Genomic DNA, 144,179 nt, shown 5'->3' with positions numbered 1-144,179 from the left:
TCCTTTGCCTTGACTAAGTCTCTATTGTTGAACACTCCAAATGCTGTCTCCAGTAATTGGGCCTGAGGTATTTGGGGTCCCATTGCCGATTTCTGCAGTTTCCTCCTAATATCTGGGGCAGACTGATTAATGAAATACATGCTAAGAATTGCCACCCCTTCTATAGAATCAGGATCCAAATTTGTATACTTTTTAATAGCTTCTACTAGCCAGTCTTGGAAAAGGGCAGGGTTTTCCTTTACTCCCTGAGTTATCTCCCTAATTTTTAGGAAATTGATCTGCTTTTGGAATGCTGTTCTTAGACCTTTTAAAAGGCAATTTATCATATGGTCTGTCTTTCCCCTATCTTCACTTTTTTGATAGTCCCATCCTGGGTCATTAGTGGGAACAGCACTTGTACCTGGTGGACATGTTGTTGGGTTATCGCTAGCCAAACTATCCCCAAATTTTTGGGCTTGTTCCCAGATTCTCTTCTTCTCTTCAGTGGTACAACAGGTAGAGAAAAGGATATGCAGATCACCCCAAGAAAGCTCAAATTGTAAGGACAGATCCCTATAACCCTTAGTAAACTTGGTAGGATCTTCCGAGTATCTCCCCAGTCTCTCTTTAACTGTAATGAGATCTGAAATGGAGAATGGCACATGCACTCTTCTTGTCCCAGTAGGGGAGGCAGGCACTTCCCTCAAGGGAAAAAGCCTTGAAGGAGCTGTGTAGACTGAGGTTTGGGGAGGGATATAGGAAGTCCCACTTCTTGTGAGGGAGGTGCTGGGCAGTGCTGGCTGAACTAGATTAGACTGCAAGGCCAGGGGATCAGGCTGACAAGGGAGAAAATCAGTTGATACCTGAGGAGGGGTAGGGGTCAGAGGGGAAGATACCTCAGAGACCTAAGTGGGTGCCTCCTCAGGTCCCGAGATTGGAACCTGAGTAGGGGCCTTTTCAGGGGAAGGGGCCACAGAGGGGGACACCCCAACAGGATTGTTGGCTGGGATGTGAGCAGGGGTTGCCAAGGCAGGAGGGGCCGAAGCCCTGGGGGCCATAAGAAGGGGGTCATCCAAAATGTCCTGTTCACCCCCATTGCCCTTTGGTGGGGCCGCTTTAGCTACAAGCATCTTAAAATCCTTTCTGAGGACAGGGTTCCAAGACAGCTCCACGAAGGCCATCATGTAGGCAACTTCTATCCATTTTCCTTCTCTGCGACAGTATAATTCTAACTGCAAAAGAGTATTACCTTTTAAAGTCCCCAAAATAGGCCATACTTCGTGGCCTTCTAAGTGATAACTGAGGCCAAACAGTATTGCAAAAGTGCACCAGCTTTTTCTTTTTAAGTTCTGTAGAGAAGCTAGATTTTTCCCAATTTTGCAAAAGACAACCTAAAGGTGAACTTGTAAGAGTTGAAAAGGTTTGACCCATTTCGGGCGTTTGGGTTGGAAGTCCCCTTCCTCCTTAGTAAAGGAGAAATTAGGAGTAATTGTCGGGAGACAAACAAAATAAAAGAAGACAAAAAAAATACACAAAAAGTACCTGAAATTTTCCCAAATCCCCAGCGCCGAAAGAATTGAAAGGATTTGGTATATGCTTCTGGGTGGGGCATCTGTCCATGTCCTCCATGCTTCAGAAGCCATGCTTAGGTCCATGGCCTCCAATATAACCACTGGACTGAGAACCACCTGAGAGCATCAGGCTAAACAACAAGACAGCCTCCTAGCTGTCTGACCTACTGGGACCTGCTGAGGTCAGGCCCGAAAAGCACCTCCAAAATGCTTGGAGAGCAGTGGGGGGGGGGGGGGGGGGGCGCGGGGAGGGGAGATTGGGAGAGGGGGAGGCTTACCTTCCAGTCTTTGGCTGGAAAAGAACTTGAGGTTAGCAGTGTTTCCTGGTCAGAGAACCAACTGAAGAGGTTTGGGGTTGAGGGATGCTTGACACCTCAAAGTACTGACACGCCGGGTCCTGCCGAAAGAATTTGACTCAAGCCTTCTCAGCCAAGGGAAAAGACAAAATTTATTAAGGGTTAGCCATATTGGTCTGCCCCAAGAAATCCCACCCTTTGTGATGCTTGTAACAAGTGGACTAGATCAATCTGAGCTAGATTGGATGGATCTGAGCACCTTCATGGAGGCAAGATGGAGATTATATACACAAAGATTGTGGGAGGGATTGAGGTCTGGGGTGACTAAAGGAGGGGTTTAGGGAGGGACTTGAGGAGAAATCTAAGGAGGAGCTTGAAGGGACTGGGATGAGGTCAGACTCCAGGGTGGGGAGATAGCTGAAGGCTACATGGAAATGACAGACAATAGAGGGCTAGGCAAGGTAGACATTTGGGCCTAATGGTCATTAGCCTCAGGCCAAGGCCAGATCAAGTGGGAAGATTCAAGGAGAGTTCAAGGGAATTTCCAAGAGGCTATATTCCAGGTTCAAGGGGTTCCCAGAGACTGTGCCCTCATCACCCAGGGCTCAGCACAGAGCCTGACACAGGGTAGATACTTCATAAATGCTTATGGTCTTGACAGTGACTATTCTTTTGTTTCATGATTCAGAATCTGGTAGAGCCTCAGGCAAGTAGTAAATACTCCTAAAGATTTGGCTGAAACCTGAATATAGTAAGAATTAGGCCTCCTCATTCGGCCCCTTAACCCCCTTCCCACGTCCATCTGGGCTATGGTCCCTGGCTAAGCACAAATTTATTCATTTCAGGAATCAGTGACATTCAAGGATGTGGCTGTGGACTTCACCTGGGAGGAGTGGAGCTACTTGGACACTTCCCAGAAGGAACTTTACTGGGAGGTGATGCTGGAGAACTACAGGAACTTGGTCAGCCTGGGTAAGGATGGCTACTCTGGAGACTTGGGATCTTCCCATGAAAGGTTGTTTGCTTCCTTCCCCTAGTGCTGTGTCTGATGTTCAGCACTGATACTTTGATCTGTTAAAAAAAAAAAAACCCAAACCGAAGCATTTGTTAATCATGATGAGGCCAAAAGACAAGGTGCTTGTGCTCCTGGTCCCAGCTGAAGAGCTCTTGCTTTGTATGGCTAGAAACCAGCTGCTTTATTGTGTTATTCCACTCTAGCTCCCTATTCACTCAGGCCAGAGAGGATTTCTAAAATCTTATGACATATATTTGAAGTCACGAAATGTCCCAGATACTTTAGTATTGAATGGGTCAAATGCGCTCATTATCTTTCTGAAGCCATTTCCATTCTTTGTCCCATTTCCTTATCTTTCCAGGAAAATAAACCAATCACCTTTGAGGTATTTCCTTATATTCTTCTGTGATACCTGAGTAGCCAGCTATTGCTAAGAACCCTGCCCCCAGCCCCTAATCGCAAACTCCAGAGTGCTATAAAAGAACAGGCTGAGTTCCTGCCTTTTGGCAAGTTCCCACGGCCCCTGAGATATTCCCATGGAATGTAAGCTAGTTACCAGGAAAGCCTAACGATCTTCCTTTTCTTACTAAGTTGACTTCCCTTTTCTTATGTGATTGCTCCTAGCTCTTATCTCATGCTCCCGTGGGATGTATGGCAGATTGGACGAAGAGATACTGGGTTGTAATTCAGTCAACACTTAAGTCAGCTATCTGATATATTGTATTTACAATCTATTTAGGGGGTTCCTTTCTTCCTGTAAAGTTAACAAAGGCTTATTGAGCCTGCTAAAATAACATGTAAGTTTCAAGAGATAACTAACATCTGTACTTAGATTTTTGTATAAATACTGCTTCTTCACTGGCATCGTGGCCGTTTTGATTTGGGAGACTCTATTTCCCCGAACGGTCGCTGGCTAATAAACTTCTCCATTTAAAACTTAAACTCTTGTCGTGTGTCTCACTCGCTTCTGGTATAACACTTCCATGGCCTCCAGACTCCCTGGACCTTCCTAGCTTGCTCCTAAGGGCTGAGATGATTCTCTATCCCCATCACTTTGCCATTTCCCATGACTAGGCCTCACAGTTTTAGAGAAAGTTCTTTGGATGCCAGATGTATAGTTCTAAGTAACAGCTCTTCAGGTGAGTGAGGAAAGGCCACTTGAGTACATGACACCCAACAGCTCAGCTAGTCACTCAACTCACAGTTCACTTAAAATAGGCATAGGAATGTCTCTTCCAATTCCCCAGACCTGTGGAGAAGAGCTGAGGTTGCCTGACCTGAGCTTCTTTGTAGAACATCACCCAGTCCATTTACTGTTTTTTTCTTTGCACTGAAACACAGATTCTTCCAATCTGAGGCAAAGAGGTATTATGCTCAGAAGGGCAGACAGTTCTTGGTCTTCTTCTTTTCCTAAGGGTTGCCTTATCATAAGATCTTTGCAGGAAAAGACCTCTTTGGTCATGTACGCCAAAGTATACCTGAGTAGAACCACCCTCCTCTGCATCCCCACCTAGTGGCTTTCCCCTTGAAGGTCTATAGTAATAGGAAACATAGTCTTGGAAGCAAGAGAGCCTTAGGGCCCCAGAGTACAGCCAGGGGAGCCAGCTTATGATTTGTTTTTTATTTCAGTTGACAGTCTGAGCTTGAAACAAAGGACTCCATTCTGGAGTTGGGCATTTATATTGAGGATTCATCCTAGCAAAGCCTCACAAGGCACAATCTCTAGGTCTTCACATTGAGGGAGTCCAGGTCATGCCACATTTGAAAGGGATCAGAGCAATGAGAACATTTCAGATGAGTAAAACCATCCAAAGGAAACTTCCAAAATTGATGAAGGGCCATGAATGAAACAAATATGACGGAAGCACCTGTGTGGAACTCATCCTTTTCCCACAAAATAGGTATTTATCTATAGGAATAAATCTACACAAATATGATACATGGAGAAAGAACTTCCAATTGTCTTCAGACTTAAGGATATAGAAGAGCAAATCACTCTGAGTAGCCTATCAATTTAATGAAATTGGACAGTTCCTCTGCACCCCGTATTGGAAGTGATATGATAAATAATAGATGGAAAAGACATGCATATATTCAATCTCAGAAGAGCTCCCCTTGAGAGTACTTAGCACTCGATGTCAGAAACTCAGTGTTGGAAAGAAAGCTTATGAGGATAAAGCTGTTGAATGGAAGTTTTCCTCTAGACCTCACTCAAGATCACTTTATTCTGGACAGAGAAATCTTCTGTTGTTTACACCTTATTAAAACACACACACACACACACACACACACGCACGCACGCACGCACGCACACACACACACACACCTTATATTAAGAATTGTGGAAAGCTCTTCTGGCAGAACACAAAATTGATTGAACATAGAATCTGTTTCCCTGCCTTATTTCCTTTGAGTTGTCTTTTTTCTCTTTTGAATATGTGTGAACTTGACCACAAAATATATTATTATTGGGTCATATGAAATGATAAGTATGGTGAATAAAAAAATTAGAAGACATAAAACTTGATATTGGTTCAAGTGAAACTTACTTATTTATTTACTATAATAACCAGAGTATTGAGGAAGGTGAAGAATAGAGAAAAGCATATTTATTCAGGGAAAAGGGGTATTTATACTTTTTTCTTTCTTTTTCAGATTGGGATACTAGGCCTCAGATCAAGGTACCATATCTAAAGATGATCATTTCTATGGATGACTTATCCCCACAAATGTTCTCATGGGATGATCTGTGCACCTCCAAGTTTGGGGAAGCCCAGGAGTATTATGGCAAGATAAGGAAGGAGCAGAGCAATGAGGAGAAACATTCTAAACAAATAAAAATAATCCAAGAAAAACCTGATGAAATGAGAGGCTGTGAATACAACAAATATAGCAAAATCTTAAGTCCAGAGGCAGTCCTTTTTCCACAACAGGGATTGTCTGTAGTAATGAATTGCTACAAAAGTAATACCCAGGGAAGGAGTTTCAAAGTATATTCAGGCCTAAGACAATTTAATATAATCTCTTCAAGGAAGTATTCCAAAGATGATCAATGTCAGAAAGCCATCATTTATGATTCCGATTATATTGAAGAACATAGAATATATGCTAGAGAAAGCCTTTATGAATGTGGGAAGTCTTTCCTCCAGAACACTGAATTTACTGCTCATCAGAGAACTCATACAGGAAAAAAGGTTTATGAATTCACTGAATGTGGGAAGATCTTTCAGCAAAACTCATATCTTATAAAACATCAGAAAATTCATACTGGAGAGAAGCCTTATAAATGCAGTGAATGTGGGAAGGCCTTCCGATGGAGCACTAATCTTTCTCAGCACCAGAGAACTCATACAGGAGTAAAACCTTATGTATGTAGTAAATGTGGGAAGACATTCTGTCAGAAGGCAGATCTTACTTAACATTACAGAATTCATACAGGAGAGAAACCTTATGAATGCAATGAATGTGGTAAGTCTTTTCGACAAAAGACAGATCTTACACAACACTATAGAATTCATACTGGAGAGAAACCTTATAAATGTAATGATTGTGGGAAAGACTTCCCTCAGAGTACAACACTGACTTGACATCAGAGAACTCATACTGGAAAGAAACCTTATGAGTGCACTGAATGTGGGAAGGCCTTCTGTCAAAGAACAGAACTTATTCGACATCATAGAATTCATACTGGAGGGAAACCTTTTGAATGTTTTCAATGTGGGAAGGCATTCTGTCAAAGGGCAGATCTTAATCAATATCATAAAATTCATACTGGAGAGAAACCTTATAAATGCAGTGAATGTGGTAAGACCTTTTGCCATAACTCACAACTTACTCAACATCATAAAATTCATACTGGAGACAAACCTCATGAATGTAATGAATGTGGAAAGGCCTTTTGCCTGAGGGCAGATCTTAATCGACGTCTTAGAATTCACACTGGTGAGAAGCCTTATGAATGTTTTGAATGTGGGAAGGCTTTTAGCTGGAGCACAATACTTACCCAGCATCAGAGAATTCATACAGGAGAAAAACCTTATGAATGTAATGAATGTGGGAAGAAATTTCCCTGGAGCACAGCACTTACTCGACATTATAGAATTCATTCTGGAGAGAAACCTTATTAAAATAACAAAGTAAGTCTTTCCTCTAGAAGAACCCCTTAGTAAATATATTTAATACTGAAAAGGAATGATTAGAATGTAATGCACTCGGAAAGCCCTTCAGTGAATGATGGTGAAGCATTTCTTCTCAATTGAGAGATCATGGGCTAGAGATGCAAAAGAAGGCATAAACTTTTAGAAATAACATATTGAAATCTTTGATCACATTTACATGTTAAAAGGAGCTGTTTATTGGGGAGGGAAGAGTAAGTGGTAAGTGACAACGTAGTGTCTGAAAGAAACTCCCATCAGTAAATTGTAAAAATGAATCCCTTTAGCCAGAGTGTATAACTTCCTGAATACCATGCTTTCAGTGTGACAGACAGATGAGTAGACATAGGTCGGTGGGATTATAACTGGTTTAACAGCAGCTTGGAAAGTGGTCAACACTCAGGCCCTTTGAGGATCTGGGTTTGGCCCTCTGCCATTTGCAATATTTTTGCCATTCTCTTGATATTGTATGTGTAAAATACTTTTAAACTTTAGAACATTATACAAATGTAGTGTCTTGTTATTAAAGACATATGTGTTATGCCCATCAAGTCTGTAGATGATTCAGAGGGAGGTAATCAGTGTGATTTTGGACATGTTGAGTTTTAGCTGCCAATGGGATATTGAGTTAGAGAGCAAGCATTTGAAAATCTAGGACTAGAACTCAAATGATAGGGACCAAAGTTGGGTTGCTAGGTGTTGAGAAGTGTGTGGGGGGGAGGCAGAATGGAGATAAGAGTAGATAGCTTTTTCTTGGAGTTTGACTGTGAAAGTGAGGATAGAGAAAGATAGTTTGAGGAGAAGGTGAAGGCAAATGTATATTTTGCTTTTGATGGCAACCCTGTCTCCCATGTAATCTTAATTTTCAAGTCTCCAGGTAATCCCCAAGTCGTCATCTTTATCACTATCCCCTGACTCCCCGTATCTAACCAGTTGCATTGGCCTATGTAATCGTAATGTAAATTTGAAGATCTTCCCATCCATTAATAGGCCCATGTGACCTCCTTAAGTCACATGGAAGCCTAAATCACATGAAACCTGTGGTGGGAGGAGCTTGCTGAACGGGTGGAACAGGAAGGGTGGAACAGAGCTAAGAGGCTTTTATGAAAGGACATTTACTAAGAAGATATAGCAAGAACAGAAACAGAAACATTTCTCTGTGAATCCCTGTCACATACTCCCATCTATCACCTCAGTCCCTGAGAAGAAAGGGCTCACACTCAGAGCAGTTGCTATGAAGGCTTCACCCCACCATGTTTACTTCCAGATATGGCAGAGCAGCTTGCTGGGGTGGCCTTCTGGTGTGTAACTTTTATCAAATCTGATTCTTGGACTTGTCAGGACCCAACCTTTGAAAACTCCCAACATTGTAGCCTTCTCCTATATAGGCTCCTTCCTTTACAAGCAGGAAAGCACAAACACAAAGAGGGCATGGAGAGAGAGGCCTGAATTTACTAACTTTTTTTAAATTCAGGTCTTTTTTAAATTTATTTCTTGTTTGCAACACTCAATTCCATAAGTTTTTGAGTTCCAAATTTTCTCCCCCTCTCTTGGCATGTAATCCAATATAGGTTCTACATATATCTTTGCATTAAACTTATTTACACAATATTCAAGTTGTAAAGAAGAATTATAACCAATGGAATGAATCATGAGAAAGAAAAAACAAAACCAACAGTGAAGAAAAAAGAGAAAAAAAGAGAAAGCAAATAGTTTGCCTCAATCTGTATTCAGTCTCTGTAATTCTTTCTCTGGATGTGGATAGCTTTTTCCATCGTGAGTCATTTGGAGCTGTCTTTGTCTTTTTTTTTTTTTTTTTGGCTTTTTGGCAAGGCAGTTGGGGTTAAGTCACTTCCCCAAGGTCACACAGCTAGTACATGTGTCAAGTGTCTGAGGCCAGATTTGAACTCAGGTCCTCCTGACTCCAGGGCCGGTGCTCTACTCACTGTGCCACCTAGCTGCCCCTTGGAGCTGTCTTTGAACCTTGTATTGCTGAGAAGAGCCAAGACTATCAAAATTAGTCATCATAGATACTGTGTTTCTGTAATTGTGTAAAATGTTCTCCTAGTTCTGCTCCCCTCGGCATTAGATCACATAGGTCTTTCCAGGTTATTATGAAGTCTGTATCTTCCCCATTTCTCATTGCATGATAGTATTCCATTACATTCATATACCACAACTTGTTTAGCCATTCCCCAGTTGATGGGCATCCCCTTGATTTCCAATTCTTTTCCGCCACAAAAGATGCCGCTATAAATATTTTTATACATACGAGTCCATTTCCCACTTCTGTGATCTCTCTGGGATACAGACCTAGAAGTGGTATTGCTGGGTCAAAGGGTATGCACATCTTTATAACCCTTTAGACATAGTTCCAAATTGCTCTCCAGAATGGAGGCCTGAATTCATGGTCCACATGTCAGCCTGGGTAAGGAGACAGGCAGCTGACAACAAAGGGTTTCTATGGCTACCACCTTCCTTAGTAACAACAGGGCTCTGAGCTCTGTACTTCTTTCATGGCATCTTCCAGTGGGAGAGAACCTCAGCTCCCTCTCTTACCTGGAAGAGGTGCATCCCGGTCCTTTCTTCCTGCTCACCACCAGAGAAGGCAAAGGGGCCAACACCATCTGGTCAGTTCCTTTGTCAGCATTCTTAGTTCCTGTTCAGCAGCCACTGGACAACATTATATGGTAAGGAGACTGAAGGAGGTGGGCAGCTAAGTGGTGGTGCAGTGGACAGAGTCCCAGGCCTGGAGTCAGGAAGACTCATCTTCCTGAATTCAAATCTGGTTTCAAACACTTATAGCTGTGGGACCCTGAGCAAGTCACTTACCTTTTGCCTCAGTTTCCCATTTATAAAATGAGCTGGGGAAGGAAATGGCGAACCACTCCAGTCCATCTTTCCCATGAAAACTAAAATGGGGTCATGAAGAATATAAAACAACTTATAAAAACCCCTGAAAAACAACAAAGGAGACTGAAAACAGTCAGAATATCTGTGCATACTCTGAATCAGGGATTCCATTACATGGAAGGGGGTAACATCCCATTATGTGACATCTCTCCTTTCTGGAGGCAAGTTTGCCAACCTCTTCCATACAAGCTGGTAACAGACAGGGTTTGTTGCATATGTTTTGAGAATGAGGCTCCCATTACCCAGGTTCCTGTTAAAGTACAGTCTTGCGATTTGAAAAATTAGTCTTAGTACTCATATCCTTTGTAGACATTGCAAAAGAATTGTCTCATCAGCCGAAGCTAGTCTGTTTTCTGCTGCCAATGGGCATTAGCAAATTGAGTCCCGTGTTTAGAAATGTGTGTGTGTGTGTGTGTGTGTGTGTGTTTGTGTGTGTGTACGAGTGCTTGCAAACAAGTGAGACAGAGAGAGAGAGAGAGAGAGAGAGAGAGAGAGAGAGACAGACAGAGACAGGAGGAGCACAGTAGGTAAATAAAAATTGTTTGTTCATTGATTGACAAATTGTGACATTTCTTTTTCCTTAAGTCAACTATTTGAGATTTTAGGAGGTGGTGTGATACAATGGGAAAAATGCATATTTTAGAATGCTAGGACCTGAGATAGAACCCAGCTTTGTTCCTCACTCCCTATGGGACCTGGGGCTAGGGGGAGAAGCAGAGTAATGGACTTGGACTCAGGAAGCCCTGGTTTGAAATATGCCTCAGACACTTAGCAGCCATGTGATCTTGGGTAGGACACATAACCTCTCTGAACCTCAGTTTCCTTTCCTGTAAAATGGTCTCTCCATGTCAGTACCCTACTCAATAAACTCCAGGGGCTCCCCACCTCCTCCAGGATCAAATGCAAAATCCTCAGTTTGGCTGTCAGTCCTTCCTAACATGGATCTCTCTTCCCTTTCCCATTTTCCTACACTTTACTCCCCTCCATGGACTCTGCAGTGAGCCACACTGGCCTCTTGCTGTTCCTTGCACTTGATACTCCATTTCCTGACTCTAGGCATTTCACAGTGCCTGGAATTCCCTCCCTCTTGACTTCTCCAGCTCCTTTCAAGTTCAGCTAAAATCCTACCCTCGACAAAAAGTCTTTCCCTAGCCTATAAGCCTTAAAGCTAACATCTGCCCTTTGTTTAGGATCTCCATGTCGGTTTTGTCTTCCTGTATCTTGTTTGTACATAGTTGTTTGCATGTTGCCTCCCCCATCAGACTGGAAGCTCCTTGAGAACAAGGACTAGCCATAATCTTTGTATTCCCTTTTCTCAGCACTATGGCTGTTGTACAGAGTCCTTAGTCCTTAAGAAACAGCCTGACTACCTCAGTTAGTGGCTGGGTGATGAGATCATGGGAAAGATGCTAGATTTGGAGTCAAGAGGACAAACCTACAGCATACTTATGAACAAGTCATTTATCTACTCTGAGCCTCAATAATGATGGTTGTACCTTCCTCAAGGGCTGGTTGGAGCTGAAATGAGATCATGGAAAGGGTTTTAAAGGCAGAACCTACAAGTCAGCTACATGCTGACTCCAAATGAATCTCCAGTGCTCTTCCTACTGTAGGCTAGTAGGGAAGGCAGTTATGGAGAATGACCAACATGTTGAGGGGCTGCAGACTGACTGAAGGAATTGGACATGTCCAGGCCAGAAAAGAAAATATTTAGGTGTTATGAGGCAAAAGGCTATATTTGGCAAATTAAGACATCATTAGGTACTTAGGAGAGAGCAGTTTCAACTGAGTGATGAGGTTGGAAGCCAGGTAGCAAAGGGTTAAAGAATGAGTACAAGGAGAGGTAGTAGAAGCAATGAGAGTGGGCAGCTTTTCCTGGTTTCTAGTTTTTCTAGAGGACTTTATCCTCCAGCTGCCTCTGGAGCAGCCTACTGTCCAACAACATCCTCTAAATCACAGGGGTTTATACTCCTATCTGTCCTGTAGGAAGCTTCTCATCTTGAAATCCTAGCAAGAGCATAGCCCAGGAATTTTCCCCTCTATTTCCACAAAAATCCTATTTTTCTTCAGCCTTCTCCCTGGCACCTGCACTGGAGAAAGGACAGAAAGCAAAACCCCATTACAAATATGTATATCAGAGGTTCCCAAAGTGGGCGATACTGCCCCCTGGGGGTGCTGGAGCGATAGAGGGGGGCGTTAGTAGCCTCGGGTGCAAGTCGAGGGAAATCAATAAAAATAAGGGGGCAGTGGAAGCATAGGGAAGGAAAATAAGAAAGTTTTTGGAAAAAACATCCGTACATATTCCATCTGTTGTGTAACAGAGTTAAAATCATAGTGATTATATCATTTTCCAAATAAACACACAAAATGCAAGTTATAACTGATTAGTGGTCAAGTTCACTAACAGGACCTAACAAGAAATTGTTAATGATTATCATTCCTTAGAGGACAAGTCTTTCATTGTATTGCATTCATAATCCATAATTTGTACTGTTATTCTCCAATTGAGAAGTACACCTGATGTTTTCATCCCCAAGATAACTTTTATAATTTTTTTTACTTATGAATCCTTTCCCTCTTAATCTCTTTGGGGGTACTGACATAATGGTGTTATCAGCAGGTCAGAGGTATTTATTGGGCATATTTCCAAACTGCTTTCCACAATGGCTGTCCCACCGCCAACAGATCATGATTACACTGTTTTCCCATAGCCCATTCAGCATTTGTTTTTCTTTTTTCGTGAAACTGATCCATCTGGTAGTTGTGAGGCAGAATCTCAGAGTTGCTTTAATTTGTATTGCTCTGATCAACAGTGATTTAGAATATTTTTTAAATATGGCTATTGATAACTTGAATTTCATCCTCCGTAAACAAACTATTCATTTCCTTGGACCACTTATCAGTAGGAAATTGACACAAAATTTGAATCCGTTCCTTACTTATCATAGAAATGAAACAATCATCAGCTGAGCTGGCTACAAGACTTTTTCCCAATGAACTTTTCCCTCCCAGTTTTAGTTGCCTTGATTTTCTTTATGCCAAAGCTTTTTCATTTTATGTGGGGAAAGTAGATGGCTCAGTGTATAGAACACTAGGTCTGGAGTCAGTAAGATCTAAGTTTCAATTGCCTCAGATACTTTCTCCATTTGTGACACTGGCAAGTAACTTAACCTGTTTGTCTCAGTTTCTCCATCTGCAAAATGGGGGTAACAGTGCCTAACTCCAAGGGTTATTGTGAGGATCAAAATAGATAATAATCCTAAAGTGCTTAGCACAGTGCCTGGCACAAGGTAAATGCTAAATAATGCTATCCACAAATGTTATTCATTATTATTTAGGTAATCAGAGTTGTCCATTTACCTTTTATCTTTTCTTTGGTCATGACTCGTTCCTCATCCATACATCTGTAAGATAATTTCTTCCTTGACCTTCTATGTCTTGATATCACTCTTTATGTCTAAGTAATTTCCACATTAGATGGGATGAGATGTTTTTATGGCTTTTTACTTATTACTATAATTTGCTAATATTTTATTTAATTTTTTTGCATTAATATTCATTAAGAAAATTGGTCTATAATTTTCTTTCTCTGTTTTGACTCTACCTGGTTTGGGTATTAGTACCATATTTGTGTCATAAAAAGAATTTGGTAGGACTCCTTCTTCACCTATTTTCCCAAATAGTCTACAAAGTATAGGAATTAATTGTTCTTTAAATGTTTCATAGAATTCACATGTAAAACCATCTGGCCCTGGAGATTTTTACCTAGGGAGTTCATTGATGGCTTGCTCAATTTCTTTTTCTGAGATGGGGCTATTTAGGAATTTTATTTCCTCTTCTGTTAACCTGGGCAATTTATGTTTTTGTAGATATTCATCCATATCTCTAAGGTTGTCAAGTTTATGGGCATACAATTGGGCAAAATAATTTCTAATTATTGTTTTGATTTCCTCTTCATTAGAGGTGAACTCACCTTTTTTTATTTTTGATACTGGTAATTTGATTTTCTGCTTTCTTTTTTTAAATCAAATTGACCAAAGGTTTATCAATTTTATTGGTTTTTTCATAAAACCAGCTCTTTGTTTTATTTATTAATTCAATAGTTTTTTTGGTTTCAATTTTATTAATCTCTCCTTTGATTTTCAGTATTTCTAATTTGGTATTTAATTGGGGATTTTCAGTTTCTTCTTTTTATAGCTTTTTCAGTTGTATGCCCAATTCATTGATCTCCTTTTTCCCTATTTTATTCATGTAAGCATTAAGAGATATAAAACTTCCCCTAAGAACTGCTTTTGCTGCATCCCATAAGTTTTGGTATGTTGTCTCATTGCTGTCATTCTCTTGAATGAAGTTATCGTTTCTTTGATTTGTTCTTTGGCCCACTCATTCTTTAGAATTAGATTATTTAGTTTCCAATTAATTTTTAGCTTATTTTTCCATGCTTTTTTATTACAAATAATTTTTATTGCATTGTGATCTGAAAAGTATGGTTTGACTACTTCTGCCTTTCTGCACTGGATTGTAAGGTTTTTATGCCCTAGTACATGGTCAGTTTTTGAGTATAATTTATGGCTTTTCTCCAGTCAGAAGAATGTTGATTTCCCAATGTTGATTCTGCCAGACAGCTTTCTAGGTTTCCCAATAGTTTTTGTTGACTGATGAGTTCTTGTTGTACTAAGTGGGTCCCAACTGATGTTCCAAAGTGTGTGAGGTCCCACTTCTTTGTGGAAACCCAGCATAATGTGGCAAAAGATGTCTGAGGTGGATGGTAACAGACTCAGCTAGGTGATGGGGTTGCCTTGGCAGCTACATAGAGATACAGTCTTGGCCACTTCATTTAATCTCCTTGGCTCTCACTGTCTTCTGGAAATTTCTGCCCTCCTGGAAAATGAGGGAGTTGGAATAGATCATCATGCAGAAATCTTTCATTCCTAACATTCTATTTTCTGTGTACTGTATTGCTTCTGTAAAAATCAACAAGTATTTATTAAGACTTCAAGAAATGAGGCTATTAAGAAAAAAAGTGAGAAAAAGAAACTGACTTCAAGCTTGTAGTGTTCCAAGGAGAAAAATGTATAGGATTTTCACAGAATTTTCTTCAGGTCTATTCATGAGTCACTACTGTCTATCTTCTACACTCACACTTGGTTCTTGCTTTGAAACATGCAGCACCTTCTTGCTCATTGAAATTCCACCTTGGTACTTGAATGGAATCAAGAACCTTGGTCCTGTCATCAGCAGGACAATCTCCTCTCAGAGGATTAGGCTAGATTAGCTGTTCATGCTTCCTGAATATCATTTCCCTCTGTCTTGGAGCTGTTGCTTTATCAGCATTTTCAAAAAAAGCCTCTATGAATATGCTTGTGCTGGGATCAGATTTCAGTGTCGTAGACATGATAGGAGGTAAGGGAAAGTGCAGAGTTTGTAATTTAATTTGAACTTCAAATGGAAAAATTGGGGAAAAAATTAGAAAATGGTTATTGTACTGAGGAAGATGCCCAGAGAGGGGAACTCAAATGCCATCCAGGGAGCAAGAATACTAATGTTCAAGTGAGGCAGTTTGAATTTAAAAGGCAAAATGACTTTGGCAGGTGAGTGGAGGATGAACTGACGTGGAGAGAGGTTGGAGGCCAGGGGACCAAAGAGCAGGCTCTGGTAAGAGTCCAGCGTGAGGTGTCCAGGGCCTGCACTAGGGGGAGGGCTGGGTCACTGGACAGAGGGGCCATGTGCAGGCAAGAGATTGTGTAGAAAGAGAAATCTTTCAAGTTGTCAACAGATCTCACATGTGGGCTGAGAGAGAGGGAGCAATGATGCTGCCAGCCTGGTGACCTGGAGGATAGTGGAGTCCTCCATAGGGACAGCCAGATTCAGAAACAGGGAGGATTTGGGGGGAGATACTGAGTTATCCTGACATATGGTGAGTTGGAGATGACTATGGGACATCCACTTTAAAATGTCCTATTTATTGTCTTATTCCACTCCTAAATCTACAAGGAAGGAGTAGAAGCCATGGCATGGGATGAGAACCCCAATGGACAAAGCTTGGAGAGAGAAGAAAAGCCTTGGAAAAGCCTCTCAGACAGAGAACATGTCATGGATACTGACCCAGCAAAAGAGACAGAGAAGGGAGGAGTGCTCAGACAGGTAGGAGGAGGGGACCAAGAGGGAGCAGGGTCATGAAACTGTCAGGGAAGAGAGGATGAGGCCTGAGAACAGGCCACTAGATTGGAACATTTGGGAAGGAATTAGCAATAACCACTGACAGGATCAGTCTCTCAGGAGATGCCTCTTTGAAGACATCCCCAGCTGCTGAGTGAAGTAAACTGGTATTTACTAAGTGCCTACTGGGTGCCATGCACTGTGTTAAACACTGAGGATTTAAGAATGTCAAAACTCAAGCACTATACAGAAGGAACTCATGGAATCTAAGGGGGCGGGGGGACAACCTACAAACAGCTTTGTATAAATGACACAAAGAAAGCAAGGGTCCATCAGAGGGTATAGTAGTGAGGGGCAATGGTATTAAGGAGCGATTGGAGCTGGACCCTGAAGGAAGCCATGGACCCTCCAAGGCTAGTTCATGTAACTCCTTAGGGATCTGGAGTGCACCTGGTCATCCCCTTGAAACAAGCCCAAGTTTCTGCCTTTCTAGGTCTTTCATGTGCTTCATGCAGAGCCTGGCACACAGGTAGGGCTCAATCCACTGTGATCTGGTGAATGAATGGCTGCTTGGCTTCTGTTGCTCTGATGATAAAGAGTGTTGGAAAAACAACTTGCTATCTGCACCATGATTTGAGATGCCATTTTAGGAAAGAGGACAATGCTGCTTACCTGAGGAGCCTGGACGTGAGGAACATGCAGAGCATCCATCTGTAGTGTCATCCTTGGCTCCACAAATCAATGGCCAAGTCTCATCCTTTCCGTCTTTAGCCATCTTCCCACAGGTACCCTTCCCTTCTACCACCTTCCACCCTCCTACTCTCAGGTGACTTTCTGAAATAGCCTCCTCTTATTTGGGTTTCCTGTCTCTACTCCCTCCCTAACCCAGTCCAACCTGCACAAGTCACTAAAGTGATTTTTCTATACCACAGGTTTGACTATGCCTCCCCCACCGTCCCTCAATAAGCTGCAGTGTCTCCCCATTCCTTCTAGGATCAAATATAAAGTCCTCTATTTAGCATTTAACACTGCACAAACCTCTCAGAGAACTGGTGTGAGGACCACCCTTGTGTGAGCCTGTGACAGTCACTTAACTCATCTGGGGTGGTTTACTCATCTGCAGAGTGAATGTGCTGGACTCAGTGGCCTCCCTTCTACATCCAAGTCTATGACTCTAATGTAAGAGGGGGACAAGCCAATGGGAGCCCCTTCCTTCTGGGCATACAAAGATGGATTAAAACAAGATCATTTCAGCAAAGCAGGTAAGGAAACAAAATATCAAAACTTTTAGGACCATGGTGTCACACTCAAATACAAACAGTTGTATTGATTCAGACAAACATAAACTAACATCACCTGTGTTTTATTGTGAGTTTGCTTATTTTTAAAAATATTTCCCAATTACGTTTTAATCCAGATCATCCCATCACAGTGTTTTGCTTCACTGATTAAATTAATGAGGTTTTTCTCCATCATGAGTTCTACGATGTTGAATAAATGGTCTGATCTGGAGAAATGCTCTCTTACATTAATTAAATTCTTCAGATTTCTCTCTGGCATGTATTCTCTTATGTAATGAAAGATGTGAATTCTGGGTGTAGGCCTTCCCACATTCATTACATCCGTAGGGTTTCTCTCCAGTATGAGTTCTCTGGTGTCGAGTCAGTGTTGTGCTCCAGAAAAAGGCTTTCCCACAGTCACTACATTTAAAAGGTTTCTTTCCACTATGAATTCTGCAGTGTTGTGCAAGATCTGACTTCTCTGAGAAGGCTTTCCCACATATACTGCACTGATGAGGCTTTATTCCTGTATGAGTTCTCCGATGTCACGTCAGTGCTGTATTCCAGATAAAGCCTTTCCCACAATCACCGCATTTAAAAGGTTTCTCTCCAGCATGAATGCTGAAGTGTTGTATAAGATCTGACTTCTGATGGAAGAAGTGTCCACATTCTGTGCACTCATATGGTTTCTCTCCAGTATGAATACTACTGTGCTTGGTAAGATCAGACTTCTGAGAGAATGCCTTCCCACATACACTGCACTGATGAGGTCTTATTCCTGTATGAGTTCTGTGGTGCTTAGACAGGGTAGACCTTTGTAGGAATTTCTTGCCACACTCATTACATTCATAGGGTCTTTCTCCAGTGTGAATTCTCTGATGTCGAGTCAGTGTTGTGCTCAGGGGAAAGGCTTTCCCACAATCACTGCATTTAAAAGGTTTTTCTCCAGTATGAACTGTGTAATGTCTTGTAAGATCTGTCCTATGGTGGAAGGCCTTTCCACAATCACTACATTGGAAACGTCTTTCTCCAGTATGAATTCTATAGTGCTGTGTAAGATTTCTCTTCTGCCAGAAGACTTTTCCACATTCACTGCATTTATAAGATTTGTTTTTACTCAAAATACAAGTGTGTTGGGTACGATCTGCCTTCTGACAGGGCATCTTCCCACATTTAGTCAATTCAGTACACTTTTTTCCAGCATGAGTTCTCTGGTATAGAGTAAGTTCATCATTCGGGAGAAAAGAATTCCCACTTTCATGAAGCTGCCCTTCAGCATGAATTTTATGTTTTCTATTGCAGTCCAAATCATAACCAAAAGCTTTCTGACATTTGTTAACCTCAGAACTTTTCTTCTGTGAACAGATCTGATGACATTGTCTTTGGTCTGATGCCATGGTGAAGCTCCTTCTCTGGTTACCAATTTTATGGACATTCAGTGCTGCATGCACTCCCTGTTGTGACTCTGGACTAGAGGTTTGGCTGTATCTGCTGGATTCAGAGCCTCTGACTCCATCAGCAGGGTTTGTTGGGATTACTCTTCCTTGTCTAGGATGTTTCTCCTTATTGCTCTGCTCTTTCTTTAACCTGCGATAATACTCCCAGGCTTTCCCCATTTTGGAGATGCACGGGTCATCCCACAAGGACCTTTGCTGAGATAAGTCTTCCACAGAAACATCCGATTTAGGAAAGAAAAAGTATAAATGCCTTTTTCTTTCTTTTTTTTTTTAAATGCCCTTTTCCTCAGATGAATAAGCTTTTCTGTACACTTTACTCTCCCCAATATTTTGGCTTTTAAAAACAACATATATATTTTTTCACTTGAATTGAAATCAATTCTTAAGGTTTCTAAAATTTCTTTGAATTCACCAGGCTTATCCTTTCATATAGTCCAATAATATTATATTAGGTGAATATGCCAAAACTGAAGCAGATAATGCATAAGTAATGGACTTATGGACAATTGCTGGCTCCCACACAGTAATATGAACAAAGTAGCTTAAAGATTTTTTTTTCAGGAAAATTCTTCATCAAATATCATACCTGGGACAGTCATGAGAGTGTGATCACTGAGTCTAAGAAAAGGGAGTTATGTGGAGCTCCTACACTGCAGAATTCGACTTTGCTTTCCAAAAAATCAAAACAATTCAAAATTCCACCCACAGTGGAGCAGCATTCCTGCATTCTGAATAATACCAACAGAATCTGATCATTTCTATCTGTTCCCGTTGAGTGACTCTGGTGTAAAAGGCAACACCAGCCAAAGAAACTAGAGGAGTGTGGAGAAATTAGCTATAAGATCTATGCCTAGGAGAAGAGTTCAGGACTAAAAAAAGTCATGGAGAGGATCACAAAAGTGCCCATTTTTGGGGGATGCACAGCTGAGCACTGGGCACTCACTCACACACTCACCTGGCCAGCAGGTTCTTAGGACACTATCCATTGGAACCCCATGGGCTTCCCGTGACTCCAGTTGAGAGATCATATCCTTGCTGGAATCTGCAAGACCTAGTGATGGGAAATGGAAAAGTGATGGAGAGGGAGGATAACCTGAGAGGCTGAACCTCACAGCCACCAAGGAGCAAGTGAGGAAGGCCCAGGAAGTCTGGGGGATGTGGAGGAGCATACAGAAAACATCTAAAGGGATATCTGGTTTGTTTTCCTGGGGAGATACAGGAATGGAACAAAGAATGGAGTTAGGTTCAGAAAGATAATGAGTTCATTTGAAACATTCAATACTAAAGTATCTGGGACTTTTATGACTTCAAACACTGCCCTGGGACTTTAGAAAGTGTCTCTGGCATGGGGGAACAGAGCTAGAGTGAGATCACATTATGAAATAATCTGGTTCCAGACATACAAAGGAAGGGCACTTCAGCTGGGACCAGGGAGCACAAGAATCCTGTCTCTTGGTCTTACTGTGATTAACACGTTTGCCTTTTTTTTTTTTAAACAAGCCAAAGCACCAGTGCTGAACACTAGACCCAGCCCCAGCAGAAGGAAGCAAACAACCTTTCAGGGGCAGATCCCAAGTCCCCAGAGGAGCTTCCTTACCAAGACTGACCAGGTTCCTGTTGTTCTCCAGCATCACCTCCCAGTAAAGCTCCTTCTGGGAAGTGTCCAAGTAGCCTCACTCCTCCCAGGTGAAGTCCACAGCCACGTCCTTGAATGTCACTGATCCCTGAAACAAGAAATAACTTTGTGCTTAGCCTGGGACCATACCCCCAAATGGACATGAGAAAGGAGGTGAAAGGGGCAGGAATGAGAAGGACTGATTCTTACTACATTTAGGTTTCAGAGGTTTCAAAACAACATCTTTAGGAGCATTGCCTCAGGCTGTATTACATTCTGAATCATGTAACAAAAGAATAGTCACTGTCAAGCATTTATGCAGTGTCTACCCTGTCTCAGACTCTGTGCTAAGCCCTGGAAATACAAATTAGGGCAAAAGGAGCACCTGCCCTCAAGGAACTCACAGTTGAAACGGGGAGAGACAACACGCTCAGAAACAGTCCTGACAGGAGACAGCAAGGCCCCAGCAGCTGAGGGTTCCTGTAAAAGTCAGGGCTTGAGCTAAATATTGACAGAATAAGTCAGTGCCTGCAAGAGGGGGAAGGTGAGGGGACAAAAGATTCCAGGCAGGGATGGGAAGTAAAGGCAAAGAGAAGAGATGGGGGGTCATGGGTGAGGAACAGAAAGTAGGCCAGGCTGGCCGGGCCACAGCCAGCATGTTGTTTATCCCACTAAGACTTGGAAAAGGTAGGAAGGACTCAGTTTGTGCAAAGCCTGAAATGCCAAGTGGGGGATTTTATCTGATCCTGGCACAGAGTCAGAGCTAGATCCACTGTGATCTGGTGACTGAATGGCTAATCACCCCCAGATATGGTGGGGACAGAGAGCATTGGAGGAAGGACCTGTCTACGCTGTGTGAACTGAGACACTCTGTCAGGAGAGAGGGTGATGCTGCTTACCTGGGGGGGCCTGCTGGTGAGGAACTCGCGGCCCATTCTTCGCTCCTTCCTGCTCCCTGCTCTGGCCCTGCACCCAGGCCCCTGGGGTCCCACAAGGCTGAGCTAGAAAGGAAAAGGCAGCCATGAGAGGGGTGGGCCCTTCCCCCCTCCCAGCTCCCAGACCTGTGCTTGCCTAGGAAATGCCTACAGTCCTTCCTGCTACAAGTGACAGTAGGGGCAGCTGGTCTGTGTCCAGGACTTGGGTCAACTCCACGTGCATTTATGAAGCACCTATTGCATGCCTCACTCCATTCTAGGTGCTAGAGATGCCACGGAGACTGTCCCCCCCCCCATGCCAGGTTACATGAGGTGGAAGGAGGAGGAGGGAGGCCCTGGACGGGCTGGAGAGGGGAGGCTGCAGGCTCCTCTCCCAAGGGGTCCGAACCCTGGAAATGCAGGGGGTCAGAGGCCCAAGGTCATTCATGTCGGAGCAGGGGATTGGGGGAACAGGAGACCGGGAGGCAAGGGAAGGGAGGGGTGAGAGTGGAAGAGGAGCAGGGGATTGGGAAGGGAGGAAGGAAAGGGAGATGAAAGGAAGGAGAGGGGAGGGGGGAAGAGGAAAAGAGAGGAAGGAGGGGGCGGGGTGGTCCTGCTTCAATGACCACCGCCCCGCCCCCCACCCCCGCCAAGAGTCCAGGAACCTTGGCTCCGTTTTCAGGCAAGGAGAGGCCGGGGAGGGGAAGGGGCGAGTGTCCCGGGCGCCCGTCGCACCCCCCGCCCCACCCCGGCCTCCCCTCGCGCCCCCTCCCCTCCCCTTGCTCCGGACCCAGGACAAGCACGGCTGACCCTACTGGACCAATAACAGTTTTGCCGGGGTAAGGTTTGGAATCTGACCAGAAGAAGAGGAAACTTCCGCGTCTGCGCAGTCTTTTCCTCAGCGAGGGATGCGTCCATTGGCTAGGTCCTGGGGGCGAGACTTTCCCGAGCTCCACCCCTTTTTCGGATGGAATAGGGGCTTGGGGATCTAGCTCCTTCCCACCTTGCTAGAAGCCCCTGGAACTTTGAGCCAATCAGAGACGCCCCAACCCCCCCCTCCCCCCCAGTCCTGAACAAGGTAGTCCCGTGGGCTCCCTGGTGCACCCTGTTTCCAGCTGCTTCCTGAGGAGAGACCGCTGCCTGTCCCAAGGAGGCGGGGGAGACAGAAGAGGAAGGGATGACCTCTGATCTCAGGCCTGCCCCTCTCCCCCAGGGGCGTGTGACCCCAATCCCTGCTTCCCAGAGGAGCGGCTGGTCATTGGCATTAAACCAATGCTCTGTAAACCAAAGCCAAGCTCTGTACCTGCCCTGTGTCCTTGGACCCTCAGCACTCTCCTGACAAGTCCGGGCCCTCATTGCCCTCATCGCACAGAGGGGAAACTGAGGCACACTTGTTGCAGCATGTCTGGGGCTTGACCTAAATCCAGGTCCCACACTCCCCCCGGTGCCACCCATGCCCATCCTCAGAGAGCCTCCTGACCTTGATGCCATCCCTACTAAGGTTGCCCTCCTGCCCCTCTGTTGTCCCCCAGCACTCACAGCCTGATCACAACATTCAGGTCTCCTGCCTGCTCTAGGTCAGACTTAGTGCTGGGTGAGCATCAGAACCAATAATATGTTTTTATGACCAGTCTTGGGGTCCTTTTTTTCAGTTTTACACCCTGCAAACTGGCAGATGACAGACATTGTCATAGTCAATGTTGGAGGGGTTGTGGGATGCTAAGCACACTAACATGGAGCTGTGAAGTGGTGTGACTGCTTTAGAAAACAGTTTGGAGTTGTTCCTTCACAGCCCCCGGTCTCCCTGGTCCTTCCTCACTTGCTGCTGGGGTCTGTGACACATGGACTATGGGGTGACCATACCTGTCCATCACTTTGGCATTTCCCAACACCAGGCCCTGCAAATCTCAACATGAATGTGATCTCTCAGCTGGAGTCAGGGGAGGCCCATGGGGTTGCAATGGATAGTGTCTTAAAGAATCTGCTGGCCAGGTCAGTGTGTGAGTGAGTGGCCAGTACTCAGTTGAATATTCATCTGTGCACCTCCTGAATAGGGGCACATTTGTGATCCTCTCAATGTCTTTGTGGTAATGACATCTTCTCCTAGGCATAGATCTTACAGCTAATTTCTCCACACTCTAGTTTGTTTGGATGTTGTTGCCTTTCATACCAGTCACTTGATGGGGACAGATAGAAATGATCAGATTCTGTTGATGTTTTCAGAATGCGGGAATGCTGCTCTACTGTGGGTGGAATGTTGAATTGTTTTGATCTTTTTGGAAAGCAAAGTGGAATTCTGCAGTGTAGGAGCTCTACACAACTTCCATTTCTTAGACCCAGAAATCACACTGTCATGATTCTCTCAGGTGTGATATATGATGAAGAATTTTCCTGAAAAAACAAAACAAAACAAAGTTTAAGCTACTTTGTTCATATTAGTGTATGGAAGCCAGTAATTGTTCATTTTCCATTAGTTGTGCATTATCTGCATCAGTTTTGGCATATTCACCTAATATAACATTATTGGGCTATATGAAAGGATAAGCCTGGTGAATCCAAAGAAATTTTAGAAACCTTAAGAATTGATTTCAATTCAAGTGAAAAAATATATACGTTGCTTTTAACAGCCAAAATATTGGGGAAAATGAAGTTAACAAAAAAGCTTATTCATCCAAGGAAAGGGGCATTTACAGTTTTTCTTTCCTTCAGATGGGGACACTAGGCCTCAAACCAAGGAGTCAACTCCAAAGTTTAGTATTTCTATGGAGGAGTTATCCCAGCAAAGGTCCTTGTGAGATGACCCATGCATTTCCCAAATGGGGAAAGCCTGGGTATATTATCGCAGGTTAAAGAAAGAGCGAAGCAGTGAGGAGAAACATTCTAGAGAAGGAAAAGTAATCCAGACAGACCCTGCTGATGGAGTCAGAGGCTCTAAATACAGTAGATACAGCCAAACCTCTAGTCCAGAGCTAGTCCTTTTAAAAATCTCTTATTTTAGACTTAAATACTAAAACTTAAATACACAATAAGAAAAAGAAACATATTATAAACTTAAATGTTAAAACTCAAATACAAAATAAGGAAAGAAAAAAAAACATGTCATGTGCACAGTAAAACACAAGAGAGGATTCAAAATATACAACAATAAATTACCATTTCAAGAAAGCCTATATAATAAATACTACTCATGTGCAGAGCTGTCCATCTTTTCTTTGCTTCCTTGTAAGTTTTCTTTTGTTCTCTGCTGTGCACTTTTTACTTTGTTCTTTTCCCCCTTCTTCTGCACACAATTAAGTGTGGCTATATTTATATATAGATATATATATATAGATATATTTATATATAGATATATATATATCTATATATAGATATAGATTATATATATCTATATATAGATATATGTATATATCTATATATAGATATATATAGATATATTTATATATAGATATATACATACACATATACATATATACACATATATATAGACGTATATTTTCCCTAACAAATTCTACTTCTAATCTAATTGTTTTTATATTTGTGGGTATCTCTTATTTCCTATCCCTCCTAATTCCTCTACTTTACTTCTACTTGCTAACTTGACCTCCTATTACTTAACCTACCCCCACCCCCACCCCTTCCAGGATCCCTCCCTTATCCTCCCATTTCCATTAAGCAAAATACCTCTCTATACTCCCCTTTAACCTATTCCCTCACCCTCCCCTCTATAGATCCCTCCCTTATCCTCTCCCCGCTCCCTATCACCTTAGCACTTTATTTCTTTCTAAATTTAAAAGACTTTTATACTCTTCTAGGTATATATGTATTGTTCCCCCTTAAACCCATTCCCAAGGAAAGTAGGTTTCCAGAACTACCAGCCCTCCTCCATCATCTAATTCCTCTGTGTCAGTTCTTCCTCTCACACCTCATTTGTATAAGATAGTTACTCTTTTTACCTTTTCCTAGACAGTGTTACTTTTAAAAGTCATATCATACTTAGGTCTACCCCAATCTTTCTTAGGAACTACCTAATGACTAATAACAATCTTAGACATACATTTTACATTCATAAAAGGTAAACAGTCCGTTCTTATTGAGTCCCTTGAAATTAGTCTTTAGTATGTACCTTATATTTCTTTTGGCTCTTGTATGTCAAATCTATTAAGTTCAGGTTTTTTTTTTTAAACAAAGTCCTGAAAGTCTGATAATTCATTAAATGTCCATTTTTTTTTCATTCAGGATTATTCTTAGCTTTGCTGGGTATGATATTTTTGGCCAGAACCCCAGTTGTTTTGCTCTTTGATATATAGTGTTCTAAGATCTGCAGTCTTTTAATGTCACCGCTGCTAGGTCTTGTGTGATTCTAATTGTGGCACCACCACATTTAAATTGTTTTTTTTTTCTTGTTGCTCATAATATTTTATCCTTGAGCTGGGGATTTCTGAATTTGCCTATAACATTTCTGTGGATTTTCCTCACAAGATCTCTTTCGGGTAGTGATTGGTGGATTTTTTCTATTTCTACTTTTCATCTTGTTCTAACACTTCAGGGTAATTTTATTTAATTATTTCTTGTATTATTTTATGAAGGTTCTTTTTTTGGTCATAGCTTTCAGGTAGTCTGATTACTTTAATGTTTTCTTTTCTTGATCTTTTCTCCACATAAGTCATATACATCACCCTTTTGCCCAAAGAAGGTCTGAAACTATTGTGAATAAGTGGAGAGCCAATCCAAAACCACAGAGTCCCTAACAGATACTCTCTCTTTGTGGAAAACTAGTTTTGCTTGGGCCCAAAAGAATAAGGGGAAGGTTCTGATAAGGATTGTATGTGTGGGAGCTCTGATCTCCCTATCCCAACATCTGTCTCTTTTGAAAGTTTAGCAAAAGGGCGAACTGAGGCAAATCTCCAAGCAAGATAATGAACTACTTGTGCCAATCGGTGGTAGAGCCTTCTAAACTCTCATTTGGCCACAGCCAAACACACTGTGCTGTGATTCCAACAACATGATGTCATTGGTCCTCTTCAGAAATGAAGAACAAACAAGAAGAATGTGAGCCTGGGTAGGGGGATGGAATGAATGCTTTCAGACAGAAAACATCTCTTTTCATCCTTAGATCAGAATTCGCTGATGTTTTCTGTCCTGTCCCATTAGCATCTACCTCCTACATCTACTCCAAGTTCTTGATCAAAGGGTTCCTGTTCTGGAGATGTGAATATTATGCTGTTACATTATTTGCCTTATTTGGAACATTAAAAAGTAGCATGTGAAGCAAGTAAGAGACGTTGGAGTATACCAATCAGTTTATAATTTGTGCTGGATCTTGAAGAAAATTAATACAAAACACAATAAAATGTAATGCCTTTCCTCCAGTATGAATTGCCTGATGAGATTCAAAAGATGATGTATGTTCTTGATTTGCCTTCTACACTCATTACACCCATACTTCTTTGTAGTGTGAATTCTCTTAAGTCATTTGAAGTCTGAGAGGTTATGGAAGGGCTTCCCCAATATTCATAAGGTTTCTTTCAAATATGGATTCTCTGTTGTTCTCTGGTTTCTTTCTTATATGAATTCTCTGGTGATCAGTCAGACTTAACCTTGAGGGGAAGGCCTTCTCACATTGATTACATACATAAGGCTTCTCTCCAGTATGAAGTCTCTCATGTTTTCTCAGGCTCAAGCTTATAATAATGAAGCCCATCCCTTAGGTCTTTACATTCATAAGGTTTCTGTCCTAAAAGGATTAGCTGATGTTCAGTTAAGTTTGACCTTGAGAGGAAAATGTTCCCGAATCCATTGTATCTGTAAAGTTTCTCTCCTTCATGAATTATTTTGTGTCATCTTGAGTTTGAATGATATTTGAAAGCTTTCCCACCACTCCTACATTTTTGAGGCTTTTCTCCTGAATGAATTCAGTGATCTTCTTGCAAGTATGACCTCCAGGGCAAAGCCTTCCTCCATTCCTTATATCCATAAGGATTCTGTCAATATGAGTGCTCTGATGGCTTCAGCCTTGCCTTGAGTATAAGGCCTTCCAACATACAGCACATTTATAAGGTTTATGCCCTGTATGAATTCTCTGATGGGAAATAAGAGATGACCTGGGCTTGAAGGCTTTTCCCCACATTCATTACATCCCTAAGATTTGTCTCCAGTATGAATTATTTCATGTGTTTAGGACTGTGCAACAAACAAAGGCCTTCCCATTCTTACGTGAAGCTATTCTCTGCTGCAGACCAAGGGGTTTGCCATAATCATTCCATGTCATGGGCTTGCCTTCTATTTTTATTCTGAGTGATTTTTATTTGTGGAGAACATTTCTCCTTGTTGGTTTGCTGCTTCTCAAATCTGGAATCACATTTTCCCAACATAGAGACACCAGGAACGTGTCTTTCCTTTGATAATTCTTTCAGAGAAATGCCCAGATTTGGAGTGGAGTTCTTGGTTTCAGGCTTGGTCTCCTGATCTATAAATAAACCATTCCTCTGTTGTAAGCTTAGCCTTCTCTCCTGTTACTTCCACTAACAAAAATGGTCATCGGTCTTTGAGGAGATCAAACCAAAAAGAGTATGATCATGCAATGGCTGTAGCGTCATTGTATCCAAAAACCGTTCACCTCGAGCCTTCCAACCCTCTTGTATGATGATGGGCCTGTTACATTTTCCCAGATCAGGGGACTGGAGCTGTGTCCTTGTTCAGTGTCTCACAGCTGATGGTCAAGTGAAGGCTGCAGCAAAGTTACTGTGTCCAAGTTCACTGCTCTTTTGACTACTGCTACACTGCCTCCCCATGAAACATGTTCCATGTTCAGCTTAACAAAAAGAAATATTTTGGCCAAAATAAAAAAAGGAAGTCTTACAACATCAAATAATGTTAAGGCTGAAAGAGACTTTTGTAATAATCTAGTTTACACCATAATCATCTAGTTTAGATCTTAACAATCTAGTCTAAACCTTCATAATAATCTAGACCTTCATAGCAATCTAATTTAGATCTTCAAAACAATGTATTCTAAACCTTCATAATAGTCTAGACCTTCATAAAAATCTCGTTTAGATCTTCATGACAATCTAGTCCGAACCACTCCTCAGGTTCTTTATACAAGTTACTCCCATTAACCTTGGGTGCACCCCAATGCTTGGTCCTGAACCCTCTTCTCCCTATTGCCTCACTTGCTGATTTTATCATTTCCCCAAATTCAGCTATCATCTCTATGTCAATAATTATCAGATCTATCTCCAGCGAGGCCTATCCTCCACATGTAGAATGAAGGTGTCATTGTGTGGCTCGAAGAAAGGTAGAATAGACATCTCTAGCCTCTTCTCCCACAACCTTCTCTAAGGGAGGCTTTAATATCTGCCAGAAGGGCAAGCAGGGGGGTTGGGCCACATGTTTGGCCACTCTGCCCTTCTCAGAGAGAAGGGCTACCAGCCTAGAATTCTATCCATGTTCCCTTAAATACAGTTAAGTCTAAGGGATGTCATTTTCATGTTCAGTGTAACTTTTTATCACTGTTTCATTAGTGGGGAATGCAGGACTCCAAGCTTTACATCCAAGGTTTGACTCCCTTCCCATGAAATACCAGTTCCACAGTGTATTGGCAATTAAGGAGGGCTCTTAGCACTTATTCAACCAAACGCCCTTGAAGAGTCTGGCCTTTGTTTCCTTGATTAAATTAGGAGTCCTTGATGACCTCCTTGCCTCAAGGGAAAGCCTAGTTTACATGGGTTTGAGTGACATATTTGTGACATCAGAGGCTTTTAGACCACATGGATTTAAGTCGCATTTTTATGATGCTTTTAGGTCACATGAGTGAGTCGCATGTGTGACTCACTTTTGACCCTGAACAAGATATATAAACCCAGAGGTTGGTGTTCACCCTGGGGACTCTCACTCTTGGAGGTGTGTTGATGTAGAGACTCTAGGCAGCTGTAGTTAAGAGTCCTCCAGCTTGTAAACCCGGATGTTGGGACTTTGTTAAACCCTGATAACTATGCATTGAGATTTGAATCAGACAAGGTCTGTCTGTTGATGTTTGTACTTTGTTTGTATTTACTCTGAAGTTCAGGGTGCTGGCTTTTCCCCCTGAACTAAGTGAATGATATTTGTATGTTTGATTGAAATAAGATTGTTAACCCCTTAACATTGCTTTCCTTAGTAAAGCAGACCAAAAGAACCTGTGCTGGCAGCATTCTTGTTGTTGGGTTTGTGTTAGTCTTTCACCCTCACAACAGCTGCTAGCAGACTGTTGTAACACATAGTGAACACATAGCAGCTAGGTAGCAAAGAAACATATTTATTTATCCAAGTCCATAACAATTAGAAATCAGAGAAAGCGCACATAGGAGAATACACACAGTGAAGGAACTCTCCCATTGGGAGTGAGGTAACTCAACTGGAGAGAGAGAGAGAGAGAGAGACAGAGAGAGAGACAGAGAGATGGAGAAAGAGAGACAGAGAAAGAGTCATAGATCTCATCCCAGGAGAAGCTCTCCAAAGTCTTTAGTAACAGCATCTTGAAGGGGGCTTGGCATCTTTCCAGAAGAGCCCAAAGCCCAAAAAGACTGAAGGTAATCTGAAGAGATCTCTTGATCATGAAAAGGTAAACAAACCCCTCCTCTCTTCTGCTCTCCCAGAGGTGCAGGGCATTGATCTCCATCAATCCCATACCAATGGGCTTTATGATGTGTGTGTGTGTGTGTGTGTGTGTGTGTGTGTGTGTATGTGTACGTGCATCTGTATATGTGTATATGGCCCTAGTCCAGGGGTGGGGAACCTGCAGCCTCGAGGCCACATGTGGCCTTCTAGGTGTCCTTGGGTGCGGCCTTTTGACTGAGTTCAAATTTTACAGAACACATCCTTTTATTGAGGGGATTTGTCCTGTGAAGTTTGGACTCAGTCAAAGGGCTGCACTGGAGGACCTAGAGGGTCACATGTGGCCTTGAGGCTGCAGGTTAGCCACCCCTGCACCTAGTCCCTCTCTGGAGGTAATTTCATATCACCAAATGCCTTTTGGATACCTTGAACTGAATGTTATGTGAGTATCTGAAAGATGTTCAAAAGAGAACCCAAACCCTCTCCCCTACTGAACTGCCCTATTCCTGCTTGTAGCACCACCATCCTGCCAGTCAATCAGTCAATGAGTATTTACTGAACACACACTCTGTGCCAGGTACCATACAAAATGAGGCAAAAGAGAGTCCTTTCCCTCAAAGAGCTCCCAAAATGAGGAAGACAACAGACACACATAAAGAAACTTCACACAGGGTGGACAGGAACTAATGAACAGTAGGAAGAGACTAAAATGAAGAATTTGGAAAAGGCTTCTCATAGAAGATGGAAATTTAGTTGAATTCGAATGAAGCCAGGGAAACCAGGAAGCAAAGATGAAGGTGAAGAACATTTCAGGCATGGGTGATAGTAAAACAAGTAGTAAGACAGTAAGAGCTAAGAGACAGAGTGTCTTTTTATGGAATAGCAAAGAGCTCAGTGTCATTGGTTCAAGCAGTATGTGGTGGGGAAAGGTGTAAAGTGTAAGGAGACTGGAAAGGTAGTGCAGATTATAAATGGGTTTAAATGCCAAACTTGGGATGTTATATTTGATTGTTGAAGTGATAGGAAGTCACTAGATTTTATTGAGTAGGGGGTGAAATGGTTGACTTCTTGCTTTAGGAAAATCACTTTGGCATCTGAATGAATGCTGGATTGGAGTGGGCAGAGGTGAGTGGCAGGCACTCACCAACAAGCTACTCCAATATTCCAAGCATAAGGTGAAGAGGGCTTGTACCATGGTAGAGGCAGCATCAGGGGAGACAAGGGATGGGGGTAGGGGCCGTATTCAAGAGATGTTGTGAAGGCAAAATGGACTGGAAGGCAACAGATTAGATATGGGAGCTGAGGGGCATCCAGGCCTGCAACCTCAGCATCATCCTCCACTGATTCACTCACCCCATCTTTCTAATCCATGGCCAAATCTTGTTGTTGCTTTCATAATATAACTTGTATATATCCCTTTCTCTTCTTTATACAGCACCACCATAACTCAAGCCTTGCTCACCTTTCATCTGGACTATGGCGATAGCCTCGTTGGTCTCCCTCCCTCATCCAATCTGTTCTCCACTCAGTTGTCAATATACCTTTCTAAAGTATATTCCTGGCAATATTGCCTACTGCTCGGCGAGTTCTAATAGCTAATTACTGCCTCCAGAATCAGATATAAGTTCTCTGGCATGGTCTTTAAAACCTGCTTTCTCCCTACCTCTTAGGCCTTCTTACATTTTAATCCCTCCATACACTGTATAACCTAGCTACACTGGCCTCCTTGATGTCCTTGCACACAAAATTCAATCTCTATGCCATTATATAGACTCCCCCCGATGCTGGGAATGCTCTGTCCCCTCACTCACCTCTACTTTCTAATTTCCTTGGCTTCTTGTAAGATTCAGCTCAAATCCACTTTCTGCAGGAACCTTCCCTGGTTCCCCCAGGTGCTAGTGCTTTGCCCTCTTAGATTACTTTTCATATGTTGTTATCTTGTATGTACCTAATTAATTATATATTACAAATATTACACATATTATAGTAATGTAATACATATTACCAATGTAATTATTTTCATATTGCTCCATTAGATCATAAGCTCCTTGAGGGCAGGGGCTGTCTTTTGCCTCTTTTTGCATCCCCTGAGCTTAGCACAGTGCCTGGCACACAACAGGTACATACTATATACCGACTGATTTATTTGTTGTAACGTTCCAGGCTCACTGGCTATCCCATTTTTCTTCCCCTCAGTAGGTGTGAAAACCAGAGTGGGAATCGTGGGGAGGGCAGGAGGGGAAGAACAGTGTCTGCTCTTCCGCAGCTGAAGGGCTGGAACATTTCATTTCTACTGGACAGTGATGCAGACTGGGTAAGGGTCAGTGCTGCTCTTCTTTCTCCACGAATGCCAGCACCTGGAAGTCCGCGACTTTCCCGAATGTCTTTGTGCCTCCTGAGGCCTGCACTGAGCAGGCAGTTAAACAATCGCTTTCTGACCCATAGATCAGGGAGGGACCTGCTCCTTCCTAAGCCCAGACTGTCAGGCCCCGGGTTGTGGCTGAGACTTTGCTCCAGTCCATTGGTGCCGAGTCACCATCTTTGTACACGTGCAGGCTGTTGGCTGAGTGGTGCTGGACCTGGAGTCAGGAAGTCCTGCATTCAGCCTCTGATGCTTCCTAGCTGGGTGACCCTGGGCAAGTCACTTGAACTCCATGCCTCGGTGCTTAGCAAGCCTAACGCACCACAGATGCTTCGAAGGGGGTCGGGGATGCCCTCTGGGGTGGGTCCAGGGGTGCCGGGGCCATCCCTAATAGCCACCCAGAGGGAAGGTGAGCCCTCCGGGGGTGTCACCCTGGCAACTTGCGGGGAGCCTCCGGACCAAGACACTGCGGAGATGCTGGCCCCGGCGCCCAGAGCGGCTTCGCGATCTCCCCTTAGGCAACCTCGTTCAGGGAGACCAGGGCACGTGCCCAGCTGGCAGCTGCGGCCCACTACGCACGCGCACCAACCCCTTCTGAACACGGCACTACATTTCCCAGAAGGCCTTGCCCACAGCGGTGGGTACATCACTTCCGTTTCTTCTCAGACGCCTCTCCACTCGGAAGTCAAGTGCCCTAGGCAGTCTTTGGACCGTGGCGAGCCAGAGCTGGAGCCGGCATCCTGAGCTGAAGCAGAGGCAGCCTGGCCGGAGGTTGGTCCGAATGACTCCCCGCCCACCTTTCTTTCTGAGCTGTGGCCTCATGCCCCAGGCTGAATGTCCCGCCTTCTTTCCCGCTTGTGTCCGTGCTCGGGGAGGGGGCTGTCCAGCTTCACTTGCGCAGTGACCCTCAGCCCGCCTCTTGGCCACGCCCTCCACCAGAGCCGTCCGCATTGGGTAGTTTGAGAGGAGGCAGGGCTAACAGAACTCTAACCCAATCCGAGGTAGAGATATGGGCGTGGCCCTAGACTCCACTTTCTGGGCCAATCACTGGGGCCACTCGTGACCGGCTTTCTCCCACGTGCTGGTGGGCCGGGCTCTGGAGCTTGGACCTTGATGCTCCGGGCCCTGGTACCCAGGCCAGCTCCAGGGGATGGGTGAGCGCCTCTGTCCAGGCCAAGCTGGGGAGCCTGCGGGATCCAGGGCTGCTAGGCCCTCCTTCTGGTCCCTTTCTGGGCTTGGCTTCACTCTGGGCCCTTCCGCGTGGCCCGGGCTGTATCTAGGCTGCCCCACTTACCATGGGCTGTGCTCTTACCCCCTCCATTGTGTCCCCCATGCCAGGCCGAGATGTCCACCTCCTCTCCTCCAAACCAAGGGTCCTTCACCTGAAGTCCATGCACTTCCAGCTAGATCTGACTACTAGCTGCTCCCTAAACTCTAATGTCTAGTATCTGTACATTCACAAATTGAATTCTTAGTTCTTGGAATTTCCTCCTTTCATACCTCTGCCTCTCCAAATCCTCATCTTTCCAGGCTCAGTCTTCCCTGCTTCCCTGATTCCACTTCCCTACTGTTAGTGCTCTGTCCCTCCCCAGCTTATCTTGTTTTTGTTTGTCTGTTTACATGATGGTGACTCCAGCTGAATATAACTAGGAGGGCAGGGACTGTTATTTGGTATTTATATCTCTGGTTCCCAGGACAGTGACTTGCCTATATAAGACACACATATCGTTTGCTGAATGCCAACAATGCGGATGTGTTTCCTCTGACCTCCATCTTTGCACTGTGGTTTGTGACGCAGGTAAGGCACAGGTACACTCATGCTTCCCATTTCTTCCCAGATCTGCCATTGGAGGACTCTGCTCTTCCAGGAGACTTCCAGGAGAGGAGGGAACATTGTAGACTAGGAGGAGGCCATGACCCCTGTGCTCCTCCTAGCCACAGTTCCCCAGGTGAGTGGGCGTTTCCACTTTCTTAAAAAGCTGTCTGTGTCCTAAAGGTGAGTTTACATCTTCTAACACAGGGGTCTGTGATGCACTCCATAAAGAATCCTTAACAACTGATTTGTGTCCCTCACTAATCCATCCAGGGATTCACCCATTCTGAACAGCAGTTAGGCCTACTCTAGGTCCAGTATAGAACTTATTTTGATGCAGGGTGCAAAATAACCTCTATTGGCCTAATAACCAGGATACAGAGCATGCTTTTAAGAAACATTTGGGTGATCTGATTTTTAATTGGAGGAAAGATCAAGGACTTTCCAAGTTGGGAGGGGTAGAGTTGACAGGTGCAACTCCCTAAAATCAAGAAAGGAGGCATCTCACTCCTCCAAGTATCTGTATTCAATCAAAGGAACATAGAAATAACAGATTGATCAGTATGGGGCCAGTTTTCAGACAAGACAAATGGGTTGCTTGAGATGTACAATTGTGAGAAAACTCCTTGCATCAGTCTTTGGATCTGATCAGGAAAACCAAGGTCTGTAGTTATGGGCAGCAGGTAGAAAAGTCCAGTTTTCCAGCCATGCTAGGCTAGATTCAAACAATGCAATAAGGTTTTCTCCCAGTTCCCACAATTAAATAAAATTTTCTCAAAAGACAGAAACTGGACTAGACCTGTAATTGAATAGAAAGGGAACTGAGTCACAAAATGGAGTCAGTGTGCTCACTCAGTTCCCATAATTGTCTACTTGCTGTCCTAATCCCCTCAGTTCCCTCAACGGTTATTAAGTGTCTGAATCTAGGCTTGAACTCAGGAATAGGAGTCTTCCTGACTCCACGCCCAGCGGTCTACCCAGTTGCCCTATGCCCATTTTACAGGTGAGGAAAAATTAAGTTGAAAAGTAGAAATGGGGCACTAGGGGGTACCTAGAATGCACAGCTAATTGGGCCTGGAGAGGGGGGTGTGGTGGGAGAAGGTCCAATAATTTTTGAGGCCACTAGGTGGTACCATAGCGTACAGTAGGCTAGGCCTGGAGTCAGAAAGGGCTAATTCCTTGTGAGGCCTCTAGGGGGAGCCAGAGTGACCAGAGCATGGGACTTGGTGAGTTCAAATTCAGCCTCAGACACTCACTAGCTCTGTGGCCCTAGACAAGCCACTTAACCTCTGTCTGCTTTAGTTTTCTTATCTGTAAAACGGGGATAATAATAGTACCTATCTCCCAGGGTTGTTGTGAGGGTCTAATACGATAACAATTGTAAAATGCTTGGCACAGCGCCTTGCACAAAGTAGTCACTCTATCAATGCTAGCTATCATTATTATTATAAATGATTTACCTAGGATCGTCGATGTGACAGCTAGGACTCTAAGGAGTTTTTGAGGCCTTGACGAGCTAATAAGCAAGAGATTGAATGTTGGCCTGAACATAGGAAAGGGACATTGGGCCCCCAGAATACAAGCTGGGGGAGCCATGGTTAGAGGGCAGTGTGTCTGAAAACAATAGGGGCTTTCTAGTGGACACCAGGCCAAGAGTGAAGCCTGTCGGTGTCCAGGATTAGAGAGGGCATGGTCTGGCTGTGTGTGGTATCTGGCATTGGGGGCTCAGTTTGGGACACTGTAGTAACAAGCTAGAGGGTGTCCAAAGAAGAGTGACCAGGAGGTATTGGTCACTAACTTGTCGAGGACCCTTTGGAGTCCTGGCTCCAACTCTTAACATCTGCGTAATCCTGAACAGTCATCCCCCTTGGCACCTCATTTTCCTCATTTGTAAGATGGACATCGTAGACCTTGCCTTCCCTTCCCATGAGAGTGTAAGAGAAATGTGCTTTGTAAATCCGAAAGAATGGTTAGGATATTGCTATTCCTTTCTGTTGTTACTTAGTCATTTTTCAATCCTGGCTGACTCTTCCTGACTCCGTTTGGTGTTTTCTTGGCAGAGACACTGGAGTGGTTCGCCATTTCCTTCTCCAGCTCATTTTACAGATGAGGAACCAAGGCAAACAGGGTGAAGTGACTTCCCCAGGGTCACATGGCTAGTAAGTGAGCCCAGGTTTGAATGCAGGTTTTCCTGACTCCAGGCCCAGTGCTCTGTCTGCTGCACCACCTAACTGCCCCCTGCTATTCTTTACTGTCAGCAAAATTGTTTTTCATCCTTCATGGACTCAGGCTGGTGAAGGGCTTCAGAATCTAAAACAAGAATACTCAGGGAGGCCTGGTAAGCATCTTCAAGGGTCTTAAGGACAGTCATCTGGAAGGGAGCTTAGACCTCTTCTGGTTGGTCCCAGAGGACAAAACTAGGAGTAGACTGTGCAGCTTGTCAAGAGCTGGCTTTAGGCTGGAGGTGAGACAGAACTTCCTGACCATCTAAAAGGGAAATGGGCTGCCTTAAGGGGCCCTGGGGATGAGGTGGAGGTGCAGCCAGCTGAGGAGAGGGAGAGTCCGCTTTGGTGCATCGCCCAGTGACCTGTGTAACTCAGAGATCTGGGGATTCTGGGGAGAACAAACAACAGGCTTCCTACAGCCTCCAGGGACTTTCTCTCAGACCAAAGGTTAGAAAGTCTTCCCGTTGACTGTCAGGTCTTCCTCGTGCCCAGCTCTCTCTCCAGCATTGCTTCTAGCTGTGAGATTCCCAGAGCACTCTCCAGCACTTGGCATATCGGGGTGGAGAACCTGCAGCCTTAGGGTCCCCACCCCTGGATTAGCTCACATGATCTTCAGCACAATCCTGGGAGCTACGTGTTCTTCTTATCATCCTTTTACAGATGAGGAAACAGGCTGAGTTCGGTGACTTGCTCAGTGTTCCTGGCTGCCAGGCCAGCGTTGTATCCACTCTGTAACACTGCCTCTCAAGCTGGGTGGCCAAGTAGATAGAGCGCTGGGCCTGAAGTCAGGAAACCCGGAGTTCAAATCCTACCTCAGAAATTCCCTAGCCAAGGGATTCTGGGTAAATCACTTAACCTCCCTCTGCCCCTTTTGGGAGTGTGGGGTGGTGTTTGTACTAGATGACTCTTGGTCCCTTCCAGCTCTGAATCTGTGATCCAGGGATCCCCAGTGCTGTGCCCATTGGAGGTGCTGAAGAAATGTTCATGGAGCTGAGTTAAGGCAGGATGGGAGAGGAGTTTGGAGACAGAAATGAATTCATATAGGACAAATGTTTCCTCTTTTGTAATTTTGGTATATAAAAGTTTTACAAAGTTGTGTAAGCATTAACAGTCATTGTTGCAAGGCATACAACTTTTTGGCCAAACTCAAATTTATGTCCTATTTCAGGAATGGGTGACATTCAAGGATGTGGCTGTGGACTTCACCCCGGAAGAGTGGGGGCACCTCAGTCTCTCTCAGAAGGAGCTCTACAGGGACGTGATGCTGGAGAACTTTAGGAACCTGGTCTGTCTGGGTGAGGCCACTTCCCCTGCTCTGCCCAGGGGAGGAAGATCCTTTCCTTCCTCTCTCGGCACACGATGTAGGGGTCTTGAAGGTTGAGCAATTATTGTCTGGCCGCAAAGACCAGGAATCAGTAACCCTTTAGTGGCCAACATCTGGGGCACTATGCCTCCATTCCCAAATTGGAAGTCGGCTGCCATTGTGCCCTCGTGCCTCCCTCGTCTCTCTGCTCCTCCATGTCCTGGGGCAAATGCTGGAGGACATGGAAGGATCCCATCGTCTGCAATCATGGGATTGTGGATTTAAGGCCAGGAAGGTCCTTCAGGGTCTTCCAGTACAACCTCCTCGCTTTTCATATGAGGAAACATAGGCTTACGTAGCAGTAAAGAGGTCAAATTCGCTCTCTTTCTGTGACCCATTCCTCCATACTTTTTAGAGACACAATACAGATCATCTATCTGACCAAGAGTTTTTATACCACTCATTGAGTTTTCCCAGAATGCCAATTTTTTTCCCAAAGATAGAGGGGGTTCTGAGATGGAATTAGGGTGGAAATGTACAATTGTTCTGTCCTAATACTTTGTATTACTTCTTGACCAAAACTATTAGGAGTAAGATAAATTTGGGGGAAGCGTTGTTTATGGACTTCTGATGCTTGGCTAGTACATGTGTGTGAAGGTGAATTTTGGGTGGTTAAAAGGGAAAGTCTCACAGAGGAGTCACTATAAGAAACATTTTCCAATGAGCAGGGCTTGCTGTGTCCAAACCAGATGTGATCTCCCAGCTGGAGCGAGGTGAAGTACCTTGGATGCCAGAGGGAGAAGACCTGAGATGCAGGTGTGCAGGTGAGTGAGGGACACCAGCAGGTGAGGCTTGGCCTCAGCCAGTTCAGCTGGCCCCTAGGGGGAATCACGAGGTCCTTCCCACAGCTTCCAGTTGGCCTAAACAGACCACTTAGCCCTTTTTCCACTCCAGGTTCTTTGAAAGAGATGCCAACAGTAGGGAGGAGGTCTTTTTCTTGTGCTCTGATTTTGGGTGACTCATCTTCAGTAGCCAATCAAGACTATGTTCCTGAAAGTTTTTGGAAAGATCCCTGTAACCTTTGTGAGTCTTTCGATGTAATGTTTTTCACTCAGCCTCCATGGCAAGCTCCCCACGTTCCCTTGGTTTCTTCTGAAATGGCCATTCCCCTCTTTCTGACTCCTCTCCTTACACCTCATCACCAAGATGATACAGACACCCAGCTCTGCCAAGAAAGTTCATGAGTTTCTCCAAAGCTGGACCAGCATTTAATATGATTATTTTTCTCTTTCTTTGCTGACCCAGTAGCTGATGGAGGACTCATGCTCTTTGAAAAGTGTTTTGACCACTTACCTTTGGGAGATGCATCTTATTCTTATACAGTTATTTAAAATCTTTGTGAATTTTGAATGTTAGACTTCTAGCAGAAATATTCAGGGTAGAATTGTTTCCTCTTTGTTTTATTTTCCTTATTTTGGCTGAATATTTTCTTTTGGGGGGGCAGGGCAATTGGGGTTAAGTGATTTGCCCAAGGTCACACAGCTAGTACATGTGAATATTTTCTTATTGTGCAAAAGAAAAAAATAAGCATATGGTACATGCCCCAGAATCATAGACCCTGAAGGGACTTCATTGGCCACTAGTCTGACCTATACATGAAGGGATCCTCACTCGAGCACCCCTGTCAGATGGCCCTCCAGGCTCTACTTGGACTCCTCCAAGGAGAGGGACTCACTGCTTCTGAAGACAGTGTGCTCCACTTTTCTTTAGCTATAGTAGTTAGAAAGTTCTTCCAGACAGTGAGCCATACCTCTTGGCAGCCTCCCCCCATTTCTCCTGGAGGGTTCTACTCTCTGGAGGTAAACAGAGTAAGCCTAATCTCTCCTTCCCATGGCAGCCCTTCAGATACTTGAAGAAAGCTCTCCTGCCTCTCCTGAGTTTTCTCTCCTCCAGGCTTCAGCCAGTCCTCATATGGCGTGAACTCGAGTCCCTTCACTGTTCTGGCTGCCCTCCTCTGGCTCCTCTCCAGTTTTCTGACATCCTGCTTTAAACTATGTATTCAGTTTTGATCCTCCGCCTTTTTGATATGTCTTTTAAAGTCCAGGTTGGTCATCTTGGAAAGTGCTTCCTTTTCTTCCCCGTTAGAAATGGTGCTCTTTAAGGGCTTCAGTTCATTCTTGTGGCTTTGTTTCTCCTCTTCATCTGATTTTGTTAGGAGTATTGTAATTCGTAGCATCTTCCCTAACTTCCGTTGAGCCTTTGTAATCTCACCTGAAATCAAGGCTGTACATCAGACCATGTTCAGCTTTCCTCTCCTGCCCTGTACCAGATGTTTTGATGGTGTTGCTTTCTTCCCAAGATTCCCATCATTTATACCCAAGCAACTAGATCTCTTTCATTGGTAAGCATCAGATTGTAAGTTGCTGCTTTTTGGTTCCTTTACATTTTGATGGATACACAGTAAGGAAAGACAAGAAATTATTAGCTCCTCTGCTTTAGTAGTTGGTTGTCTGGATACCCTAGGATACCGAAATCCTGATTCTGGGCCAGGCTTGCAATTTATTTTCTCTAAATAGATTTCCTGTTTCTGTCCAGATTTAGCAGATTGGAGTGAAACTACCCCATCTGCTTTTGTCTCCCCCTCTTTTTTTAATAGTTGGTTAACCACAAAATTGGAACATGATGTGTGCTCCCAGTTGTGGTCATGCCATTAGCTTTGACTTAGACTTTTTTTGGAGAAGAACTTTCTAGGGGGATTAGTTAGGTGTTTCTTTGGAAGCTTTTGTTGAATAATAATAAATTTTAAAAAATAACTCCCCCAGCCTCCCAGCCCCCTCAAAAAAAAGAGGGAGAAAACCAGGGTAGTGTTATGAGGGTGATAATGATATAAGTGGAAGGAGGAGAAGTGAGAGACAAGGAGGCCAGCTAAGACTGTCTTACACTACTCTTTGGTGACAGATCATAAGGCCTAGATTCAGATCCCAGATATCCTAGACATTTTCTCTCAACCTCAATTTGTTTTCTTGAGTTAGTTTCCCTGGTACTTCTTTCCGTCTTTCCTCCCTCTTCAAATTTCCCTAGTCTTTGGGTTTGAAATATGTTTTCTCTGCTGCTCCCCCTCCCCTCACACTCCCTAAGTGTCACTATGTCTACATTCACTGTAGATAGCAATTTGACATCTGAAAACTTTCAAAGCCACATACTCTAATTATGAGTTTTAATCTCTCTGTTCCATGTAAATGTATGCTCTTTGTAGGTGTTATGCTTGGCTTCCTTTTTCCATAAAAATACTAGAATTTATGGTTAGTGATCTGTGGTTTAGTGAGGTAGGATGACCACCCTAAAGTTCTGGATAGATAATAATACTTAGTTAATCTCCCTTTAAATTTACTGTTTGTACTTTTGACTTTACTGAGTTCCCTAAAGTAGACATGTGACACGGAGCCCTTCCCAAGTGCAGAAGGAGGAATCACTCGGATATCTGAAATCAGCCTGAGCCCTGGTAGTGTTGTGCCTGGGCCAGGAATGTGTCTGATAAATAAGGGAGAATCTTAGGGTTGTAAAGAAACTGTGGAACTTTCAGTTCAATCCCTCTCAATGCAGAAAGTTTCAAACCACCCTTAAGTGATGTTCATCCAGCCTCTGCTTAAATATTTTTACATATAATATGTTTATTCCATTGCAGGGAGATAATGTTGTAGAGAAAAGAATATTGGATTAGAAATTAGGTTCAGTTACTGCCTTAGCTACTAATTAGCTATAAAAGCATGACTTTGGCTAAGTTACTGCCTCACTCCGAGTCTAAATTTCTTTATCTGGAAAATGTAATAATTCATCTGTTTCTTTCACAGTGTTTTTGTAAGTCAAGTCAGCAAGGATTAATTAGTACCTATTATGTATGAAGTACCATGCTAAGTGCTGGGGATACAAGGAAAGGCAAAAATAAGTTTTGCCCCTCAAGGAGCTTACAGTCTTATGGAAGAGACAACATTCAAATAGCTATGTACATAGAAATAGAGATGAGAGATATAAACCAGGGGTAATCCCAGAGAGAAGACACGAGTGTTAAGGGTGACTGGGCAAGGCTTCTTGCACAATGTGGAATTTTAGCTAGGACTTGAAGGAAGCCAGGAGGCAGGGATAAGAAGGGAGAGCACTGCAGGCATGAGGGACAGTCAGAGAAAATGCCCAGAGCCAACAGATGGAGTGTCTTGTGTCGTGTCCTTAGGGTCACTGAGCGAGCCTCTTACAAACCGCAAGTGACTATGTAAAGACAAAGTGGAATACTAATTTATCCTACATTTTTCTGGATGGCGAGGTCAGAAATAAGAGGGTCTATATGTGGCATTTGCATGTCTTTTTCAGATTGGGAAACAAGAACTGAAAACAAAGAGGCATCTCCAGGGTTGGGTATTCTTATGGAAGAATCATCTCACGAAACACTCAAAAGGGATTGTCCTTGTGTCCTCAAAGTGGGAGAAGCCTGGCAATATGTTGTTGGGTTGGAAAAGAAGCAGAGAAATGAAGATAAACATCTTCAGCAATTAAAGATCAACTCGAAAAATCCTCCTGATAAAATAAGAGGCCAGCGATGTATTAAATGCGGCCAACATTTCTGTCTAAGGCCAGTCCTTTTTCCCCAGAGAGTTTCTGTAGCAAAAATTCTCCGTCAGTGTAATGGCTTTTATTCAGACCTGAGGAAAGGTCAGCAGATCTGTTCAGACAAGAGAGTTTGTAAGTCTGGTGAATATGAGAAATCCCCCATTTACAACTCTGACTTTATTGAGTGTCATCAGCTAAGCCCTGGAGAGAGAGGTTATGAGTCCATTGAATACAGGAGCTCACCCATTACTTCCCTTCAGGCAGTGCAGATGGGAGAGAATTTGTATGAATGTGATGAATGTGGGAAAGGCTTTCGTCGGAGCACACATCTTATTCGACATCAAACAATTCATACTGGAAAGAAACCATACAGATGTAATGAATGTGGGAAGAACTTCCGACAGAGTGCACAACTTACCCGACATCAGATAATTCATACTGGAGAGAAACCTTATGAATGTAATGAATGTGGCAAGGCCTTCAAACACAGCTCATCTCTTGCTTCCCATCATAGAATTCATAGTGGAGAGAAACCTTATGAGTGTAATGAATGTGGCAAGGCCTTCCGTGAGAGCTCACACCTTACACGACATCAGAGGATTCATACTGGAGAAAAACCTTATGAGTGTAATGAATGTGGAAAGGCTTTTAGCCGGAGCACTGAACTTACACGACATCAGACAGTTCATACTGGAGAGAAACCTTTTGAATGTAATGAATGTGGGAAAGCATTCCCTCAGAGGACACAGCTTACTCAACACCAGAGAATTCATACTGGGGAGAAACCTTATGAATGTAATGAATGTGGGAAGGCCTTTTGTCTGAACTTACAGCTTAACCGACATCAGCGACTTCATACTGGAGAGAAACATTATGAATGCAGTGAATGTGGAAAGGCCTTCAACTACAGCTCATCCCTTTCTTACCACCGCAGGATTCATACCAGAGAGAAACCATATGAATGTAGTGACTGTGGGAAGGCCTTCAATCGTAGCTCATCCCTTGCTTCTCATCACAGAATTCATACTGGAGAGAAACCTTATGAATGTCATGTATGTGGGAAGGCCTTCTGCCAGAGCACCCAACTTACTCGACATCAGAGAGTTCATATTGGGGGAAAACCTCATGAATGTAATACATGTGGAAAGACTTTTAACCAGTGCACACACCAGGTAGTTCATATTGGAGAGACACCCTATAAGTGTACAGAATGATGGTAGGTCTTTGGTAAAAGCAACCATCCAACTTAATACTGGAAAGAGAAACTTTACATTTTTTTTGAGGGAGGAAAGCAGGGCAATTGGGGTTAAGTGACTTGCCCAAGGTGAAAGAGAAACTATATAAATAAGACTATGTACAAAGCCCTTCAGCCTGAGCACAGAACTTAATACATCATTTCAGAGAATTTATGCTAGAGAGTAGGCTTATGAAACTCATGTTTCCCCCATTGAACCACATAAAATCCACTACTCCCTCAGGCTATCTTAGTGGACCCTTGGTTGGACTTCCCACCTGCAAAGAATAAATGCTGTACTCTGTAAACTTCTCAGGGATGTTTATATTCACCCAAATTAGACATATAGTGTGGAGGTGATGTTTTAGGTTGGGGTCAGAAAGCTATTATGTGTATGTAGGCATATAATTACGTTATTATTACTAATTTATCTCAGCCTGTGTTCACATGGTGATCCCCATATATGTTGGATAATTAGGAAAAGCATTTCTCATCATTTTTGTTAAAATCTCAGGTGGGTTACACACCAGTGTCACAGACAGCATGCTGGAACATTATGATTCCATTTTCTTTGGGCAAGGGGCAGGAAAAGAGAAGTTTGTAGCCTCCTGTTTCCCTTCTAGGAGTAAGCATCTCTCCTCAGAACTACCGGAGTTGTCACTGAGGAAGAATGTTTTGCAGTTTTAGGAATGCATAGGCCAGCTGGCCAGCAGGTTAATGTGATGAGTCTAAGTCTGATCATCAGGGATGATCAGGCCAGATGAGGAAAGACACCCATTTTGATCCTTTGTAAACAATTGACTTGGGGACACACTTTTAATTTGCTGTATTAACATTTTCTCTATCGCTTTCTTAAGTCTAGACAATGAACAAAATAATAAATCAGGCCCAGATTTGAGCCATTTACAGGTTTCTGAGGTGCAAATGTTCACACTGAAAGTTTAATACCATTCCCATCCTCAGGCTTTGCAGTACCGAACTGGTAACTATTGCCCTTCTGATCCATCCTTGAGATTTTAGACAGCTGCTTCCTCCTCTTCGTCCTCTTCCCTGTCTCCTTTTCCCTCCTCTTTGTCCTCCTTCTCCTCCCTCCTGCATGTATGTCCATCTGAGAATGATAAACAGAGCTTATGTTCACAGGGTTTTCTCCCTCTTAGTCTGCCCATTGGCTTCATAATGAGTGTTACTCAGAAAGCAATGGCTAACGCTGCTTTAAGGTGTGCAGAGTGGTTTCATAGGCTTCATTTGAGGTTCACAGCAGCCCAGAGCAGCAGATTCTACACATGCCTCCATTTTATAGATGAGCAAACAGGATTAGACAGGCTAAATGATTGGCCCATGTTCACACAACTAGTATGTATTGAAGGTCGGCTTTTGGCCCAGATCTTGTTGACTTGACTCTAGAACCTCACTGCCTCTCAGAACAGGAGTTTTCCTGCATTGGACAGTGCATTGGAAGGAGCCAGCCCTATCCTGGAAATTTGCCTTCAATTAGAGATAGGGTTTGTTTGTTTTTGTGACATGATGTTGTTACTCTGATGCTGGAAATGTAGCAATGCTGACCCTGCCCTGCCTTCTGTACTTCTGCTAATTGCACCCCAGTTCTTCCTCCTAAGGGGCTTGCTGAGGATACAAAAACAAGTAAATAGTCCCTGCCCTCAAGGAACTTCCATTCTAGCATGTGAAGACAACACATAAAGGGATTGAATGATTTTAATGTATGGAGAGGAGGTAGCTTCTTCCTCACCTCACCCCTGTAATCTGTTGCCAAGTCCTATCATTTTCCTCCCTCTGTACCTCCCATTATGTGACCTCTTCTTTTTACTCACACTGCAACCACCCTAGTTGAAGTCTTCATTTCTTCTTGCCTGTGCTTAGAAAAGCAGAAATGAATATCATGCCCTCCCATAAATTCATCACAGGGGGTCCACTCAATGTGCTGGAAGCCTTCCTCAGTTTCTCTTAACAAGTCAAGGATACCACTGGCGCACTCAAGCTGTCCATCTGTCATCCCTTATGATGCGACTAACCACTCTTCCTATCATATGATTCTTTGATATATTTTCTTCCTGTTTCTTTGAAGTCCTCTTTGGTTACATGTTACAGGCTACTCACACCCACTCTGCACCTCTTTACTGCCCCTTGTGTGATATTCATTATTAATTATTCAGAGTCTGTGATCTTGATGCCATCTTGTCACCAACACCAGTAGAATGTTGGTAATAATAAGGTGAGTGTTTCTGTGGAAGCTTGGGGTCATTAAAGATATTTCTAAATTTCTCAGAGTCAACCCAGCCTCCTTCATCTCTTGGTCCAAATCATCTACCATCCATATCCCAGATAAACATACCAAAAGAAAGCTCTATAAGCCTATACAGGCTATAATTTGGAGAACAGACAATTTTTTTCCACTTGTTCTTTTCAAACTCCTTTGAGTGAGTACGGTTCACTATCTGGAGGCTCTGCAAAGTTCCCAGGCTTGATGCAACTAGCATAATGTTAGCCACAAACGGGGCATTTGGAGGACCTCACCATCTACAGGGACTCCAACTTCATCTTGGATACTCTATGATGGATCTTCTCCATCATAGTGGTGAACACCTATGATGAGCATATACTTCCCTGTTTTATGCCTCTTCTGCCAGCAAAACTCCAAAGTATGGCTTGTAGCAGATTAAGATGTAATTGTGAAATGTTTAACAAAATAAATAAAAATCTAATGCAACATTGATAATGTTAATTTATTATTCTCTAAGTCATTATACTCCTACAAACTGTTTGAGTTTGACACCAGTGGTCTAGACTCTCTCAGGTCATCTGGAGATCATTGGAATGAGAAGTGTGAACAAATTTTAGAGATTTGGTCATCTGACTCCTGTATGCTTTGTTGGCCTATGCAGACTCAAGCAAGCCATTAGTGCTGCAGACTTGTGCTCGTTTAGGAGGCTTGGGATCTGTATCCAGAGAATGCTGGTAACTAGAAATCTGTTGTGTTTTCCAGCTGAGGAATTAAAGACCAGAGGCTCAGTATTCCACACACAAACCAGTGTTCTTGGTTCTGAAGTAGGCTGTCATTGACAAGTTAGAAGACTGTGGGTATGGAGGCAGATTTTGAGTGTGGATGGAAAATGGTCCACTGATGTGTATTTTCATCATTATTTAACTTGGATACTCCCTGCCAGAACTGGGAAGAAGTAATAGCTAGGTATGAGTTCAGCACATTCTACTGGCTAGGAGAACCTACCATAGATCCTGTAGATCACATGACACTGAACTATTGTTCAGTTATTTTCAGTCATATCCAACTCGTCATGACCCCATTTGGGATTTTCTTGACAGAGATGCTAGCATGGTTTGCCGTTTCCTCCTCCAGCTCATTTTAGGGGTGAGGAAACTTAAGCAAACAAGGTGAAGTGATGTACCCAAAGTCACACAGTGAGGAAGTGTCTGGGGCCAGATTTGAACTCAGGAAGAGAAGTCTGTCCACTGCACCACCTAGCTGCCACTGAAACTGGTGATAGCCATAGAAAGAGAAGGCTCTGGGAATACCTATGGTGGGGGAGGTGAGGCAAATGGAATTGCAGCCAAGAACCTGAGACTTCCATTATGACTGGGGTTGAGAATAGATATATGAGGAAGGACTGGAAGTTGATACAAGCCAAAATGTGAGACCCTGAAGAATTCACATTTCTTTCCTTGGAGGGGACCTGTGCAGGGTGTTGTGCCAGACCACCATGGATCCCAGACTAATCACCAGGAAAGCTGTTGGTGGCTTCCCTAGTCATTTTGCCTATGGCCCGCAAAGCACTACATTATTTTTTTAAATGCAATTTATTTATTTAACATATTTGGTTTTCAGCATTGATTTTCACAACAGTTTGAATTACAAATTTTCTCCCCATTTCTGCCCTCCCCCCCCACTCCCAGATGGCGTATATTCTGGTTGCCCTGTTCCCCAGTCAGCCCTCCCCTCTATCACCCCCCTCCCCTCTCATCCCCTTTTCCCTTCCTTTCTTGTAGGGCAAGATAAATTTCTACGCCCCCATTGCCTGTGTATCTTATTTTTTAGTTGCATACAAAAAGTTTTTTTGTTTTTTGAACATCTGATTTTAAAACTTTGAGTTCCAAATTCCCTTCCCTCTTCCCTTCCCACCCACCCTCCCTAAGAAGTTGAGCAATTCAACCTAGGCCACACATGTATTATTATGTATAACCCTTCCACAATACTCATGTTGTGAAAGGCTAACTACATTTTGCTCCTTCCCAACCCATCCCGCTTTATTGAATTTTCTCCCTTGACCCTGTCCCCTTTCCAAAGTGTTTGTTTTGATTACCTCCACCCCCATCTGCCCTCCACTCCATCATCCCCCCCCCCCCCGCCTTTTATTTTTTTTTTTATCTTCCTCCCTCTTCTTTCCTGTGGGGTAAGATACCCAACTGAGTGTGTATGGTATTCCCCCTCAGGCCAAATCTGATGAGAGCAAGGTTCCCTCATTCCCCCCTCACCTGCCCTCTCCCCTCCTCCCATAGAACTGCTTCCTCTTGCCACCTTTATGCGAGATAATCCACCCCATTCTATCTCTCCCTATCTCCCTCTCTCAGTACGTTACTCTCTCATCCCTTAATTTCATTTTATTTCTTTTAGATATCTTCCCTTCATCCTCAACTCACCCTGTGTCTGCTCTCTCTCTTTTACATATATATATATATATACACATACATACACATACATACATATACACATAGATACATACATACATACACATTCACTTATATATATACTTAAACATATATATATATGCATATATATATATGCATATTCCCTTCAACTACCCTAATACTGAGGTCTCATGAATCATACTCATCATCTTTCCATGTAGGAATGTAAACAAAACAGTTCAACTTTAGTAAGTCCCTTGCAATTTCCGTTTCTTGATTACCTTTTCATGCTTCTCTTGATTCTTGTGTTTGAAAGTCAAATTTTCTATTCAGTTCTGGTCTTTTCACTGAGAAAGCTTGAAAGTCCTCTATTTTATTGAAAATCCATATTTTGCCTTGGAACATGATACTCAGTTTTGCTGGGTAGGTGATTCTAGGTTTTAATCCTAGCTCCATTGACCTCCGGAATATCGCATTCCAAGCCCTTCGATCTCTTAATGTAGAAGCTGCCAGATCTTGGGTTATTCTGATTGGGTTTCCACAATACTCAAATTGTTTCTTTCTGGCTGCTTGCAGTATTTTCTCCTTGATCTGGGAGCTCTGGAATTTGGCAACAATATTCCTAGGAGATTTCTTTTTGGGATCTATTTGCGGAAGCGATCGATGGATTCTTTCAATTTCTATTTTGCCCTGTGGCTCTAGAATATCAGGGCAGTTCTCCTTGATAATTTCCTGAAAGATGGTATCTAGGCTCTTTTTTTGATCATGGCTTTCAGGTAGTCCAATAATTTTTAAATTATCTCTCCTGGATCTATTTTCCAGGTCAGTGGTTTTTCCAAGGAGATATTTCACATTGTCTTCCATTTTTTCATTCCTTTGGTTCTGTTTTATAATATCCTGATTTCTCATAAAGTCACTAGCTTCCACTTGCTCCAATCTAATTTTTAAAGTAGTATTTTCTTCAGTGGTCTTTTGGACCTCCTTTTCCATTTGGCTAATTCTGCCTTTCAAGGAATTCTTCTCCTCATTGGCTTTTTGGAGCTCTTTTGCCATTTGAGTTAGTCTATTTTTTAAGGTGTTGTTTTCTTCAGTGTATTTTTCAGTATTTTTTTGGGTCTCCTTTAGCAAGTCATTGACTTGTTTTTCATGGTTTTCTCGCATCCTTCTTATTTCTCTTCCCAATTTTTCCTCTACTTCTCTAACTTGCTTTTCCAAATCCTTTTTGAGTTCTTCTATGGTCTGGGGCCAGTTCATGTTTTTCTGGAGGCTTTGGTTGTAGGCTCTATGACTTTGTTGTCTTCTTTAGGCTGTATGTTTTGGTCTTCTTTGTCACCAAAGAAAGAATCCAAAGTCTGAGACTGAATCTGGGCGCGTTTTCCCTGCCTGGCCATATTCCCAACCAACTAACTTGACCCTTGAGTTTTTCAGTGGGGTATGACTGCTTGTAGATTACAGAGTTCTATGTTCTACGTTTGGGGGGGAGGTGCCAGCTCTGTCAGAGCCGCACTCCTCCTTCCCCAAGGACCCCCAGTCCAGACTGGGCTCAGATCTTCGGCAGGCTGTGCACCCCTGCTGTGATCCGCCACTTAATTCCTCCCACCAGGTGGGCCTGGAGCCGGAAGTAACAACAGCTGTAGCTGCCCCACCTCCACTGCCCCCGGGGCTGGAAGCCGAACCGCGAACTCCTTCCACTCCTGCAGCTTTTCCCACTAACCTTCTCCGCAGTCTTTGGTGTTTGTGGGTCGAGGGGTCTGGTAACTGCCGCAGCTCACATATTCAGGGCGCTAGGGCCCCCTCCGGCCGACTTCTGCTCTGGATCGTCCACGCCGCTCAGGCTGGGCTCTGCTCCACTCCGTTCCCAGCTCCCAGCTCCCAGCTCCCAGCTCCGTGTGGAATAGAGCTCACCCAGAGACCATCCGGGCTGTCCTGGGCTGGAGCCCTGCTTCCCTCTGCTGTTCTGTGGGTTCTGCCGTTCTAGAATTGGTTCAGAGCCATTTTTATAGGTTTTTGGAGGGACTTGGGTACGGAGCTCACTCTAGTCCGTGCTTACCAGCCGCCATCTTCCAAAGCACTACATTATGGTTTCGGACATTTAGGGCAAGAAAGGACACTTGAATTAGTTAGAAATAGATTTTCTTCTGGTCTCAAATGGCAGTGGATATTTGTGTCCAAGTTGTGCTTGATGTGTTCAAAGGAAGGTGAGGCCAATTGCTGCTGCATACTAGTAAGGTGATTATTAAGAACATGAGCCATATCTTTGGTGTGGGGTATAGGGTGTGTTCAGGACAGACTAGTACCTCCTGTGTGAGGAGTGATGAGTCCTTTTCAGGGCTACTTTCCAGCTTTGGTGTTAACCTAATTCACCCAACTCTCACTTGTGGCTCCAAGAAGCTGTAGCATGTTCAGCAACCACACCCTGGTAAACCAACTTAGCAGATGGGTTAAACCAAATTGGGGGTAACTGAGGGGTCTCAAACCCTTCAGTAAGTTAGTGTGTATGTATGCGTGTGTGTGTGTGTGTGAGAGAGAGAGAGAGAGAGAGAGAGAGAGAGAGAGAAAGAGAGAGAGAGAGTACCCCAAACATGGGAAGACTTCTCCTGGTAGAATGGGTGGGTAAGAATGATTTCTTCCAATGACCATGCAGCTGACTTATGCAGGCACGGTGGAGTGCTAAGAGCTTGGTTATACATCAAAGACACCAAGGTCATCCACTGCATCCTGGGACATCACCAGTCCTCTTGACTTTGTATTGCCTCTGGACTTTGATAATTCTGGGAATGAGAGTGAGGCTGATGACTTAGCCACAACTCTGCCTCACCCATATAATTTTACCAGTTTTACCTATCTCAAAGTTGTGTGGTGACAGGCAAATGATGAAGCAGCAAGTGCAGATCCACTGGGAGCTTTGGACACAGTCCTGCACACAGCCAGCCCAGGCCATAGGGTCATCGTCTCATTGGAAGCAGCAGTGGGATTCGGCAGGCCCCTGCATGTCTGAACAACTTTTTTAAGGGCCTCATTGCTCACCTCCTGGTGCGAGGAAGGGGCTAGAAAAGGTGCCCTCAAAACTGTCTGCTTACCCAACAAGGGCCTGCTTACCATGGCAGGATGGGATTCCCCGCGAGGTCAAAACACAAAAAAATGTATAAAAACTTGCAAAGATGATTATAGTCACCATCATCAGTAAATGGAATGTGCTCAGGTCTACAGACAACACAAAAATACAGTAGAAATGAAAGACAAACAGCTCTTGTTAAAGAACTCAGCAGGTATTGCATCCAAATAGCCCTGAGTGAAACAAGGCTGGCAAATGATGGCTAGCTTACCAAAATTGGAGCTGGATAAGTCTTTTTCTGGAGTGGCCACAGTGAAGAGGAGCACTGTGAAGGTGGTGTAGGTTTTGCAGTCAAAACTAACCTAGAAAATAAGCTTATATGCCTACCAAAAGGAATGATTGACAGGTTCATGACAATGTGATTGCCACTTGCAGGAAAACATCACACTACCATCATCAGTGCCTATGCCCCCACCACGATGAACCCTGATGAAGTCAAAGAAAAATTTTATGAAGATGTGGAGACCTTTATCATCAATGTGCCAAAAGAAGACAAGCTTATAATTCCAGGAGACTTTAATGCTAGAGTAGGCTCAGCCTACCAGACATGGCAGGAAGTCCTTGGGAGGAATGGAGTCAGAAACAGCAACAGCAACAGTCATTTACTGCTTGTGCATCTCATCACCTTCTCATTAACAACATTGTCTTTCATTTACCTAAATGTAATAAAATTGCATGGATGCACTCTTGCAGCAAACAATGGTGTTTAATAGACCAAGGGTGGGGAACCTGTGGTCTTAGGCCACATGTGGCCCTCTAGGTCCTTGGGTGCAGCCTTTTGACTGAGTAAATTTTACAGAACAAATCCTTTTGTTATTATTATTCTTGGGATCAATATCAACAAACATTTATTAAATATCTACTATGTGCCAGGCACTGTATCCCTGGGCATTGGAGGGATACAAAGAGGCAAAATACAGAATCTGTCCCCAAGGAGCTTACAATCTAATAGGAGAGACATGGGAACAAATATGTACAAAACAAGCCATGTACAGGACAAACAGAAAATAATTGTATAAAAGACATCCTCTTTTTTTTTTGAAAAATTTGTCATTTGTATTTAATATTTTAGTTTTCAACATTGATTTCCACAGGATTTTGAGTTACACATTTTCTCCCCATTTCTACTCTCCCCCCATTCCAAGATGGCATATATTCTGATTGCCTCGTTCCCCACTCAGCCCTCCCTTCTTTCACCCCACTCCCCCCCCCATCCCCTTTCCCCTTACTTTCTTGTAGGGCAGGATAGATTTCTATGCCCCATTCCCTATATATCATGTTTCCCAGCTGCATGCAAAAAACAACTTTTTTTTTCTTTAAGCATCTGCTTTTAAAACTTTGAATTCCAAATTCTCTCCCCTCTTCCTTTCCCACCCACCCTCCCTAGGAGGGCAAGCAATTCAACATACATCACACATGTATCATTATGTAAAACACTTCCACAATGCTCATGATGTGAAAGACTAACTGTATTTCCTTCCATCCTATCCTGTCCCCCTTTATTCACTTTCCTCCCTTGACCCTGTCCCTTTTCAAAAGTGTTTGCTTTTGATTACCTCCTTCCCCTATCTGCCCTCCCTTCTATCATCCACCCCTTTTTTATCCCCTTCCCCTTACTAACATGTGGAGTAAGATGCCCAATTGAATGTGTATGTTATTCCCTCCTTAAGTTGAATCAAATGAGAGCAAGATTCACTCATTCCCTTTCACCTGCCCCCTCTTCCCTTCCAACAGAACTGCTTTTTCTTGCCACTTTTATGTGAGATAATTTACCCCATTCTAACTCTCCCTTTCTCCCTCTCAATATATTGCTCTCACCCCTTAAATTTATTTCATTTTTTTAGATATCATCCCTTCATATTCAATTCATCCTGTTCCCTCTATTTATATTCTCTTCAACTCCCCTGATACTGAGAAAGGTCTTATGAATTACACACATTATCTTTTCATGTAAGAATGTAAACATAACAGTTCAACTTTAGTAAGTCCCTTATGAATTCTCTTTCTGGTTTACCTTTTCATACTTCTCTTGATTCTTGTATTTGAAAATCAGATTTTCTATTCAGCTCTGGTCTTTCCATTGAGAAAGCTTGAAAGTCCTCTATTTTATTTAAAATCCATATTTTGCCTTGGAACATTATACTCAGTTTTGCTGGGTAGGTGATTCTTGGTTTTAATCCTAGCTCCTTTGACCTCTGGAATATCATATTCCAAGCCCTTCTATCCCTTAATGTAGAAGCTGCTAGATCTTATGTTATTCTGATTGTGTTTCCACAATATTCAAATTGTTTCTTTCTGGCTGCTTGCTGTATTTTCTCCTTGACCTGGAAACTCTGGAATTTGGCTACAATATTCCTAGGAGTTTTCTTTTTGGGATCTTTTTCAAGAGGTGATCTGTGGATTCTTTCAATTTCTCTTTTACCCTCTGGTTCTAGAATATCAGGGCAGTTTTCCTTGATAATTTCTTGAAAGATGATGTCTAGGCTCCTTTTTTTGATCATGGCTTTCAGGTAGTCCAATGATTTTAAAATTATCTCTCCTGGATCTATTCTCCAGGTCAGTGGTTTTTCCAGTGAGATATTTCACATTATCTTCCATTTTTTCATTCCTTTGGTACTGTTTTAAAATATCTTGATTTCTCATAAAGTCACTAGCTTTCACTTGCTCCAATCTAATTTTTAAGGTGGTATTTTCTTCAGTGGTCTTTTGGACCTCCTTTTGCATTTGGCTAATTCTGCCTTTCAAGGCATTCTTTTCCTCATTGGCTTTTTGGAGCTCTTTTGCCATTTGAGTTAGTCTATTCTTTAAGGTGTTATTTTCTTCAGTATTTTTTTGGGACTCCTTTAGCAAGTCATTGACTTGTTTTTCATGGTTTTCGTGCATCACTCTCATTTCTCTTCCCAATTTTTCCTCTACTTCTCTAACTTGCTTTTCCACATCCTTTTTGAGCACTTCCATGGCCTGAGACCAATTCATATTTTTCTTGGGGGCTTTTGATGTAGGCTCTCTGACTTTGTTGACTTCTGCTGGCTGTATGTTTTGATTTTCTTTGTCACCAAAAAAGGAATCTAGAGTTTGAATTTGAGTCTGAGTTCATTTTCGCTGCCTGTTCATGTTCCCAGCCAACTACTTGACCCTTGAGCTTTATGTCAGGATATGACTGCTTGTAGAGTAGAGAGTACATTGTCCCAAGCTTTAGGGTCCAAGCACTGCTGTTTTCAGAGCTACTTCTACTCCACCATCACCCCAGGCTCTGTCACAGCAGCACTGCTCCTCCCCCAAGAACCTCCAACCAGGACCACAGTACAGATCCAAGCAGGGCACAACAAGAGAATCTGCCTTTGTGCCCACAAAGCGCTCCTTGCACTCCTGCTCTGATCTGCTGTTAGATTCCTCCCACCATGTGAGCCAGGGACTCAGGAAGCAGCTGACGCTGGGGCTCTGGAAGTAGCCTCAGGAGCTTCCTGCTGCTGCCACCACCACTGCTGCACCACCTCCAGCACCCCCAGGGCTGGTGGCTGGACAGCTCTGAACTCAATCCTGCAGTTTCCCACTAACCTTCTCTTTGGTATTTGTGGGTTGAGAAGTCTGGTAACTGCCACATCTCACTGATTCATGGCCCCAAGACCTGTTCTGGCTGGCTGACTTTGGGTCTGGTCTGTTGGGGCCCACACTGGGCTGCGCTCCGCTCCCACTATAGCACTATGCGATATACCTTTCCCGGTGACCATCCAGGCTCTCCTGGGCTGGAGACCTGTTTCCCTCTGTTATTTCATGGGTTCTGCAGCTCTACAATTTGTTCAGAGCCATTTTTTACAGGTGTTTGGAGGGATTTGGGGGAGAGCTTAAGTAAGTCTCTGCTTTCCAGCCACCATCTTCGACATCCTCTCTCTTGATCTTGTCAGTACTAAACTAAGGGCATTTCCATTCTCAATTTAGGTCTAATTTCAGGGACACTATAAGAACATTAATCTGTAACTTTTGTAGCACAACAGAGGCCTTAGTATTGTAAGCATCTCCAGGTGTGAGGTCACTTAGATGCTTCACTGAAACAGGACTGTTAGTAGCCTGGGGAGACAAGATCCATGGGCCTCTTGGCAGAGACCAGGCCACTGGGGACAAGTCAACCCTCCATCTAAGACATAGAGGCACCCAGATATTGGGAGGCAGTGGGGATCCCTGCCTCAGACAAGATTTGGGGGCACTTAGGAATTCTACAGAACATATGGATCCAAGGGGAAAATGTGCCAAGCATTGTGCCAACTCCCATGAGTAAAAAGAAAGTCATGCCTCTGAGGGAGCCAAAGACTTTTATTTTCTTTTTATTCCCAGCACTGAGCATAGTGCTTGGCTTAACAAATACTTGACTAACCAACATCCTGTACACATATCTGAATGTACAAAATGAGTACATCCACGATGTGTATTTTTTGAATAGACCTGTGAATTCCTCAGAGCAGGAAATGTGCTGAAGAACTTGGTCTACCAATGCAGATCACTGCCTGCTCTGCAAACTAATCCCCTGAAAGTTGCCTGGAGCCCTGGGTTCTGAAATGAGTTTCCCAAGTTCAAACAAGTCAGAGATGGAACTTGATCTGATGTCTCTAATCACTCTGCCATGTTGTCTTTGTTTTTTGGCAGAGCGATTGGGGCTAAGTGACTTGTCTAAGGTCACACAGCTGGTATATGTGTCAAGTGTCTGAGGCTAGATTTGAACTTAGGTCCTCCTGACTCCAGGGCCAGTGCTCTACTCACTGCGCCACCTAGCTGCCCCCCACCACATTGTCTTTGATAACACAGAGTACTGAGCTCTGAATGGCCAACTTTTTCCTTGAAAATATTCCATGGCCCACCTGTGTCTTCACTGGGTGTCATCCATCCTTGGCATGATCTCTTTCAGCTTCCTCTTTCCTATCTTCCTGGAAGCCTCAGGTCACACATCCCACCCTCCCTTCTGTGGAAAGGCTTTCCTGGTCTTTCAGGGGCTGGTGACTCAGATGACCTTTACCTCTGCTCCATACCTTTTATGGACCTAACTAGTTTCAGGTTGTCTCTCCTATTACATTGTATGATCCTTGAGGGCAGGGAGTGGGTTTGCTGTTCTACTTCCTGCACTTAGTGTAGTGCTAAATGCTGGATAAAGTCTCATGATCTAATTCATGGAAGGCACAGGGTATACCAAGACAAAACAAACAACAAAGTCTTCATTGTCCTGGTATATATAATATAGAAACAGATAAATCAAAGAAGATTTGAGGGAAAGAGGAGGCATCAGAAAACTTGTCCAAGTAGGTCAGCTGTGGAGCTGTACCTGAGGTAGTTAGGTGGTGCTTTGGATAGAGGTCTTGACCTGGAGTCAGGAAGATCCGAGTTCAAATCTGGCCTCAGATATTTACTGTGAACAAATCACTTAACCTGTCAGTTTTAGTTTCCTTAAGTGTAAAATGGGGAGCATAATGACACCTAGCTGAGCGTTTCATAAAGATCAAATGGCCTTTAGCACATGTCCCACGTCCCACTTATGCTTCAAATACATACCCTCCACCTGTTACCTTCTGATAATCCCAATCTTCCCTCAAAGGAGTTTAGGGAAAAGGAGAAAACCAAGTGACCTTTTCCTGATCAATAAATTTGATAAGCATACTATGTCTTTAACAAGATTACATGTATATGGCACTTTAAAATTGAGTGTTTTACACATATTATCTCAAGACATTGACAAAAAAGTTCAATGCATTAAGGCTAAGCACAAATCCCTACAGGCCCTTGAGAGCTCAGACCGTTCTTACCTACTCAAGCAGCCACTAAACCATTCTAATCTCACTTACTATATTACTGTCTCTCCTATATCTATCTTTCATGTTGGAAGCATGATATTCAAGAAGCTGTGTGCTCTGGCACACTGTATTTGGGCTACTGTATTTGTTTATTGATGGTCCCTTTACTTTTGAGACACATCTCTGCCACTCACTTCTGGCTCTCCCCTCCCCAATAAAGAGTAACAATTAAATATTGTCGAGGAAAATAAGTCAACACATTGGGTACTTGTGAAAGTATATGCTTCACCTTACCCAACCAATGGGCATCCCCTCAATTTCCAATTCTTTGTCACCGCAAAAAAGAGCTGCTATAAATATTTTTGTACATGTGGGTCCTTTCCCCTTTTTTACGCTCTTTGGGATACAGACCAAGCAGTGGTACTGCTAGATCTAGGCCTATGAAGTTTGATTGCCCTTTGGGTACAGTTCCAAATTGTTCTCCAGAAAGGTCTGATCAGTTTACACTGGTGATAATGCATTGGTGTTCCAATTTTCCCACACCTTCTCCAACATTTATCATTTTCCTTTCCTGTCATATTAGCCAGTCTGGCAGGTTTGAGGTAGTACTTCAGAGTTATTTTAACTTGCATTCCTCTCATCTCTCCAGTCAATAGTGATTTAGGGCATTTTTTCACACAACTTTAGATGGCTTTGATTTCTTCATCTGAAAACCACCTGTTCATATCCTTTGATCATTTATCAATTGAGAAATGGTTGAACATGTTGTGGTATATGGATGTAATGGAATACTATTGTGCTATAAGAAATGATGAACAGGCAAATTTCAGAAAAACCTGGAAAAGACTTAAGTAAACTGAAGCAAAATGAATTGAGCAGAACTAGAACATTGTATACAGGAACGGCTACATCATGTGATAATCAACTATGATTAATTTAGCCCTTCTCAGCAATAAAATGATGCAATACAATTCCAAAAGACTCATGATGGAAAATACTATCCACATCCAGAGAAAGAACTATGGAGTCTGAATGCAGATCAATGCATACTGTTTTCACTTTTTTTTGTTTTCCTTTTGTTCTATTTCTTCTTTTACAAAATGACTAATGTGGAAATGTTTTAAATGATTGCACATTTATAACCTACATCAAATTGCTTACTGTCTTATGCAGGCAGAAAATTTGGAACTCACAATTTTGCAAAAAAAAATGTTAAATTGTCTTTACATGTAATTGGGAAAAAATAAAATATTCAAAATGAAAAAAAAGTGCCTCATTTGCATCTCTAGTCAATGACCCCTGTACTAAGGAGAAATGGTTCACCATCATTAACTGAAAAGCTTTCCACATGCATTATATGTCCATGAAACCTTCCCAATATTAACTAAATTTATCAGAGTCTGTTCCAGAGAAAAATTTTGCTTTAATGATTATATTAATATGTTACTTTTTGTTCATCATGAATTCTATATTCTGATCTAGTGGGAATGTCTTTGTACTTTCCTAAGACTTCTTTCTGGGATGAATTCTTCTATGGAATGAAAGACCTGCATTCTGTGTGAAGGCCTTTTCACATTCATTGCATTCATAGGGTTTCTCTTCAGTATGAGTTCTCTTATGTCGAGTCAATGTTGTGATACATGGAAAGGCTTTCCCACATTTGAAAGGTTTCTCTCCAGTATGAATCCTGAAGTGTTGCATAAGATCTGACTTCTGGCGAAAGATCTTTCCACATTCACTGCATTTATATGGTTTCTCTCCAGTATGAATACTACCATGATGAGTAAGATCAGACTTTTGAGAACATGCCTTCCCACATACACTGCACTGATGAGGTTTTATTCCTGTATGAGTACTCTGGTGCTGCGTAAGATTAGAACTTGATCGTAATGTTTTCCCACATTCATTGCATTCATAGGGTTTCTCTCCAGTATGAGTTTTTTGATGTAGAGTTGGTGTTGTACATCTGGGAAAGGCTTTCCCACAATCATTGCATTTAAATGGTTTTTCTGCAGTATGAATCCTGCAATGACGAATAAGATCTGTCTTCTGGTAGAAGGCCTTTCCACAGTCACTGCATTCAAAAGGTTTTTCTCCAGTATGAATTCTGTGCTGTTGTGTAAGATTCATCTTATACTTGAAGGCCTTTCCACATTCACTGCATTCATAAGATTTGTTTTTACTCTGAATACTAGAGTGGTGATTAAGATCTGCCTTCTGACAGAATATCTTCTCACATTTAGTCAATTCATAACATTTTTTTCCTGGATCAGTTCCCTGGTGTAGAATAAGTTCATTATTCAGGAGGAAAGAATTCCTACTTTCATAAGGTTGCTCTTCAGCATGTATTTCTTATTTTTGAAGGGGTCAAAATCATAACTGAAAGCTTTCTGATATTTGATAACCTCAGAATATTTCTTTTTTGAACAGATTTGATTACATTGTCTTTGGTCTGACTCTATGGTGAAACCCCTTCTCTGGTTATCACCTTTATGGACATACATAACTATAGATACTCCCCATTGTGGCTCTGGGCTAGAGATTTGGCTGTATCTACTGTATTCAGAGCCTCTGACTCCACTGGCAGGCTCTGTTTGTATTACTTTTCCTTCTCTAGAATGTTTCTCTTATTGCTCTGCTCTTTCTTCAGCCTGCCACAACACTCCCAGGTTTTCCTCAACTTGGAGATGCATGGATCATCCCACAAGGAATTTTGCTGGGATAAGTTCTCCATTGAAATATCCATCTCAGGAGAGGACTCCTTGGTCTGAGGCCTGGCATTCCAATCTGAAAGAAAGAAAAAGTGGAAATACCACTTTTCCATGGATGAACAAGCTTTTGCCTACGCTTCAATTTCCCCAATGTTCTGGCTTTTATAAGCAATGTACATAGTTTTCATTTCAATAGAAATCAATTCTTATCTCTTTGAAATTTCTTTGCACTCACCATGTTTATCCTTTAATATAGCCCAATAAGAGTATATTAGGCGAATGGACCAAAATTGATACAGATGATGCACAGTTAATGGAAACATGGAAGGATGCTGGCTCCCCTAAACCAAAATCAATAATGTGGCTTGAAGTATTTTTTTTCTTTCATGGAAAATTCTTCATCTGAATCTCATACCTGGGAAAATCATGGGAATGTGATCATTGGGTCTAGGAAGGGGAAGTTATGTGTAGCTCCTGTACTGCAGAATTCCACTTTGCTTTCCAAAAAGATAAAAACCAGTTCAAAGTTTCACCCACAGTGGAACAACATTCCTGCATTCTGAAAGCACCACAAAATCTGATCATTTCTATCTATCCATGCCAAATGATTATGGTATAAAAGTTGACAATATCCAAATAAAAGGAAGGAGCTGGGAAGAAATTATCTCTAAGATCTATGGCTGGGAGAAGAGTTCATGACCAAAAAAGTCATTGAGAGGATCACAAATGTGCCCATTTTCAAAAGGCCCACAGATGGATTACCAGCTGAGTAGTGGGGTGTCATGTACTCATGTGCTTCCCCTTACTGCAGGTGAGAGATCACATCCAGGTTGGAATCTGCAAGGCCTAGTGAGGGGAAATGGCAAAGTGATGGACAGCTATGGTCACCTCACAGGCCCCTAAGGACAACTAGGAAGGTCCAGGGAGTCTGGGGGCACAGAGAAGCAAATTGAAAGTACCTGAAGGATAATCTGGTTTGTTTGCCTTGAAAGATACAGGAATCAGACAAAGGATGGAACTGGGTTGATAAAGAAAACTAATTCATTTGGTCAATTCAGTACTGAGGTATCTGGGAACTTTCCAGACTTCAAGTACTTGCACTGGGACTTTAGAAAGTTTCCCTAGCCTGAGGGAACAGAGAGCTGGGATTACACAATGAAGCAGCCAGTTTCCAGACATACAAAGCAAGAGTCCTTTGGCTTGGACCAGGGAGAGCACAAGAACTCTGTCTCTTGGCCTCCCTGGGATGAACAAATGCTTGGTTTTCTTTAGAAGCCAAAGCATCACTGCTGAACACTAGATCCAGCCCCAGCAGGATGAAGTAAACAATCCTTCAGGAGCAGATCCCAGAAGAGCCTCCTTACCCAGGCTGACCAGGTTCCTGTAGTTCTCCAGCATCACCTCCCAATAAATCTCCTTCTGGAAAGTGTCCAAGTAGCCCCACTCCTCCCAGGTGAAGTTCACAGCCACATCCTTGAAAGTCACTGATTCCTGAAACAACAAATAAATTTGTGCTTAGCCAGGGACCATACCCCAGATGGACGTGGGAAGGGAGGGAAAGGGGCCAGAATGAGAAAGGCTGCCTCTTACTATATTCAGTTTTCAGAGTGTTCAAAGTCAAATCTCTAGGAACATTGACTTCATACCTTGGGCTGTACTAGATTCTGAAAAATGTAACAAAAGAATAGTCATGGTCAAGTCAATGTTGTTGCTGTTTGTCCTTCCTTCTTGAAGAGGACCAAGACATCAGGAAGGTGATGCCATGACATGCAAGTGAACTGGATTTAAGTGAGGGCAGATTGTGCAAAGTTACCAGCCTCACTTTCTTCTCCTGAGTCATCTGGGTCCAGTGGCGAGACAGAGATTAGGATTTCTGGAGATGGTCCTGGGGAGACAAAGAAGGACAAAAACGGTTTCTGCCCCCAAAAAGCTCAAAGTCTAACAGCAGGAGACGACATTTACTTGACTACTGACAACAAGCTCTAGACAACTTTCCTCCCAACCATGTTGGGAAGGTCAGCATTCCTTATCCCTACTTTACAGATGAACAAATGGAAGCTACGAAAGGCTTTGTGGATTTTTCATGTTCACAGATAGGATCAGAGCTATGGCTCCCATCCCTGTACCCAGACCCCATCCAAAGCTATCTCCACCAGACCATGATGCTTCCTACTCAACAGCTCAGGTTTCCCTTTAGAAGTCTTCTCCCAAAGGCAGCAGAACCAAGAAATAGGTCTTTGTTAAGGGCTACATTCCAGGTACTGAGTTACATGTTGGGGATGCAGAGACAAAGCAAAAACAGTCCTGACTGGGGCCTGGAAAAAGCCGCCTGGAGGAGGCAGAGCTGGTTCTTGTTTTAAAGTACACAGGGCCTTTTCACTCACTGAAATTCCAGTTAGGCCTTTGAATGGAGTCAAGAAACTTGGCCCTTTATGTAGGCATTAAGACAATTCCTCCTCAGTATGAGGCTAGATTCGCTAGTCACGCTACCTGAACATCTCTCTCCTTTTGAATTTTTGCCTAACCAGCATTTTCAAAAAAGTGTTCATAAATGTGCTTTTGCTGATACAGATTTCAGTGCCCTGGACAACTTTTCAAGATAGGAATTAACGGAAAGTGCTTGGCTTGAAATTTAGTGTGAACTTCAAACACAAAAATTAGGAGACATAGTTGAAACACCTGTTGTACTGAAGATGCCCAGAGAAGGGAACTCAGGAAAAACCCGTCTGGAGAGTGAGGACTCTAGAGCTTAAATGAGGTAGTTTTAATTTAAAAAAGAAAAAGTAAAATGACTTTGGCAGGTGAGGAGAGGATGAACTGGTGTGGGGAGAAGCTGGAGGCCGGGAGACCAAAGAGCAGGCTCTGGTAAGAGTCCAGTGTGAGGTGACCAGGGCCTGCATTAAGCGACGGCTGGGTCACTGGACACAGGACAAGTGCAGGCAAGAGATTGTGTAGAAAATGAAATCATTCAAGTAGAGCAAGAGATTTCATATGTGGGCTGAGAGAGACAGGGAGCATACAAAGGGAACAGTGAAGTGGATTCAGGAATGGAGCTCATGGCATGGGATGAGACCCCCAAGTGAGAGAATCTGGAGAGAGAAGAGAGGCGGTCCAGGCCAGAGCCTTGGAGAAGCCTCTCAGACAGAGGCATGCCATGGATGCTGACCCAGCAAAGGAGACAGAGAAGGGAGGAGTGGTCAGACAGGTAGGAGGAGGGGACTAAGAGGGAGCAGGGTCAGGAAATTGTCAGAGAAGAGAGGATGACGCCTGAAAACAGGCCACTGGATTGGGACATTTGGGGAGGGAGTTAGCAGAAACCACTGAGAGGACCAGAGGCAGTCTCCCAGGAGACTCAGTTGCTGAGTCAAGTCAGGTAAACCTGCATTTATTAAGTGCCTACTAGATGCCAGGCACTGTGATCTGGTGACTGAATGGCTGATCAGCCCCAGGTATCTGATGACAGAGCACTGGAGGAAGGACTTGTCTACACTATGTGACCTGAGACACTCTGTCAGAGGAGAGGACATTGCTGCTCACCTGGGGGGGGGCCCTGCTGGTGAGGAACTTGGGGCCCATTCTGTGTTCCTTCCTGCTCCCCATTCTGGTCTGCACCCAGGGCCCTGGGGTCCTATAAGGCTGAGCTAGAAAGCAGAAGGCAGCCATGAGAGGGGTGGGCCCTTCCCCCCTCCCAGACCTGCCTCTGCCTTGAAAATACCCACAGTCCTCCCTGCAGCTCATCTGTGTCCAGGACTTGGGTCTAGGCAATATGCATTTATGAAATGCCTACTGTATGCCTCACTCCATTCTAGGTGCTAGAGATGCCAAGGAGACAGAACTAAACTAAAACTGTGCCCCTCTCTCCCCACAGATGACAGGTCATGGGAGGAGGGAGGGGGCAGTGACACCTGCGGGGAGGAGAGAGGGGCCATGGGCTAGAGCAGGGAAGGTGAGGTTGGAGGATCCTTTCCCAGGGAGTCTGAACCCTAGAAATGAAGGGACGGAGCCTGGTTGGGGCCCAAGGTCATCCATGTGACGGGAGGGGATTTGGGGAACAGGAGAGGGGAAGTGAGGGGGGAGGGAAGGGTGAGAATGGAAGTAAACCGGGGATGGGGGGGAGAAAAGGGGAGAAGGGAGGGGGGGAGCAGAAGGCTGAGGGAGGGGAGAAGGGAGGGGAGGGAAAGGACGGGGGAGAGGGGGTAGAAGGGGGAAGGTGAGGGGAGAAAAGAGGGTGAGGAGGAGAGGAAATTGAGGGGGGAATAAGGGAAGAAAAAAGTAGGCGGGGCGATCCATCTTACTGCCCCCCTCCAAGGGTCCAGGATCCTTCGCCCCATTTCAGAGACGAGCCAACTGAGGCTAGGAAAGGGGAAGAGGGGCGGGGGCGGGGGTCCCAGTAGCTCGTACCCCTCCTGACCTCCCCTGGCGCCCCCTCCCCTCCCTTCGCCCCGGACCCAGGACAAACGCTGCCGATCCCGCAGGACCAAGAACCTCGCAGCTCCCACGGCCATCCGAGACTAAGAGGGCAGAAACTTCTGCGTCGGCGCAGTGGCTCCCTGCGGAGGACGCGCCCATTGGCTAGCTTCCGCGGGGAGGCGGGGTTCCAGTAGCTGTTCCCGGACCTGTCTCTTTCACCTTAGTTGACCGAAATTGCTGGAGGTAGGAATGTGTTCCTGACGCGCCTGCGCATCCTCCCCCCCCCCCCCCCACCGCCATCCGCTCCTCCCCCCTGCCTCCCGCATCAATGCCTGAAACTTCGAGCCAATCAGAGACGTCGCCACTGCCGGGGCCCCGACCCCCGTCCCCCTTCCCTCCCCGGCTCTCCTGAGCGGGTTCCTCCAGTGGGCTCGGTCGACTCCAGACTCATCGCTGACCGTCCATCTGCCCCCGGCTCCTCCCTGTCACTTGGAGCCACCCCCAGGTCCCGGGGGAGGTGCCTCACCTGTCTCTTGCTCCGGGAAATGGGCCCAGGACTGCTCTGGGGTCAGCGCCAGACACCACGGGCCCCCTCGGCATCTAAGCACCTGCCGGGGTCCCTCCGGGATTGCCAGGCGTCCTGGAGCTGGTTCTGGGGGGTCCAGTGTCCTCCCACCTCGCCTTTGGCTTTGCGGGTGCTTCCTCCAGGAGCACCCCGTTCTCCCCAGCCCTGCCTCCAGAGGAAAGACCCCTGCCTTGTCCAAGGGAGGGAGGCGATACAGTAGAGGAAGAAATAGCTCCTGACCGCCCCAGGCCTTCACCTCCCTCCCGGGGCCGTGCGACCCCCGTCCCTGCTTCCCAGAAGAGTCTCTGGTCATTGGCATTGGTTTGCCAAGCTCTGTACTTGGCTTATGCCCTTGGACCCTCAGCACAGCCCTGACAAATCGGGGCCCTCATTGCACAGAGGGGAAACTGAGGCACACTTGTTGCAGAGTGTCCAGAGCTAGACCTGAATGCAGGTCCCACACTCCACCTTGCTACCACCCATGCCCATCCTCAGAGAGCCTCCTGACCTTGATGCCATCCCTACTAAGGGTGTCCCCCCTGCCCCTCTCCTATCCCCCAGCACTCATAGCCTGATCACAGCCTTCAGGACTCCTGCTTGCTCTAGGTCAGACTTGGTGCTGTGTGAGCTTCAAGGCCAATGATAGGTTCCCATGTCCAGTCCTGGCGCCCTTTTTACAGCTTTCCAGTATTAAAAGCACTTGTGTCACCACATCCTGCAAACAAAATAAACCCTAGGACTTGTCTTTGGCATTTGACCAGCCTGGGGAACAGGGAGGGGAAAGGGCTTTCCTTGGATTCTGTCCCCCTTAAGTGTCCCAGCCAGGTCTGTAGAAGGGGCTTAAAGGTTTGGATAATTGACTGAGACGTTCCCAGCTGAGAACACTGGACTCTATCACAGAAATTATTGTGTAGACATCCTGTTGTTGTGTTCAGAGATCAGCTTCCCAGTTAATCTTGGCCAAGGCCTGGCCAGCTGGGAGCTTGTCTGAAAACTCCAGCTGTTTGATTGGAGTTTTCCAGGACTCAGTGATTGACTGGTGGAGACCACCTAGATCATGGCATGGCATCCAGGGAAGGGAGGCAGGGTCTGGGGAGGCCCAAGATTGTGTAGGAAGGAAGCAGGCTGTTAGCACAGCCTTTCCGGAGGCCATGGGGTGAGGGGGTGGTTATACCCCTCCTAGCAAGAGGTACAAGTGGGGGAGGGGAAGAGGCACCTCTGTAGCTGGAGGGCGCAGGGTGTGCCAAGTCCAGGGGTTCCCCAACTTGGCCTCAGGTGAACCAGGACAGGCAGGAGAGGGCTAGGTTAGGAAGAGCTCTGAAGGCCAAGCAGAGCATTCTGTATTGGATCCTAGAGCCAACAGGGAGCGGCTGGAGTTTACTGCGTAGGGGGAAGATAGCTTCAGAACAAACTTTAGGAAAATCACTTTGGTGGCTGAATGGAAGGTGTTGTTCAGTGGGTGCATGCTGGAGGCAGGGAGATGCCAAGCAGCTCCTGCAAGAGTCCAGGCTTGAAGTGAAGGAGTCAGGAGGACCTGAGTTCAAATCTGGCCTCAGACACTTGACACACTTACTAGCTGTGTGATGTGAATAGAAAGGAATATGCCTTTTCCTCAGTGGTACATGGCACATACTCAGAAATTGACCGTGTACTAGAGCATAAAAAACTCACCATCCAGTGCAGAAAGGCAGAAATAGTCAATGCATCCTTTTCAGACCACGATACAATAAATGTTATTTGTGGTAAAGGACCATGGAAAGATAAACTAAAAATTAATTGGAAACTAAATAATCTAATCCTAAAGAACGAGTGGATCAAACAACAAATCATAGAAACAATTAATAACTTTATTTGAGAGAATGACAATAATGAGACAACATACCAACACTTATGAGATGCAGCAAAAGCAGTTCTTAGGGGAAGTTTTATATCTCTAAATGATCACATGAATAAAGTAGAGAAAAAGGAGATGAACGAATTGGTCATGCAACTGAAAAAGCTAGAAAAAGAACAAATTGAAAATGCTCAATTAAATACCAAATTAGAAATACTGAAAACCAAAGGAGAGATTGATAAAATTTAAATCAAGAAAACTATTGAACTAATAAATTAACTAAGAGCTGGTTTTATGAAAAAATCAATAAAATTGATAAACCTTTGGTCAACTTGATCAAAAAAAAAAGAAAGAAGAAAACCAAATGACCAGTATCAAAAATGAGAAGGGTGACTTCCCCTCCGATGAAGAGGAAATTTAAACAATAATTAGAAATTATTTTGCCCAATTGCATGCCCATAAATTTGACAACCTTAGGGAAATGGATGAATATTTACAAAAATATAAATTGCCCAGGTTAACAGAAGAGGAAGTCAAATACCTAAATAACCCCATCTCAGAAAAAGAAATTGAGCAAGCCATCAATGAACTCCCTAGGAAAAAATTTCCAGGGCCCGATGAATTTACATGTGAATTCAATCAAACATTTAAAGAGCAGTTAATTCCCAAACTGTATAGACTATTTGGGAAAATAGGTGGAGTCCTACCAAATTCTTTTTATGGCACAAATATGGTACTACTACTTAAGCCTGAAAGAGTCAAAACAGAGAAAGAAAATCATAGACCAATTTCCCTAATGAATATTGATGCAAAAATTTAAATAAAATATTAACAAAAAGATTGCAACAACTTATCATGAGAATAATACACTATGACCAGGTAGGATTTATTCCAGGAATGCAAGGCTGGTTCAGTATTAGGAAAACTGTCAGCATAATTGATCACATATCAACAACAAAACTAGCAGAGATCATACCATTATCTCAATAGATACAGAAAAAGCTTTTGACAAAATACAGCACCCATTCCTATTAAAAACATTAGAAAGCATAGGAATAAATAGAGTCTTCCTTAAAATCATAAGTAGCATCTGTCTAAAGCCATCAGCGTACCTTATATGTAATGGAGATAAGCTAGGTGCACTTCCAATAAGATTGGGGGTGAAACAAGGATTTCCATTATCACTCCTATTATTCAATTTGGTACTAGAAATGTCACCTTTATCAATAATAGAAGAAAAAGAAATTGAAGGAATTAGAATAGGCAAAGAAAAAACTAAGTTATCACTCTTTGCAGATGATATGATGATTTACTTAGAGAATCCCAGAGAAAATGAGACTCTGGCTTTCACTATGCCCATGGACATTTGGGTATTTGTAGGGCAAGTCATGCCAGTATTTGTAACAACAATGCTGCTAGCAGCTGCTGTGGAGGCGAAAGACTAACAATGCCAGCACACAGAAGGGCTGCCAGCACAGGTTCTTTGATCTGCTTTTCTAAGGAAAGCAACTTTAAAGGGTTATCAATTTCACTTTAATTAAACATACATATACCATTCACTTAGCTCAGGAGAAAAAGCCAGAATCCTGAACTTCAGAGAAAACAGAAACTGAAATTTCAAACAGAGAAAATATCAACAGACAGGCTTCTAGTTGTCTGACCAAAGCTACGCATACATAGTTACCAGAGAGACAAGCACCAACATCTGGGTTTTCAAAGGCGGGGGGCTCCTTAATGGCTACCCAGAGTCTCATCTGGCCAAATCACAAGACACCCTTCCATTGAGTGAGCCCCAAACAAAATGCTAACCTCAGAGTATATATACACTTCTTCAGAGTCAGAGGGCTTCACACCTCTCAAGGGTTTCATGCCTCTTGTGACATAATTAGCAATAGGGTTTGGGCCTTCCTACAAATACAAGATTTAATCAAAGGCACTTGATTGCCTCCAAGACAACAAAAAGTCCCACTTTGCTTGCCCTTACAGTGTTCCTAACATGTTCAGTCAGACATTTTGGATGCTGCCTTGCAGAGGAAGTTTAAAAGGGGAAGTGTCTCAGGGGAATGATTATAAGTTTAGTTTTGGTCTTGATGAGTTTAAGATATTTATGGGATATCCAGTTTAAGTTGTCCAATAGCTGAAGATGCAAAGCTGGAGGTCAAAGCAGAGAGGGTAGGGCTGCATAAGAAAATTCAAAAATCTTCTATGTAGAGATGATCATTGAAACTACAAGAGTTATTGAGATCAACAAGTAAAGTGTTGTAGGAGAGAATAGAAGAAAGCTGAATACAGAAACCTGGGGGACAGCCAAGGTTAGTACAACAGCATCAAGATCCAAAAAAATCTGTAGAAGATTGGAGGATGAGGCAGATCTGTCAGTGACCCAACATTCAACTAACATTGGTTAAGCACTTCCTCCTCCTCCTCCTCCTTCTCCTCCTTGTTCTTCTCCCCTCACCACCTATAAGATGTTTTTTGTATTTGATGTTTCATCCATGTGGGCTGTCAGTCATCTTACACTCCCACATCACGGGTACCTCTTTCCAACCTCCTAAGTTGTCTTGGGCTGGAAGAATGTTGCCCCTTCACCTTTTGTTGGCTCTGCCACTTCAGAAATCAATTTGAGGCATTATTTTAAAGTCGTTTGGAGGGAATGTTGGGAGAACTTGCTGAGTGCTTCCTCTACTCCACCATCTTGCTTCCCCACCCTCAGCTTACATTCACAACCAGTGACACTGTTCTCCTTGCTGTTCATTACACTGGACATGTCATCTCCTGATTACAAACATTTTCATTGGCCCCTTGCCTGATATTCTCTCCTTCCTCATCTCTGATTTCTGGCTTCCTTCAAATCCTACTTAAAATCTCATCTTTTCCAAGAAGGCTCCTGATCCCTCTTAATGCAAATGCCTTCCTTCTATTGATTATGTCCAATTTGTCCTGCTTGTTTTTCATTGTGCAGAGTTGTCTATATTTTGTCTCCACCTTCAGTGTGTGAGCTCGCCGAGGGCTTGGACTGTTTTCACCTTTTTAAACTTTCTTGTGTATAGCACAGTACCTGGCACAGAATAGGAGCTTAAATAAATATTACTCACTTACCAGATCAGCACCAGGTGCTCATGACAAATTTTATTAAACCTATCAAATATATTCTTTAGGACAGCAAACTTTACAATTAAGCAGAAGTAAAGCAGGGACAGGCTAAAGACAGTTCAGCGTTTGATTTGACAGTCTAATTTTTGAATCTCTTCCCTACTTGGAAAGAAGTACAGTTCCCAACACCTGAACTCTTGTGGCCAGACAATGCCTCCCAAGAGGTTGTTATATTCATGTTCCCTCCTTTCTCAAATGAGATTTCATAAATTTATCTGCTTGTCTGTTGCATCTCTGACCTCCAATAGAATCTAATTTCCTTGAGGGCAGGGACTGTCTTTTTCCTTCATCCTCACAGCTTTGCACAGTGCCTTGAATATATTAGATAGTTCATAAATACTTAAGTGATCAGAAGCTATCTGGTGGTCTTCAGGGGTGTTCTCCTCCTCTCCCTGGATCATGCTAATGTGGCAACCACTTGAATCTCTAATTTCCACTCTCATCTGCCCTGACAGATTAGGTCCCCAGGGTTCAGCTGCGATTTTCCTTAATTAGGATTGGAGGGACAATCCCAAAGGTTTGCCAGGAGTCCCCATCACGTATAGTGCTCGTTATTATTTAGCTACTAGAACTCCATTAGCATTTAGAAATGGATTCTTTGGAAGATGTAGCAAGAACAATGGTTACAATCTGTGTAACAATAGTTACTATAGTAACACTAGTCTTGTTGTTCAATGTCGGGGCACACACTCTCTCCTTGCTCATATATGTCCCTTAGTGAGAATGGGCTCAAAGGTAAGGTACGGCAGTTGTGAGGCATATGTGTGGCCCTGGGTACAGATAGAGATTAACATTATACTATTATATTAATAACTAATTATTAATTTGTGATCCAGCCTTTTGCATCTTTTTTTAATTTTTTTTTTTTTTTTTAGTTTACAACACTCGGTTCTACGTAATTTTGAGTTCCAGGTTTTCTTCCCTCCCTCCCCTCTGCCTCCCCAAGATGGCATGGAATCTGATATATCTTCCACATATAGCTTCGCATTGAACTAATTTACACACTAGTCAAGTTGTGGAGACAAATTATGACCAAAGGAATGAATCATGAGAAAGAAGAAACAGAACAAAAAAAACCCCAAAAACAAAAACAAAGGAGAGAAAAAAAGGGGAAAAATGGCGAGCATAAAGTGTGCCTCAATCTGCATTCATACTTCATAGTTCTTTCTCTGGATGTAGATAGCATTCTCCGTGGTGAGTCCTTTGGAGTTGTCTTTGCACCTTGTGTTGCTGAGAAGAGCAAAGTCTATCAGGGTTAGTCCTCACAGAATCCATATGTCTGTGGTTGGGTATAATGTCATCCTTTTCCTTCTATTTCTGTTAAGACCCAAGTGCTGGAAAGGTCAGGCAGTTTGAGAAGGGTGTAATTTTAAAGTAACCTTCTACCAGCCCCAAGACATCTACGTGGGCAGGGACCCTTACTTTTGTTTATAGGGCGAACAAAAGCCAATTGTAGCTTCTTATCTTACCCTAGCATGGCTCCTTGTCCTAGACCTCCTCCTCATTAAGTATCTACCAATCAAGGTTGAGTTTTATTTGTCTGGGGAGTTCCGTGTCACAAGGCATACATCTGACTGAAGGTATTTTTGAATCTCCTATGGCTCCTTTGGTTACCAACAGAAACCACTGATTGGCAATTTATTATTAGCTAGCATAATTAATAAATTGATTATTAATTATCTGTAAACTATGTCTCATGGAGTCATATTTGCTACAAATTGATGACCACAAAGGGACTAGAACTCTGTACCCCAGATTCTTATTAGAAAACTTTGCCTTAGCTTTTGGGGTTCAAGTGGAAAATTTATCGCCTTACAAGGGGAAACTTTTTGTTAGAAACTCTGGCTATAGATTGACTCTTTTCCTATTACCGACAGGTCTTCTCTAGGTAAGAATATGTTCTATTTCTGTTCTGAAAATGTTGTATGTGGTGCAGCTTTCAATAACTGGCCACTCTCACAGTAGGGTCATTAATAGAATGCATTCTAATTGATAGAGATCACCCGAAGTAGGCTAGGGAGAAAAAGTACAATTTTGTGCAACTTCTAGATTTGAGGTATTATGAAGTTCTGTCTAAGAACCCCAAGCTGCTTAGCAGTGTGCTTCAAACCTTTGTTGGACATCTGGCTTCAAAAGGAAAGTCTAGGCTGTTGAGTTATAGAGAATAAACTTTTAAAAATCTTAATACCCTATTTTTCCTAATTATATGGAAAAACAATTTTAACATTAAAAAAATTTCAGGTCCAAATTCTCTCCTTCCCTCTCTCCTCCCCCCCCCACCTCATTGTGAAGGCAAACAATTTGACATAGGTTATACATGTGTAGTCATGCCAAACACTTTTCTATGCAAGCCATTCTGTGAAAGAAAACACAGACAAAAAACCCAAGCAAAATAAAGTAAACAAAGAAAAGTATCTGATTTGCTTTGAGGCTCCACCAGTTCTCTCTCTGAATATGGCCAGCACCTGTCATAAGTCCTACAGAATTGTCTTGGTATAACAACAATGTTGTTAGCAGCTGCTGTGGGGGCATAAGACCAATAACTCCAGCACACAGGAAGGCTGCTAGCACAGATTCTTTGATCTGCTTTTCGAAGGAAAACAACTTTAAGGGGTTTACAATCCCATTTTAACTAAACATACATATATCATTCACTTAGTTCAGGGGGAAAAGCCAGCACCTTGAACTTCAGAGCAAATACAAACAGAAATTGCAAACAGAGACAATATAAACAGAACAGATAGATTTCTGTCTGACCAAATCACAATACATGATTACCAGAAAAGCACCAAAATCTGGGTTTTTCAAAGCCAGAGAGGGGGCAGTGCTTCGAGGGCTACGCAGAGTCTTGTCACCAACAATCTTTAAATGAGTGTGCTCCAAAGGCAAAATGCCAACCTCAGATCTTATATACACATCTCAGGGTCAAGGGGCATCACAGCCATGTGACTCAAACCCATGTGAGCTATGCCTTCCCTTGACATAAGCCGGTCATCAAAGACTCCCAATTCAATCAAAGATTCCTTAGTGCTGAGAAGCACTCCAAAACAAAGATAACAAAAAGTTCACTTTGCTTGCCATTACATTGGAAAGGCAAGACTCATCAAAGGCACTGGATTACCTCAGAATTCCAAAAAGAGAGAACAATAAAAATGTCCCACCCAAATTGCCATTACACTTGGATGACAGGATTGCTGAGAATAGCTAAGTGCAGATCATCATGCAGCATCACTGTTACTGTGTACAATGTTCTCCTGGTTCTGCTCATTTCACCTTGAATCAGTTCATGTAAGTCTTTCCATGTTTCCCTGAGAGCATCCTGCTCATCATTTCTTCAAGCACAACAGTATTCCCTCACAATCACAACTTGTCCAGCCATTCTTCTATTGCTGGACATCCCCTCAATTTCCAATGCTTTGCCGCCACTAAAAGAGCTGCTGTGAATATTTTTGTACACATAGGTCCTTTTCCTTTTTTCATCTCTTTGGGATAGAGACCTTACAGTAGTATTGCTTTGTCAAAAGGTCTACATGGTTTTATAACCCTTTGGGCATAATTCCAAATTGCTTTCTAGAATGGTTGAATCAGTATAGAACTTCACCAATAATACATTAATGTTTTGATTTTTTGACATCCCCTCCAACATTTTCATTTTCCTTTACTGTCATATTAGCCAATCTGACAAATGTGAAGTAGTAGCTCAGAGTTGTTTTGATTTGCATTTCTCTCATCAATAGTGATTTAGAGCATTTTATGTGACTATACATAAGTTTATATTACTATAGATAACTTTGTCTGAAACTACCTGTTCCCTCTTTGAACCAATTTCTATGAGAATGAGGTTTGTGTGCTCCCCTCCCCACTTCCTCCATTTCCCCCACTACTGTTAAATCTCTTTGGGGCCTCTTTTATGTCAGATTATTTATTCCATTCTACCTCTCCCTACTCTCTTTTCCCAGCATATTCTTCTTTAACAACCTTTAATTTTGTTTTTTTAGATAATCAGACCATTATATTCAACTCACACCTCTGATTTCTATGTATACTCCTTCCAACTGCCCTAATAATAGCAAAGGTTTTAGGAGTTACAAATATCATTTTCCCATGTAGGAATATAAACAGTTTAACCTTATTGATACGCTTATGATTTCTCTTTTCTCTTTCTCTTTTTAATGTTTCTTTTCCATCTTGTATTTGAAAATCAAATCTTTTATTCAGCTCTAGTCTTTTCATCAGGAATCCTTGAAAGTCTTCTATTTCTTTGAATATCCAATTTCCCCAGAAGAATTGTACTCAGTTTTTCTGGGTAGGTAATTCTTTGTTGTAACTCTAACTGCTTTCTAGAATATCATATTCCAAGCCCTCCAATCCTTTAAGGTAAAAGTTGTTAAATCTTGTGTTATCCTGACTGTAGCTCCATTATATTTGAATTGTTTCTTTTTGGCTGATTTCATTGTTTTCTCCTTCATCTGGGAACTCTGGAATTTGCCTCTAATATTCCTGGGAGTTTTAATTTTGGGATCTCTTTCAGGAGGCGATTGGTGGATTCTTTCAATTTCTATTTTATCCTTTGGTTCTAGAATATTATGGCAGTTTTCCTTGACATTTTTTAAATATTTAATTTATTTATTTTCAGTTTTCAACATTCATTTCCAGAAGTTTTAAATTTTCTCTCCCTCCCTCCCCACTCCTTCCCCAAGATGGCATGCAATCTGATATGTGCTCTACATATAGATTCCTACTAAGCACATTTTCACATTAGTCATATTGTATAGAACCATAATGAATGGGAGAAACCATGAGAAAGAAAACAAAACAAAACAGAGAAAAGAGTCTGCTTCACTCTGCCTTCTGACTCCAAAATTTTTCTCTGGATGTGGATGGCATTTTCCATCATGTGCCCTTTGAAAAAGTTTTAGATCATTGAATTGTTGAGGAGGGCTAAGTCTATCAAAATCAGTTCTCACACAGTGTGACTGTTACTGTGTACAATGTTCTGGTTCTACTCACTTTACTCAGAATCAGTTCATATAAGTCTTTCTAGGTTTTTCTGAAGGGCATCAGCTCATCATTTCTTATAGTACAATAGTATTCCATTACATTTATATACCACAACTTGTTTAGCCATTCCCCAACTGATGGGCATCCCCTCAGTTTCCAGTTCTTGGCCACCACAAAAAAAGCTGCTATAAATATTTTTGTATGTGTGGGGCTTTCCCCATTTTTATGACCTCTTTGGGATACAGCCCTAGAAGTGATATTGCTGGGTCAAAGGGTGTGCATGTTTTTATAGCCCTTTGGGCATAGTTCCAAATTGCTCTCCGGAATGATTGGATTAGCTCACAATGAATTAGTGTTCCACCTTTCCCACCTATTCTACAGCATTTGTCATTTTCCTGTTTTGTCATGTTAGCCAATCTGATAGGTGTGATGTGTTACCTCAGAGCTGTTTTGATTTGCATCTCTCTAATCAAGTGATTTAGAGCATTTTTTCATATGGATATTGATAACTTTAATTTATTCCTCTGAAAATTGCCTATTCATATCCTTTGACTATTTATCAATTGGGGAATGACTTGTATTCTTGGAAATTGGACTCAGTTCTGTGTATATTTTAGAAATGAGGCCTTTATCAGAGACACTAGTTGTAAAAATTCTTTCCCAGTTTTCTGCTTTCTTCCTAATCTTGGTTGCATTGGCTTTGTTTGTGCAAAACCTTTTCAATTTTATGTAATCAAAATTATCCATTTTGCACTTCATAATGTTCTATATCTCTTGTTTGGTCATAAATTCCTCCATTACCCATAAATCTGACAAATAAACTATTCCTTGCTCCCCTAATTTGTTTATAGTATCGGCCTTTATACTTAGATCATGTACCCATTTGGACTTTATTCTGGTATATTGTGTCAGATGTTGGTCTTTGCCCAGTTTCTGCCATACTGGTTTCCAGTTTTCCCAACAGTTTTTGTCAGTGTGTTCTTATCCCAGAAGCTGGGGTCTTTGGGTTCATCAAACAGTAGATTGCTATAATTATTAACTATTGTGTCTTGCATACTTAACCTATTTCACTGATCTACCCCTCTATTTATTAGCCAGTACTAAGTGGTTTTGATGATAGTTGCTTTAAAATACAATTTAAGATCTAGTATGGCTAGGCCACCTTCCCTAGCATTTCTTTTCATTAATTCCCTTGATATTCTGGACCTTTTGTTCTTCTAGATGAATTTTAATACTACTTTTTCTAGCTCTACAAAATAATTTTTGGTATCTTGATTGGTATGGCACTGACAAAGTAAATTAATCTAGGTAGAATTGTCATTTTTATTGTATTAGCTTGGCCTACCCATGAGCAACTAATGTTTTTCCAGTTATTTAGATTTGACTTTATTTCTGTGAAAAGTGTTTTGTAATTGTGCTCATATAGGTCCTGGGCTTGTCTTGGCAGGCAGACATCCAAATATTTTATAGTGTCTACAGTAATTTTAAATGGAATTTCTCTTGCTATCTCTTGCTGTTGGGCTTTGTTATTAATATATAGAAAGGCAGATGATTTATGCGGGATTATTTAATATTCTGTAACTTTGCTAAAGCTGTTTACTATTTCAAGTAGTTTTTTACTTGATTCTCTAGGATTCTTTAAGTAAATTATCATATAATCTGCAAAGAGTGATAACTTGGTTCCTTCCTTCCTTCCTTCCTTCCTTCTCTTCTTTCTTCCTTCCTTCCTTCCTTCCTTCCTTCCTTCCTTCCTTCCTTCCTTCCTTCCTTCCTTCCTCCTTCCTTCCCTCCTTCCTTCCTCTTTCCTACCTTCCTTCTTTCCTTCCTTCCTTCCTTCCTTCCTTCCTTCCTTCCTTCCTTCCTTCCTTCCTTCCTTCCTTCCTTCCTTCCTTTCCTTCCTTCCTTCCTTCCTTCCTTCCTTCCTTCCTTCCTTCCTTCCTTCCTTTTTCCTTCCTCCTTTTCCTCTTTCATCTATTTTTTCATATAATTATCTCACTTTCCTTCTTTGAATCAATCAATCTATCTATCTATCTATTTATCTATTTTCCTTCTGCCTGGAGATATTATGTATCTGGCAGGACCTAAAGGCCCTTTGACATACTAATTGTCTTCTTCTTAGTGTTGTCCCTTTGATCAATAAACTTCCTCAGATGTTGTGTCTAGAATTGCACACAATGAACAAGATATGGTGGGATAAGGTAAAATATGATGCTCCAGTCCTTTGCCTAGTATTAGATAAATAACTTTTTTAATATAATGTTTTATTTTTCCTCAATTGCATGTTAATTTTAAAAAAAAATTAAATTTTTGAGTTCCAAAATCTATCCCTCCTTCTAGTCCCTCCCCTATCCCTTCCTGAGGCTCTAAGAAATCCCATATAGTTTACGATGTGTAATCATGGAAAACATTTCTCTATTGGTCAGTTTGTCCAAGGAGACTAGAATAAAAGAGAATGAATGAAACAAGAAGAATGGAATGTTTCTGTCTGTATTCATACAGTGTCAGTTCTTTCTCTGGAGGTGGATAGTATGCTTCATCACAATCCTTTGACATTATCTTGGATCATTGTATTGCTGAGAATAGCTAAGTCTTTCACAGTTCTTCCACCCACAACATTGCTGTTACTGTGTACAATGGTCTCCTGATTCTGTTCACTTCACTTTGCATTAGTTCACTTAAGGGTTTCCAGGATTTTTTGAAAGAATTCTGCTTGTCATTTCTATTAGCACAATAATATTCCCTTACAATCATATAGCCACTTCCCAATTGATGGACATTCCTTTGATTTCCAATTCTTAGCCACCACAAAAAGCTGTTATAAATATTTTTGTATGAATGGTCCTTTCCCCATTTTTGATGCTTTTGAGATACCAACATAGCAGTGGTATTGCTTTATAGTCCTTTGGGTGTAGTTCTGAATTGCTTTCCAGAATGGTTGGATCAGTTCACAACCCCACCAACAATGCATTAGTGTTACAATTTCCCCACATCTTCTCCAACATTTATCAGTTTCCTTTTTTTGATCACAATTGCCAATATAATAAGTGTGAGGTGGTACCTGAGATTTGTTTTAATGTGTATTTATCTAATCAGTAGTAGATATAAGACTCTTAATGCAGCCTTAGCTCACATTAGCTTGTCTGGCTGTTAAATAATTAAATTGTCACATACATAGGCATCTGTTTTCCCACTAATAACATTACATCCCATCTCATAAACCCTATGCTTGATTTTTCAAATGAACTGCTATGTACTGGTATCTCTCTCATAAGATACTTGTGAAATTGATTTTTGAACAAATATGTAATACCTAACTTTTGTCCCTATTAAATTTCACCTGAAAAATTATGCCAAATATTCTAATAAAAGGATTTTGGCAACTAGATGACTGTGTCATTGAGTATATTAGCTGTCTTACTCAGGTTTGTGTTATATGAAAAACTGATTATGATGTCTCCTTTGCATGAATCCAAATCATTGATTAAAAAATATGTACAGAACAGTACAGTGTAGAAGACAGAGCACAGGCCTCTAAGTGAAGATGTATGAGGTTGATTCACTAATCCGGGGGTTCAGTTATAGGTTATGCTTGAAGAAGAGGGTAGTATGGAAAAGGTGATGTAGCTCCATTTTAAGAGAATCAATAATATTAGCTGTGGCTTCAATAAAATTATGTGTGGGATCATAAAAAGTCAAAGCACCACTACATTTCTGTGAAAATCAGTTCATACCAACTCTGGAGAGTTCACTGTTTAATTTTCAGTGAGATGAATTGCACCTTGGAAATTGAATAATGCTGCTAACAGGGCTTGATTTACTGTTTTGGTGACTTCTAGACTTAAGGAAATGAATGAAAAAATGTCAGTGATGCCGATTAAATGAAAAAGTTTGTGGCACATTTTCACAGAGCTCTTAGTTAAACATTTACCAGCACAAAGCTGGGTTCTTTGACAACATGTAGTGAGTTCGAAAAAGAACCAGATGAAATTCAAATATCAATGAGATGGTGAGTCACAGGCTTCTACGCTGATGTGTTGTTATCAAAACTTTCAATGCCTCTAGCAGGAATTGTGAGGGAATATCAAAGAATAATTTCAGGCCTTGGAACCTACTTGTTTCTTTATCCCTTCTTGGGTGTTCCATTCTGGCTTCAGCAGAATGATATAACATTTGGGAATAAAGATGCAGCCCAGTAACCCAGCACTGGAAGCTAGGATGGAGAAGATCTCTACAACAACCATGGCCTTGCCTTTGGTGCTCTGGTATGTCGGGAGGAAGGAGACCCACACACTACAGAACATTAACATACTGAATGTGATGAACTTGGCTTCATTGAAGGTGTCAGGCAGGTTTCTAGCCAGGAAAGCCACAGTAAAGCTTCCCAGGGATAGAAAGCCCATATAGCCCAGGACACAGTAGAAGGCAATATCAGAGCCCTCATCACATTGAATGATGATGTGACCAGGTTCAGAATGTGGGTCCATGTCTGGGAAGGGGGGAGAAGTTCCCAGCCAAATGCTACAGAGAATCACTTGAATGCCAGAGCAGATGAGAACAACGGAGTTACACATCTTAGATTGTACCCACATCCTGATTCGACTTCCTGGCCTTGTTACCCTGAAGGCCAGAACCACCATCATGGTTTTTGCCAAAATGGAGGACACAGCCACAGTGAAGACAACTCCAAAAATTGTTTGTCTGAGGAGGCAGGTGGCTACAGTGGGACGTCCAATGAAGAGCAAGGAGCAAAGGAAACAGAAAGTGAGGGACATGAGGAGAGTATAGCTGACAGTCAGGTTATTGGCCTTGACTATAGGAGTGTCTTGAAACTTTACAAAAACCCAGAGAACCAGAGCTGTCCGGAGGGAGAAAGAAATAGCTATAAATGCTAGTGTTATCCCCAAAGGTTCTACAATATCCAGGAAAGTCACAACCTTTGGGAAGCAGGGATCTCTCTCCTTACTTGGATACTCATCTTCTGGGCACTTCACACAGTGGTCCACATCTGAAGAAGAAAGAAATCAAGTCAGATCCTATCTTTTAGAGGAGGAGCTATTGTTAGTGTTCTCTCTGAGATTACTTTCCATCTACTCTATCTTCTCATTATGTTACTATTCACTTATTGTCTTCTCTATTAAAAGGTGAACTCTTTGAATGAAGGAATTATTTTTGGCATTCTACGGACTCCCTGCATTTAGCATTGTGCCTGGCCTTAACATATGCTTGATAATCCCTACTGCCTGTTGTCTGGTCTGTAATTAGTGCACAGCATTTTTCTGGTGGTTGCTTGTATTGTGATTGTATTTAGGTCATAATGTATGACCTAAGTAAATAAGGTATTCTAAAACCAGTTTCAACAGTGTTTGATTTTTGAACATCATTTGTTACACAGGATTCACTGCAGTAAAATACTTTTAGATGCTTTATTAACAACAACAACAAAAAAGAAAATAACTCCTGTCCTAATCCCTGACCGACTCTATCACGAATTAAGTGATCTGCATTCAAAAAATCCTGCCTATTTGTGCCTCATTTTTTTCCCTGCATAATTCACTCTTTTCGTAATCAAGCATATCTTTATTATCAGACATGAGACTTAAATATATGACCATTTAAAGATTTTTTGTTGTTTTGTTTCTTTTTTTATTGTTTTTATATCTTCATTTAGCTTTTTACTTTTCCCCAGTTACACATAAAGACAATTTTTAACATTTCTTTTTAAAACTTTGAGTTCGGGGGATGTGGGGGTTGGGGGGTGGAGCCAAGATGGTGGCTGAAAAGAAGGGACTTGTGTGAGCTCCCCCCCAGGTCCCTCCAAACACTTATAAAAATGCTCTGAACAAATTCTAGAACTGCAGAACCCACAAAATAGAAGAGGGAAGCAGGGATTCAGCCCAGGACAGCCTGGATGGTTGTCAGGTAAGGTCTATTGCATGGAGCTGGGAGTGGAGCAGAGCAGACCCCAGTGTGAGCTGCGCCCGGACCAACCAGACCAGGAGCTGGGTGGAAAAGGCTCTAGCACCCTGAATCAGTGTGCTGTGGCAGTTACCAGACTTCTCAACCCACAACAACCAAAGACAACAGAGAAGGTTAGTGGGAAAAGCTGCAGGAGACAGAGTGAAAGGAGTTGGTGGTTTGGCCACCACCCCAGGGGCAGCGGGGGTGATGCAGTTACAGAACTACAGCTGCAGTTGCTTCCAGCCCCAGTCCCACTTGGTGGGAGGAGTTAAGTGGAGGATCAGGGCAGGAGTGCAGAGCCTGCTTAAGATCTGAGTCCAGTCCGGGTTGGTGGTTCATGAGGGAGGAGGAGTGCTGCTGTGGCAAAGCTGGCTGTATAGAAATAGCTCTGAAAACAACAGTACATCCCCTCAAGCTTGGAACAAAGTACTCTCTACTCTACAAGCAGTCATACCCCGACGAAAAACTCAAGGGTCAGGTAGTTGGCTGGGAACATGGCCAGGCAGCGAAAACACTCTCAGATTCAGACTCAGACTTTGGAATCTTTCTTTGGTGACAGAGAAGAGCAAAACACACAGCCAGAAGAAGCCAACAAAGTCAAAGAGCCTACATCAAAAGCCTCCAAGAAAAACATGAACTGGTCTCAGGCCATGGAAGAGCTCAAAAAAGATTTGGAAAAGCAAGTTAGAGAAAAAGAGGAAAAATTGGGAAGATAAATGAGAAGGATGCGAGAAAACCATGAAAAACAAGTCAATGACTCACTAAAGGAGACCCCAAAATACTGAAGAAAACAGCACTTTAAAAAATGGACTAAATCAAATAGCAAAAGAGCTCCAAAAAGCCAATGAGGAGAAGAATGCCTTGAAAGGCAGAATTAGCCAAATGGAAAAGGAGGTCCAAAAGACCACTGAAGAAAAGACTACCTTAAAAATTAGATTGGAGCAAGTGGAAGCTAGTGACTTTATGAGAAATCAAGATATTATAAAACAGTACCAAAGGAATGAAAAAATGGAAGACAATGTGAAATATCTCATTGGAAAAACCACTGACCTGGAAAATAGATCCAGGAGAGATAATTTAAAAATTATTGGACTACCTGAAAACCATGATCAAACTCATGACTCTCAAACACAAGAATCAAGAGAAGCAAGAAAGAGAAATCATAAGGGATTTACTAAAGTTGAACTGTTTTGTTTACATTCCTACATGGAAAGATGATGTATATAATTCATGAGACCTCAGTATTAGGGTAGCTGAAGGGAATATACACACATACATACACACATAAATACACATATACATACACAGACATATACATATATGTAGACAGAGGACACAGGGTGAGTTGAATATGAAGGGATGATATCTAAAAAAATAAAATTAAGGGATGAGAGAGGAATATATTGAGAGAGGGAGAAAGGGAGAGATAGAATGGGGTAAATTATCTCACATAAAAGTGGCAATAAAAAGCAGTTCTGTTGGAAGGGAAGAGGGGGCAGGTGAGGGGGAATGAGTGAATCTTGCTGTCATAGAATTTGACCTGAGGAGGGAATAACATAGACACTCAGTTGGGTATCTTACCCCACAGGAAAGAAAGAGGAAGAAGATAAAAAAGGGGGGACGATAGAAGGGCGGGCAGATAGGGGGAGGAAGTAATCAAAAACAAACACTTTCAAAAAGGGACAGGGTCAAGGGAGAAAATTGAATAAAGGGGGATAGGATAGGAAGGAGCAAAACATAGTCTTTCACAACATGAGTATTGTGGAAGGGTTTTATATAATGATATGCATGTGGCCCATGTTGAATTACTTGCCTTCTTTGGGAGGGTGGGTGGGGAGGGAAGAGGGAAGAGAATTTGGAACTCAAAGTCTTAAAAACAGATGTTCAAAAATTGTTTTTTGCGTGCAACTAGGAAATAAGATATACAGGCAATAGGGCGTAGAAATTTATCTTCCCCACAAAAAAGTAAGGGAAAAGGGAATGGGGGGGGTGTGGGGTGACAGAAGGGAGGGCTGACTGGGGAGTGGGGCAACCAGAATATATGCCATCTTGGAGTGGGAAGGGAGGGTAGAAATGGGGAGAAAATTTGTAATCCAAACTCTTGTGAAAATCAATGCTGAAAACTAAAAATATTAAATAAATAAAATAAAAATAACTTTGAGTTCCAAATTCTTTCCCTTCCTCCCTCTCCACCCTCCCCCATTGAAAAGGGAAGCAATTTGATATATGTTATATGTGTGTAGTCATGAAAAAACATACCCATAATAGTCATGTTGTGAAAGAAAACATAGCCAAAAAACTCATGAAAAATAAAGTAAAAAAAAGTTTGTTTTAATCTGTATTCAGACACCATTAGTTCTTTCTTCAGGAATGGATAGCATTTTTTTTTACCACAAGTCCTTCAACATTTTATTGGATCATTGTATTGGTGAGAACAGCTAAGTCATTCATAGCTTATCATCTTACAATATTGCTGTTACTTTCTATACAGTACGTTTCACTTTGCATCAGCTAGGATTAGAGCCAAGAATCACCTACCCAGCAAAACTGGGTGCAAGTCTCTCCAGATTTTTCTGAGAGCATCCTCCTCATCCTTTCTTATGGTACAATATTATTCCATCATAATCACATGCCACAACTCACTCAGCCATTCCTCAGTTGATGGATATTCCCTCAATGTCTAATTCTTTCCCCCAAGAAAAGAGCTGCTATAAATATTTTTGTACATATAAGTCCTTTTTCTTTTCTTTTTATCTCTTTTGGGATACAGACCTAGTAGTGGTATTTCTGGGTCAAAGGGCATGTATGATTTTTGTAGCCCTTTGAGGATCATTCCAAATTGCCCTGCAGAATGGTTTAATCAGTTCACAACTCCAACAGTGCATTGATGTCTCATTTTTCCCACCTCCCCTCCAACAGTTGTCATCTATCTTTTCTGCCCTATTTGCAAATTTGATAGGTATGCCTCAGAATTATTTTAATTTGCATTTCTCCAATCATGAGTTAGAGTATTTCTTCATATGGCTACACATAGCTTTGATTATTTTGTCTAAAAAGTGATCATACATTTTGGTCATTTATCAATTGGGGAATGGCTCTTATTTTTATAAATTTGACTCATTTCTCCATATTTTTGAGAAAAGAGGCCTTTATGAGAGAAACTTGCTTGAAATTTTTTTCACAGTTGATATTATTAAATGTGTTCCCCTCCATCCTATCCTCCCTGCTAATTCTGTTCTTTCCTTTTACCTTGTCCTTCCTCTAAAGTGTTTTGCTTCTGACTAACCCTTAATCCACTCTGTGCTCCCTTCTATCTTACCTCCCTTCACTTATCCCCTTCTCCTCCTACTTTCCTGTAGGGTAAGATAGATTTCTATACTTTATTGACTGCTTACATCCTCCTCCTCCTCCTCCTCCTCCTCCTCCTCCTCCTCCTCCTCCTCCTCCTCCTCCTCCTCCTCCTCCTCCTCCTCCTCCTCCTCCTCCTCCTCCTCCTCCTCCTCCTCCTCCTCCTTCTTCTTCTTCTTCTTCTTCTTTCTTCTTCTTCTTCTTCTTTTCCTTCTCCTCCTCTTCCTTTTACTCTTCCTTCTCCTCCCTGTCCTCCTTCTCTTCTTCCTCCTGATCCTCCTTCTTCATCTCCCCTCACCACTTCTAAGATGTTTTTGTATTTGATGTTTCATCCATGTGGGATCTCAGTAAGCTTGCACCCCCATATCACAGGTCCTTCTTTCCAACCTCCTAAGTTGTTTTGAGCTGTAAAAATGTTGCACCCTCAGCTTTTGTTGGCTCTGCCACTGCAGAAATCAATTTGAGAACTTATTTTAAAGTTCTTTGTAGAGAATGTTGGGAAAACTCAACTGAGTGGTTCCTCTACTCCACCATCTTGGCTCCCCATCCTCACCTTACTTTCACAACCAGTGACACTCTTCTCCTTGCTGTTCATTACACTGGACATGTAATCTCCTGCCTGATATTCTCTCCCTCCTCATCTCCAACTTCTGGCTTCCTTCAAATCCTACTTGAGATCTCATCTTTCACAAGAAGGCTCCCTGATCCCTCTCAACACAAGTGCCTTCCTTCTGTTGATTATCTGTAATTCATCTAACATGATGTTCATTTGTGCAGAGTTGTTTGCATGTTGTCTTAGGGCTTAGACTGTTTTCTCATTTTTAAAACTTTCCTGTGTCTAGCACAGTACCTGGCACATAGTAGGGGCTTAAATAAATATGACTCAATGACAGGATGAGCCCCAGGTACTCATGAGTAATTACGTTAAACCTATCAACCTCCTTGTCTTGGATCTCTTCCTCAATAAACATTACAATGAAGTGGAAGTGAAGCAGGGATAGGTTAAAGACAGTCCAGTGTTTGATTTGAAGTTTTCATGTTTGACTCTTTTCCTCACCTAGAAGGAAGTACCATTCCCAACTCCTGAACTCCTGTGGCCAGACAATGCCTCATCAGAGGTTGTTACATTCATGTTCCCTTCTTTCTCAAAAGAGCCTTCATGAATTTATCCGCTTCTCTGTTGCATCTCTGACCTCCAATCAAACATAATTTCCTTGAGGGCAAGGACTGTCTTTTTCTCTCATTTTCACAGCTTTGCGCAGTGCCTTGAATATATTAGGTATAAATACTTATGTGATTGGAAGCTATCTGGTGGTCTTCAGGGATGTTCTCTTTCTATCCCTGGTTCATGCTAGTGTGACAATCACTTGAATCTCAATTTCCATTCTCACCTATACTGGGAGATTAGGTACCCAGAGGTCAGTTGTCTTTTTCCTCCATTAGGATCTCAGGGGCAATCCCAATGTTTTGCCATTTCTTGTAGGATAGCTCAAGAGTCTCCATTATGTATAATACTCATTATTCATTAGCTAGCAGAACTTCGTTAGCTTTTAGAAAGGCACTCTTGGGAAGATACAGAAAGAACAATATTTCACGGTCTTCATAACTATAGTTACTATAATAACAATTGTCTTGTTGTTCAGTGTTGGGGCACAGACTCCTTGCTCATATACGTCCCTTAGTGAGAGTGGGCTCAAAGTTAAGGTACAGGGGTACTGAGGCATATGTGTAGGCCCGGGTACTGAGATAAATTAAATTAACATTAATAACTAATTCTTAATTTGTGATCTCTTCTTTTCCTTCTATTTCTGTTAAGACCCAACTCCTGAAAAGGTTAGGCAGTTTGAGAAGGGTATAACTTTAAAGTAATGTTATACTAGCCCCAAGACATCTACCTGGGCAGGGACCCTCACTTTTGTTTATAGGGTAAACAAAAGCCAACAGTAACTTGTTATTTTCCCTTGGCATGGCTACTTATCCTTGACCCCCTGCTCAGTAAATGGCTACCAATCAAGGTTCAGTTTCACTTGTTTGGAGAGTTCCCTGTCACAAGGTATATACCTGATGGAAGGCATTTTTGAATCTCCTATGGCTCCTTTGGTTAACAACAGAAACCACTGTTGGTCAATTTATTATTAGCTAGAATAATTAATAAATTGTTTATTAATTATCTGTGAACTATGTGTCATGGAGTCATATTTGCTACAGCTTGGTAGGGGTACCAGAGCCCTGTAACCCAGATTCTTATCAGAAAATTCTGCCTTATCTTTTTGTTTTGTTTTGGTTTTTTTTTTGGTTTTTTGGGGGGCGGGCAGGGCAATTGGGATTAAGTGACTTGCCCAAGGTCACACAGCTAGTACATGTGACAAGTGTCTGAGGCCGGATTTGAACTCAGGTCCTCCTGACTCCAGGGCCGGTGCTCTACTGACTGCTCCACCTAGCTGCCCCTGCCTTATCTTTTTGGGCCTAAGTGGAAAATTTGTCCACAAGGGGGAACTTTCTCTTAGAAACTCTGGCTGTTGATTGACTCTTTATTACCAACAGTTAGCTCTTCTCTGGGTAAGAGTACACTCTATTTCTGTTCTGAGTATGTTGTATGTGGTGCAGCTTTCAATAACTGGCCACTCTCACAGTAGGGTCTTCAATACAATGCATTCTAAATTGATAGAGATCACCTGAAGTAGGGTTGGGAGATAAAATACAATTCTTTTTATTCATGTCCTTTATTTTTATTTTTTTAATTAGATTTTTTTATTGTTAGTTTATAACACTTAATTTTATGTGTTCTTGAGTTTCATCTTTTCTTCCCTTCCCTCCCTTCCTCCCTCCCTTCCAAGATGGCATGCAGTCTGATATAGATTCTACATAAACCTTTGCATTAAACTTATTTACACAATAGTCAAGTTGCAAAGAATTATGACCAATGGAATGAATCATGAGAAAAAAGAAACAAAACTGAAAAAAAGATGAAAATAAAGAGAGCAAATAGCTTGCCTAGATCTGCATTCAGACTCCACAGTTCTTTCTCTGGATGTAGCTAGCTTTTTCCATCATGAGTCCTTTGGAGCTGTCTTTGAGCTTTGTATTGCTGAGGAGAGCCAAGTCTATCAAGGTTAGTCATCACAGAATCAGTATGTCTCTGGTTGTGTATAATGTTTTCCTGGTTCTGCTCCTCTCACTTAGCATCAGATCATGTAGGTCTTTCCAGGTTATTATGAAGTCCATATCTTTCCATTTCTTATAGCACAAAGGTATTCCATTACATTCATATACCACAAATTGTTCAGTCATTCCCCAATTGCTGGGCATCCCCTTGATTTCCAATTCTTTGCCACCACAAAAAGAGCAGCTATAAATATTTTTGTACATACAAGTCCCTTTCCCACTTGTGTGATCCCTTTGGGATATAGACCTAGGAGTGGTATTGCTGGGTCAAAGGGTATGCACATTTTTATAGCCCTTCGGGCATAGTTCCAAATTACTTTCCAAAATGGCTGGATATGTTCACAACTCCACCAACAATGTATTAATGTTCCAATTTTCCCACATCCTCTCCAGCATTTATCATTTTCCTGTTTTGTCAGCCAATCTGACAGCAGATATGTGGTACCTAAGAGTTGTTTTGATTTGCATTTCTCTAATGAATAGTGATTTAGAGCATTTTTTCATATGACTATATGACATATCTAATTTCTTCCTCTGAAAACTGCCTGTTCATATCCTTTGACCATTTCTCTATTGGGGAATGACTTTTATTCCTATAAATTTGGCTCAGTTCCCTGTATATTTTAGATATGAGGCCTTTATCAGAGACATTGGTTGTAAAGTTTTTCTCCCAATTTTCTGCTTCCCTCCTAATCTTTGTTGCATTGGCTTTGTTTATACAAAAACTTTTCAGATTAGCATAATCAAAATTATGCATTTTGCATTTTATAATAATAAATTACAATTTTGTGCCACTTCTAGCTTTGAGGTATTGTGAGATTCTGTCCCCAAACCCCAAATTACTTAACAATGTGCTTCAAGTCTTTGTAGGATATATGGCTTCAAAAAGAAAGTCTAGGCTGTTGATATGTGGAGAGAATAAACTTTTAAAAATCTCAATACTTTATTTTTCTTAATTATATGTAAAAATTATTTTAACATTTAAAAAATATTTGTGCTGTAACTATGCTCCCTCCCCTTCTCCCCCCTCCATTGGGAAGGAAAACAATTTGACATACTGAATTTCCCCACATATAAGATGCACCTTAATTTTGGGGCCCGAAATTGGAAAAAAAAATGTATTACATAAAATTATTGAACTCAAGTTTTATTCATCTGGTGATAGCTTTCAGGCACCTTTTGGGCAAGTCTGGTGCATGTACACATGCTTTCATGAACCTAAAGCACCAGTTGTGTCCTCCCTTGAAATCAGTAACTTCTTTTTCATCAGCAGTTCTTCTTGCCTCATGCTGAACCATCTTTGTGGACACAGGAATTCCAATTGCCCTTTGCTCTTCAATCCATATCTTCAGTTCCCTCTTTAAATCAGGCCGTTTTGCTGACTTGCCTCTCATGGCCTTCTTCTGTTGTGGTGTTATCAGTAGGGTTTCTTCTTCCCATAGTCAGTCTTGGATTGTTTTCTCAGTTGGAGGAGGACCAAACATACACTCAAGCAGCACGATTTCCATTCACTTTTGCAAACTGGATCACTTTTAACTTGAATTAAGCACTGTACGACAATATTTTCTCAGCCATTTTTGGGCAGAAGGTAGCAAAATGCACCCTAATATACCAGTAACAAATGTGAAACAATGAGCGCAAAGACAACAAGCGTGAAAAAGCGGGAAATGCAAGTAAAAAAATCTAGAACCACTGTATAAGATGCACCCAGTTTTTAGACTCCCAATTTTTTAAAATGGGTGCATCTTATACGTGGGGAAATATGGTAGTTATGCAAGTTTAGTCTTGCAAGACACATTTCCATGTAAGCCATTAAGTGAAAGAGAACACGGCCAAAAAAAACCCCAAGAAAAATAAAGAAAAAGTATCGTTGATCTGCATTCGTCTCTACCAGTTCTCCCTCTGAAGATGGCCAGCACCCCTTATACGTCCTATACGATTGTATTGGATCAGAGTGTTGCTGAGAATAGCCAAGTTATTCATTGTTGATCATCATACAATATTGCTGTTACTGTGTACAATGTTTTCCTGGTTCTGCTCATTAAACTTTTCATCAGTTTATGTAAGTCTTTCCATGTTTACCTGAGAGCATCGTGCTCATCATTTCTTCAAGCACAACAGTATTCCCTCACAGTTCATGTACAGCTTGTTCAGCCTCTCTTCTATTGATGAACATCCTCTCAATTTCCAATTCTTTGCCATTCACTAAAAGAGCAGCTGTAAATATTTTTGTGCACATAGGTCCTTTTCCTTTTTTTGCTTTTTCTCTTTGGGATACAGATCTTGTAGTGGTATTGCTTGGTCAAAGGGTATGCATGATTTTATAGCCCTTTGGGCATAGTTCCAAATTGCTCTCCAGAATGGTTGAATCAGTATATAACTTCACCAATAACACATTAGTATTTCAATTTTCACATACCCCTCCAATATTTGACATTTTAGTTTTCTGTCATATTAACCAATCTGACAGGTGTGAAGTAGTTGCTCAGAGTTCTTTTAATTTGCATTTTCCTCATCAATAGTGATTTAGAGCATTTTTATATGATTGTAGATAGATTTGATTACTTTGTCTGAAAATTGCCTGTTTATATCCTTTCACCATTTATCAATTTAGGAATGACTCTTTTACTCTGCATCAAAGAAGGAACTGTGTTCTCTATGAGCAAAGTAGAACCATCATATGTCAAAAGGAAGCCCAAACCCCCAAATTTTGAGATATCCCCAATCCAAATATTCATGTTATTTGTGCCCAACCTGTGGCATATCCTTCTGAGCTTGGATTGAATGGTTCCGACATAATCTGACACACTGTACTTTGATGCCAATAGAGTGATGTCATTTTGATCCTTTTTGACAGCAAAGGACCATCACCAACCAAATAAATAAAACATAGGGCAGAATTCTTGCTTTTTATCTGCTCCGTAAACAAAAGGCAGCCTAGGCTTCATCTTTTCTCCCTGAATATGCCTCATGGTTCTTGATGCCTTTGATTGAATTTCAGGATGACTCAGATCAAGAAGAAGAAAAGTAGCCAGAGAGGTCCAGATGAAAATGGTTTCCCTTGCTCTGAATGCCGGAGGCTGCTGAGTCTTATGATCAAGCCATGTTCTCAGCAGAAGGAGTTGAAGACTTTAAGCCCACCTCCTCAGTAAATACCCACTAATCAGAATTGAGCTTCCTCTGTCTGGGGAGTCCCCTGTCACAATATACACTTCTGATGTAGGTGTTTTTGAGTCTTCCTTGGTGACTTTAGTTACCGAGGGAAATCACTATCAATTTATTGATTATAAGCTGGCCTAATTAATAATTTGATTATTAGTTACTTAACTACTCCATCTCATGGGGCTTTTATTCATTACATTACCTCCTGTCTTCTGGCCCTGGAAGTGTTCTCCTTTAATGGAATCTCATGGGATTCCACCTGGGGAAATTCTCTGCTACTCTTTAAAAAATTATCTTGAATTTCTCAAATAAAGCAAGCATTTGAATAACATAGTACAATAAAAAAGATGATTAGACAGGAAACTGCAAATATACCATAAATAACTTGCTATTCCTTTCAAATTTACAACAAAATTCTCAGAGATATTTCTTTTTTTCCTTTTTTTCTTCCCTACCTCCTGCCCTCCCTGAGAGATGGCTACCATAACACACACACACACACACACACACACACACACACACACACGCACAGGCACACACGCACACACGTGCATGCACACACACATACACACACACGCACACACACGCATACACATGCACACACACACACAAGCACACACACATACGCACACAAACACACACACACACGCAGAGGCACACGCACGCACACATATACACACACATATGCGTGCACACACACATACACACACAAACGCACACACATACGCACACACACGCACACACATGCATACACATGCACACACACTTTTCTATGCATACTGTTATTTATCAGTTCTTTCTCTTGTTGCAGATAGTGTCTTCTTCATATGTCCTTTAGAGTTAACTATAATAGTCAAAATAAGTTAATCACTCAAAGTTGTTCATAAAACAATGCTGCTGTTATGGCGCATAATGCACTCTTGGTTCTGCTCATTTCACTCTTCATTATTTCTTGCAAATCTTTCTATCGTTTCTTATGGCACAGTAGTGTTCCATGACAATCATACACCACAACTTGGTCAATGGAGATGTGCCCTTCTAGAATTCATAAACATGACTCATCTCTGTTTTGAGAGACTACATGCTTGTGTAGGCAATCAGTGGCCATATATTGCCATTTCTTTCCTCACAGGCTTTGTCTTAGTTTCTTTCCACTCAAAAAGTTCAGTTCCACACTTACTTGAGTTAAGGGCCTCTTCATTTCTCAGTTTGACATTGCAACAGTCTCCTAGTTGGCCTTTTCACTTCAAGTCTCTTACCCTGTCAGTACATTCAGCACATAGATCTGACCTCTGATCATCATGTACAGAGGCTTATTATCTCCTAAAAATGAAATATAAGCTCCTTTATTTACTTGTCATCCAGGATCTCACCCATTAATCTTTCCAGCCTCACTGGTCCCTATTTACCCTCCCTCATTTTGCAGTGCAGCCAAATGGTCTTTCTCTATCCCTCAGAAATATGCACAGACACAGAAATAGATACACATAGAGACCTCCCCCCCGACACGTGCACACATGCATACACACACACCATTCCATCTCTTATACCTTGAGCTTTTGCAGTGGTTTTCTTTCATGCCTGAAACATACTACTACCTCATTTTCCCATCATAGAGCCTTTCTCTTCCTTTACCTCCTCACCAATTTCTTTGACCCCTCAACATGCCCTTCCTGGAGCTTCCTCTCCTGATTGGCAAGTCCCTTGCGGATTCAAACATTTAACGAATAGCCCAAACAATGGACTCTTCACTCTTAGCTCAAAGAAGTCTCCTGAAGTATACTGTTTCTTTCCAGAAGCCTTGCTCCAGCAACCTTTCCACAGCATGAATACCCTCATTTGCTTTCCAGTGTCCCATTACATTTTTCATTTATTAGAAAGTAAGCACCTTGAGGGAAGGGACTGTATTGTTGTCTAGTATTTATATCCCAGCACTTAACACAATGCTTGTAAAATATAAAGTTCTTAATTAATGCCCTCTTTTTTCCTTCCTTCCTTCCTTCCTTCTTTCATCTATTTTTTCAATGTAATTATCTCATTTTCCAACTTTGAAACTATCTCTCTGTCTATCTATCTCCCTTCTGCCTGTTGATGACTCTCATGTGGCAGGACCTGAAGGCCCTTTAACATACTAGTTGTCTTCTGCTTAGTGTTGTCCCATTGATCAATGTATTTCCTCAGATGTTGCATCCAGAATTGCACACAATGAACCAGATATAGTAGGGTAAGGCAGCATATGATGATTATGTCCCTTGCCTGCTATTATACAAATAACTCTTTTTAAAAGTAATATTTTATTTTTCCCCAATTGCATTAATTTTTTAAAACAGTTTTAAAGTTTTGGTTTCCCAAATCTATCCCTGCCTCTGTCCCTTCCAACTCCCTCCTTGAGGCTGTAAGCAATCCAGTATAGTTTATGATGTGCAGTCGTGGAAAGCATTTCTATGTTAGTTGGTTTGTACAAGAAGACTGGAATAGAAGAGAATGAATGGAAAAAGAACAATAGCATGTTTCCATCTGTAGTCAGAAAAGTGTCAGTTTTTTCTCTGGAGGTGGACTGTGTGCTTCATTATGAATCCTTTGGGATTTTCTTGGATCGTTGTATTGCTGCGAATAGCTAAGTCTTTCATAGTTCTTCCACCCACAATATTGCTGTTACTGTGTACAATGGTGTCCTGGTTCTGCTCACTTCACTTTGCATTAGTTCACTTAAGACTTTCCAGGATATTCTGAAAGAATCCTGCTTGTCATTTCTTTCAGCACAACAACATTCTCTCACAATCATATAACACAGTTTGTTTAGTCATTTCCCAATTGATGGACATTCTTCTGATTTCCAATTCTTAGCAACTACAAAAAGCTCTTATATTTTTGTATAAATGGTCCTTTCTCCATTTTTTGATGCTTTTGAGATGTAGACATAACAATGATATTGCTTTCTAACCCTTTGGGTGTAGATCCAAATTGCTCTCCGGAATGGTGGGATCAGTTCTCAACTCCACCAACAATGCATTAGTGTTCCAATTTTCCCACATCTTCTCCAACACCTATCATTTGCCTTTTTCGGTCAAAACTGCTAATCTAATAGGTGTAAGGAAGCACTTCTGAGTTGTTTAAATGTGCATTTCCCTAATCAGTAGTAGTTATAAACTTCTTAATGCAGCCTTAGCTGACATTAGCTTGTATGGCTGTGAAATAATTGAATTGTCCCACAGGCATCTGTTTTTTCACTAATAATATTACATCCTATCTCACAAACACCATATTCATTTTTTTCACGAACTGCTTTTTACTAGTATCTCTCCCATAAGATATTTGTGAAGTTGAGTTTTGAAAAAATATGTAATACCTTACTTTTATCCCTATTAAATTTCACCTGACTCAATTGTGCCTAATATTCTACCCAATAAAAGAATTTTGGCATTTGGACTCTGTCATTGAGTATATTAGCTATCTTACTCAGATTTGTGTTATCTCCAAAACTGATTATGATGTCTCCCTTGCGTGTATCCAAAGCATTGATTAAAAAATATGTACAGAACAGTACAGTGTAGAAGAGAGAGATGAGCCTCTAAGTGAAGATGCACAAGGGTGACTTACTGATCCAGGGGTCAAAGTGTAGGTTGTGTGTGAAGAAGATTGTAGTATGGGAAAGGTGATGTTTCCATAGACTTCATTTTAGGGGAATGAATAATTTTGGTTGTGACTTCAAGAAAATTATGTGTGGGACCCTAAAAAGTCAAAGCACCACTAAATTTCTGCTAAAATCAGTTCACACTGACTCTGGAGAGTTAACTCTTAAATTTTCAGTGAGACCAATTACACCTTGGAAATTGGAAAATGCTGACAACAGGGATTTATTTATTGTTTTGGTGATTTCTAGACTTAAAAAATCACAGAGAAAACATTAACTCTGCAGATTAAATGAAAAAGTTTGTGGCACATTTTCACAGAACTCTTTGTTAAACATTTACCAGCACAAAGTTGGGTTCTCTGACAACATGTAGTGAGTTGGAAAAAGAATCAGATGACATTCAAATATTAATGCGGTGGTGAATCACAGGCTCCCTACGCCGATGTGTGTTATTATTGAAACTTTTATGCTTCTGTCAGGGATTGTGAGGCAAAGGCCTGGAATAATTTCAGGCCTTGGATTTCATTTTTTTCTTTATCCCTTCTTGGGTGTTCCTTTCTGGCTTCAGCAGAATGATATAACACTTGGGAATAAAGATGCAGCCCAGTAACCCAGCACTGGAGGCAAGGATGGAGAAGATCTCTACAACAACCATGGCCTTGCCCTTGGTGCTCTGGTATGTGGGGAGGAAGGAGACCCACACACTGCAGAAGACCAGCATACTGAATGTGATGAACTTGGCTTCATTGAAGGTGTCAGGCAAGCTTTTGGCCAGGAAAGCCACAGTAAAGCTCCCCAGGGCTAGGAAACCCATATAGCCCAGGACACAGTAGAAGGCAATGTTAGAGCCCTCATTACATTGAATGATGATGTGACCAGGTTCAGAGTATGGGTCCATGTCTGGGAAGGGGGGAGAAGTTCCCAGCCAAATGCCACAGAGAATCACTTGCATGCCAGAGCAGATGAGGACAACAGATTTAGACCCCCTAACTTGTACCCACATCCTGATTCTATTCCCTGGTCTTGTTACCCTAAAGGCCAGAACCACCATAATGGTTTTTGCCAAAATGCAGGACACGGCCACAGTGAAGACAACTCCAAAAGTTGTTTGTCTAAGGAGGCAGGTGGCAGCAGTGGGATGGCCAATGAAGAGCAAGGAGCAAAGGAAACAGAAAATGAGGGAGATGAGGAGAGTATAGCTGAGAGTCCGGTTATTGGCCTTGACTATGGGAGTGTCTCGAAACTTTACAAAAACCCAGAGGACCAGAGCTGTCAGGACAGAGAAAGAAAAAGCTATAAATGCTAATGTTATCCCCAAAGGTTCTGCAATATCCAGGAAGGTCACAACCTTTGGGAAGCAGCGATCTCTCTCCTTATTTGGATATGCATCTTCTGGACACATCTCACAGTGGTCCACATCTGAAGAAGAAAGAAATCAGTCAGATCCTATCTTGTACAAGAGGAGCTACTGCTAGTGTTCACTTCTCAGAGATTATCTTCCATCTACTCTTTATCTTCTCATTATGTTATTATTCACATATTGTGTTCCCTATTAAAAGGTGAGCTCCTTGAATGCAGAAACTATTTTTGTCCTTCTATGGATCCCCAGCACTTAGTATTTTGCCTGGCTTTAACATGTGCTGTAATAGACCCTACTGCTTATTCTCTGGTTTGTAATTCATGCACAACAAGACTTATATGTATAAAAATATTAATGGCAGTTCTTTTCTGGGGGCAAGGAATTAGAAATTGAAGGGATGCCCATCAACTGGGGAATGACTGTGTGACTTGTTGCATATGATTATGGTGGAATGATATTGCACCATAAGAAAGGTTGAGCAGGATGCTCTCAGAAACACCTGAAAAGACTTGCATGGGCTGACGCGAAATGAAATGTACTGTGTCCAAAGTAACGGCAAGATTGTACCATGATCATCTCTGAATGACTTAGTGATTCTCACCAAGTCAATGATGGAAGAAAATGCTGAAGGACTTGTAGTGAAAAATGCTATCTATCCTCAGAAAAAGAACTGATTGTGTCTAAAGAGAGACTGAAGCAAAAGTTTTTTACTTTATTTTTCATAATTTTTCTTGGCTGTGTTTTCTTTCACAACACGACTATTATGACTTTCACAACATGATTATTATGTTTTGCATGATTATATATATATAAGATGTATTGCATTGCTTCCCTTTTCAATGGGGGAGGTAGAGATGGATGAAGGGCAAGAATTTGGATCTCAAAATTTTAGAAACAAATGTTAAAAATTGGTTTACAATTAACTGGGGAAAAATCAAAAACTAAATAAGAAATAAAAACAAAAAACAAGCAAAACAACAAAAGTCTTTTAATCATCATATACTTGTCTCATGTCTGATAAGAAAGATGTGTTTGATTATGAAAAGAAATGAATTATACAGGGAGAAAAATGAAGCATAAATAGTCCTTTCTTTGAATGCAGATAATTTAATTCATGATGGAGTCTCTCAGAGATCTGGACGGGTTACTTCCTGGATTTTTTCTTAATAAAGCATCCTAAAGTATTTTACTACAATGAATCGTGGGTAACAAATGATCTCCTAAAGTCAAATCCAGATGAAGCTGGTTCTAGAATATATTGCTTATTTAAGTCATACATCATGATAATCACAATATCTTTTTTCAGATACAGACCTAGTAATAATATTTTTAGGTCAAAGGGTATGCACTGTTTTGTAGCCCTTTGGTTATAGTTCCAAATTACCCTACATAATGGTTGAAGCAGTTCAGAACTCCAGCAACAGTGCACTAATGTCTCATTTTTCCTATCTCCCTTCTAACAGTTGTCATTTACCTTTTCTGCCCCATTACCAAATCTGATAGGTATGAGGTAGTACATCAGAATTATTTTAATTTACATTTATCCATTCAATAGTGAGTTAGAGCATTTTTTCATATGGTTATAGATAGCTTTGATTATTTCATCTAAAGAGTGATCATATCTTTTGATCATTTATCAATTGGGGAATAGCTCTTATTTTTATAAATTTGACTGAGTTCTCTTTATGTTTGAGAAAAGATTCCTTTATCAGAGAAACTTGCTTGAAATTTTTTTTGCAGTTGCCATTACTAACTGTATTCCCCTTCCTCCCATCCTCCCTGTTTATCCTGTTTTCTCCTTCAGCCTGCCCTTCCTCAAAAGTGTTTTGCTTCTGACTACCCCTAATCCACTCTGCCCTCTTTTCTATCACCCACTCTTCTCTTATCCTGTTCTCCTCCTACTTTCCTGTAGGGTAAGATAGATTTCTATACCTAATTGAGTATTTATATTATTTACCTTTTGACCCAATTCTGATGAGTTTAAGGTTCATTTACTCCCCCTCCTCTCCCCACTTGTTTCTTTCCACTTTAAAATGTTTTACTTGCCTCTTTTATGTGCGATAATTTACCCCATTCTACCTCCCCCTTTCTTTTCTCCCCATACATTCCTCTCTCACCCCTTAACTTTATCAATTACTTATTTTTATTTCTTTATATATATTTTTCGGAAATGTGTGGTGAGGTAATCAGGGTTAAGAGACTTGCCCAAGGTCACACAGTTAGTGTCAAGTAGATTTGAACTGGATTTGAACTCAGGTCCTCCTGACTCCAGGGCCGGTGCTCTATTCACTGCACCTCCTATGTGCCTCAAATTTATTTTTTAGATATCATCCCTTCAGATTCAACTCACACCTGTGCCCTCTGTTCATAAATACTCCTAACTACCCTAATAATGAGAAAGGCCCTACGTAGGAATGCAAACAGTTTAACCTTATTAAATTCTTTATTGATTTCCATTTTGTATTTACCTTTTTATGCTTTTCTTGTGTCTTGTATTTGAAAGTCAAACTTTTTTATTCAGCTCTGGTCTTCTCATCAAGAATGCTTGAAGGTCCCATACCTCATTGAATGCCCAATTTTCTCCCTGAAGGATTATGCTCAGTTTTGCTGGGTAGGTGATTCTTCATTGTTATCCTTGTTTATTTACTTTTTAGAATATTATATTCCAAGCTCTCTTATCCTTTAATGTTGAAGCTGCTAAATCTTGTGTTTTCTTGACTGTGTCTCCATGATACTTGAATTATTTCTTTCTGACTGTTTGCAACATTTTCCCCTTGACCTGGGAACTCTGGAATTTGACACTGATATTCTTGGGAATTTTCATTTTGGGATCTCTTTCACGAGGTGATTGGTGGGTTCTTTCCATTTCTATTTTAACCTCTGGTTCTAGAATAACAGGGCAGTTTTCTTCATAATTTCTTGAAAGATGGTGTCTAGGCTCTTTTTTTGACGATGGCTTTCACATAGTGCATTAAATTTTAAATTATCTCTCCTGGATCTATTTTCCATGTCAGTTCTTTTTCCAATGAGATATTCCACGTCTTTTTTCTTTTTCAGTTCTTTTGATTTTGTTTTATTGTTTCTTGATTTTTCATCATCATTAGCTTCCATTTGCTCCATTCTAATTTTTAATGAATTCTTTTCTTTAGTTAAGCTTCAAGACCCTCTTTTCCATTTGGCCAGTTTTGCTTTTTTAAGGCATCCTTCTCCTCACTGGTTTTTTGAACCTCTTTTTATCATTTTTCTGAGTCTCATTTTTTAAAGTATTATTTTCTTCAGTATCCTTTACCTTATCCTTCAGTCTCCTTTAACAAACTGTTGACTTATTTTTCATGGTTTTCTTGCATCACTCTCATTCCTCTTCCCAGTTTTTCCTCTAATTCTCTCACTTGATTTTCAAAATCCTTTTTGAGCTCTTCCATGTCCTGTGGCCAATGCATATTTTTCTTGGAGGGCTTTGAATGTAGGAACCCTGACTTTGTTATCTTCTTCTGAGGTTGTATTTTGGTCTTCTTTGTCACCATAGTACCTTTCTATGATCATCTCTGCAGTTTGCTTATTTTCCCAATATATTACTTGACTTCTAACTCTTTTTTAAAAAGAAAGACTCTACTTCCAGGGTTGAGGGCATACTGTCCCAAGCTTAAGGCATGTAACAATGATTTTACTTGCAGCTGTTGTGGCGGGAAAAGACCAATAACACCAATACACAGGAGGGCTGCTAACACAGATTCTTTGACCTGTTTTTCTAAGGAAAGCAACTTTAAAAGGTTTACAATTTTACTTTAATTAAACATGTATATATACTTAGTTCAGGGGAAAAAGTCATCACCCTAAACTTTAGAGAAAACACAAACAGAAATTACGAGCAGAAATCGTATAAACACAGCAAATAACAAAAATTAGCAGATATGTCTTCCAACTGTCCATAGCAATATATACATAATTACAAGAGAAAGAAGCACCAACATCTGGGGTTTCAAAGCTGGGCTACCCAGCTACCAAGACCCTCCACTGGCCAGATCACAAGAACTCTCTTTCAATGAGTGAGCCTCAAAAGCAAAATGCTAACCTCTCTCTCTCTCTGTGTATATATATATATACACACACACACACACATATATATATACACACACACACACACACACTTCTTCAGGGTCAGAGGGCATCACAATCATGTGACTTAACTTAGGCTTTCTTGTGAAGACTTTTGATTCAAACAAAGGCAAGATTCAATCAGAGGCACTTGATTGCCTTGGTCCTGAGAAGCACTCCAAAAAGGAAAAAAAAACAGCAAAAAGTTCCCCTTTGCTTGCTATTACAATGGGTTTTGTGCAGCTGTTTTCAGAGATACTTCTAAGGGCTTGTAACTTTTCAGTTCTTCCAAGGTGGTGTGATCAAAGAAGAGGTGTTCACTACTCTCCTTGCCTGTTCTCTGGTCTGTGAGTAATCACAAGCACTCTTTTCTGCCCTGGAACTATGAGGAAGGTCCTTACTCCCCTCCAATCACAAGCTCTGCTGTGTTAGGGCTCCTCCTTGTCCTGGCACTGCCACCTAGATATGAGTATGGGTAAAGCAACATAATCCAGGATGAGTGCTACCACGATGACTCCTGTAATGTCCTTTTTACCAGTTTTTGGATTGTTAGGGGAGAACTCTGGTAGCATCTGCTGCTGCAGCCACTCCTGATTCAGTCACCACAAGGCTTGCTTCTAGTTTGCTGTAGTTGGGGCTGTGCTAGTGTAGCTTGTGCTGGACTGTACTCCACTTTCCTAGGTGTGATAGACTCTTACGGGTGAAATTCTAAGTCATCTTTGGCATCTTTGGACTGAGAGTTCTGAACACTTCCACTGCTGCCAGTGATTCAGTCACCCCAAGGCCTCCTCTGGGTTTTCTGGGGCCAGGTCTGCACTGCCACAGCCTGTATTGAACTGCACTCTTCTCACATTCTGGTGCAACAGACCTTTCCTGCTGACCTTTCTACTTGTCTTGGGCTGGAAATTTGTTTCACGCTATCTTTTCATGGACTCTGCTGCTCTAGAATCTAGAGTCTTTTAAAAAGCTATTTGGAGAATTTGGAGGAGAACTCAGGTGATTCCCTGTGATTCTACCATCTTGGCTCCACCTCCTTACTTCTTTTGTTTCTTAAAATGAGGCTTTGATTTTACTAGTATAGTAAATCTTTCTCATGTCTTTACACTGACCACAAGGATTCAGGAAGATGTGAGTTCAAATCTGGTCTCAGACCTTTACTACCTGAGTGACCCTGGGTAAGTTACCCATTGCAAGACATGGCAGAAAGTCCTTTGAAGGAATGGAGTCAGAAATAGCAACAACAATGGTCAATACTGAAAACCTGTGCATTTCATGACCTTCTTATCACCAAGATGGTCTTCTGTTTACCTAAACAGAACATAACTTCTTGCACCCTTGAAGCAAATATTGGCATTCCTTAGACTATCTTATTGTAAGAAGAGACAGACAAGACGTGAGAGTGACAAAGGCAATATGGGGTGCAGAGTGCTGGACTGATCATAGACTTATCTTCTCCAAGCTACATATTGGCATTCAACGCATAGTGGCCCCAAAGCAAGACATCTGCCAGAAGATTTAATGTCAAAGGATCAGAGCACTTCTCTGATTGGGAATAATTTATTGCTAACTGGGAGGTAAAGCTGAGCTAACACATATTTGGCAACAATGGAGCGGAAAAAGAGTGGGAAGCCTTCAGAAACTTGATGTAGAGCACTGCATTTACTCATCTGAGTCAGGACACTCACAAACATCAAGACTGTTTGGATGAAAAGGATGGGGTAATTCAGATGCCACTGGATGAGAAATAAGAACTCCTTTGGATTTTACAGCTCTTTAGTTTATCCTTCTATAAGAAGACAGCATTTAACTCCATCAAAAGTAAAGTACAAGTGAAGCTTAGAGAGATACAGGAATCTTGACCCTGTAAGAACGCAGATGAAATTCAGTTTTACTGATAGCAATAGTTCAACGCATTTTTATGTTGCCCTGCAGGTACTTTTGGGATCAAAATCTATGATGTATCTCAACCACTCAGTGCTGCTGGACCCACATTGATTAATGATAAGGACATGATTCTGAAGAAATGGACTCAACATTTACATAGTCTTCTCAACAGGCCTTCATTAATCAATGCACTGACCATTTACCTCTGGTTGAAGTCAATCCCTCTTTAGCCAAATTTCCAGCTGAAGAAGAGATTTTGAATGCCATTAGGCTCTTCTCCTCTGTTAAAGCACCTGGTGGTGATTCTATTCCAGCTGAGATTTACAACATGAGGAGCCCATTGCTTATACAAAATTTGAATGAAATTTTTTGGGTTATATGGCAGGAGAAACTTATATACCAGGTGGTCAAAGATGCCTCCGTTGACCATCTCTTTAAAGATAATGGATATACTTTGTCCTGTGACAATCACAGGAGGTGGTGGTGAGGGATTCTTTCTCTTAGTCATTGCTGGAAAGATTCTTGCCTGAGTCCTGCTTAATAGGTTGATCCTCCCCTAGAAGATTATCATCTACCTGATAGCCAGTATGGCTTCAGAAAGGGCTGAAGAACAGTCGATATGATGTTGATATGCTGCCCCCAAACTCCAGCAGAAATGTCAGGTGAGGAACAGAGGTCTGTAAACAACATTCCTTGATCTAACCAAGGCCTTTGATGTTGTCAGTCATGGGGGCTTATGAAAAATGATGGCAAAATTTGGTTGGCTTGAGAAATTCATCATTATTGTACCTCACTTTAACGATGGCAGGCTTGTCTGCATTCTGGATAATGGACAATGCTCTCATGCTTTCCTAGTCACCAATGAAGTAAAGTGAGGCTGTGTTCTTGCTACCATGCTTTTTAACATATGCTTTCAGGAAAGTTGTCAGATATCTTCAGTGAAGTTGAACATGGAATCAAGGTCGGCTCTCAGTGACAGCAAACCATTTAACTTGCAAAATTGACCATCCAAGGCTAAAGTGGAGGGGCAGTTGGTATGTGAATTTTGTTTGCAGATGATTGTGAACTCAGTGTAGCACCTGACGCTGAGATGCAATAAAATATGGATCAGTTCTTTACTGCTTGGACTAGTTATGTCCTAACAATTAACACCAAGAAAACACAGGTATTCCACCAGCCAGCACTTCCCTATCCATCTATGGAACTATCAGATACATCAAATGGAGAAGTTTTGAATATGGTGGAGAAGTTCACTTACCTTGGCAGTATACATTCCAGGGACACATATGTTGAGAATGAGTTGATGCACACATTTCCAGATCTAGCTCAGTGTTTGGGAGGCTCCAAAAGTAAGTGTGGGAGAGAAGACTATCTACCAAACTGAAGGCTTACAGAGCTAGTTTGCTGACCTCGTTGTTGCATTCCTGTGAAACCTGTATAGCATACAAGGGCCATGCCAGGAAACTGAATCTCTTCCATTTGATCACCTGGCAGAATAAGGCACCAGACACTCAGCACTTGCCAAGCATTCAAATTCTACTACAGAGATTGCTACCCTGAAGGGATGGTCGTGTTATTGAAATAGTTTAAAGGAGTCTAAAAGGCTATTTTAAAGAGAACCCTCACAAGGCAAGTACTTATGTAGTGGTCAAAAGAAGCAATACAAAGACACTCTCAAGCTCTCTCCAAATGACTTAGAACTGATTGAGTCAGGGGTGGAGTCAAGATGGCAGCTGCAAAGCAGGGACTTGCATGAGCTCCCCGCCAAGTCCTTCCAAAAACCTATAAAAATGGCTCTGAACAAATTCTAGAACCGCAGAACCCACAAAATAGCAGAGGGAAGCAGGGATCCAGCCCAGGACAGCCTGGATGGTCGCTGGATGAGGTCTATTGCGCACGGAGCAGAGGGGAGCGGAGCTCAGCATGGGCTGCGGCAGGACCAAACAGACAGGGAGAGCCGGGCAGAACAGGCCATCGTGCCCCGAATCAGTGAGCTGTGGCAGTTACCAGACTTCTCAACCCACAAACACCAAAGACAACACAGAAGGTTAGTGGGAAAAGCTGTTGGGGACAGAATGAAAAAAGGAGTTCGTGGTTCGGCCACCGCCCCCGGGGCAGTGGAGGTGGGGCAGCTACAGAACTACAGCTGCAGTTACTTCCAGCTCCAGGCCCACCTGGTGGGAGGAATTAAGTGGCAGATCAGAGCAGGAGTGCAGAGCCTGCTTAAGAGTTTCATCAGGCCAGGGTTGGTGGTCCTTGAGGAAGGAGGAGTGCTGGTGTGGCAGAGCTAGCTGTATAGAAACAGCTCTGAAATCAACAGTGCATCCCCTCAAGCTTGGAACAAAGTACTCTGCTCTACAAGCAGTCATACCCTGCTGAAAAACTCAAGGGTCAAGTAAGTTGGCTGGGAACATGACCAGGCAGTGAAAACGCACTCAGGTTCAGTCTCAGACTTTGGAATCTTTCGTTGGTGGCAAAGAAGACCAAAACATACAGACAGAAGAAGTCAACAAAGTCAAAGAGTCCAAAAGCCTCCAAGAAAAACATGAACTGATCTCAGGCCATGGAAGAGCTCAAAAAGGAGTTGGAGAAGCAAATAAGAAAAGTAGAAGAAAAATTGGGAAGAGAAATGAGAATGATGCAAGAAAACCATGAAAAACAAGTCAATGACTTGCTAAAGGAGGCCCAAAAAAATACTGAAAAAAATATTGAAGAAAACAACACTTTAAAAAATAGACTAACTCAAGTGGCAAAAGAGCTCCAAAAAGCCAATGAGGAGAAGAATGTCTTGAAAGGCAGAATTAGCCAAATGGAAAAGGAGGTCCAAAAGAGCACTGAAAAAAATACTACCTTAAAAATTAGATTGGAGCAAATGGAAGCTAGTGACTTTATGAGAAATCAAGATATTATAAAACAGAACCAAAGGAATGAAAAAGTGGAAGACTGTGAAATATCTCATTGGAAAACCCACTGACTTGGAAAATAGATCCAGGAGAGATAATTTAAAAATTATTGGACTACCTGAAAGCCATGATCAAAAAAAGAGCCTAGATATCATCTTTCAAGAAATTATCAGGGAGAACTGCCCTGATATTCTAGAGCCAGAAGGTAAAATAGAAATTGAAAGAATCCATCGATCGCCTCCTCAAATATATCCCAAAAAGAAAACTCCTAGGAACATTGTCGCCAAATTCCAGAGCTCCCAGGTCACGAAGAAAATACTGCAAGCAGCCAGAAAGAAACAATTTGAATATTATGGAAAAACAATCAGGATAACACAGCATCTAGCAGCTTCCACATTAAGGGACCAAAAGGCTTGGAATACAATATTCCGGAGGTCAATGGAGCTAGGTTTAAAACCAAGAATCACCTACCCAGCAAAACTGCGTATCATGCTTCAAGGGAAAATATGGACTTTCAATAAAACACAGGACTTTCAAGCTTTCTCAGTGAAAAGACCAGAGCTGAATAGAAAATTTGACTTTCAAACAGAAGAATCAAGAGAAGCATGAAAAGGTAAACAAGAAAGAGAAATCATAAGGGACTTACTAAAGTTGAACTGTTTTGTTTACATTCCTACATGGAAAGATGATATGTATCATTCATGAGACCTCAATATCATAATAGCTGAAAGAAATATGCATATATATGTATGCATATATGTATATACATATGTGTGTGTCTATGTACGTATATATGTAGGTGTATATATATATATATACACACACACACACATAGACAGAGGGCAACAGGGTCAGTTGAATATGAAGGGATGATATCTAAAAATATAAAGTCAAATTAAGGGATAAGAGAGGAATATATTGAGAGAGGGAGATAGGGAGAGATAGAATGGGGTAAATTATCTCCAATAAAAGTGGCAAGAAAAAGTGGTTCTCTAGGAAGGGAAGAGGGGCAGGTGAAGAGGAATGAGTAAATCTTGCTCTCATCAGATCTGACCTGAGGAGGAAATACCATACACACTCAATTGGGTATCTTACCCCACAGGAAAGGAGGAAGAAGAAGATAAAAAGGGGGGATGATAGAAGGGAGGGCAGATAGGGGGAGGAGGTAATCAAAAACAAACACTTTTGAAAAGGGACAGAGTCAAGGGAGAAAATTCAATAAAGGGGGATAGGTTAGGAAGGAGTAAAATATAGTTAATCTTTCACAACATGAGTATTGTGGAAGGGTTTTACATAATGATACGCATGTGGCCTATGTTGAATTGCTTGCCTTCTTAGGGAGGGTGGGTGGGGAGGGAAGAGGGGAGAGAATTTGGAACTCAAAGTTTTAAAAACAGATGTTCAAAGACAAAAAATAAGTTTTTGTATGCAACTAGGAAATAAGATACACAGGAAATGGGGCGTAGAAATTTATCTTGCCCCACAAGCGAAGAACGGAAAGGTGGATGGGAGGGGAGTGGGGTGATAGATTGGAGGGCTGACTAGGGAATGGGGCAACCAGAATATACACCATCTTGGAGTGGGCTGGAGGGTAGAAATGGGGAGAAAATTTGTAATTCAAACTCTTGTGAAAATCAATGCTGAAAACTAAATATATTAAATAAATTTAAAAAAAGAACTGATTTGAGTCATGTGGGAGACACTGGCACAGGACTGCCAAGCGTGCTGTGCCATCATCAAAGAAGGTGCTGTGCTCTATGAGCAAAGCAGAATAGAAGTAGCTGAAAAGAAACATGAGATGCAGAAATTTAGAGAATCCACCACAAATATTCATATGGACTATTAGTGTCGGACTTGCAGGAGAACTTTCCAAGCTTGAATTGGCCTGATCAGCCACAGTGTGATGGACTGTAACTTGACTCTGATGTAGTGATGTCATATTGGTCCTCTTCTAGAACAAGGACAACCAAATTCGGCAGCTTTTGTGCTGCTTCTTGGGCAGCGATGTTACTTTGGGTTGTATATATCTCCCAAAACTTAACTCCACACTGTCCTGCACCAGAGGACTCAGAAAAAAAGCCCCTCTAGACACTTACCAATGTCAGTGGAAATCTCCCCTTCTGGGCACTGGGAACAGCTGAAGCAGCAGACAGGCTGTTCCTCTTTAGTTGTCTTCCTGCATCCAGGGTGACAGCTCTCACTGCACACAGAGCAGGGGATCTAAGCCATTAACAGGAGGATGGAAAGGACACTATTTACTTAAGGGATATTTATGATGGATGGTGTAGGCTGAGAAAGTGTATCCTCTAAGACCATTTTGATGGTTATAACTGACTGATATTTCACTGGACATCACTAATGGAATGTCCAAGAGATCTCCTTTCTAGTCCTATCTCTGTTATCAGCTGTGAAAGTTTGGCTGAAAAAGTTGATCACTGGGGGTTTGAGTTTTATAACTTGTAAAATGAGAGCTTTGGGATGCAAAATCTTAGAACACTTACAATTTGCCTGCTAAATATATCCTTGAATACTGTATTGTTAATGACCCGTTACTGAATGAAAGCTTGCCAATCATCCAAAATAACATTTAATATTTTAGTGCTTTGCAAAGACCCTAAGCTTGTAGGGTGGGAGTGAATTGACTGTCTCACGATTGGTACCTGATCAATGAGACTGAGAGGAAAAGTCCTGTGCTTTGCCTATTGGCAGTCCATGTGGAAGAGGCTGAGCTACTTGCTTCCAGAAAGGGGTGATACTGTGTAACGAAAATGTTTTCTTTCCCCTTGCATTGTCAATGTTTGCACTCCCTTTGTTATGTGAAAATGTGGTCCTATTTGATTGGCTGCTGAGCCAGAAGTGGGAATTCATTCAAGGGACAGTAGCTGGCTTAAGCTTTATTTTTCTGAGTCACATGCTACAATGCTTTTGGTGACTGAAGTCTTTGGCCCCCCCCCCCTCAACCAGTGGCAACACGTGGCCAATGAACACAGACCCTTGTTTGTTACCTCTTTGTATGTCTTCTGTCCTGCTTTTAGTTGAAGAAATTTTGGAAATTTTAGTTGTGCAAGGTTTAGAGAGTAAGCCACCATGAACGCAGCGATGACAGCCTACACCAGAATTATTATTATTATTTTTATCAGACATGAAGACAACAGCACCCTGAGAAGCAAGACTCAAGTCCAACAGTATGAGAACCAATGATTTGTCCAGTAGTGGTGCTGAATTTGGAAATCTACTTGGTGGAATACATTATTTTAGAAATGATTTTAAGTTTGTGATATATATCTGTATCTATACATGCTCAAACGTACATATGGGCACATATATATGTATGTACATACATATGTATGTACGTACAATGCAGCTGGTATGAAGGAGAATTTGTTCCAAAGTGTAGGGTAGGTAGAAATGTTCATACTTTTCTTTTTGCTATATATTCTCAGTAAATATCCCTTTGTAAAAATTAATTGATGTCAATTAATCAAACAATCTGGAGTTCTTATACCTGGTGATTTTTACTGGGGAAAATATAAAAAAATTGGGATTTGAAGCAACTCATAGTGAAGACATCACCATGATCCTTCCAGGTTACCCCTGAAGCCCCAATAGGGAGATTATAGCCTTCCAGTAGAGGTGCTGACTCATCAGTTTCAGACTGAGTTGGGATGAGCATCTTCAGAAGTTTATAAGAGTTAGAGTGCTGTGGAAACACAGACTATTAGAGGACTTTCAGGTGTTTGGACAACTTGGGAAACTATAGGCCACACTAATTTTCCTTTCAATAGAAAGAAAACTGGTCAGTAGCTGAATGAAATTTTATTTTAACTCAGTTCGAACTGAGTGGAAGTTTCACACCATTCATGCAGATGTAGGGAAGTGGATGAAATGGATAAAGTTGGGGTCAGAAGGGTCAATCCAAAGCTTCCTGGACCTTAGTTTTATTATCTGTCAAATAAAGGGGCAGACAAGTTGATCTTTAAAGACCTTTCCTCTTCTGTCTCCTATGAGACCAAATATTGATGCGTTTTGAACAAACAACTGATTATTATTTTTCCATTCTTTATCCAAATGTTTACTTTAAAAGCAAAAGAAAAAAAGCAGCTGAATGATGTTGTCTGTGCAGAAATATGGAATGTTTAGTGCAGCAATTAGAGTGAGATGTGTTCTTATGATGGAATATGTGAGTTGATATGCAAATAATCTCTGACCTTTGAACCTAACCATCCCCAGTCGATGGCTTCCTCATATATTGTGAAATCTTGACCACATGGAGCCTTGGAGATAAATTCACCCACTTTCACCAGGAGTTCAGTACCATTAGGGAGGGACATATAGTTCCTAATGTCATATTGAGCTTCAGAGCTTCTTTTCTCATCCACAAACACCTGATCACCAGCACTGTTGGTAAATTGAAGGTCCTTCAGAAAGGAGTGGAGCTGAAAAGGAAGAGAAACCTGTCTTTTCTTGGTGTCTGAGGTCAGGACTATCCCAGAAGTAAGACCTGTGCACTCTGCCAGAGATGCAGGGGCTGGCCAACAGAGATTTGTGCCCCAGTTTCAAGTTATGACACTTGTGGCAATTTATTTATGCTCTCTCAGCCTTGCTCCCTAAAATGAGGTAACAAATCTAATAATACATCAAAGTGAACTGTACATCTTAAAGTGATATTAAAATGATAGCTATTGTTAATTGTCAGCATTAGTTTTTATTATTCCTAATGAAATCTAAAAGAGGTCAACACAATTAGAAAAGGAAATTATTTCTTGTAGGGTAATGTCTGCCTAGAAAGGAGGTGCTTTCGGACATGCCATCATCTAAATGCATGCTCATGGCTAGAGTATGTCCTTGGAAGGTATACTTTACTTAAAAGGAACAAGGTAGAGCATCAATTTAGTCATCAATTATAAATATCAAGTTGAATAGTAAGTTTTGCTGGATTCTGACGCCTCTCCCTCATCATCGGTGTTGATAGAATTTCAGATTTTAAAAGTCTCTAAATAGCAACTATCTAACATAAATTCCTATTGAGTCCCATGGAACGTCTGTCCATAATTATCAAACTTATTTTCATCTTGAACATACTACTTTCTGGTTCATTTCCTCTTCTAGCCTTCACTGAGACAAAGATCCATTCTGAAAACACTAATTCCTTTTACCCCTTCCAGTTCGGACTATATTTTCTCTTATATATCCTGATTTACTTGCCATGGTGTAGGAGTCAGGATACTCCCCATTATCATTTCCAGATGCTCTCTCAACCACTTTCCTTAAGTGACTTTCACTTTTACCTTCCTGATATCCACATTTTTCACCCAATCCAAATCTTTCTGGTTGTCATGTCCTGACCCCAGAACATTCTCTTTCTTTCTAAGGAAAGAGTTCTGTGATTGCACTCTTCAACTTTCTTCCATTTCATTTTTCATATTAGGAGGAATAAAACATACCTATAGATAGTCTCATACATCCCTTACTGTCCATTGATCCATTCCCTTGCCATTGTCTCATCCTCAGCTACACACAGAACTGGTCATGTTCCTTGATGTCATGATTATTCACATTTTCCACGTTCATGTTCTTTGAGTGAAGCTTTCCTTTATCCTAATTTCCTCTTTCCTTTATCCCAAACTTTTACCATTCCATCTTTTCCAGTATCTTTTACTCCCAAGTCTTGTCTTCCTCCCCGTTAGGAAACGCATTCCCCCTAACCTTCATTTGTTTTTTCTTTTTTAAAAAAGATTTATCGTATTTTTAATTTATGGAATAAAATAAGCATATTTATAACATGGTGTAATAAAAAGATGATTGCACATGAAACTGCAAAGCTATTATGTGCAAATTGCTATTCCTTTTAAATATACACTAAATTACTTTTTTGCATTTTTCTTCTCTCCCCCACCCTAAATATGGCTACCATTAAAGAAAAAACTGTGCATGCGCATGTGTGTATACATTCTTACATACAAACATGTGTGTGTGTGTGTTTATTTGTGAAATTATCCTGTACATACTTCTATTCATCAGTTATTTCTCTGGATGCAGTGTCTTTCTTCATATGTCCTTTAGAGTTAATTTGGGTATTCATAATAAGTAAAATGACTTGTTCACTTGATGTTGTCCTTTAAATACTAGTGTTATTGTATACAACCGTGTCATGGTACTGCTTATTTTATTCTTCATTACACTGTGCACGTCGTTCTATGCTTGCTAAGACTTTTGAGCTTGTCTTTCCTTATAGCACAGTTACATTCCATGATAATCATATACCACAACTTGTTCACTCATTCCCTATTTGATGGATATTCCTGCAATTTCTCACAAAGAGAGCTACTTTAAATATTTTAGAACATATAGATTCTTTTCCTTTTTACTTAATCATCTTTGGAAATAGACCTAGTAGTGGTATGGCTGGGTCAAAGCATATAGAATGTTTAATAACTCTTTGTGTGCAATTCTAGAATGCTGTCCAAAATGTTGGATCAGTCCAGAATTCTACCAACATTGAATTAGTGTCTTAATTTTTTCACAACCCCTCCAACTTTTGTTCGTTTCCCCTTAAATCATTTTTGGCAATCTGGTAAGTGTAAAATGACATTCCACGTTCTGTTAGTAAGCATTGGTGTAATCAATAAGGATTTAGAGCATTTTTTCATATGAATATAAATTGTTTTGATTTCTTCATTGCCAAAACTGCCTGTTTATATCCTTTGACCTTTTGTCAATTGGGGAATGGCTCATATACTTGTTTGATTTGACAGAGTTCTTTATACATTCTTAATATGGGATCTTTATCTGAGAAATTGTCTATAATTTTTCCCCCTCGTTATCTGCTTTCCTTCTGATTTTTGCTACACTTATTTTATTTGTACAAAACCTTTAAGAATTTAACTGTGCTGATATTATCACTTTAAACCTCACTTCCTTATTTCTTTATTCATACATTATTTGCCTATATACAAGCCTGATATATAATTTTTTTCTCATGCTTTTCAATTTTTCTTCTAACATCTTTTTCATATCTAGCTATTATATCTATTTTTCATCTTACTGTGATAGTGTAAGATAACATCTTGTGCCTAATTTCTACTTTCCAGTTTTCCCAACTTGGACTTGAAGGAAGGCAGAGAAGACAGCAGATGAAAAGAAGAGAGAAAATATCAGACACGTACAACAGTCAATGAATATATTTGTAGTAGAGAGATGGAGTGATTTGAGTGAGGAAATATAGTCTTAGGAAATATAAGAAGGACAGTGTCACTCAACCTCAAAGAGCATGATAGTTTTTTTGTTTAAAAAAGTCTTAGCCACCCCTAACCTCTCTGTTACTTGAAATTTGTAAAATGAAAAGAGATCAATGAAACAGAACAGACAGAATTTACAGTACCAAATAAATATATTAATCTTGTATTTGACAAGTGTAAAGATCAGATTTTAAGATAAGAAAAAGATGGTCTTAACTAACCCCATAGGCACCATTTTGTCTATGTATCTGGGTCCCTACCAGTGACCTCAGGATGCAGCTGCATCTCATAGACTCACAAAGGTATTCCTTCAAGAGAGAGAGAGATGATCTTCATCCAATGTGTGGGTTATGCCCACTTTATTTTATGTAACCAATCATGATTTTGAAACCTCATGATGTTGCCTATCCCATAACTAGTTATATGGTTTTTTTTTCTTCTTTCCTATATTTATATAAAAAGATTTGGATCTTAAAATCAGGATCTTTTGGCCAGGGCAGTGACATTTAACCCATTATTTATTGATAGATTTCGTGACCTACTTATATAAACTATTATCTTGCTCAGAGAATTTCTTCAGTGTATTTTTTTTTTTACAAATTTCAAGTAACAGAGAGGTTAGGGGTGGCTAAGAATATTCAAAAATCATCAGGATAGAGGTGGTCATAGAAACCATGGGCTTATTGAGATCACTAAGTGAAGTATTATTGAAGTAAGAGAGGAAAGCTAACAACAGAACCCTGGAGGATGCCTAATTTTAGCATGATGGAGACAAGAACCCCCAAATACCTAGAAGGTTAGAGGATGTTTCAAATCAGTCAATGTTCCAAGAGTCAATAAGCATTGATTACACAATCAGTATGTGCTAGAAACTCTGTTAAATGTGGTTACATAGCAAAGCAAAAGACAGTCCCATCCATCAAGGAGCTCCCAGTGTAGGGGGAAGACTACATGCAAATGACCATGTAGAAAAGGTATGAAAAGTAGGAAATGGAGATAGTCAGCCAAAGAAAGTCAGCAGCAATAAGAGAGATGAGGAAAAGCTCCCCATAGAAAGTGGAAGCTAAGTCTGGACTTGAAGGAAGGCAGAGAAGACAGCAGATGAAAAGAAGAGAGAAAATATCAGACACGTACAACAGTCAATGAATATATTTGTAGTAGAGAGATGGAGTGATTTGAGTGAGGAAATATAAGAAGGACGGTGTCACTCAACCTCAAAGAGCATGATAGTTTGGGTTGAGATATAGGAAGACTGGAAAATTATGGTATGAGCCATATGTGGAAGGGCTTTGAATGCAAAGTAGGATTTCAGCTTGTTCTTAGAAACAAAAGGGAGAAAATGGAGCTATGGTTAATAAAATGAAATGTAATAGGCACAAAAAAGAAATTGTTGCCTGGGTTCAAAAAGTTTTGATGTGGCAATTTTAAACAGAAATATAATTGTTCATCTGATAAAAAATATCCTGAATTTTAGTTGATCAAATTTCAATATATTTTAACAGTGGGATCAGAAAGTCTCCAAAAGGTCAAACTAACATAAACCAAGTGGAAAAAGACATAGTTTCTGTATTCTGAGTTTGGTGGTAGCTCCACTGTATGCTGTCCTGGTCATACCACTTGTAGTGTTCACACATTCCTTCAGAGAAGGCCCCAGTGTAAGTTCCATGGTCAAAATATCAAGAATCAGCAATGGACAAGACTAGCTCCTAAAGAAAACTTACCTGCCAAGGATGAGGCATCCAGCTTTCTCCACCTCCCTCAAATGCAATCTCTGATTTCATCAGAAGCTTTGCATGAAGGGCCCAAGCCACAGCATACACTGCATTGTAGATGATGTAACTGAGGCCAGATATAGTCATGTCAAAAATGAATATAGGCAAAGCCTCCAATGAAGCATTTGGTGCACACTGCTCTAACTCCAGCTTCTCATGTTTATTCTTGCACCCGAAAGCTGACAGCCAGAATTCTTTAAGTATGATGTCTTCTGGGTCTTTATTAGGGTTCGCTCTCCTGAGAAAAGACTTAAAACCAGGAACCTCACGGGTCATGTATGTAAATGTGAGAGCTCCACTGAAAGCATAAGTATCACCAAAGTAGGGTCGCATGGTGATGTCCCAGTGAGAAGTGGTAATCCACAACTTGGTTGTTGGAGATAATGGCATTTGTGAATGTCTGAGAACCATTAATGAATCTGTATCACCATGAACCACAACTACCCTAGCTGAGGATGCAATGATCTTGGGCATAAAATACAGCTCTGATTCTTCATGTGATCTCTCACTGACAGGAATCTTCTGTGTCAAGGATGCACAGACATCATGCTTTGCCATCTCCCCTGTCACTTCCCGAAGGAATTCCTCACCCCTGAGATCATCTGTGGTCACCAGAACTACCCAGGTCCATTTAAAATGTACCAGTAACTGGACCATACCTTGAGGCAAGGAGGAGTCTCTAGGAGCCATCTGGTAGAGAGAAGGAAATTGGGTCTTGTCACTGAGGATGGGATCAAAAGGGCCAAAGCTGAGCTGTACAGTAGGAAAAACATGGGAATGTTAAATTCTATGAATGTAGTAATAATGATAGAATTGCAGGAAATTTCAAACTCTCATCAAGCTGTCCTTTCTCTGTTGGCATAAATGTTGTGGTTTTTAGAATACACTCCCTTTGCAGGGAAATTTTCACCAATTCAGATCTCCATTTCATCTCTTTCATTTAGTCACTTGCTTGGTAATGAAAGAGTTCTCTGATTCTTCCATCATCATTACTTCAGGTAGAAGGTCTTCTCATTCCTTCCCAAATATACTGTTATATTTTTTCATGGCCCAGAATTAGGAGTTATATTAAAACTCTTAGGTTTTCATTATGTGATGGCATTGTTTTTTATGTAAAGAAAAAACAAAACTTAAATCATGTATGTTTACACATATTTGTTAGACCTAAGGCATAACCCCTACACATTTTTATATACATAAAAGTTATGTTTAAAATCAGACAATTTGTGTGTGTATTTTAGGAAGATGGCAGAGTAGATCAGAAATTTTCAGGCTCTCCATGTTTCCTCCAAAAACCAAACAGAATTCCAGCAGAAATTTAGACAGAATAGTAAAAATAAAGGAATAGGTTGTCATTTATGATTGTGATGGCATACTACTGTGCTCTAAAAAGTGATGAGCTCAATGATTTTAAAAAGATTTTCAGGGAATAATGAGCAAAAACAGCAGAACCAAGACAGTATTCAGTACATTAACAGCAATATTGTTTTAAGAATGACTTTGAAGTGTGTGGAGCCAAGGTGGCAGAGTAGAAGCAGGGACTTCCTTGAACTTTCCCCCAAATCCCTCCAGATACTTCCCAAAATGACTAAACAAATTATAGATGTACAGAACTCACAGAATGACAGAATGAAACAAGTCTCCAGCCCAAGACCGCCTAGAAGGTGGATGGGAAGGGTCTGTCACATGTTGCTTGGAATGGAGCACATCCCAGTGTGGCCCACCCCAGCATAGACCAGTCCTGAGGAGACCAGGTAGAGCAGGCCTTAGGGCACTGAATGACTGTCAGCTGTGCTGGTTTTCAGACATCTAAACCTACAAATGCTGAACATATTGTTAAAGGTCAGTGGGAAAACTCTGAAGCGAGTGGTCCAGTCTCAGCACTAGGGTGGCAGAGGCCATAGCAAGGATCCCTTTGCTGGCACTGTGACAGGATTCTCTTGCTTTGCTTTGCTTGGATCTGGGTCACAGACCTCTGCAGCGGTCCTGGGCTGAATAGGAGCATTGGTGTGGCAGACCTTGTGGTGGCTGTGGACAAGGAATCCTCCTCACAGTTCCAAGGTGGAAAAAAGTGCTTTAGGTCACCCATAGATCAGAGCACAGTCAAGGAGAGGAGTAAATACCTCTCCTTGCATAATGCCACTATAGAAGAACTTAAAATTTACAGGTACCTAACAGTAACTCTGAAAACAGCTGTGCAAAACATCTGAAGCTTGGGACAGAACACTCTCCACTCATGGAGCAGTCATACCTTGACAAATAGCTCAAAAATCAAGTAATTGTCAGGGAAAATGAGCAGACAGCACAAAAAGCCATCACAGTATAGAATTTTACTTTGGTCATAAAGAAAATCAAAACATAACAACTAGAAGAAGACAACAAAGTCAAAGATCCTACATCCACAGCTTCCAAGAAAATATGAATTGGTTGCAGGCCATGGAAAAGCTCAAAAAGGATTTTGAAAATCAAGTAAGAGTAGTAGAGGAAAAACTGGGAAAAGAAATGAGAGTGATACAAGAAAACCATGAAAAATGAGTCAACAGCTTGTTAAAGGTGACCCAAAAATACTGAAGAAAATAACACCTTAAAAAATAGACTAACCTAAATGGCAAAAGAAGTCCAAAAAGCCAATGAGGAGAAGAATGCCTCAAAAAGCAGAATTAGCCAAATGGAAAAGGAGGTCCAAAAGACCAGTGAAGAAAATGATTCCTTAAAAATTAAAATGGAGCAAATTGATGCTTATGACTTTATTAGAAATCAAGTACTTATAAAACAGAACCAAAAGAATGAAAAAGTAGGAAACAATTTGAAATATCTCATTGGAAAAATCACTGACCTGGAAAATAGATCCAGGAGAGATAATTTTAAAATTATTGGACTATCTGAAAGTCATGATCTAAAAAAGAGCTTAGACATCATCTTTCAAGAAATTATCAAGGAAAATTGCCCTGACATTCTAGAACCAGAAGGCAAAACAGAAATTGAAAGAATCCACCAATTGCCTCTTGTAAAAGATCCCAAAAGGAAAATTCCTAGGAATATTGTCACCAAATTTCAGAGTTCCAAGGTCAAGGAGAAAATACAGCAAGCAGCCAGAATGAAACAATTTGAGTATTGTGGAAACACAATCAGGATAATACAAGATCTAGCAGCTTCTACATTAAGGGATAGAAGGGCTTGAAATATGATATTCCAGAGGTCAAAGGAGCTAGGATTTAAACCAAGAATCACCTATCCAACCAACCTGAGTATAACACTTTAGGGGTAAAATGGAAATTTAATGAAATAGAGGACTCTCAAGCATTCTTGCTGAAAAGACCAGAGCTGAATAGAAAAGTTGACTTTCTAATACAAGAATCAAGAGAAGCATGAAAAGGCTAACAGGAAAGGGAAATTATAAAGGACTTATTGAAGTTGGACTGTTTACATTCCTGAATGGAATCTAATATTTATAACTAATGAGATCTTTCTCAGTGTTAGGGTAGTTGAAGAGAATGCACACACATACATACACATATGGACGGAGGGGACACGGTAAGTTCAATATGAAGGGATGATATCTAGAAAAATAAAATTAAGAAGTGAGAGAGGAATATATTGGGAGGAGGAGAGAGGGAGAGATAGAATGGGGTAAATTATTTCACATAAAAGAGGCAAGAAAAAGGTGTTATAATGGAAGGGAAGAGGGAGGAGGTGAAAGGGAATGAGTGAACCTTACTCTTATTGGATTTGGTTTAAGGAGGCAATAACATGCACACTCAAATGGGTATCTTATCCTACGGTAAGGTAGGGCAATAAGGGATAAGAGGAAACTGATGGAAAGGAGGGAAGATTCGGGGAGAGGGTATTCAAAAGCAGACACTTTTGTAAAAGGGACAAGGTGAAAGGAGAAAGTAGATTGAATGGGGGCTGGGATAGGATAGAGTGAAATATAGTTAGTCTTTCACAACACATTGAAGTGTTTTGCATAACAACACATGTATAACCAATACTAAATTGCTTGCCTTCTCAATGAGTGTGGGTGGGGAGGGAAGAAGGGAGAGAATTTAGAACTCAAAGTTTTAAAAATAAATGTTAAAAATTGTTTTCATAAGCAACTGGGAAATAAGATATACAGGCAATGAGGTATAGAAATCTATCTTGCCTTAAAAGAAAGTAATGGGGAAGGGGATAAGGTGTGGTGATAGAAGGCAGGGCAGACTGGGCAAGGGGTAATCAGAATGCATGTCATCTTGGGGTAGGGAGAGGGGAAATATGGGGGAAATTTGTAACTCAAAATCTTGTGTAAATGAATTTTTAAAACTAAAAACAAATAATCTACAAAAAAGAATGATTTGGGGTGAATAAGTTGTTTTGTCTCTTATAAATACCCAAATATACAATAAAGGACATATAGAGAAAGATTCTCTCTGCATCCAAAGTAAGAACTGACAAATTGAAGTTTGTATAGAAAAAATGTATGTATGTATGTATGTATGTATGTATGTATTTTTGCATATACTCAGTCGCATTCACCTACTTCTGTTTAATGGCAGCCATCTCTTGGTGGGGGTTGGAGGGAAGAAAAAAATTTGCGTGATTTTTTTTTGTATATTTGATAGGAATAACGAGTTGTATGTAGTAGACTTGCAGTTTCATGTTTAATCATCTTTTTATTGTTCTATGTTAATGGAAATGCTTGTTTTATTCCAGAAAGTAAAAAAAAAACAAACAAACTGGATAAGCACTTATTCTACTAGGGCAGTTTGAGGTGCCCTCAGAAAAGAGAGGACTCCCAGGGGCAGAGATTTGGTTGGGTGAAATGTAGGCACCTCCAGTCGATCTACAAACAGGAGGCCTTGAGGACAGTTCTGTCAGAAAGCACACTAGGCCTCAAGAAACTTCACCTAACTTTTACCTCACTCATCTCCTCAGTTCTACCTCAGGAACTTCTGCCCCACAGCCTCAAGAACTTTAACCTCACAAATTTTTACCTCAGAAACTTTCATCTAAGGGACAACAGACAGCTGAATGAAAGAAGATTGAAAGCTCCCCTTCCTCACTGTTTCCAGAAGCCAGGCAAAGCAGTGCAGACCAGAAGTGATCCTTCCCTGTGGCTGTGGTTGGGGAGTCAGCACATGCCTGGTGAGGGCACACATTCATATGAAAAAATTCCCTAAATCATTATTGATTATAAATATGCAAATAACAACCACCTTGGCATATGATTTTACACCTACCTTACTGGCTAAAATAATAGAAGGTGAAATTGAGAAATGTTGGAGCAGATATGTAAAATTGGGAGCATAATTCATAGTTGGTTGAATTGTAAATGGATCCAACCATTGTGAGAGAAATCTGGAAATAAGTTCAAAGAGTTATTAAACTTCATATAGCATTTCACCCAGCAATGACCCTACTATGTCTATCTCCAAAGATGACTAGGGAAAAGGGAAAAGAAGCTATAAGTTCTAAAATGTTTATAGTAGCTCTCTTTTTAATGGCAAAGAACTGGGAATTGGAGGGATGCCAAACAACTGGGGAATGGTTGAACGATTTGTGGTTTATGCTTGTGGAAGAATGCTACTGTGCTATAAGAAATGATGAGGTCAATCGTTTTAGAAAAACATGGAAAGACTTGCTTGAGATACTGATGAGTTAAATGAGCAGAACCAAGAGAACATTGTAAACAGTAACAATGAGATTGTTTTCAGAATTATTCTGAGTGTTTAAGTTATTTTGACTATTATAAACACCCAAAGTAACTACAAAGGACATAAGAAGCCAGACATTATCTGCATCCAGAGAAAGAAACAAGTAGAAGTACGTATACAATAATTTTACATACATATACATTGATGCATATACATGCATATATAAAAATACACATGTATCTATAGCTCTGTGTTTAATGGTGGCCATCTCTAGGGCACGATGTAAATTTTTTTTATTTTCCTTGGAGAAGGAAGGAAAATAAAAAAAATTAACAAGATAACTTTGTCGTATTTTTGAAGGGAATAACAAATTGTACATTGTGGATTTCCAGGTTCATGTGCAATCATCTTTTTTTATTGTGCTGTGTTGAGTAAATGCTTGTTTTATTCAACAAATAAAGTAAAATAAAATCAGACAATTTAAAGATTAAACTTTTACCTTTGCTATAGTAATATGTGTTTTACTTCAAGTACGTATATTGTTCAAAAACATTTGGAAATAATAATTAATAGATATTTGAAAGTCCTGTGGTATACACAAATGTGATTATTTTGATGTTTCAAATATCATTTAATAGATTCTTATTCAGAGCATTGATTCGTGAATGTCAGATATTAATCGTGCTGGCTGAGATGGGTGCAATGACTTTCTGTGAAATGATTAAATCTCACAAACCCTTCAGCAAATTGTTGCTTCCAAGTTAGGTGTAAAGTACGTGATCTTAGAGAGCACGCAAAACCAAGATATTACCATTGGAATACTGCACATGCCAATGGTTTTCCTCACCTTCCATTTTATGGTGTTACACTTTGACCATAACGAATGCTAAAAGGAGCAATATCAGAATCCAGCATGTAATCACTAACCCTCGCTTTGAATGCTATATGTGTAGCAACTGTTCTGAGACCATTTCCTCAAGTCCCACTCAACTGTCAAGTTGTTCTCAAAATGGTGGCTGTATTAAATATTCTCTCTCTCTCTCTCTCTCTCTCTCTCTCTCTCTCTCCTTCTTCTGCCTTCTCTCTCCCTCCCCTCCATTTGCTAGTAAGAGTGTACCAAAGCAGGGGGATATGTATGTTTCTATACTTTGAGTCCCAAGCCACATATCTTATGCTCCTCATTGATTATCAGCTAGACTTATCTTTCAGAAAGGTATTTACTAAACAGGTGTAAGAAGGATAGTTCTGACCATAATATTCCCCCTAAGCATGGACACAGTCACTACACTCAAGGTCTCTGAGGAGAATTGGCTGAAACTGAGAGAATGTTTGTGGTCAAAAGGCTAATTCACATCTGGATTCTGGAAGTCCTTTTCCCATTTGTAGAGTCCTCATGAAGTTCCTCTTCAGTACAGTTCTCTGCTGAGTTCCCAGGACTAGGGCTCTTAAAGAATTCCCAGCTTCCTTTCTTTGTGTCTCATTTGTCATTAATGTGTCTTTCGCTTCCCATTGCAAAAGTTAATATCTTCTACTGCTTGACACTGCTATTGACTTCAGTGTACAGTGCTATTAGTGATGACAGGAAATCGTACTGTTATGGCCTTATGTTCCTAAGGTCATCGGGTGGAAATGTTGCCCTTTCCCCTTAAAGACAATTACCTCTCAGGAATCCCTTATCCCTGGACTCAAACCATTTGACTGACCTGCTGTTAGAATGCATGATTCTGCACAGGCTTTTTATATAATACATCAACACAGAGGTATATCTATTTTTCTGGTCAAATACAGTTTTTTTATGTGCTATCATTTAGTTATCCAAAACCCATATGGTCTCTTTAAACCGATTAATGCTTTCTTTATGTCTGCCTTAATGTTGATTGATTCATATATTCAGCTGGAATGTCTTGTGTGACTTCATTGTCACAGAGAATATAGTAACTTGAACTGGAAGAGAGTTTGTGAACATCAGAAATTGAGTATAATTATTAGGATATAAAAATACTCAATAAAAATATCACATCGAAATTACTCTTATGAACAGACTGCCAGATAGTGGAGAAACTTAAAATATAATTTACTCTAATTTGAGCAAATCACTTGACAAAGTCGCACTTTGTAGCCTCAGAGACCCAAAGCTACAAGGGATAAGAGAGGACATTCCATTCAAATCCCTGGACTTACAGTCAAGGAAACAAGGGTTCAGGCAAACTTTGACTTTTCCAAACATATACAAGTAGTAAGTAGAACAGTTTAGATTTGAACCCAAGCCTCAGAATTCAGAGCACATGTTCATTACACTGTATCAGGCTAACTCATTCTATTCCTCTAGGAAAAAATGGGAAAATGTGGGCTAGCCAATGGTACAATTAAGTCAACGTGGAAGTGGTTGAGTGTGGAGACCCAGAGCATGGCCATTAATGGGACAATGTCACCTTGGAAAGTCCTCTCCAATAGAATGTTCCAGGAAGCTCTTCTTTGTCCTGGGCATTTTACCCCATTATCAATGATTTAGGTAAAGCCAGATATGGTGCACTTACTAAATGCGCAGGTAACAGAAAGCTAGGGCTGCTAACTTCAACTTGTATGGCAGAGGGAAGAAGGCTCAAAAAGGTACTTAATAAACTAGGGGAGTGGGCCAAATCTAATAAATGAAATAAAACCGAGGTCAGTGTAAAGTCTTAGATGTAGGTTCAAAAAAGTTAATTGCCAGAGTACAAGGAGAGCAGAAAGGGGTTAAGTAGGCAGCATTTCATATGAAAGAGAAGTGACAGTGTTAGTGGACTACAAACTCAATGTGCATCACCAGTGTACTAGAGCAGTCACAAGAACTCTTGAAATCTTAGCCTTCAGTTAGAAGCAGAGTGCCCAGGATGGGGGAAAACTATCACGATCTGCCTTAATCAGACCACATCTGGAGTGTCATGAGCAGTACTGGAAAGGACCAACTCTGTTTTAGGAAGAATAGTGGTAATACGGAGTTTATCCTTCCCAGTCTGTCAACCCCACTTTGGCCTCTCTCTCCTCTCTGCTCTATTTCATCTCATTGGTGAATGAATTCCACTCTACAATATTCTCTACATCAATCCACTAAAGCTCTTCTCCTTGCACATGTTTTGCCCAGCCCCAGCTCTGGATTACTCCCACCACTCACCCTCTTGTTTCTATTTCCGTGCTCTTGAAGAGAGTTGGAGATAATAAGAAAACTGTGCTGACTGGGTCCTCTGCAGATTCTTCTTATTAAACAACTCATCTGGTGTCAAAAACAACCCTGCAGTGAGATGATTCTTTTACACATCCTAATTGTTTCCTTATCTCACTGGCTAAGTAACTATTCCAAAAATTCTCATCAACTGACAGCTGGGTGCCAGTGAGTAGAGCACTGGCTCCCGAGTCAGGAAGACCTGAGTTCAAATTTCGGGTACGTCACTGATCCTCTGTAAAGCTTAGTTTGCTCATTTCTAGAATGGGTGTGACACTAACACTTTATAGATTTGTTGAGAGGATCAAATGAGATAATAGATCTAATAAAAGTCTGAGCTAAAACACATGGTGCTAACTGTTTGCCAGGAGTTTTATACCTTTATTGTATAATGCAAACCTTCAAATACTATAAAACATTTACTTTCCTAAAGGCTTTTGCAACATTCCTTCCATGCCCACTCTGCACTGATGACCTTGGCTCATGCCTCACAAAACCCCTCATTTTCATGAGTTCTCTGTGCACTTCTCATAAAGTAAAAGAACCAGACATCGTTGCTTCCTGTTTCTGTCACCTCCATACAATGGGAAGAGACAGTCTGTCATTGTAAAGCGAGTTTTTCTGAATACACCCTTGATCACATCTGATTCAATCTTCTTCACCACATTCACCTTCTCTATCATTTCCACTCTCTCACTAACCTGTGTCTCTCCCTATTTACTGCCTATTTCCCAGTTACTTACAAATATGTTCATGTCAATCATTTCAAATCCTAGAAACACTGCTCACTGGATCCTACTAATCCTGGTAGCTGTTGTTCACAACCTCACCTCCACTTCATGGATTAATTCCTTAGTGAATTCATGTATGTTCAATATCTCCTCTTCTTCTCCCCTCACTTTCTGCTATACCCTCTGCAATACAGCATCCAAACACTTTATCTGAAACTGCTCTCTCCAAAGTCAGCTATGATCCCTTAATTGTCAAATCAGATGGACTTTTCTGAATCCTCATCCATGATGACACCTCTACAGCTTTGAATATTCTCAGTCATGCTCTTCTCCTTGAGATTGTCTTCTCTTGTTTTTTCTGATTCTGTTTTCTTTTTTCTTTTTAAAAAAATTTTTTTTTGCAGGGGGAAGGCAGGGCAATTGGGGTTAAGTGACTTGCCGAAGGTCACACAGATAGTAAGTGTGTCAAGTGTCTGAGGCTGGATTTGAACTCAGGTCCTCCTGACTCCAAGGCTGGTGCTCTACTCACTGTGCCACCTAGCGGCTGCCTTTTGACAGTTTTTTATTTTCTTTTATCAGAACACAAATATAAAATAGAAAAAAGAAACAAAAACATATCATAAATTTAAATATTGAAACTTAAAAATATAAAGTAAGAAAGAAAAAAAGCATGTCATGTGCATAGCAGAACATAGATGAGGATTCAAAATATGTAACAATAAATTTTCATTGCAAGAAAGCCTGTATGATAAATAATACACCTTGTGTAGACAATTGTCCATCTTTTCTTTGCTTCCTTGTGTTTTCTTTTGTTCTCTGCTCTGCACTTTTTAACTTTGTTCTTTTTCCCCTCTCCCCTCCCCCCAGAAAGCTACAATATAATTTAGATATGTTCCTTGGCATATACATACACATACAGATATATACATACACTTATACATATATACATGTATATACAGACATACACTTTCCCAAACATACTCTACTCCTGCTCTTTTTCTTATATTTATACATATCTTTTGTTTCCTATCCCTCCTGCCTCCTCTACTTTACTTCTACCTGCTGTATCGCCTTCCTATTACTTGCCTACCCCCCCTCCTCTACCAACCAACCTGCCCTCCTATTGCTTGGCTTCCTTCCCCCAAGGATCTCTTCCCTATCCTCCCATTCCCATTGATCTGAACTCCCTTTACCTATTCCCTCATTCTCCCCTCTAAAAATCCCTCCCTTGTCTTCTCCTCCCTCACTGATTCTGTTTTCTTCTGGTTCTTCTGCTATCTGTACGAGTAATTTTCTTTAGTCTCTTTCGCCATATGTAAAGCAGGTTTTGTATGCAGTGAATAAAACATTGGATACGGAATCAAGAAGATCTGAGTTTAAATCTGTCCTTAGACACTTAGCGGTTGGGTGACCATGGAGAAGTCACCTAATTTCTATGTGTTTCCCTTGGGAATATTAACAGCACCTGCAGCACGAGCTTGTTGGGAGGATCAAGTGAGAAAACATTTGTAAGAGTCCTTAGCACAGTGCCTGGTACATAGTAGGTACTCTCTGAATGGTCCATCCTACCCCATGTCAGCCCTCCACAGGATTATGTGACTACTATTCTCATCTTTATGTATAATCTTTATGTAGTACAATGAGAGGTCCATCCATTCTTCAAAATTTGGGTAGCCTGATAAAGTTTTAGATATTAGGAAGCCCACTATCACCCACCTGTGGGAAGTTGTAGAGCTCAAGCAGGGTTCCCATCTGGACAGACAGAGCTGATGTGGCTCCTCCAATGACAGCCACAGTCTTGTCCTGCCCTCTGCAGCTGAAGTTAGGGACTAGCTGACCCTTTCCTGTCAACCACTGCAGGGAGCTCTCCAAGGTTCTCTCATCACTGTGGTAGGCATTGTAGACCTGGAATCCTAGAGAAATGTTGGGCAACAGAACAGGGTCCCTGTTGATCTCCTCCACAGCAAATCTTATGGTCATGGCCTGCTGGTAGTTTTTGTGCAGCCACCTGAGGGGAAGAGAATCAGAAAAGCACTAAGAAAGCCAGCATACAAAATGCATTTCAGTAGGAAAGTTTTCTCAGTTATGCGAAGGGCAAAACTCAGCATTCCAGCCCATTTTGTGTTTGTAACAACAGCAACAATAGTAACTAGCATCTATGTGGTGCCAGGCACTGCGTTCAGCCTCTTTTATTATCTCATTTAATCCCCATAAAGCCCTGGGAGATACGCGCTACTGTTATCCCCATTTCACAAATGGAAAATTGAGGGAAACAGAGCTTAATGATTGGTACAGGGTCGCACAGCCAGTGAGAGAAACTGGATTCAAATACACATCTTTTTAACTTGAGCCTGCCTCTCTATCCACTGTTGTACCTTTCTGCCCCGAGCTGATTGTTAATAACAGGCTCACTCCTTCCTGTACTGCTCCTTTTGTGTGATCTTTCTGGCTATTTTCGAACTCCCAATTTGAATGTGTCCACCAGACTCATGCATTTATTTAAGTACTACATCATGAGCCAATATGATGTGGTAGATAATGTCAGTGATGCAGGTGATGCTTGTTCCCAGAAGGCTCTATGATACAGTAAAGGGGGTAAGAAATGTCCACATTCATTTAACACAATATATCAGAGGAAAGGGACACATACATCATAGATAAAACATAGGAATGATGAGTAGGGGATTCATGTCCAATTTAATTCCTAAGAGAAGGCTTTCTGGATTTTCTCATACTTCCTAAAGGATGAGCTTTCATCAGCCAGCAAACATCTAGTACATGCGAAGGTCAGTCTTGGGTAGTAGGAATTCAAAATAAAGACTGAACAAGATCCTGGAGACTCTCTGAAGGAATAGATTTATGGGCCTGGGCTGCTGAGTTTAAATCTAGACACAGATCCTGGACAAGTCCCTTAAACCTCCTTCTGTGTCAGTTTCCTTGAGGGATAATAATCTCTCTTAGCTCCCAGGGCTGTTGTGTGGATTAAATGAGGTAATATCTGAAAAGTGTACAGGACAGTGCCATATACATAATACACACTGAATAAAGGCCTGTTTCTTTTTTTCTGTTCTCCAGCAGCTCATGAAATGGGTATAAGGGAAGAGGTAGCTAGGTGGGACAGTGTGGCCAGGAGTCAGGAAGACTTGAGGTGGCACCCAAACTGTTATTAGTTGGGTGATCCTGGGCAGACCATTTCACCTCTATTTCTCTCAGTTTCCTTATCTGTAAAAGGGGTGCAATAACATCACCCTCTGGCAGGACACTTGTGAGCACAAAATGAGATCATAATTGGAGCAGGAATTGAAGGTGCTATGTACAGTTGAACTATTGATAAACCTCGTTATCATCGTCTGTGAGAAGAGAGGGCTGCACAATCAGGGAGAAGAGGTAGGAAGTGGAATCCTGCCAGATTTGCAGTTAGGCCTTCCCAGGGTGTCTTCATGTGAAGACCAAAACCTTATCCTGGCTTCCCTTCCTTTCTCCCCTCTTCTTTCTCTTTGCTATTAAAGGTGTAGAAGAGCAGAAAGTCAGGCACGTAAAAGACTGCCACTTCTAACCAACCTTTTTTACATTTAAATTTATCTTTAGTTTACAACATTCAGTTCCACAAGTTTTTGAGTTCCAAATTTTCTCTCCCTCCCTCTCCTCCACCCTTACCCCCAAGATGGCATGTAATCTGATATAAGTTCTACATATACCTTCACATTAGACACATTTTCACAAGTCAAGTTGTAAAGAAAATTATAATCAATAGAATGAACCATGAGGAAGAAGAAACAAAAGAAAAACAGAAACAAAAAAAGAGGGAGAGCAAATAGGTTGCCTCAATCTGCATTCAGACTGTAATTCTTTCTCTGCATGTGGGTAGCTTTTGCCATCATGAGTCTTTTGGAGCTGTCTTTGAGTCTTGTATTGCTGAGAAGAGCCAAGTCTATCCAAGTCAGTCTTCACAGATGCTTTGTGTCTGTAGCTGTGTACAATGTTCTCCTGGTTCTGCTCCCCTCACTTAGCATCAGATCATATACATCTTTCCAGGTTATTATGAAGTCTGCCTGCTCCTCATTTCTTAGAGCACAATAGCATTTCATTACATTCATATGCTACAACTTGTTTGGCCATTCCCCAATTGATGGGCATCGCCTTGATTTCCAGTTCTTTGCCACCAAAAAAAGAGCTCCTATAAATATTTTTGTATGTATGGTTCCTTTCCCCACTTGTATGATCTCTTTGGCACACAGCCCTAGAAGTGCTATTGCTGGGTCAAAGGGTATGCACATTTTTATAGCCCTTTGGACGTAGTCTAACTAATCTTTAACCAGAAAATCCAGAGCAAAGAGCTCTCCTATTCATTCCAATATTCTTTTTTTTAATGTAAATTTATTTATTTAACATATTTAGTTTTCAACATTGATTTTCACAAGAGTTTGAATTACAAATTTTCTCCCCATTTCTACCCTCCCCCCACTCCAAGATGGCATATATTCTGGTTGCCCTGTTCCCCACTCAGCCCTCCCCTCTATCATCCCACTCCCCTCTCATCCCCCTTTCCCTTCCTTTCTTGTAGGGCAAGATTCAAGGCATTCTTCTCCTCATTGGCTTTTTGGAGCTCTTTTGACATTTGAGTTAGTCTGTTTTTTAAGGTGTTGTTTTCTTCAGTGTATTTTTCAGTATTTTTTTGGGTCTCCTTTAGCAAGTCATTAACTTGTTTTTCATGGTTTTCTTGCATCCTTCTCATTTCTCTTCCCAATTTTTCCTCTACTTCTCTAACTTGCTTTTCCAAATCCTTTTTGAGCTCTTCCATGGCCTGGGACCAGTTCATGTTTTTCTTGGAGGCTTTTGGTGTAGGCTCTTGCACTTTGTTGACTTCTTTAGGCTGTATGTTTTGGTCCTCTTTGTCACCAAAGAAAGAATGCAAAGTCTGAGACTGAGTCTAGGTGTGTTTTCACTGCCTGGCAATATTCCCAACTAACTAACTTGACCCTTGAATTTTTCAGTGGGGTATGACTGCTTGTAGACTAACGAGTTCTATGTTCCATGTTTGGCGGGGAGGTGCCAGCTCTGCCACACCAGCACTCCTCCTTCCCCAAGAACCCCCGACCCGGACTGGGCTTAGATCTTCAGCAGGCTGTGCACTCCTGCTCTGATCCGCCATTTAATTCCTCCCACCAGGTGGGCCTGGGGCCAGAAGCAAGGACAGCTGTAGCTGCCCCACCTCTGCTGCCCCCGGGGCTGGAAGCCAAACCGCGCACTCCTTCCACTCCTGCAGCTTTTCCCACTAACCTTCTCCGCTGTCTTTGGTGTTTGTGGGTTGAGAAGTCCGGTAAATGCCGAAACTCACTGATTCAGGGCGCTAGGGCCCCCTCTGACCGGCTCCTGCTCTGGTTGGTCCACGCTGCTCAGGTTGGGCTCTGTTCCACTCCGTTCCCAGCTCCCAGCTCCCAGCTCCGTGTGGAATAGACCTCACCCAGAGACCATCCAGGGTGTCTGGGCTGGAGCCCTGCTTCCCTCAGCTGTTTGGTGGGTTCTGCCATTCTAGAATTGGTTCAGAGCCATTTTTTATAGGTTTCTGGAGAGACTCGGCAGGGAACTCAGGCTGGGCCCTGCTTTCCAGCTGCCATCTTGGCTCTGCCCCCTCATTCCAATATTCTTTTTTTTTAATTTATTTAACATATTTAGTTTTCAGCATTGATTTTCACCAGAGTTTGGATTACAAATTTTCTCCCCATTTCTACCCTCCCCCCCACTCCAAGATGGCATATATTCTGGTTGCCCTGTTCCCCAGTCAGTGCTCCCCTCTGTCACCCCACTCCCATCCCATCCCCTTTTCCCTTCCTTTCTTGTAGGGCAAGATAAATTTTTATGCCCCATTGCCTGTGTATCTTATTTTCTTGTTGCATGCAAAAACATTTTTGTTTGTTTTTGAACATCTGTTTTAAAACTTTGAGTTCCAAATTCTCTCCCCTCTTCCCTTCCCACCCACCCTCCCTAAGAAGTCAAGCAATTCAACATAGGCCACATGTGTATCATTATGTATAACCCTTCCACAATACTCATGTTGTGAAAGACTAACTATATTTTGCTCCTTCCCAACCCATCCCCCTTTATTGAATTTTCTCCCTTGACCCTGTCCCCTTTCGAAAGTGTTTGTTTTTGATTACTTCCACCCCCATCTGCTCTCCCTTCTATCATCCCCCCCATTTTTTTAATCTTCTTCCCTCTTCTTTCCTGTTGGGTAAGATTCCCAATTCTGTATGTATGGTATTCCCTTCTTAGGCCAAATCTGATGAGAGCAATGTTCACTCATTCCCCCCTCATCCGCCCTCTCCCCTCCTCCCACAGAACTGCTTCCTCTTGCCACCTTTATGGGAGATAATCCATCCCATTCTATCTCTCCTTATCTCCCTCTCTCAGTATGTTCCTCTCTCATCCCTTAATTTGATTTTATTTCTTTTAGATATCTTCCCTTCATCTTCAATTCGCCCTGTGTCCGCTCTCTCCCTCTCTCTCTCTCTCTCTCTCTCTCTCTCTCTCTCTCTCTCTCTCTATATATATATATATATATATATATATATATACATACACACATAGGTATATACATACATACACATTCAGCCATATATATACATAAACATATATGTATGCATATTCCCTTCAGCTACCCTAATACTGAGGTCTCATGAATCATACATGTCATCTTTCCATGTAGGAATGTCAACAAAACAGTTCAACTTTAGTAAGTCCCTTGCAATTTATTTTTCTTGTTCTTTTTCTTGATTACCTTTTCATGCTTCTCTTGATTCTTGTGTTTGAAAGTCAAATTTTCTATTCAGTTCTGGTCTTTTCACTGAGAAAGCTTGAAAGTCCTCTATTTTACTGAAAATCCATATTTTGCCTTGGAGCATGATACTCCGTTTTGCCGGGTAGGTGATTCTTGGTTTTAATCCTAGCTCCATTGACCTCCGGAATATTGTATTCCAAGCCCTTTGATCTCTTAATGTAGAAGCTGCCAGATCTTGGGTTATTCCGATTGGGTTTCCACAATACTCAAATTGTTTTTTTCTGGCTGCTTGCAGTATTTTCTCCTCGATCTGGGAGCTCTTGAATTTGGCGACAATATTCCAGGGAGATTTCTTTTTGGGATCTATTTGAGGAGGTGATCGATGGATTCTTTCAATTTCTACTTTTCCCTGTGGCTCTAGAATATCAGGGCAGTTCTCCTTGATAATTTCTTGAAAGCTGATACCTAGGCTCTTTTTTTGATCATGGCTTTCAGGTAGTCCAATAATTTTTAAATTATCTCTCCTGGATCTATTTTCCAGGTCAGTGGTTTTTCCAATGAGATATTTCACATTGCCTTCCATTTTTTCATTCCTTTGGTTCTGTTTTATAATATCTTGATTTCTCATAAAGTCACTAGCTTCCACTTGCTCCAATCTAATTTTTAAGGCAGTATTTTCTTCAGTGGTCTTTTGGACCTCCTTTTCCATTTGGCTAATTCTGCCTTTCAAGGCATTCTTCTCCTCATTGGCTTTTTGGAGCTCTTTTGACATTTGAGTTAGTCTGTTTTTTAAGGTGTTGTTTTCTTCAGTGTATTTTTCAGTATTTTTTTGGGTCTCCTTTAGCAAGTCATTAACTTGTTTTTCATGGTTTTCTTGCATCCTTCTCATTTCTCTTCCCAATTTTTCCTCTACTTCTCTAACTTGCTTTTCCAAATCCTTTTTGAGCTCTTCCATGGCCTGAGACCAGTTCATGTTTTTCTTGGAGGCTTTTGGTGTAGGTTCTTGCACTTTATTAACTTCTTTAGGCTGTATGTTTTGGTCTTCTTTGTCAGCAAAGAAAGAATGTGAAGTCTGTTACTGAATCTCAGTGCGTTTTCGCTGCCTGGCCATATTCCCAGCCAACTAACTTGACCTTTGAGTTTTTCAGTGGGGTATGACTGCTTGTAGACTAGAGAATTCTATGTTCCATGTTTGGTGGGGAGGTGCCAGCTCTGCCACACCAGCACTCCTCCTTCCCCAGCCCCCAACCCGAACTGGGCTTAGATCTTTAACAGGCTGTGCACCCCTGCTCTGATCCATCACTTAATTCCTCCCACCAGGTGGGCCTGGGGCCTGAAGCAGCAACAGCTGTAGCTGCCCCACCTCCGCCGCCCCCGGGGCTGGAAGCCGAACCGCGCACTCCTTCCACTCCTGCAGCTTTTCCCACTAACCTTCTCCACAGTCTTTGGTGTTTGTGGGTTAAGGAGTCTGGTAACTGCCGCAGCTCACTGATTCAGGGTGCTAGGGCCCCCTCCGCCTGGCTTCTTGTCTGGATGGTCCACGCAGTTCAGGCTGGGTTCTGCTCCACTCCGTTCCCAGCTCCCAGCTCCCAGCTCCTAGCTCCGTGTGGGATAGACCTCACCCAGAGACCATCCAGGCTGTCCTGAGCTGGAGTCCTGCTTCCGTCTGCTGTTTTGTGGGTTCTGCCATTCTAGAATTGGTTCAGAGCCATTTTTTATAGGTTTTTGGAGGGATTCAGTAGGGAGCTCACACTAGTTCCTGCTTACCAGCCGCCATCTTGGCCTCATTCCAATATTCTGCAGAAGATTTACCATCTGGGAATGTTTCTCTTTCAGCCCCCAATTTAAGAACAACAAAGCAGTTTTCTGGGAGGCTGTAGCTGAGGAGAGAATCCCTCAGTCTGCCCCTTCACTCTTGTGTTCATGTCCTAATTGAACTGACCCGCAATAAGTACGCCTTTTCTGCCATGAGAAGGTGTCTGCCAGGTCTCTGAGAATTTGAGATGCTGTGTCCATTCTTTCCATAGTTTTTTTATTAGCTGTCCCCAAGCCCGAAAGCACACTCCACACAAAACCTTTCTTTGCTCTGTCCATAGCTAGTGCCCTCCACACCTGGTATTCATTTCGATTATATTTTGTTCATATTTGTATACAGATATGTTATCCTCTCCATAGAAGGTAAGATCTTTGAGGACAAGGACCAATATATACTTATCTTTGTACACCTGCAGTGCAGTACCATACCTGGCACAAGTTTTTGTCATTGTTGTGTTTGTCCTTTGTTTTCGAAGAGGACTGTGACATCAGGGCAATGATGACATGACTTGCAGTTGACTTTGATTTGAGTGAGGGAGGGCTGTGCAAGGTCACCAGCCTCACTTTCTCCTCCAGAGCCACCTGGATCCAGTGACCTGATATTTACCAGGGTGACTGGAGATGACCCAAGATGCAATGGGAGACCCTGGCCCTTTTAGGGGAAGGCATTTTCATGTATTCACTTGGAGTGAGGTAATGCCCATTCAGTGAATAGCCCTCTTTAATAAGTGAATCAAGGGATGACCCCTTTAATTAGAAAAAAAAGGAAACAAATATCAATCTGGGAGGGGAAGACCCTAAGAGTTACTGTTCTAAAAAGGAACAGTTACCACTGACATTCACTCCAAGGTAGGAGGGCCCAAAATCCAGTCATTGAGTGGAGCTTGGGCAGGGGACCTCTTCATGAACTTCAGATTGAAATGGGTTTAAGGTTTTGTGTAAGGAAGGAAGGAAGGAATGAAGGAAAGAAGGAAGGAAGAAAGGAAGCAAAGAATCTAGCCAGTAAACCACAAGTTAAGTGGGCAGCTTCCGGCCATCACAATTTTAAAAAATCAAAATTTACCTTCCTTTGGAGAGAAGAAGCAGAAGGAGAGGGAGAGGGAGAGGACGTGCTGAGTTACCCAACTAGCTGGGTCCCATTCCGGGCAGCTCGGTCTACTCAAAGGTTATTTTTCTCCTTCACTTTCTTTTTTTTATTTATTTAATACATTTAGTTTTCAGCATTGATTTTCACAGGAGTTTGAATTACAGATTTTCTCCTCATTTCTACCCTCCCCCCCCACTCCAAGATGGCATATATTCTGGTTGCCCTGTTCTCCAGTCAGCCCTCCCTTCTGTCACCCCACTCCCCTCCCATTCCCTTTTCCCTTACTTTCTTGTAGGGCAATATAAATTTCTACGCCCCATTGCCTATGTATCCTATTTTCTAGTTGCAAGCAAAAACTTATTTTTTGTTTTTGAACAGCTGTTTTTAAAACTTTGAGTTCCAAATTCTCTCCCCTCTTCCCTCCCCACCTACCCTCCCTAAGAAGGCAAGCAATTCAACATAGGCTACATGTGTATCATTATGTAAAACCCTTCCACAATACTCATGTAGTGAAAGATTAACTATATTTTGCTCCTTCCTAACCTATCCCCCTTTATTGAATTTTCTCCTTTGACCCTATCCCTTTTCAAAAGTGTTTGCTTTTGATTACCTCCTCCCCCCATCTGCCCTCCCTTCTATCATCCCCCCTTTTTTATCTTCTTCCTCCTTCTTTCCTGTGGGGTAATATACCCAATTGAGTGTGTATGGTATTCCCTCCTCAGGTCAAATCTGATGAGAGCAAGATTCACTCATTCCCCCTCACCTGCCTTCTCTTCTCTTCCTACAGAACTGCTTTTTCTTGTCACTTTTATGCGAGATAATTTACCCCATTCTATCTCTCCCTTTCTCCCTCTCTCAATATATTCCTCTCTCATCCCTTAATTTGATTTTATTTCTTTTAGATATCTTACCTTCATCTTCAACTCACCCTGTGCCCACTCTCTCTCCGTATATATATACACATACATATATACATACATACACACTCACATATACATATATATATATATATATATACATATACATATTCCCTTCAGCTACCCTAATACTGAGGTCTCGTGAATCATACACTTCATCTTTCCATGTAGGAATGTCAACAAAACAGTTCAACTTAAGTAAGTCCCTTGCAATTTCTTTTTCTTGTTCTTTTTCTTGATTACCTTTTCATGCTTCTCTTGATTCTTGTGTTTGAAAGTCAAATTTTCTATTCAGTTCTGGTCTTTTCACTGAGAAAGCTTGAAAGTCCTCTATTTTATTAAAAATCCATATTTTGCCTTGGAGCATGATACTCAGTTTTGCCGGGTAGGTGATTCTTGGTTTTAATCCTAGCTCCATTGACCTCCGGAATATCGTATTCCAAGCCCTTTGATCTCTTAATGTAGAAGCTCCCAGATCTTGGATTATTCTGATTGTGTTTCCAGAATACTCAAATTGTTTTTTTTCTGGCTGCTTGCAGTATTTTCTCCTTGATCTGGCAGCTCTGGAATTTGGCGACAATGTTCCTAGGAGTTTTCTTTTTGGGATCTATTTGAGGAGACGATCGATGGATTCTTTCAATTTCTATTTTGCCCTGTGGCTCTAGAATATCAGGGCAGTTCTCCTTGATAATTTCTTGAAAGATGATATCTAGGCTCTTTTTTTGATCATGGCTTTGAGGTAGTCCAATAATTTTTAAATTATCTCTCCTGGATCTATTTTCCAGGTCAGTGGTTTTTCCAATGAGATATTTCACATTGCCTTCCATTTTTTCATTCCTTTGGTTCTGTTTTATAATATCTTGATTTCTCATAAAGTCACTAGCTTCCACTTGCTCCAATCTAATTTTTAAGGCAGTATTTTCTTCAGTGGTCTTTTGGACCTCCTTTTCCATTTGGCTAATTCTGCCTTTCAAGGCATTCTTCTCCTCATTGGCTTTTTGGAGCTCTTTTCCATTTGAGTTAGTCTATTTTTTAAGGTGTTGTTTTCTTCAGTATTTTTTTCAGTATTTTTTTGGGTCTCCTTTAGCAAGTCATTAACTTGTTTTTCACGGTTTTCTCACATCCTTCTCATTTCTCTTCCCAATTTTTCCTCTACTTCTCTAACTTGCTTTTCCAAATCCTTTTTGAGCTCTTCCATGGCCTGGGACCAGTTCATGTTTTTCTTGGAGGCTTTTGGTGTAGGCTCTTTGACTTTGTTGATTTCTTCTGTTTGTATGTTTTGGTCTTCTTTGTCACCAAAGAAAGAATCCAAAGTCTGATACTGAATGTGCGTGTGTTTTCGCTGCCTGGCCATATTCCCAGCCAACTTACTTGACCCTTGAGTTTTTCAGTGGGGTATGACTGCTTGTAGAGTTAAGAGAACTATGTTCCAACCTTGGGGGGATGCACCAGCTCTGCCACACCAGCACTCCTCTTTCCCCAAAACCCCAACCTGGACTGGACTTAGATCTTCAGCAGTCTCTTCACTACTGCTCTGATCTGCCACTTAATTCCTCCCACCAGGTGGGCCTGGGGCCAGAAGCAACTGCAGCTGTAGTTCTGCAGCTGCCCCACCTCCGCAGCCCCAGGGGCAGTTGCTGAACCACAAACTCCTTTTTTCATTCTGTCCCCAACAGCTTTTCCCACAAACCTCTGTTGTCTTTGTTGTTTGTAGGTTGAGAAGTCTGGTAACTGCTGCAGCTCACTGATTCAGAGCGCTAGGGCACTCTCGGCCTGGCTCCTGGTCTGGTTGGTCCGTGCCGCCCATGCTGGGCTCTGCTCTGCTCCACTCTGCTCCCAGCTCCGTGTGGGATAGACTTCACCCAGAGACCATCCAGGCTGTCCTGGGCTGGAGCCCTGCTTCCCTCTGCTGTTTTGTGTGTTCTGCAGTTCTAGAATTGGTTCAGAGCCATTTTTAACAGGTTATTGAAGGGACTCAGTGGGGAGCTCACACTAGTCCCTGCTTTGCAGCTGTCATCTTGGCTCTGCCTCCTCTCCTTCATTTTCTAAGAGAACCATGACATCAGGGCAATGATGACATGACTTGCAGCTGATCTTGACTGAGTGAGGCAGGGCTGTGCAAGGTCACCAGCCTCACTTTCTCCTCTAGAGTCACCTGGGTCCAATGACCTGATATTTACCAGGATGACTGGAGATGACCCAGGGTACAATGGGAGACCTTTGCCCATTTAGGGGAAGGTCTTTTCATGTATTCACTTAGAGTGAGGTAATGACCACTCAGTGAATAAGCCTCTTTAAGAAGTGAGTCAAAGGATGACACCTTTAATTAGAAAAAAAAGGAAAAAAATCATTGCTCCCTTCCCTCCCTCCCTTCCTCCTTCCTTCCTTTTCTCCTTCCTTCTCTCCTTCCTTCCATCCTTCCTTCCTTTCCTCCCTACCTCCTTCCTTCCTTCCTTGTATCCATAAAATCTTAAACCCACTTCACTGTGAAGGTTATGAGTAGGTGCCTGCCCAAGCTCCACTTAAATGGCTGCATTTTGGGCCCTCCTAGCTTAGAGTGAATGTCAGTGGTAACTGTTTCTCTTTAGAACAGCAACCCTGAGGATCTTCCTGGCACAAGTAGGTGCTTAATAAATGCCAGTTGAATTGATTGATTTCTTTCTAGGTCATTCATATTCTCTGCAGTTAGAATGAGGCACTGCAGAATAAGATTCTTGTCTACATCCAGCACCATGGTTCATAAAGGAAGTTGATCAAAGACAATATAGAGATGTGAAGGAAATCTGATTCATGACAGCACATTGCTCTAAATTGCACAGGGGTCAGGAACATTTCTCCCTCTGAAGACAACCATCACCAGTCCTATCAGGTGGAGAATAATGAAGGAAGAGAAAAGGAAGCTGAACATTTTGAAGAATTTGAGAAGTAGAAATGAGTAAGAATAGAAGAGCCAGCATTCAGACAGTGCTTTAAAGTTTTTAAAGGGCTTTACATGTGAGATCTGTTTTGATCCTCACTAGAACCCAGAGAAGTAGGTGCTGTTACTATCCACAGAGAGGCACAGAGAGGCTGAGGGTTTTGCCCTGCATCCCAACCCTAGTAAATGTCTGGGACAGGTTTTAATTTAGACCTTTTTTACTCTAAGTAACAGAATTTATTTCCTTATTAGGACAATTCAAGTAGATGTAATTAGGGAGGATGGGAAAGGGGAGCAAAAAGTGAAATAGAGAAATGCAAAGGCACATTAATAGGGAAAGGAAGACAGATGGAAGAGATAGGCAGACAGACAAAGATCCAGAGGAAGAAATCAGAATGCCCATCTGACAAGGACCGTTTGCTTTTCCCATAATCTATCTCCCATAACCCTGTCCTACAATCCTGTACCACCCATTAATTCCTCATCCATCTTACATGGAAGTTCCTTGGAAAGAAATATTGTGAAGGAGAAATGTGTGCTTGTGTGTTCAAGTCTGGACCCCACCACCTCCCCTCTTGCCCCCAGTTCATGATGTGCAGACTCACTGAAGTTTACATTTGAGGCTGCACTGGTAGATAAAGGGTTCCTGCTGTACTTACTTCTCAGTATGCTACAGGAGCTGAGCCAGAAATAATTCCTGTCTCAGTCTGGAATTCGGCAAGTAAGGTCCAATTCCAATTTGCCTCCTGCTTTGAGCTCAGCAGAACCTCACTTGAGAAACAAATACCAAACTCTTGCCTATCACTCAAGAAGTCAGAGCACTTTACATATCTCTAGGTGTGTCAGCCACTTCATCATCAGTGTTTTATATCCTTAAGGATTTGTTTTTACTCTAGTTGGTTCCCAAACCTATCTCTGCCATCCCAAGAAATGCAACACTAATGCCCCACTTCCCAGCTGAAGCCTAGCCAGCCATGCTAGGGTTATCCAGTCTGGAATAAAAGGACATGTATTTGTAGTGTCAGTATGGACACTGAGGGTCAGAATATGGGATGTGGAGGAATAAATTACAGTGAATCCTCGTAATATTTATCACTGGAGCTTTTCATGGGCAAGACCGCTGAGGAAGTAAGAAGTGTGGGAGAGAAATGCAGAGAGAAAGAGCTAAGGACAGAAGATATTGAGAGTTAGAGACAGAGATAGAAACAAACCAGATAGACACAGAAACAAAAGAGACAGTGATATAGACCAAAAAACCGGGAAACAGATACAGAGAGACAGAAAGAATATTCTCTGTCTTCACCCTTGTCAGATAATCAGAGAGATGAAAATTGATTTGCTAAAACAAAAGTTTCAGAGGTGAGGCAAGGACTGGAGAGTCACTGGGCATAACAACTGGGGCTTTCCTGTTTGCCCTTTCTTTAACAAAAGAATGCTTTGAAAAACTCAACTCAGTTAAAATTATCTCTTTCATATACAGAGGTACTTACTGATATCTCCTGCAGTCCTTGTTGGGCTGACTTCTAAAAACTGCTGCTCTTGTAAAACTACTTGCTCTCACTGAATACAGAGGGAGAAAGCTTCCAATCACCAGGTCTCCATCTCTGGAGAGGCTGGGGCTGATCTTGGAAAAGCAGAGGGGTTTCTCACTCCTGCACACTGAAGCAGGAAGCTGCAGGAGCAGGGTCAAGACCAGGGTAGAAAGCATTGAGAAAGTATCTCTTTGAATGAGAAGTACCATCTCCCTGAACATTAGCCAAAGACCCAAACCAGGGAGGAACCAAGGAGCTTCCTGGATCAGAGCAAAGTCCACTGCTTATGTCGTTGACTTATAGGATGCTGACCAGCCACTGAAATATTGCTGATGTCCAGTCTTGGGTCCTCTATCTATAACTGAGGAACACAAAGGAACGTGAGTCAGGCCCCAGTCTAAGACAAGGACAATGATGAAAGACTAAGGGCTTAATTTATAAGGCTCCTATGGCTATTTGACAGTACTGTCTCTCAACATTTTTGCAGTTAGATAAGGAAAGAGCTTCTTTTAGCTACACAGCCTGCAAATAGACATCTGGGATCATCAGGAACTCTGGGGACTGTCCTTGTATGCAGTTTATCCAGCTGTGTCTCTGCATCCAAGGGAAAAAACAGAAATTGAATAACATGTTTTGTCCTCTCCCTACCATTTCCCAGAAGAGCTCACAGGATGGGTGAAACTTTTGAGTCTCAGTGACCCCTTGTCAACTTGGGCTACATGTGTGTGTTTTTGTGGGAGAACAGGGCCTCAGGGACTGTGTGTCTGGCCCATGTTGCTACTTCTGGGAGGAGACTCTGGTGGAGAATCCTGGATCTGGTTGTATCAGGTAGCCCTCAATGTGAACAGACAATACCAAATATTTTCAGTTCGAACAGCTGCACTGAGCACTGACCACTCATGGTCCCAGTGTCCACCATGTTCTTTGAGCAAGAGATAACATGTACATGGGTTCATGTACCTTCCAGAGTAGTCACTCTCTAAGTCCTATCTTTGGATATGCTCATAAATCTCCCCTCTGACTATGCTCAGGGTCATGGAAGTTTAGAGATGGCAGGTGCCTGGTCCAACTTGTACCAAACAGAATTTCCTTCTACAAAGACCAGCCTTGGTCCCATCACTGTCTCAAGTTCTCTGCCTCAATAGGGCCATATTCCCAAATTCTTGGGATGCACATTTTCTCCCTAGATCATAGAATCCTGGGATTTAGAAAGGGAAGGAACCTTAAAAGCAGTCTCACATTCTCACCCCCATTTCGAAGATAAGGAACCTAAGGCCCATAGAGATAAAGCAACTTACCTAAGATTACATAGTAAGCAGCAAATAGTAAGCAGGGAATATGATTCCAAGTACAGAGCAGTCTCTACCAGGAAATCTCTTTTATTGTCAATGCTCTATGGGAACCACATCCAAATATGACCTTCCATGTCAAGAAAGTTCCCTTCCAGAACCACTCAGAAGGGGCCTCAGAAGTTATCAAGAAATTGCTGGAGCCTTGACTAGGAATTCCAGCATTTGGGATAAATGCAGCTGAAAGAAGAGGGAAGACATTTTTTTCTGGGGCACCCTAAGGTCACTAGTTGGGAGTTCATGGAGTGCCACTGTAGCTGCCCAGGTGGCATGGATTCTTAGTTCCAGGGGCATGATACTGGTAATCTTCCAAGTTTGGAGTCAGCTAGGTTGTGTAGTAAAAAGAGCACTGGACTTGGTGTCAGGCAGACCTGAGTTAAAATCCTACTTCAGATACTCATTTGCTCTATGACTGCGGGCAAGTTACTTAACTTCACTTAGTCTAACTTTCCTCATCTGTAGAAAGGGATAATAATAGCAGATACTTTATCATCATATTTGAGTTTCAAAGAAGGTAACACATGTAAAATGCTTTGAAAATTTAACAAAAGGTAAACTATTAATATAATTGATTATGTGAATGATAAAAGTTAAAAATGATAATATCAATAGAAGCAGATAAAATTTTGATATTATACAACACTCATTTCTATTAAGAACACTTCAAAGCATAGGTATAAATGTAATTTTGCTTAAATTAATAAAACATTTTTTCATCTAAAATCATTGGCAAACATTATTTGTAATGAGGATAAGCTTGAAGCCTTCTCAAGAGGCTCGGGAGTGAAATGAGGATGCGCGCTGTCACCAAAAGTACTCAGTATTTTATTGGATATCCTAGCAATAGCCAAAAGAGTTGCATATGAAATAGAAGAAATGAGAGTAGGAAACAAAATAATAAAACTATCTCTTTTTACAGATAACAGGTGATATACTTAAATAAATAAAACGTTAGTTGGAACAATTAATAAATTTAGAAAGTAGCAGAATAGAAAGTAAATCTAAATAAATCATCAGAATTCCCTAGATCACAAACAAACCCTGCAAGAAGGGATAATATGTGATATTCCACTTAAAATAAGTCTAAACAGTTGAAAATATCTTGGAGTACATCTGCCCAAACAAACCCAGAAACTATATGAATAAAATTATTAAGAAAACCCACCTCTTTTATGTAAATAAAATCAAATTTAAATAATTGGAGAAATATTAATTGTTCATGGGATGGCAGTGCAATATAATAAAATTGGCAATTTTATTTAAACTAATTGATAGACTGAATTCCATTCTAATTAAACTATCAAAAATTATTTAAACTATTAGAAAAAAACATAAAATTTGTTTGAAAAAAAGGTCAAGAATATCAAAAGAATTAAAGAAAAATGTAAAGGAAGGAGTTTTGGCAGTATCAAGTCTTAAAATATATTATGAACTGATTTTAATTATCAAAACTATTGAGTCCTGGCTAAGAAAGGTACATCAGTGGAACAGAGTAGATACAGAATTTACAGCAGGAAATGACTATAGTAACCTTGTATTTGACAACTGCAAAACTTGAATTTTGGGGATAAGAATTTATTATTCAGTAAAAATTGTTGGTAAAGATGAAAATCAGTGGGGCAGAAATTGAGTATAGATCAATATCTTATACCATTTACCAAGATAAGGTCAGAATAGATACATGACATAGACATAAAGATATTACATCCCTTGACTGTGGGAGTGTCTCAAAACTTCACAAACACCTAGAGAACCATGGCTGTCAGGAGAGAGAAATAAAGAGCTACAAAATGCTAATGTTATCCTCCCAAATTCTGTGATATTCAGGAAGGTCATCAACTTTGGGAAATAGTGTTCTCTATCCTTATTTTGATGCTTATCTTCTGGGCCCTTCTCACAGTGGTCCACATCTGAAGAGGAAAAGAATCCAGACGGACACTATGTTCTGTGGGAAGAGCTACGGCTAGTGACCTCCTCTATTATTTAGTGAATAATTATTATATTTTTGTGAATTATATTTAGTGAATAATTATTGTTGTAGGACCAAGGTTTTTCCCTTTTTTACTTCCTCATCCAGAGACTAACCATTGTGGGAAATCTCCCAAGGAGATTTACCCAGGTCAAGATCTAAACAGACAGTAAAAGAAGTTCTAAGTTTGGGCTAATAAGTGTATTCCTGTTCATTATTTTTGCTCAGACAGGTATGGAGAAAGGTTGATTCTCCTTTTATCAAGACAGATGATATAGATATTGATGTCTATTTGACCAAGACTTGAGTGATCTAAGTCAGGTACCTCAAGATCTTCATTTTAAAATAGCCCACACTTCAAATTGTGTTAAACAATCTGAATGAATTGCCATCCCCCAGGAACACCTGCTCTTCAAATGGCATACAAACTGAGGCCCCATTACCATCAGGGGTCTTTGGTCTAAGTGAGATTGCCAAATGACCGTCTGTTATTAATAACCTGTTGGCCTTATTAATAAAATGATTAAATTACACAGAAACTATGTCTCCGAAACCTTCGTAATCATCACACTATTCACAGGAACTATTTTTGCTCTTCTTTGTATCTACAGCACTTAACACTGAGCTTGGCACAGAGTAAGTCTTTAACAAATCCTACTGCCTCTCGTGTGGTTTATGAATAGTGAAATATATTTTTACTGGCAATGTCTACTATTGTGATTAGATTAATGCATTACCCAAGACTCCAGCCAAAAAAGCAAGTGTTCTAGAACCAACTTAACTCTGACTAGACTTGGGGAGCTCATTTGTTACATAAGCTTCATGGTAGTATAATACTTTTAGATACTTTATTAATGTAAAAATGAAAACAACTCAAATCCTAATCTGTGAGGAACTTCATCCTGAAATGAGTCATCTACATTCAGAGAAGGGCCTATTTATGGCTCCCTTTCCCCCCCTGAACAATTCAGTTCTTTTCATATTCAGACATATATTTACTACCAGATATGATGCTTCACTAGCTATGAATTTGGTATTTTGTTTTGTTTTGCTTTTTAAAATCAGACAGTGATTTCACCAGCATAGTGAAACATTCTCAGGTCTTTACCTTGGTGTTTGGAGTCAGGTAGGAATCAGGAAAACCTGAGTTCAAATCTGGTCTCAGACCTTTACCAGCTGAGTGATCTTGACAAGTCACTTAACCTCTGTGTCAGTTTCCTCATGTGTAAAATGGAGATCATACCGTCTATTGCCTGGGGTAGTTGTGAGCATCAAATATGGTAACATTTGTAAAGTACTTTGTGAACATTAAAGAATAATATAAATTCTAGCTATCATTATTTACCACTGAAAGCAGACGTGCCTTTTCTGCCACATGTGGTCTTAGATCAGTGATTCTTAACCTAAGGTCCAGAGATTCCCAAGTAGGTTTCTGGGTGGATTTCAGAGAGTCCACAGATTTGGATGCCAGAAATGCATCACTTCTACTAATATTACCTGAAATTTAATGTTTCCTATGTTAAAAATTTAAAGGAAAAACAATACTCTGAAAAGGGGTTCATAATCTTCCCAGTTGCTGAGACACATATAGTGCTAAGAACTGCTGTCTCATAAAGTTCCTTTTAGTACGGAGGGATAAATGACCTTGGCCTGGGGCAAAAAGCCAGTATTTGGAGACAGGACTTACCCAAGGTCTTCTGGACTCCAAGGCCAACTCTCTTTCAGCCCCACCATTCTACTTCTCTCTGGGCTCATGATTCTGATGATCACCTTAGAGGTTTATTATTTTCCTTAACACTGCATGTTGTCTAACTTTATTCTGAATCTTTTACTTGGCATATGAACCGAACAGTACAGTTTATGAGAAAGGGAGCTCTAGACCCAAAGTCAGGAGATAGGGGTACAAGCCACATTAGATCTAAAAGAGTCATGTCATCTCTATGGGTTTCATAAATAAAATGAGACATCTGAAAAAGATGCTGGCAAAGGTTGCTTCCTCCTGTGAGATTCTATCATTTGTCCTCAAGCTACTCACCCTTGGTTGGCATATTTCAATGATACTGGTTCCAGTCAGCATGGATTCTTTGCAAACCATAGCCATGCCTTTCAGAAAAGAGTGAACATTTTAAGCATCATCCATTCCACCCAGAGGAATTCACACCTCTCCTCAGCAACACTTGAAATAAGAATCATCTACTCCATTAAAAGTCAGTTCTCTTTAATATGCTTCATTCTCCATGTTTACTCACAACCTGGCTGACTAGCACTCCACCCACCCCACCACCCCCAAGATGCCAAACAATCTGATATAGGTTATACATGTACAATCATATTAAACGTATTTCCACATTACTCATGTTGTGAAAGAAGAATCAGAATAAAAGGGAAAAAGCATAAGAAAGAAAAAAAAACAAAAAAGTAAAATAGTGTGTGTAAGGTCTGGAATCCTCCTGACTGGAGAACCCTGTACTTCCCCCATAAATGTAGGGTGTTCTTTTCGATACCAAAGGAAGAGACCAAGGATCTCCTGATGGATTATAAGTAGTAGTTTAATCAATTTGGGTTACTTACATCTGTGGCAGTGTGATGGATCCCTGCCAAGATATAAATCATCCTCAGTCTGGTGAGGCTACCAGATCAATCAGTGAACCCCAACTAAAGAACCCCACAAATCCCTGGGGTAAGTATAGAAAACAAAAAAAGGGAGGAGGGACTAGAGAGTGCATCACTACTGCTTGGTGTATATTTTTGGTTTTCTGCTTACTAATGAGCTTGGGTGTTAAGCCAATGTTATGCCCAAACATAAAGTTATGTATTGACCACGTGCCAGTCACATATGTGTCATGATTTTTTTGTTTGGCTTTCATAGGTTATAGTATCTTAAGTTATGACTCACTCTCTTAGTTATGACTTTTTAACAGGTGTTCAGGCTTCCACCTTTCACAGAGTTTAAATTTTTATGGCTTTTCACTTATTACTGTATTTTAGGACTTTTACCCAGTCAGAACCCCACAATATGCT

The 144,179-nt window shown here is 41.4% G+C and overlaps 3 protein-coding genes and 2 pseudogenes across 4 annotated transcripts; 2 read left to right on the top strand and 3 right to left on the bottom strand.

The window, feature by feature from the left end:
* Positions 1–5,809: 5,809 nt before the first annotated feature.
* On the top strand, positions 5,810–7,460 carry LOC118844949 (annotated as a pseudogene).
* A 25,533-nt stretch (positions 7,461–32,993) lies between these two features.
* On the top strand, positions 32,994–46,197 carry LOC118833484 (zinc finger protein 501-like). 2 transcript variants are annotated; one of them, XM_036740837.1, is made up of 5 exons: positions 32,994–33,081; positions 34,149–34,259; positions 37,517–37,643; positions 38,380–38,475; positions 42,017–46,197. In XM_036740837.1, the coding sequence occupies exons 2-5, from the start codon at positions 34,224–34,226 to the stop codon at positions 43,465–43,467; spliced, it is 1,710 nt and encodes a 569-aa protein (XP_036596732.1). In that variant the 5' UTR covers positions 32,994–33,081; positions 34,149–34,223; the 3' UTR covers positions 43,468–46,197. The 2 variants fall into 2 exon arrangements, with proteins under 2 accessions (XP_036596732.1, XP_036596733.1); XM_036740838.1 differs by lacking the exons at positions 32,994–33,081; positions 34,149–34,259 and having other exon boundaries at positions 37,574–37,633.
* Positions 46,198–58,472: 12,275 nt separating this feature from the next.
* On the bottom strand, positions 58,473–61,388 carry LOC118833486 (zinc finger protein 3-like). The gene is made up of 3 exons (XM_036740844.1): positions 61,340–61,388; positions 61,114–61,240; positions 58,473–59,825 (listed from the first exon to the last, which is right to left on the bottom strand). The coding sequence occupies exon 3, from the start codon at positions 59,166–59,168 to the stop codon at positions 58,542–58,544; it is 627 nt and encodes a 208-aa protein (XP_036596739.1). The 5' UTR covers positions 59,169–59,825; positions 61,114–61,240; positions 61,340–61,388; the 3' UTR covers positions 58,473–58,541.
* Positions 61,389–64,508: 3,120 nt separating this feature from the next.
* On the bottom strand, positions 64,509–89,275 carry LOC118844863 (annotated as a pseudogene).
* A 5,212-nt stretch (positions 89,276–94,487) lies between these two features.
* Positions 94,488–138,016, bottom strand: LOC118833477 (vomeronasal type-2 receptor 26-like). The gene is made up of 6 exons (XM_036740831.1): positions 137,799–138,016; positions 124,511–124,802; positions 113,181–113,984; positions 108,430–108,657; positions 106,318–106,441; positions 94,488–95,398 (listed from the first exon to the last, which is right to left on the bottom strand). Exons 1-6 carry the CDS (start codon positions 138,014–138,016, stop codon positions 94,488–94,490), a joined length of 2,577 nt encoding a protein of 858 aa, XP_036596726.1.
* Between the last annotated feature and the right edge of the window lie 6,163 nt (positions 138,017–144,179).

Source organism: Trichosurus vulpecula, chromosome 1 (assembly GCF_011100635.1).
Source record: "Trichosurus vulpecula isolate mTriVul1 chromosome 1, mTriVul1.pri, whole genome shotgun sequence".
NCBI classification, from domain to species: domain Eukaryota; kingdom Metazoa; phylum Chordata; class Mammalia; order Diprotodontia; family Phalangeridae; genus Trichosurus; species Trichosurus vulpecula.
The sequence above is the reverse complement of the archived record's forward strand: the minus strand, read 5'-3'. Positions and strand labels throughout refer to the sequence as shown.

Excerpts from the sequence above, each read along its gene's own strand:
- LOC118833484 (XM_036740837.1), top strand. The coding sequence starts at position 34,224 with ATGACCCCTGTGCTCCTCCTAGCCACAGTTCCCCAG. Across the intron at positions 37,644-38,379 it reads TAGGAACCTGGTCTGTCTGG|GGCTTGCTGTGTCCAAACCA; the intron begins GTGAGGCCACTT and ends TCCAATGAGCAG. Across the intron at positions 38,476-42,016 it reads CCTGAGATGCAGGTGTGCAG|ATTGGGAAACAAGAACTGAA; the intron begins GTGAGTGAGGGA and ends TGTCTTTTTCAG.
- LOC118833486 (XM_036740844.1), bottom strand. The coding sequence starts at position 59,168 with ATGAATCTTACACAACAGCACAGAATTCATACTGGAGAAAAACCTTTT.
- LOC118833477 (XM_036740831.1), bottom strand. The coding sequence starts at position 138,016 with ATGCTTTCTACCCTGGTCTTGACCCTGCTCCTGCAGCTTCCTGCTTCA. Across the intron at positions 108,658-113,180 it reads GGATGCCTCATCCTTGGCAG|CTCCACTCCTTTCTGAAGGA; the intron begins GTAAGTTTTCTT and ends CTTCCTTTTCAG. Across the intron at positions 95,399-106,317 it reads GGAGATTTCCACTGACATTG|ATGTGGACCACTGTGAGATG; the intron begins GTAAGTGTCTAG and ends TTTCTTCTTCAG.